Below are 144,179 nucleotides of genomic sequence, written 5' to 3' on the forward strand. Positions count from 1 at the left end.
CCGGTCATCATTTCTTTCTCAAAGCATGGCTGGTGTACTTGACCATTTACTGTGTAGTTGACCATTTACTGTCAAAATTGGGAAAGGCAGCACCAAGAAATACCCCACAGACTTCTGTTTTTAATCAAGCATTTTCCAATTAAAAAAAGTTTTTTCCCACAGACATTTTTATCACCCCAAAAGGAAACTCTGTAGCCATTAAGAAGATACTACTTCGCTCTCTATACCAGGCCCTGCAGACCACCAATCTGCTTTCTTTCTCTATGGATTTACTTATTCTGGATATTTCAGATAAATGGAATCATAAAACGTATGACCTTTGTGTCTCGCATCTATCACTTAGCATGATGTTTCTGAGAGTCATCCACACTGTAATATGTATTAGTATTTCATTCCTTAAAAAAATGTTTTTGGTCATGTAATTATTTGAAATTTAATTGCTCCATTCTTTTTTATGACTGAATTACTATTGCACTGGAGGTATATACTACAATTTGTTTATTCATTCATCCATTGATGGACATTTGGGTTATTTCCATGATTTTTCTATTGTGAATAGTGCTGCTATAAACATGTGTGTATGCAGATTAGAGTGTTTGTTTTTAATGATTTAGGAGTGGAATTGCTGAGTCATACAGTAATTCTATGTTTATCCCAAAAATACACACCCCAAGAAACTTCCTCAAATTCTCTCCTTGTCTCAGAATCAGCTTTTCAGGAAACATGACGTACAACAGTATGAACAGTGTCCCATGAGAGCTTATTTGTGATGCCTGGGGGTCTGGAGTTGGAAAGGGCTTCCCTTAGGAAGTGGCAGCTAAACTGAGGGCAAATTCAATGGTTTTTCCTTCCTTCCTTCCTTCCTTCCTTCCTTCCCTCCTTCCTTCCTTCCTTTCTTCCCTCCTTCTTTCTTTCAGAGGGATGACATAGATGTTTCACACAGTATATCCTTTTAAAACTTTTGCATGTGAACCCTGAACTTATTCATAAGACAAATAAATGATTATTTTAAGCAGGGTATTAGGGCTCAAATTATTAATATCATGGAACCATTATAGTGACAACTTGGATTGGAAACAATTTCTTAGGAAAACATATGGAAGCTTTTTTTAAAACATTTTTGATAAATATAAAACTTGAGAAATCAAGAGTGTATAGAGAGAATATTGGTTATTTGGGAAACTGTATCATAAAATGGATGGGCTGCACAAATTCTTCCATTTACCTGGAGAAAAGAGGGCTAAGTCAGTTTGGGCTGTTGTCACAAAGTTCCATAAATGGGACAGGGTAGGGGCTTGTAAACAACAAAAATGTATTTCTCAGTCCTGGAGGCTGGAAGTCTGAGATCTAGGTACTGGAATCATCGCCTTCTGGTGAAGACTCTCATCCAGGTTGCAGACTGTCCACTTCTCATCGTGTCCTCACAGGGCACATATCAGAGATAAAACACCAGCTCTCTCATGAGTCTCACAAGGGTAAGAATCTGAACATGAGGCTCCATCCCGATGACCTCATCAAATCCTAATCACCTCCCCAAAGACCCACCTTCTAATACCTTCACATTGGAGGTAGGGTGTCAACATGTGAATGCTGGGGGACCCAAATATTCAGCCTATAACAAGTACTAACGGGGAAATCAGAACTTCTCTTGAGGATGCTAAGGGCTGCAACAAAGATCAACGGTACATGTGTTTCCAGAGAGAACTACAATATAGAATAAGGCGTTCACAGAATAGATTCATCTTTCTTCCCCAAAACAGTCCTTGGTATCCAGGGACCCATACCTGGAACTTCACTCTTGCTCAAGGAAATCCATCCTCTCATTAAAAAAAAATCTTACGAACCTACATGAATGACACAAAGGACTTTTCCCAGCTCTAAGATTCTGTGTGTAAAACCTGTTAGTCTAAATTTATTTCCAAAAGATAGACCCTCCACGGGATCTGCTCCTGCGGGGAAGATGGGACCCCCGCTTGTGCCCCAGCCCCCAGGTGTGGCTGCCTCAAGTTTGGGATGAAGCCTCCAGCCCCCTTGGGCTCTGTAGCGCTGCGGTGGGCTCGGGGGAAGGCACACCATCTCTGGGGTTTCTCAGCAGGAGATGCCAGGGCTGCCACACAGGAGCCCAGCGCCCCGGGTGAGGTGCAGACTCGCCAGGCCCTGGTGTCCCTGCTGCACACGGCTGCTGAGAACAGGGTCCGCAATGAAGCTCTGCCTTGCAAACGGGTACTGTTGGCAGCTCCATCCTCCCCTTCTGTCGGCACAGCCCCATGGCAGCTCTCCCTTCCAATAGGCAAATCCTGTGACCTGTGGTCAGACGGCTCCACACCCTCACGCCCTGGTGTTCGCCCCATGCAGGGAACAGTCACAACCCCTGGGCCGGCCTCTCCAGAAGGCTCGAGCAGGATGGCTTCTTCGGCGTGCCCGTCACACACCCCCTCACCCCGAGCCCAGGGGCCAGCAGGGAGGTCTGAGGGCCCCTCGGGCCCGGGCGGTGCGGAGGCACGGGCTTCGTGGCTGGGCTGGCCCTCCTCGCCACCTCCTACCTCTGTGCCCCGGGCCCGGGGTGGGCTTCCTGTGGCCCCGTCTCGTTCCCACCCCTGTCGTGCCTCTTTCCCCCTTGGCCATGGGGTCCACACGGAGCAGCACAGCGTCTTGTAAGGGTGTGGGATGGCTCCTCCCTTGGGGCTTCCCCAACACCTACCAGCTGTTCTGGCTGTTCTGGCCACATCCGGGACAGGCACAGGCAGGTCAGTGGAGCATAGTCGGCCAGGATCTCCTCCCCCCTGAGGAGGGGCCAACCGGCACCACGCACAAAGCAGCCCTGGTGGGAGGGAGACCAGGGGGTTGGGGGTCGGTGGGGAGCTTGATTCGCAGTCACTTCCGAGGGGACCCTGAGCACCCAGAGCTGTGGGCTGACTGACCTCAGCACTCCAACGAGGGGGTGGTCAGGAAGGAGGGACCCTGTCCCTGGGGCCCAGGGCATTCCCGGGTCAGGCGGAGTCGCCAAGTGTGTCAGGTGCTGTGGACAGCTGAGGCACGTTTCGCCCAAAGGAAAGTTCCAGCGCATTGCAGAGAGCAGACAAAATACTCAGTGGTGAAAACTCACTGTTGCTAAGGGTTGAAAGGAACCAATAATTCCTCCTGTTTCTCAGGGTGTTCCGTTTGGCTGTTAATGAAGTATATTTCCAAGGAATGCAGGCATGTGGCTGAAAAGGCCAGCAGTGCCTGGGGGTCACAGCGAGACCCTCCCATCTTGCCCCGCTGGGCCATCCTGTGTTCTGGGAGCAGAGCTATCAGCTACAAGTGAAACATAGTAGCTTCCATATCCGGATACTAAGATTTTCTAAAGACCTTTAAAGGCCCCCTTCTCTGAGTGGTGCCTGACCTGCTGGTGTTTGGGGCAGGAGGATGGGATGGGTGGAGGGTCTGAGTGCCATCCTGAGGGAAGAGCTTTAGGCCTGTGTGAGCCTGAGACGGGGGACCCAGTGCCCGTGTCCGAGGAGAGGCCAGAGCTGACTCCATCCGTGCCGAACCAGACGTTGCCCTCCTTCTCGACAACCCAGCAAAACCTGTTGCTCAAATTCCTGGCTGTGCTGCTTACACTTGTCCTCTGGGAAGGCCAGCCTGGCAGAGCTCTGTTCCTGCCCTTTGGGCTGCTGCTAACTGAGTACCTAGCCCAGGTGCTGGAGGGGAGGATCCATAGATGGTGGAGGCCCAGTGCCTGCCCCGGGTGCTGCCCTTCTGCTGAGCTGAAACTTCTAATCAACATCTTAATAAAACCAAAAGGGACTTGATATTGTTCTACCACCTGTGCCCGACCAATGTCAGCCCTTTGTCATATGGGGCAGTGCTGTTTAATGGTATCCAGTATTCCAGTATCAGATCCCCAATCCCTTCTCCTACCCCCTCCCATGGGGGTTCAGGGGGTACATCTGTATTTCATAGAACCTGAAACTCTGATTTTACAAAGGAGCTGGAGGTCTGGAGAAAGAACTGGTCTGATCTCAGTTAAGAATGCAACTTTATACCTGGACGATACTAGAGCACTTTACTTTGAAAAATGAGACCTGCACAAAGACCTCATGGGCAGGAGACGCAGGCAGGAGAGGGGGCAGACTGAAGTTCCGTGACTGACTGATCAAGTAGCAGAGGTCCAGCTGACTTCCAGGCCTACCGCTGATTTGCTATCACCAGAGCCACGTAACACACCTTCCACGTAGAGAACCAGCAGAAAAATGAGTTTGAAGAGCATTTTAGCTAAATCCAAGGTCATTTTGCTCATTAGTGAAAGTCATTCTGTTCGTACACGCTCCCCACACCTTGACCCCCCTTCCTAAAACCAAATGAGTGCTGAGATTAACGTGGAAGTGACACACCTGGAGGTGACCAGGCTTTACTTTATCATCTCTTTCTTCTTTTTCCATGTGTGTTCCTGGTCTTACTCTTCCCAGTTCTTCTGCAGGGAGCAGTCCAGCAACTCTGTCAAGCAAAATCACACACCCTAAGGATGACTTTCACAGAGTCCTCCCCTAGAGGCAGTTTTCAAAAGGTCTTCCTTCCTACCCACCCCCCGACAAAAAAATCAATCTTCATCTCACGAGCCCTGAAAGGCATATATTACCTCAACATTTAATATTTAATACAACCTTTAGATCTAGTTCTGATAACTGCCATTTGCCCCAATTCACTCTTTGTAAGACAATTCTACCTGAATCACAAGGTTCATAACCTGACTGCAAACCCAGCATTCTTAAGCTATCTATGGTCACTCTGGCAACTCACTATAAAGTTCTTCTTTTTAAAAGATTTCAGAAAAGTAATTTCAGTCATCAAGATTACATATTGCACAGAACAAAAAGGTTTATTATTCTTACTGTTCTCTGGATGTAACTCTACGTCTCTTTTCCTCCTATGTAGAGAGAAGGGAAAAAGAGAAAAACAACCTTTCAAAAGAAGATCAAAACAAAAAGTATGAGTCAAAGCATTAAATAAATACATTTGATGTGGTTAAAAAAGGGGTTGGGGGTAATCTGGGTTTGGGGGAGATCTGGGCAACCTTCAGTCTGGCGTTCATGTCCCACCACTCTCAAAACAAAGAGAGCCCCAGGAGCTGGCCTGGCAACTGTCTGCACACTAGAGGTCATCTATTGATGCTATGTAAGTCAAAGATCCACCTCATGTCAGGAATTTGTTCATACTAGAAAAAAACCAAAGGAGTAATTTGGGATTCACATCAGGAAGTGATGATGACAACCTAAACTGGACACCAGCTCTTCTCTGATGAATACCTTAGTCCACTACTTCCCTAAGTTCACAACACTTGCCATCTCCAGGATATCTGTATTTATGTATTTAAGAGGGATAAAAATATTCTGGTGATGAAACCGATCTATTTCTTGTTTGAGGTGGAGGCTACAAGAATGCATGCGTGCATACACGTGACCATACATGCACAGTGAATAAAGTCTTAGATTATGCCGATGTCCATTTTCTGGTTTTGCTATTACAGTTATGTAGACGTCACCATTGAAGAAAGTTAGGTAAATTACACAGAACCCCTCTGTACTATATTATACGGAATTAATCTGTATGTGCATATATAAAATTCTGCCTCCAGACTGCCTTTAGACTTGATCTACAACAGCAACTCTTCCCTGGGTCTGTCTCTCTTGGCCTGTCCTGCATATTTCAGACTCGGCAGCCTGAAGTCACGTGACTCAGCTGCTTAAATTAATCTCATATACATAGTCATCACTGGGTCTGTTTCTCTGGAGAACCCTAAGATAGATTTTATACTAATACACTACAGTAATGTATACATACATATAATCTGAAACAATACAGAAGAAACTGATGAATGCTTGCCTCTCGAAGGAAGGACGGGACGGAGAGGGGGGAGCACCACCCCTATGTGCCAAACAGCCTTTTGTGCTGCTGCCAGCCCGGCCGCCCCAGGTTCAAGCAGATATAATGGCATGTGGCCCAGGCAGTGGCTACACAGCTAAGGATTTTAAGGCACAATGCAGCGAGATGCCAGGGCCACGGTCACACACGTGCAACATTCTAAAGCCAAGAGCAGTCACAGGATTCCACGCATGGGCCCCCGAGGGCACTGTGGAGGCCGTCGCAGACCCTCAGGTCCCACGTGAGGAGACAGCCCACTAGAAACACAGCAGGCGGCCCTCCTCCCAGATCTCACCCGGGTCAGCCTCCCAGGCACCCGGCCTCATCTGCACAGCACAGGGCAGGCTCACAGAGGGAACAGGGGCCCAAATCCAAAGGTCACACCAAACCCCACGGGAGAAGATCAAAGCAAGGTGATGAGGGGAGAGGGGAGGGGTCACCCGGGATTTCCAGCCTCTTCCACAGGAAGCCAGCACACGAAGCACCAAGACCCGTCCTGGGCCACAGTCAGAGGACTTGACCCCCTGACCCCACAGCCCCGCTTCCCAAGCCTCCTGGATGCTGACGATGCTGACGAGGATCAGCACAGAGGAATGGGGGAGCGCACGGCTGGGGGGCTGCTGGGAACTCAGGACTGGCCCACCCCGAGGCCCCGCCCCAGCAGGCACCACACTCAGCAGATGGTCTCGATGATTTCGTGAGCAGCATCATGGGGTTTGTCCTGAAAGACAACGGGACAGGGTTCAGAGCCCTCCCTCCCCACTCCGGTGATGCAGGCGACTAGAGAAGGCAGGTGCTGCAGCTCCCGGGACTCCCCGCCTCATTTCCCCACCCGTGGGTCCTACCAGAGAGCTCCACCCACAGCGCTGGGATCATGTCCTACCATGTGGGACATGCTGGCTCCGGGAGCGCCTGTTCCTGCAGCGACCTGCCGCCCAGCGGGCTGCAGGGAAGGGACCAGGACGGGCTTGATGCCCCTCACCCTCCCTCTCCAGGACTTCCCCTGGGCGCTCCTGCAGCCTGGAAACCACAGGTCTGCCTCTGAGTCCCTGAACGGCCGAAGGCCTCGGTCCCCATCTGTAAAATGGGGAAACACCACTCATGCAACTGGGAAAGGGAGAGCAGCAGTCCTCCCTCCCGGCCACAGAGGCACTCTCCTGGCCTCACTGCGCCCGGCGGGCTGGCCTCGATGCTTTCCCCAAGGAGCACATCGGGAGTCACTGTGGCCTTTCACTGGGGTCTTGGCGGCCAGCTAACCCTAGACCCCGCAGAAACCAAGTGAGGATGATGCATTATGTGGATGGTCTGTAACTCTAGACCGCACCTCCAGCCCGCTGGTGAAGGTTCCTATCACAGTTAGGAGGGGCCTCGAAGAGGATGCACAGTGAGAAGAGGGGCCATGAAGAGCACGGGCTGAAGCCAGGGTGCGATGGTCAGGCCCAGAGCTGCCAGCCCTGCCCCGGGACAGCGACTTCCCCTCTCAGCCCAGGCCACCATTTCCACGCTTCACAGTGGAGGACGGCAACGCGGGCAGAGCCCCTACGGGCCAGGGCACAGATGCCCAGAAAGTCCCAGGACAGGGCCCCCCATGGCACAGCAGTCCTAACAGGTCATACAACTCCGGAAACACCCTTTATGTCCTAAGCCTCATCTTTGCAACAGCAGCCCTACTGAGCTATAAATCACACAGAATTTGCCCCCACTTCAAGTATACAGTTCAGTGGGTTTTAATGCATTCAGAGCCGGGCAACCATCACCTCTATCTAGTTCCAGAACATCCCATCACCCCATTAGCAGACACACCCCAATCCCCTCCCCAGCCCCTGACAACACTAATCCACTCTCTGTTTCTGTGGATTTGCCCATTCTGGACGTTTGTAAATAGAATTACGATATGTGACCTTTTGCCCATAATCTTATTTTTTAAGGCAAAGGAAAAAAACAATCTTCTATCGTTCTTAATAATATCCTCCAACTTACCAAGGACGGAGCAGTAAATATCCATTGAACTCATATTACTTAGACAAGGCCGGGGGCAGGAGATGGAGCACATGCGGTCCAGCACAGGACAGCCCTGCAGATCAGTGGTTCCCGACACGGGGGAACCGACCCACAGCATCAGCACCACTGCTGACCCAGAAACCCTGGGGAAGAACCACTGATGGTAACAATCGGTCCAAAGGCCTTCTGGCAAATGGAAGAAAACAGTGAGGACAGCTGGGTTTGGAAAACAGTCTGGCAGCTCCTCATAGGTTAAACAGTTAGCAAATGACTGAGCAATTCCTCTCCTGGGTGTCTGCCCAAGGGAAATGAGAATATTCGTCCACACAAAACCCTGAACGCTGGGCTTCCCTAGTGGTGCAGTGGTTAAGAATCCACCTGCCAATGCAGGGGACACGGATTCGAGCCCTGGTCCAGGAAGGTCCCACATGCTGTGGCGCAACGAAGCCCGTGCACCACAACTACAGAGCCCGCATGCTGCAACTACTGAAGCCCACATGCCTAGAGCCTGTGCTCCGCAACAAGAGAAGCCACCGCAATAAGAAGCCCACGCACTGCAACAAAGCCTAGACGCCGCTCACCACAACTAGAGAAAGCCCACACATAGCAATGAAGAGCCTATGCATCCAAAAAAAAACCACACAAAAGACCCAAACGTTAATGTTCACAGAGGTGTGATTCACAACCGTGAAAAGGTGGAAACCACCCAAATGTCCATCAACAGATGAACGAATGAGCAAATGTGTCCCTCCACACACTGAAATATTATCCATCCATGAAAAAGAGTGAAGCACTGACACTCGCTAAAACGTGGACAGATCCTGAGAACACGATGCTCAGTGAGAGAAGCCAGACGGAGAAGGACACACAGGGTGTGATTCCATTGATGGGAAACGTCCAGAACAAGCAAGTGCACAGAGACAGAGAGTAGGTTCCTGGTTGTCAGGGGCTGGGGAGGGGGATGGGAGGGATGCTAATGGGGTGGGGTTTCCTTTCGGGATGATGGAATGTTGTAAAATAGGTAGTAGTGACGACTGCACTCAATGAATACAAAGCAGGGAACGGCACGCTTTAGGTGGATGAGGTGAAGAGTGTGGGAATTACACCTCAAAACAGCTATCAACAACAACAACAAGAAGACCAAAAGGGGCCTCCCTGGCAGCCCAGTGGTCAGGACTCTGTGCTTTCACTGCCGAGGGCCCAGGTTCAATCCCTGGTTGGGGAACTAAGATCCCACGAGCTGCACAGTGCAGTAAAAACAAACAAAAAAACACAACAAAATCTATAGGAGGAAATGCAAGGTATTGTTAAAAGCACGTCCACCTCAGTAGGAAAATACTGAGCATCTAAGACACTCACGTGGCCAACGGACTCTGTTGCTGGTCCACAACATTCCGTGAGTCCAGACACACAGTCATGGCAGCCCTGAATTCCCTGGGCTCCTGTACCCACTGAAAGCAGAGAAGACGCCACGCTGTCCCACAGGGTCTGCTCAGAGAAAAACGCACACAGCACAGTGTACAGGGTGCTGAGGTAGTCACAGGATGAGGAGGAGGGTCTAGATCTTTCCACCAATGCTCTCCCACATCACACTCCTCCTGAGGGGAGCTGGCCCCCGTGCACTGAGGAGCCTCAGCAGCCCTGTGGGGCCCACGTGCAGGGGAGCCACAGGAGGGGCCTCCTGGAAGCCAGGCATCCCGCCCGGTCCAGGCTTCAGATGGAGCAGCCCTGGCTGAAGCCCCTACTGAAGCCTCCTGAGAGACCCTAGGCCAGAATCCTCTGGCCCACCTGCTCTGAATACCTGCCCTCAGAAACCATAGGAAGTCATCAGTGTGCGTCTTCTCAAGCTGCTCAATTCATGTCTGCATTTAGGCCAATACACTACTCTGTGAGCGCGGCCCATAAGAACAAGCATTAGAGCCATGGGAGGACGTGACAGTACCCAGGAGAGTCTCATTCTGGTCAGCACTATGGAGTTACAAAACAGCGTGGGCACTCTAAAAGGACCCCGTGAGCACAGGCGTGTGACAGCGTGCGCCGCATGGCAGCCTCGTGCCAGATCGGACTGCGCTCCCACCCTCGCCCCCCCCCCCAGGAGGCTGGATGCGCCCCAGAGACGCTCCTCTTGCAGGGGCAGTAGGGGCCCTCACGGCATGTGGGCCGCAGCCCTGGCTGAGCCACCACGACTCAGGCCGAATCACACAGACATGGGAAGCCAGGGGCCTGGAATGTGGTCTCATCTGTGATGAGATGAACTCAAGCTTTCCCAAGTTTTAAAACCAGAATGAAAGGAAGGAAGCAGTTTACTACATGCCTCCTATGATCTCAGGATGCTGCTTTAGGGACTGGCCAGCTTCCAGTGACCGTCCTGAGTCGTATGATTTAAGATGCCCTGATAACCATCGATGATTCAGAAGCTCTCACAGCTTCTCGGCTGTGGCCTCTTGTTTTGCTTCACAGGCCTTCAGAACAGAGCGATGCCAGAAGCCAACCCAGAAAGGTCCGACTGAGAACAGCCCTGAGTAAGCCCACGCTTAGGAGCACCCACACCTCCTCCCCTTGGGTAACCCTGGAACTCCGGGGTTTGAGGCCAGCCCTGGTCTCACTGCATGGGATGCCCAGGCTCCCCGTCCCAGCTACAGCCCCGGCCCGCAGCTGGCTGCTTGCTGAGTCAGTGACTAACCCTGGCTCTTCTCACTGATGGTGTCAGGGCCTCCACAGGAAGCCGCGCAGAGGCTTAGCGGAATGCTGCTCACCACAGAGCCGGCAGCCCCATTCCAGGGTTCTGGGAAAACAGCCGCAATAAGCACAACCGTTCCCACCTGAAAAAGCACCCTGTGTGGAAGCCGGAGGCTGTCATCAGGCCTGAGCCGCCACCAAGCCCGTCCCGTCCACTCCCCTCCCATGCCCAGCTCAGGTGAGGGCAGGGGCCGCCCACGGGGCTTGGGAGTCTGGCTGTCCCACTCGGCAGGCCCCTGTCTCCTCCTTGACCATGAGGACAGGTGTGGGAACAGGAACTCCACCAGGACGCCCGCAGGTCTGGCTCTGCCCCCGCTCGTCCCCGCAGGCCCTGCGCCTGGCATGAAGAGCCTGGACAGGAGGCCTCCTGGGTGCTCGCTGCCAGGGCACAGCCCACCCCTGAGCATGCAGGCTGGTTCACGGTGACAGGGGCACGACATCTGGAGACATCGTCCCTGGAGGACCCAGCGAGAGGCAGGGGGCAAAGACTACGGAGGAGCCAAGACGTGGACTCCATCCTCCTCCTCCCACTTGCAGCAGGAAGACGACAGGACCCCGGGGGCCTCTGAGGCAGGTGCATCACACCAAGACAAGGATCAGAATCCCTGGTCAGAGTGGAGTTCTGGGGCCCACCTGCAATGTTTCACAGTCAGCAGGTCTGGACCCCAGGAACTCTCATTCCTTACCAGTTCCAGCTGGTGGGGAAGCTGCTGGCAAAAGGGTCCTGCTCAGAGAACCACCAGCTTGAAGCAAGCAGGGACTCTTGCTCTATCACCATCTGCTGAGGGCACGAGTGCCCAGGAGGTGCCAAGGGGGAGTACTCTGGGACTCTGCCCACGGTTCCCACTCCCCAGCAGGCTGCAGGGGGCACTGCCTGCAGGCTGGGGGTTGCTGCCTTTTTCCCCGAGGCTCTGCACACCTCCAGAGCCCTGGGGTGGGGGCCAAGGCAAGTGGGACAGAGCGGCCAGGGTGGGATGCACGCACTGCTTCCCAAAGTGGAGAAGCACAGTGGGAAGAGTCAAAGGCAGGGGAGATGGAACACGGCGGGAGGTCTGCTGGCTGTCTCTCTGCCTCTCCCAGTGGCAGGGCTTTGAGAGCAGAAATCTGGCTGGAGGAGTGGAAAATCCACAGAAGGCTCTCCGTCTGGGAGGAAAGCCAGGCGGGTGAGCAGAGGGCCCTGAGGCCCAGCGAAGGCACTCAGTCTCACCTCTCAGCCTGCGGCCCTGCTGGGGAGCACCCACTCTCCAGGGAGAGGGAGCAGGGGTGAAGGGGGAGGGGAAGGGCCAGCGCCTGCGGTGGTCCTGAGTATTCAAGAAGCGAACAGGTTTTCACTTGAAAATGAGTGCATTTCACATAGGGGAGGGGCTGGCAGAGAGACTGGCTGTGGAGAATCACACACGGGTCTCATCCACTGTCAGCCCTGGACATCCGCAGGCCCCCAGCAAGGGGGGGCTGCCTGGCCACAGGACTGTACCTGAGGACGAGCCAGGCCGAGGACGGGAACTGCCTGGTAAAGTGATGCAAAGAAGAGAGTCAGGAAGGAGGCTCTCCTCCCACCGCCAACCCGGCCCTCTCCCCCCAGGACCAGGTTGGTCTCAGGACTGAGCCACGTTGTAAATCCCTGCCCGCGAGACCGACACTGCAAGGAGAGTCAACATGAGAAAACAGGAAGGGGCTGCCGGGACCCCAAGAGACCAAAGTCCAGCAGGAGGAGGAAGAGAGAAGAGGGAGCGGGCCCGTGGCTCCTGGGCCACGGACACGCCACAGAGCACAGTGAGCCCATGGCCCTGACCCAGGCGGGTGGAACCTGGGTGCACACAGGGGCCCCGATGACAAGGGTCCAAGGAAGGAGCCGCCATGAGGGAGAGGGGTCTAGAGCCTCACTGGGCCCACAGCGGCCCCTGGCCACTTGGATGAGGGGCAGTGGTGCACGCTGGCCCACTCCGCTGGCGTGTGCTGTGAGCACAAGATGCACGTGGATTTCTAAGACAGAGCGTGCGCGCACACACACAAAGTAAAAATGCCCTTCAGTAATTCTTTAAATGGTATGTTGAAAACGTCGTGTCTGGGCTATACTCGGTTACGTACAATGCTATGAAAACGTAACTCACCTCCTCCTTCTGACTCGTCACGTGGCTCCCAGGAGGGCACGCGTGTGGCTCGTGTGCCCCCTCACCTACCGCCGCACCAGCGGGTGCATTTCCAGACCTGAACCTGAGCCTGAGCTCCACGCCTGGGTCTGCAGCTCATGGAAGCCAGTCTGCACAAAGCCAGGACCAGCGGCGACATCCTGCTGCCCGGGCAGCCGTCCTTCTGCAGGACGGGCATGGGTATGTCCACAGGAGGACAGGGCGCCACAGGGGCTCCAAGGGTGACAAGACCATTTCAGTTGCTTCAATCCAAACTAGCCCACCTGTAAGAGCCCAGGCCGCCCAGCCACCCAAGGAGCCACTGCAAGTGATGAGCACCTGACACCGGGGGTTTGTGTGGAGGGGCCATCGTGGAGTGACCCCGGTGGGACAGGGGAATGCGACGACCAAAAGTTCACCACCAGAACTCTTCTCGCCCTCACCAAAGAAAATGCTTTACTGCCACAGGAGCAGTGTGGCCTGAGGCCGAGGCCATGACGGGAAGGGAGGGAAAGCCCAGGGATGGAGGAGGCCCTTCCGAGGGGGCACAGCTGGAGAAGGACTCTCCCGCGCTCCCCGAGCGACAAGCGGCAGCACGGCCTCCACCCCGCAGACTCAAAGACCAAGGCGAGCCTCGCCCCCAGCCTTCCAGCTATCTCCCACTCCAGCAAGGGGTCCTGTTAGCACCGTATCAGTGCAACTGGCGTCGCATCACCCCACCCCAGGACCAAGCCAAACGAACGCCTCTCCATGGGCCTCGAGACCCCACGACCTGAGACACACACACGGGAGCATCACTCAGCCATGCAAAGGGGTGAAGCCCTGACGCTCACAACAACGTGGACGGACCCCGAGAACACGATGCTCAGTGAGAGAAGCCAGACACAGAAGGACACACAGCGTGTGATTCCACTGATTGGAAATGTCCAGAACAGGCAGATCCACAGACACAGACAGTGGGTTCCTAGTGTCAGGAACTGGGGCAGGGGACTGCGGGCCCTTTGTCCTGATGGAATGTTCTGGAATTAGACAGAGGTGATGGCTGCACAGCTCTGTGAATATAGTAAAAGCCATTCAATGGTACACATCATATTAGTGAGTTCTGTGGCGTGTGAATGTGATCTCGACAAAGCTGTTATTTAAAAAGACACAAAACCCATAAGACCCGGTGCAGCTCCTCCTTCCCCTGCCCGCCCCTTCACCTGGTGTCTGTCCCAGACCAGGTGTGGGCCCAGCGTGTCCTGCGGCCCCTGAACCTGCTCCCCGGTGGGAGCCTCACTCAGCCCACAGGGTGAGCACAGAGCAGACGACAGGGAGCCACCGGCACACCAGGGGAAACGTGAGCCACCAGAACCACCACGGGACGTGCAAATCCTTCCCGACAGCTCCCCGCCCCGAGCCCCACGACTCCCGCCGTCCCCGTGGGCACCACCTTGTGGCAGTCCCCTGCCCCCCAGCACACAGCCTGCAAAAACCCCTTCCCCACCCAGGAAAAGACGCGTCAGGTTTTTAAAGGACCAGCGTCCTCAGATGTAACCTCTCTCACACACCGGCTGCCCACACACCTGGTGTGTCTGACGTGCTTTCCGGACATCAGCCATGCACCCCATGACTAACTGAGGGGATTCAAACGGAAGCCCCTCAGAGATGAGGAGGCATCGTCAGTGAAGCACACAGCCTCTGACCTCCCAACTCAGCTCATGGGAACCTGTGACTCGGCAGCCCTGCCAGGCACCCTGGACAGGAAGAGGGCCCAGTCCGACACAGGGGCGCCGAGGAACAGAGCCCCGGGGTAGGCACTGTGACAGCAGCTGTGGGTGGGGAGAGAGAGTCTGGGCAGGAACGAGAAAGGTGGGCGGTGAGGGAGGCACTGCAGAGCCACACGTGAGCTGCAGAGAACCACGGACAGAGACCCGGCACGTCCTCTGTGAGCACCCTTGGGACCACGCAATGCCATGGGCATGGCAGGAGACCCGGCTGGTGGGAATGGCAGGGACAGCTTGAAGGGACAGAGAAGATGTCAAAGAGGCCTCCAGGCAGCACCCTGAGTGGGAGGAAGGAAACAGGACTGTCATCCCACAGCCAGGGAGAGATGACGCACACACTGGGGAAGAGGGCCAGGACCATGAGAGGAGGACACGGTAGAAAGAAAGAGGGAGGAGAGGGGTTTCCTGGGAGACATGCGCTGGGCCCAGGACCCAGGGATGCTCAGACACAGCCAGTCTCACCCTACAGGTCCCCGAATCCAAAAGGGACACCAAACATTCTGTATCTTGATTGTACGGATGCCAATGAAATCATTACATCGGTGCGTAGCTTTTTAAGATGCCACCACCGGGAGAAAGTGAGTAAAGAGAACGTGGGACGTGTCCAACTTATTTCTGATGGCTGTGCAAAAATCTACGATAATCTCAAAATAAAAAGTTTAATTTAATTAAGGAAAAAAGAACGCAGCTCCTACAGGTAGACTGGGGGCGGGTCCACTGCAGCTCCCAGCCGCCTCCTGCCTAGTGAATATCCAAAGAGCTGGCTGCCTCTGGCTCCTCCCACCAAGAGCAAAGTATACAGGCGGCATGTGGATGTTAGGGACCAAAGTACGAAAGCTAAGAGCCACGTGCTACGGAATACCAGGCTTCTCCCGGTGATCCTTTCCTCTTTAATGAGGCTACTTCACCCACGGAAAGTCATCAAAGGGTTAACCTGCCTTCCACCTGAGTTCAGATTAGGCAGGACTCACACCAGCAGAGGTCAGGTCAGAAAATATTCTCTGAGTCATGGGGAGGGATGGCTCACTCGGCAGCCCACTTCAGCTACTACTCACTGTGGAGTGAAGGGCGTGACTGCTCAGTGGGCATTCATCAGAGCCTCGTGGGCTCTCAGGAGGAAGCCAGAAGCAGGCGGGGACAGTTGCGCTGGGGCCACTCCATGCCCACAGCCTCAGTCAGTCACGGAGGGGAAGGACCACTGCACGCCCTCGCTGGCTCCTGCCCTGCCATCAGGCTGACGAAGATATCACCTGCTTCCTCCTGAGCTGAGACCCGGTTTTCCCACCAAAAGAAGGGCCATCCTGCTTTAGAAATGCCACCATGAGCTATAAGTGGATATCTGGGAACTCTCAGTCACAGAAGGAACAAAACTCGCTCTGCACCCCACCTTCCTATTTGTCAATTGTGCAAAAGCCCATCTAGGAGGCAGGACATTTCCACGTACAGGCGGTTGTGGCTGTTTGCACTTCCTCCTGCAGGTGTCCCCTCCTCAGAGAAGCCACCCACAACTCCCCCAGGGCAAATATGGCAGCCCCACCCTCTGGGACCTCAGCTGATCCCATATACGGGGCACTACACCTCAGCTGAACTTCTGTGTTTACAGATCACCTACCGTCCTTAGTTCATAAGATTTGAGAATAAGAATACTGTCACCCTCAGAATGGGAGAAAACATTTGCAAACGAATCAATGGACAAAGGATTAATCTCCAAAATATATAAACAGCTCATGCAGCTCAATATTGAAGAAACAAACAGCCCAATCCAAAAATGGACAGAAGACCAAATACACGTTTCTCTAAAGAAGACATACAGATGGCCAAGAAGCATGTGAAAATCTGCTCAACATCACTAATTATTACAGAACTGCAAATCAAAACTACAATGAGGTATCACCACACACCAGTTAGAATGGGCATCATCAGAAAATCTACAAACAACAAATGCTGGAGAGGGTGTGGAGAAAAGGGAACCCTCTTGCACTATTGGAGGGAATGTAAATTGATACAGCCACTATGGAGAACAGTACAGAGGTTCCTTAAAAAACTAAACATAGAATTACCATATGATCCAGCAATCCCACTACTGGGCATATACCCAGAGAAAACCATAATTCAAAAAGACACACGCACCCCAGTGTTCACTGCAGCATTATTTACAATAGCCAGGTCATGGAAGCAACCTAAATGCCCATCGGCAGACGAATAGATAAAGAAGTTGTGGTACATATATACAATGGAATATTACTCAGCCATAAAAAGGAACAAAACAGAGTCATTTGTTGAGACGTGGATGGACCTAGAGACTGTCATACAGAGTGAAGTAAGTCGGAAAGAGAAAAACAAATATCGTATATTAACACATGTATATGGAACTTAGAAAAATGGTACAGATGAACCTGTTTGCAGGGCAGAAGTTGAGACACAGATGTAGAGAACAAACATATGGACACCAAGGGAGGAAAGCCGCGGTGGGGTGGGGATGGTGGTGTGCTGAACTGGGCGAGTCGGATTGACATGTATACACTGATGTGTATAAAATTGATGACTAATAAGAACGTGCTGTGTAAAAAAATAAATAAAATAAAATTCAAAAATTAAAAAAAAGAAAAGACTACTGTCTACTGTCCTCCACGCCCCCTGGAACACGCACTGTAAATATCCAGGAGGTGCTTGCAGAATGAATGAATCAATGAACAAACAAGCTCACTCATTTCAAACGTGTGGTCACGTGCATAATCTGACCTTCTAAGAAGTTAAGCTTCTGGAAGGAGCCCATTTTCTTAATATATTCAGCATCGAGTCATCACAGAATATGAACTCTTATAAAGTACTGCCCCCTCACTTCCCATCAGAGAGCAAAATTCCTCAGCAGGGAAATGGGAGGGTAGCAGACATTACCCGCAAACTTTAGGAAGGCTGTGGCTCGCTAAGCACTTCACTAGGGCCCCTGACCTCCTGCCTGGTAGTAGGACAGACACACCAGGAACGGCTGCTGACCGGCAGAAAGAGCGGCCAGGCAGGCAACACACTCAGCACCCTGCCAATTGAGGTCCAGCCAGCAAGGGAAAGACGCTCTCCACTTCAGAACTGCCCACCACTAGAAAGCCAGGTCCTGCCAGGGCCTGGACACACGAGGCCTTCCTCACAAGGGTTACAAATCTGTGGCCTTGCTCTGCCTCGAATAAAAGACAGTGACGAGGACAACGCGACCATCTCCAGATGAACTTCCAACTTCGTTTCAAGTGCCTGGGTGCTGGGTCACAGTGGATTTCTAAACTCTTCCAATATTCAAAAATACCAATTTCTAAGATGCAGAAGGGTTGTTAAACATACACGTAGCACAGACCCCAGTCCCAGGCCTGAGTATTTTCTCAAGTGAGGCAAAAACCCAAGTTCACATGGAAACCTGCCCTGGGATGTTTACAGCAGCTTTATTCCTGATCCCCTCAAAAGTGGAAACATCCCACAAATCCTGCCACCCGCAGGCGAATGGACAAACGGAAAATGGAATACAACACAGCCAGAAAAAGGAGTGGCTTCTCATACCCACAACAACAGGGATGATGGACTTCCCTGGTGTCCCAGTGGCTAAGACTCCGTGCTCCCAATGCAAGGGGCCTGGGGTCCATCCCTGCTCAGGGAACTAGATCCCCTACGCCACAACCAAAACATACTGCACGTGGCGATGAAGATCCCATTTGCTGCAACTAAGACCCGGCACAGCCAATTAAATAACTAACTAAATAAATATTTAAGACAACAACAACAACAAAAAACAAACCCGGGAGGAATCTCGCATAGGTTTTGCTGAGCCAAAGCAGCCAGAATCAAAAAACTACATGCTGTTGTTCCGTTTATCTGACTTTCTGGCAAAGCCAAAACCTTAGGGACAGAGAGATTAGTGGCCAAGAGGCTAGAGGCACGCTGGCGCCAAAGGGCAGCAAATGGGATGACAGGATTGTTCTGCCACCTGACAGTGATCAAAATTCCTACAACTGTGCACTACATGTGAACTATGCTTCACGGCTACTAAGGATACACAAATTATTACATTTTGAAAAATGTGCCTGCCAGCCATCCCGTGCATGACAAGTGCAGTAAGAGGGGCGGGGAGGCGAGGCAAGTGGATCAGCTGGAGTTCTGAAGGTTCTCCCCACTTTCAGTTTCCCTCCCCTGGCATGTCTCCCCGCCCGGCCCACTGCTGCTCAGGCCGCCCACCCGGGACACCCGGAGTTACCCAACCGGAAAAGCCAGAGACCAGGCTCAGCCGCGCCTCCAAGCACAGGAAGGGCAAAAATAGAAAGCGCCAGTGCTCAGTGGCTGGCTGGAAACCCTCGGACCTCAGATAACTGCGGAGAACCGGGGCTCAGAGTCGACATCGGCTCCCAGGCGGTCCCAGCGTCCCAACCCCGACCCCGGCCGCGACACAGTTTCCACAAAACTGACACACACGGAGCCCGCGCGAGGGGCGGGTCACGCGGGCTTCCCTGCCGGGTCGCCTGTAGACCAGTCCCCCGCAATCTGAGCGCAGGAAACGGTGCCCCAAAGGCGCCGGCCCAAGGAGCCCGCTGCGCCTTCCCTCCGGAAGGTGGGCTGCGGTGCCCAAGGGTAAACCCTGAGATAAGGTAGATGCGCACCACGCCGCCAAGGGGGACGAGAGGCCGGGCGCCCACCTGGCCGGACACCCTGCATTTCTGGAATCACCGGACGCCTTTTTAAATTTCTGTCTGGCGTGCCATTTTCCAAAGGCCACTCAAGATCAGGGGACAGAACGCCTCCTCCCCAAGTGTCCTGACAGCCCATCCACTCAAGATTAGAGGGACAAAATGCCTAACTAAAACAAAACAAAACAGAAACACAAAAAACTGGAGAGAGGGAGGAACGGGTGCCCTCAAAAATAAAAAAAAAACTAAGCACGTTGACAGCGCTAAGAATAAACTACCAGGAAAAAGAAACCCTACATGTCAGATCCTAAGGTACAGAAGGGCAGGCCCGCCAGCAATCCATGCCCGGGGGGACCGGGGTCTCCAGCCCTGAAGAGCCAACCACACACCGGCTCGGGCCCCCCTCGGAAGTGCGGGGTTCCCACGGCCGAGTCTGCGCCCCTGGCCCGTCGCTGGCTCCCTGCCCACCTTGTGCGCGGGGGCTGGAAACGGCCGTGGAGAACCACGGCGGGGCGGGAAGGGGGCTTCAAAGAAGGTCTGGCAACTCGAGTCGCTCCGTTTCTCGGTGGGCTCAGCGCCCGCCTTGGGGAAAGAGGGGCGGCGGTCCAGGAGGAGGGGACGGGTGGCACTTACTTTGACCGGCAGCGGCCACAGGTAGACGGTGGGCTCGGCTCCCATGAGCGACTCCAGCCTCAGCGCCAGCTTCTCCCCTGTGTCTTTGCGCGTGGCCCCCGCACCGTGCTAGTCTGGCGCTTGGGGGAGGTGAGCGGCACCGCCGGCGGGGGCGGTGCAGGCGGGCAGGTGGGCGGCTGAGGGGAGGGTGCCTGGCCTGGGCCTCAGCCGCCACCGCCGCGCTCCCATCCGGCCCCCAGCTCCCTCTTTGTGGTCACAGGCCCGGAGCCTCCAGCGCTGCTGCGAACTCGGGCCGGCGTGAGGCGAGCACGGTGAGCGGGGGGCCCAGCTGAACCACTCCTGGCGCGCGCGGCCCACCCCATGGACTCGCCCGCTCTCACGCACGGATGCAGGCACGCACGCACGTCTTCGGCTGCCCCCGGCCACCCCCACCGTCCCAAAGTGGGGACCCTGGGAGACACCTCGGGGCCTGGGCTGGCGGGTTCGACTCCCGCCCTTGATGTACCGTGACACACCCCCTCTCCCCCAATAAGAAGACTATAATTCCTCATTAAATATGACAGCCGGAATCCCGGCTTCTGTTCACAAAAATGCCGTGTATTTAGCCTATGCTAGGCACCAGACCGCGGACGCTCAGTACTGGCAAAAAAGGAAATACCCCGTCCTCATGGCACTGCCATTTTAATTGGAATAGTAGTGACAATGGCCAAGGGAGAAAATAAAGTGTCATCATCGCCACGGGGATGGTTAATCTCATGTGAACACTGCGTGCGGCCCTGGCAACCACAAACATTATTCCAGACGTGGCCAGGAAGGTATTTTTCAGAAGAGATTAACACTGAAATTGGTCCACTTTGTGTAAAGGAGATTGTCAATGCCATGGCGTGGGTGGGTCTCGTTCATCAGTTGAAGGACTGGAGAGAAAAATGAGGTTCCCTAGAAAGAGGGAACTGTTCCTCCAATGGCCTTGGGACATCAGCTCTGCCCTGTGTCTACAGCCCAGAGTCCTGCCCTGACTTGCCTTCCTCACGGTCACATGAGTCAACTCCTTAAAACAAAACTATATATGTAAAAATACTGAATATATACAAGCCTATTAATTTGTATATGTGTGTATAAATATTATATATATGTATACACATGTTTATATGTGTGTGCGTTTGTAGTATATGTGTAAGTACTATATACAGTATACATACAAGCCTATATATTTGGGTGTATATATTGTATACATGTATGTATGTGTATATATATAGTATACATGTTATAAATGTGAACATGCTGTATATATACACACACTCATATATTGATATATGGGTGTGTGTATATATACAGTATATGTGCACTGTATGTATGTATGTATACAGTGTATATTTATATATAGGTGTGTATATATGTTGAATACCTGTATATGTGTATATGTACATACTATATATAGACACACTTGCGTATGTATTTATATGTGTATGTACATGCACATATTTACATATAAGTGTGTGTGTGTATACATTGTGTATATGTATGTGTATATATCTTATATATATGATATATGTATGTATATATATGATGAATTTATATAAACAGTACATATATATTTTATGCTACATGCTTTTATATGTAGGTGTATATGTGTGTCTATATGTATGTACGTGTATGTAGTGCATAGATTATATATGTATGTATACTGTATATATACACACCTAAATATCTTTGTATGTGTGTATATATGTATGACATATATGTACCTAGGTGTGTCTATTGCATATGTTATAAGCATGTGTACATACTGTATATATGCAAACTATGCATTTTATATGTGTGTATGTATAGTGTACATGTATGTGTGTATTGTATATGTGTATGTGTGTATACATACTGTATATATACAAACTATGCATTTTATATATGTGTGTATATATGTATGTGTGTATTGTACATACTATATGCGTATATGTCTGTATGCGTACTGCATATATACAGAGCTGTATATTTTTGTATGCATGTACATATGTATGTGTGTGTGTGTATATACATACACACACCCTATGGATTCTGTTTGTCTGGAGAGCCCTCACTGATACGGACACTTATGACAATTGAGCACCTGCCCTTTGCGAGCCAGGGAGCCAAACGCTTGCTTTTTTGGTGTCTCCCTTAAGTGTCACAAGTCCCGGGAGGGGAGGTGATGCCACTCCTAACAGTTGAGGTGCCTCAGGGTCAGAGAGGTGCACAGGGCTGGGGGCTGGAGCCTGGTGGAGCCCAGGTGGAGTTCTAGCAGCAGTAGAGCCTAGCAGTCCCACTTCCCCGGGTGCTTCTCACAAAGACGCCAAGGGAGAGACTGGGTTTGAAAGAGGGGATGAGGAAGCTTCCGTGGGTCTGCAAGCCCAGACCAAGGCTGACTCGTCAAGGGTGTTAGAGGTCAGGACTGTGGTTACCCTGGGGGTGGGGTTACACAGAGCCATTCCCATTCTGAAAAAGTATCCATTCTGCTCTTGTTTGTATGTTTACCCCCTTCCCCCAAATCTTTTAAAAACAGATTCTCATGGCTGCTGGGAGCATACATGGGGAAGTTGTGTGTGAGGGGGTGTGATCCAGGGGACAGGGAGGATAAGCCCACCACTCGTAGGGCCAGGAGTGGCTCAGCTTTGTGAGCTAAGTATGGCCTGCGAGGTCCCAGAGAGAAGAGCCACTGCTCCGTCCCTGCTCCGTGCACCCCATTCCCAGCCTGAGAACCCCAGAGCCACCCCCACACACACACACACACACCAGGGAGGAGAGCCAGTCACCCTGGCTCCCAGGCTCTGGCTCCAAGGCTCCGGGCACTAGGAGCTATTTTCAGCTTTCATGCCCTAGGACACGGCTGGAGCTATTGTCTACGGAAACTCTCTGTCGGTCTCTCGCCCGCCCTCCCTCCCTCCCTCCCCCGCCTCTTCCCCTACCGCTCCAGTTGTCCTGCCCTCCACCCTGCATTTCTACACAGGATGGCTCACAGACAGCTGCTCCCTGTGTCCACCCACCACCATTCGATGGATGTCAAAGCAAGCCCTGGGGACTTCCCTGGAGGTCCAGCGATTAAGACTCTGAGCTTCCACTGCAGGGGGCACGGGTTCGATCCCTGGTCAGGGAAATAAGATCCCACATGCCACATGGCACCGCCAAAAAAATAAATGAATAAAAAATAAAGTTAGAGTGATGAAACAACCCTAGTGGTGCAAGGATGGGACGTATAGCTCTATGGTATAGAATAAAGGTCTAGAAAGAGATATATGAGAACTTGATATGATAGAAAGTTGGGAAATTTAGGAGTTTTCAATAAATGGCATTAGGACAATTGCATATCCATGTGGGAAAAAGTAAACTAGAAAAAAAAAAGCAAGCCCTGGTCAGGTGTGACCTTGGGCCCAGGGCCATTGGCACACTTTGTCATGTGGGATGTTCTTCCTTAGACTCCTCCCTCCCTCCTGTGTCACTTTCCCCACCAGGTAAAGAACTGTGCCTGGTCAATAAGACCCTAGAGGTCCTTGGTCATTGCTATTGCAGGAATTGGAATTGTTACTGTGTTTACATAGGGTGACCAACACCCGCCCCCAGTTTGCCCAGGACCACTCAGGTTTGAGCACTGGAACTGTGGGGAAACCCTCATTCCCAGTGAACCCCAGAAGGCTGGTCAGCCTATTTAGGACGATCTCTCACTTGATCTCCCAACCCCCGAGAGCCAGAAAGGAAATCTCCCCCCTCCTTCCATTGTAACCTTCATTCATTCATCCACCCATCCCTTTATTCAACTCCTTTATTCAGCAAGTATTTATGAAGCATCTACTACACATCAGACACTCTTCTAGGTGCTGGGGACAGTAAACTGAGAAGGTGTGATTTATTACATAGGGATGATGTCTTGGAGACCACTGTAGGGCAGGGGAGCTGGGAAAGGGAAGGGGCAGTTCTAAATGCAGGCTCTGACGGATTTGGGCAGACCTTGCCCTGGGACAGGCTGGTTGCTTCAACACAGCTGTCCTCACCCAGGGCCATCCTGCCCCCGACTGCCTCACCCAGTTCTTCGGTGATGTCTGGGGAAAATCTGTGGTTGTCACAACTGGGGGGAGGGGCCCCTGAAATCAAATGTGTGGGGCCAGGGATGCTGCTGAACCCCACACAGTGCCCAGGAGGGGCCCACAGCAGAGGATGACTCGCCCCAAATAACCCTAGTCCCGTTGGGGAGACCCTGCACTAATATTATTCAGACCCACTGGTGCCCCTAGATTCATGCACAGGCAGGGACTCTAACCGGGTCATCTCTGTATCACGAGGTGACCTAGAGTGGGGCAGCCAGGAGGGCTGAGTATCGGGGGTGAAATGACAAATCTCTGTGCCCACTCTCCCCACCGCACTCCAGGGTCAATGGCCTCTATCTCATCCCTGTGCAGGTAGCTTTTCCCTGAGCCATTTCTTCTTGTCAAGGTCCGTGTCGCAGGTTGGGTTCCCCGAAGATGACGTTGAGAGCAAGGATTGGAATGCAGGTGGTTAATGTGAGATGTGCAGAGAACAGATACAGCTGCCATAGGTTCCCGCAATTCCATTCCTGGGCATAGATCTGGAGAAAACTCTAATTCAAAAATATACATACACCCCTGGGATTTCCCTGGTGGTCCAGTGGTTAAGACTCCGTGCTTCCAGTGCAGGGAACATGGGTTCCATCTCTGGACAGGGAACTTAGATCCCACATGCTGTGTGACAAAAAGAAAAAGAAAGAAATAGAGAAAGAAAGAAAGAAAAAGAAATAGAGAAAGAAAGAAAGAAAGAAAGAATGAATGAAAGAAAAAAAGAAAAGATACATGCACCCCAATGTTCATTGCAGCACTATTTACAATAACCAAGATGTGGAACCTACCAAAATGTCCACTGATGGATGAATGGATAAAGAACATGTGGTACATGTATACAATGGAATATTATTCAGCCATAAAAAGAGTGAAATAATGTTATTTGCAGCAATGTCGTGGATGGATCTAGAGATTTCCATAACTAAGTGAAGTAAGTCAGAAGAGAAAGACAAACATATGATCTCACTTATATGTGAAATCTAAAATGCGACACAAATGAACTTGTCTATGAAACAAAAACAGACTCACAGACATAGAGAACAGACTGACACGAGTTTGGGTCTCTCAGGGCCTTGGCTGTTTTATCAGTTTATCAAGCCTCTCATGAACCATGCTTTTAAAGAGTCTGAAGAGTTACTACGATACAATTTGATTTTACAGCACTATCCCCAAAATTTAAAAACGATCTCAAAAGCAAGCCAATCCCCCACTCCTAGAAGAGTGAAACAAGGCACATTTTTGTTCCCAGAATCCAGTACAGAATTGGACCAAAGAACATAGCAGACACTCAGTGGTATTTGAGAGAAAGAGAAAGTCTCTTTGGTTTTCGCCTCACTAGGATGTCCATTAGTCTATGCCATTTATGTGGAATTTCTGACCTGCGAACTTTGAACCAGGAGGAATCTTTTAGCCTGATGTTGACTTGTCACTATGATTTGCCATGTACAGTGCACAGCCCTGAGCATCTATCACACGTGGACTCTAGAGTTATCCTTCCTCTTTGATGACCTTGTGCTCCACGCTGCAGTACCAAACATTATGGGTTGTGTCTAGTGACAATATACCTCCAGTTCTGATGCATAGATTTGACAGTCCTATGCCGCCATGGCCATTTTCACTGCCTCCTGCTATGGAACTGCCTAGACCAAAGGCAGCTGCCTTTAAGAGAACATTTTTTTCTCCAACATAATTGACAAATCCAGTGTCAGCTTGGGTCCACATGTAAGGGAGTCACTTGAGCCTACAGTAGACCATATGTGTCAATGCCGACAAGTTCTATAAAACATGTTTTCCTTACAATTGAGTCTTTGTCTCAGTCAAGCCTGCTTGGGAAAAACTGTACCTGAAGGGTAAGGCAAGGTGGACAGCTGTCTGAGACTTTTCTACCCTGTAAACTCCTGCACACTCTCAAATCAAGTGCCAGGTAAAGGTCTCTGTATACTAAAGACCCTCCAGGTGCCTTATTCATTCCACTCCAGGTATTGCTCAGTCACCTGCAACTCCCTAACAACCCTTTTCTTTAGGTCAGACCTTTATTTAAGTGGCTCTAAAGAAGCAGCCACTTTCCCACACCATAAGCTGCAGCCATCAGCCAAAATCAAAGTATCTTACGGCTGGTATAGTGGGTTGGATGGTGGCCACCAAAAGGATATATCCATGCCCTCATCCTTGACGGTTACCTCATTTGGAAAAAAAAAAAGGTTTTTGCAAATGTCATTAAGGATCTTGAGATGGGATTTCCATCCTATATTATCTGGATGGGTCCTAAATACAATGACAATTGTCCTTATTATTCAAGAAGGGCAGAGGGACATTTGAGGCAGACAAAAGAGAATATACAGACACAGAAAGGGTGTGATGTGAAGACAAAGACAAAAACTGAGTGATGTGGCCTCAAGTCAAGGAAGCTGGCAACCACCATAAGCTGAAAGACGCAAGGGATAGAATCTCCCCTAAAGCATCTGTAGGGAGAGCAGCCTTGCTGACACCTTGATATCACACTTCTGGCCTCTACAACTGTGAGATTGTAAATTTCTATTGTGTTAAGTCTCCAAGTTTGTGGTAGTCTGTGACAACAAGCACGGGAGAATAATACAGCATGTCTTTCTTAAACCTTTTCTAGGCTTCAGCAGTTTACTGCACAAACTTAAGTATTTTCAAACAGTCAAATGTCCCAACATTCCACCATACATTAAAGACCAAGGCACTGGATTACCTTCCTTGGCAGTACCAAAATATTTTCCACATGAACATTTTCCTCTCCAAAATGTCTGCTCCTTTCTTTTTATTTCTCAGTATTCCCAGGTAATGCACCAAATGTTAGGGTCTTGTAATTACCTTTCAGCAACTACAATGCCTTAATTCCATTTGGTTTGGCATAAATTAGGAACTAAGAGAAAAGATGGAGGGCTGAATATTCCTGTTACAGTTGATAACCCTGGCTTGAGAATCCAGTTTGAATGAAATGATCACATAACTGAACCCCAGAAATGGGCAGATTTACTAACTAGTAATACACAGAATGAGAGAAACAGAAGACACCCACTCACACTCTCAAGGGAGAGAACAGAATTAGTCAAGGCAAGCATGCTCACTTAATTCTTTTCAAGCTTTCTACATACGTCACTTGATCACCCTGGGGCAGAGTCAGTAAAGAAGCAGCTTTGAAATGACCCGAAGAGCTCTCTTGACAGGACTGAAACATCAGGAGCAGGAAAGGAGCATTCCCTCACTCCCCACCACCACCACCCCCAGCAGTAAAAAATGATCATCCACATTGACAATGTAAAAGAAATCAGAAACTACGCTAACTCTGATTTACTATTAGCATACCAACAGCTAATCAGGAGCCTTCTGCAAAAGCATCTTGATTGGGCTTCCCTGGTGGCCCAGTGGTTGAGAGTCCGCATGCCGATGCAGGGGACACGGGTTCGCGCCCTAGTCCAGGAAGATCTCACATGCCGTGGAGCGGCTAGGACCGTGAGCCATGGCTGCTGACCCTGCACGTCCGGAGCCTGTGCTCCACAATGGGAGAGGCCACAACAGTGAGAGGCCCGCGTACTGCAAAAAAAAAAAAAAAAAAAAGCATCTTGATTAGTTGCTAATAAAAGTCTTTAGAAGCAGAACCCTCCACATGCCTCAAAGGGAAGATGCAGACCTGTATGCTTCATGATTTTCTCACCAAAACCCCACAGAGTTTCTTTACTATTCTAGACAAGTATGGCCTAGCCCTACCTTCATCCCTGTTTTTCTTGATGTAGTAATAAAGAAACATAGATGGAAGTAAAGAAGAGATATCAGGTAGAAAGATATAAAATAGTGGGGAAAATAATATAAGTCAAGTCAAGTACCACCATCATTTACTAGAAGTGAACTTTCAGCACCAACATTAATAGTTTTTCCTGTTATATCTGTAAATGATAATAACTAATATGTACATAACAATTTTCAATTTAATCGTCTCATTTTTATAACTGACTACTTCACAACAAGTAACATGCTAAGGCAACATCAATAGATGAAAAAAGGTAGTCCCTGGCCCCAGGGAATGTTGCCCAGGAGAAGACAGAGATATGTCAAAAATACAATTACAATACAGTGTAGGGAGTGCAGCAATCAGGCATGCATAAGTGAAAGGGTAGCAAAAAAGAGCGTGTGATCACAACACTACAAAGAAGACTGCACAAAAGACATAATATGTAAATTGAGGTTTGAAAAATGAAGTGGGGTTCCCCGGTGCCCCTTAGTGAGAAAGGAATACGTGGAGGAGGGAAAAGCATACAAGAAGGCAGTGAATTTTTCATATAATCCAGAAGTGAAGTAGGCAATGGCAGGAGAAATGATTGGACACAGGCGTCATGAATACTTGCGTGTCTGCATTTTAGCAAGTCCATTCTAAAGGAAACTTTGAGGATCAACTCGGGGGTGGGGGGCCGCGGCGGGGACAGAACTAGTCATTCCTGCCAGAAACACTGGAACCAGTTTCTACCAACCCACCAAAATAACGACGTCAAAGGCAACATGGTATCACAGAAAGGGCTTGTTTCTTTGTTTGTTTTTAGTTCATTAGGTCTCACTTAAAATTCTGATTCCACAATGCACTTGCTTTGGGATCTTGAACAACACTCATAACCTCTGCAAGTTTCAGTACAGTAAGTTTATGTGATTCCCTTGATCTGTAATATCCCTGTGTTGCAATCTTAATGGAAACTCAAGTCAGGTCAAAGACAAGTTTCTCTGTGACTTCTCCTCTGAATTGATTCAAAAGCCGTCTCTCCTGTCCTCATTTGGCTTCTCTTATGGAATCTCATAAGAACTTCTATGACCTCTTTGGGGTTTTGTTGTTCTTGTTGTCTGTTTGTTTGTTTGTTTTTTAATGGAAGTATAGTTGATTTACAATGTTGTGTTACTTTCAGGTGTACAGCACAGTGATTCCTTTTTCACATTCTTTTCCCTTATAAGTTATTACAAAACAGTGAGTAGAGTTCCCTGTGCCATAGAGGAGATCCTTGTTGTGTCTATTCTATTCCTTCTTTGAATGACCGTAGCACTTGTTGTCTGTATCATTTTTATGTCTGTGGTTGCTTTGTGACTGAAAATGAAAATTTTCTATTTGTTCATGTCCTGGCCCTTCCTTAAAACTGTGTTCCTTTATCTATTTCATATTTATTGACTACATCTTAGACACCGTGTTAACTGCTGGTTCTACATGTTAGAAAAATATAGACCTTCCTGCTCAAAAGGTCACAGTATTTGTGGGAAAACAAAAAAAATGAATAACCTATGTCTGAAAAAACTTTGTACTTCCCAAAGAGAACACACCTAGTAGGTACAATAAATACATGTATCATACGTAATTGTATAAATAGTTAATGGGATTAAAAACTAGACATAACTGCTTTTCGATTCTGAGGAATTAATGATTATATTTCACCAGGAGCTCAATACCACTCTGAGATTGAAGGCTTGACCCCCGACATGACTCACTGCATCGCTTTCCTATATAAAAATACACAAGTCTGTACATACGCTCTAGAAAAAGGCTTATCTGGCATGGATTTCAGGTAGCAAGAAGAAAACTTCAAGAGGTTCAGAGAAGCATCAAGAAGCTCACATGATTATCTGGCACTAATACAACTTTCCTGACAGGAAAATACAGCTGTAAATCTCACAAAATTAGATGATCTTTGAAGAATTTCAAAATCTCTTGCTATTAATTGGAAATCCTAGAAGAATAGCTTCTTTGAAAATGGACTGATAAGATGCTTTACAGCTTAATATTCAGCAGCCTAGGTTTTGGCTAAGTGAGCTTCAGGAAAGAAGGAAACTTGTGGTTTAGCTCCATTTACTTTGGAACCTCTGGTTCCAAACATCTACTTCTGTGCTCAGTCATCTTATCATCTGTAAAATGGAGGCAACTCAAAGAAAACATAGTTACAGAGATGTTGCACAGTTTCATGTGTCATTGTCTTCATTTGTTTCAGAATACCAATAACATCTAAGCTACTACTGAAAGAGTGCAATGTTACTTGGGGTCATCTAGTGCAGCTCTGTCAAAGTAAAGAAAAGGAAAGGGGCCTAGAGTAACTATAATTTTCCCAAGAGGACACAATTATTTTATGGTAAATCTGGAACAAGAACCCTGATCTCTTTGATCCCATTCCACTGTTCTTTCCTTGGGTTCTGAACAACCCAGAGAAATAAAGAGAAATACAACACCACTGTGTTATGCCACTGGTCCAGGACATGGCAAGGTTAGAACTGGAGCACTACATATTAAGAGATAACTGGGAAATTCTTCAAACTAATTGAGATATACACCAGGTACACAGAAAATAGTATGTTTTCTGAAGATGATTCTGTGGCATGAACAGAACTGGTAACTGAAGGTGTGTGTGTGCTGCAGTTCCAAAGAGGATGGGTGAATTCTTGTTGTCTGGCACCTTCAAGACTCCACCCCAATATACACATTAAAATAAAATTAACATTTGAACTGTGTCATATTTAATTTCAGCAAAATATTCATTTAAGTTGTCACTTACTTTTTAACTTGATTTTTAATTTCTAAAAGTCTTTCTAAACACAATACAGAGGTTGCGAAATGGTATATGGGAAGCTGCAGAGATGAAATAAGCATATTTCATTCAGCAGAAAGATGAATATCCAAACAAGTTCTTCATAGCTGAAAGTGTCCAAATCCACTGTCTTCATTTTGTAGTCAAGGCTTCCGGAAAAATATACTAACGGATTCCTAATTACCCAAATGCCCCATATCTGTTTCAGTAAGTATCATTATATATTATGGAAATTTTTCTCAGTGACAGAGAAAGACATCCTAGCTGAATATCCCTCTGCCCGTGACACAGAGATGATGGTCTCCAGCTACCTTGAAGGTGCTGAAGCCCACTTTATCCATTACTAATATTAATGGAGGACAAAACTTCATATTCCATTTGCTCTGTATTTGTTAAATCACTTCTTCCATTCATTAAAATGGATGGCCCATAATTCAGTCTGTAGTGTGTGTATCATTGGAAATTGAACAAATTTTTGTTGGTTTTATTAATGTCATAGGTTTCTAGGGAGGGTCTACTCAATAACTAAGTCTAGTTTCTCAGTTACAAATAAATTATGATGTAACTTTGCATAAATTAAGTTCATCATAAAGGAAGGATACTGAGAGTTGCTACTACCCCTTCACTGAGGGGTTCTTGTAAAGCACTAAATTAAGTAACAGAGGTGTATATGCGTGCATATATTTTCAATGATATTTGTACACACGTAAAAAGAACTCTACAGAATGCATTATAAAACTCTTGATGCTGTGTGTCCCTAGTTCCCAGCTCTCTCATTCAAACTACTTAAATGGGGCTTCCCTGTTGGCGTAGTGGTTGGGAGTCCGCCTGCCGATGCAGGGGATACGGGTTCGCGCCCCGGTCCGGGAAGATCCCACATGCCTCGGAGCGGCTGGGCCCGTGAACCATGGCCTCTTAGCCTGTGCATCTGGAGCCTGTGCTCTACATTGGGAGGGGCCACAGCATTGAGAGACCCGCGTACAGCAAAAAAAAACAAACAAAAAAACTACTTAAATGAACAAAATCGTATCTATTACGATAGTTATCAGAGTCAACCAAATACTACTTCTTGCAGTACCCTGGCCCAACACTTTGCCTTCCTCTTCCCATTACTCATCAATTCAGAACACCCGGAGATTTGTTCATTCATTTATCAACATATTTCTTCATTCAGCCAAGAAAATTGATTGATCCTTTACCAAATTTCAGGCACCATTCTTCAGTATGTTCAGGAAACATAGCAGTGATTAACACACATGAATATATCCTCTCTCGAGCTGAGGCGGGAGACAAAAGTAATGAAGCAAATATAAAATCATAAGTATAAATATGTACATAGAAATGAAATAAATGGATAGAATATCTAGTATATCAGGTAAGTGCTGGAGAAAACCAGCAAGCAGGGAAGGGAGATGGAGAATGTTAGCTGCTAGGAGGAGGCTGTGAGCTGAAACTAAGTGATCCCTGAGGGCTTTCTGGGGAAGATAAAATTTAAGAGGGAGCAAAGAGCATATCTGGGAAGTGAATAGTACAAGTAGAGGGAACAGTCACATGGAAAGCCAATGAGGCAAGAGTGGGTTTGGAGTATCCAAGGAGCAGAAAGGATGTCAGTGTGTGGAAAACAGAGCGAGCAAAGTGGAGAGGAGATGGAAACAGTCAGACACAAAACAGAGGCCAACATTTCTAGGGCTGTGGAGACATTTTGAGGACTTTGCTTTTTCTGTGAAGAAGCCATTGAAGAGATTTGAGTGACATGATTTGACTTATGTTTTAACAGGGTCTCTCTGGATGCCATGTTGATTAGAGAGTGTAGGAGAGTAAGGACAAGCCCCAGAAGACCAAGAGTTGATTCAAAGAACTGATTACTCAAACATGGTCCCCCTCCTCAGTGAGGACACAGAGCAGGAATCGGCAAATAAAGGCCACAAATCAAATCAGGCTCTCAGCCTGGATCTGTGAGACTGTCAGCTAATAATAGTTCTCACGTTTAGAAAGCTTGTTGAAGAAGAAAGAGGAGAAGCTACAGAAGCTGTATATGGCCCACAAAGCCTAAGATATTTAAAATCCAGAAAATGCTTTCCAACACCTGATGTAAAGCATGTGGCTCGTAGGAGGTGCTCAACAAAATTTGGAAGAGGAATACATGTGTCAATTAGTTCCTGAAAACACTGTAAAGTGATAGGTGTCAAGAAACATTTATCCCTTCACCCTTAACCTACACAAATGATGCCATTTCCATTGAGCTATTGAAAAATATATTCTGACTCTCAAAACAATAAACCAGAGGGCATTTTCTCACATAAGCAAGGTCATAACCAACTGTCGAGTAAAGTTGAAATAGCAACAAATCAAATAATAACAAAAAACATTTTTATAGATTTTTAAGCCTTACAAAGCATTTTCATGTTCATTCTCTAATTTAATCCTCAAATCTACTCCATGAGATAGTTATTATTTTCCCTTTAGAAATGACCACATATTAAATCCTCAGTGATTGCTCAAGAAAAGCTGAAATCTTGAGTGTCACATCTATTAATGCCAAGGTTGGGTTTTTTTCCCATGGGAACATTGGATTCTAAAATCCACAGGGATTTTCAGCTCAAGATGGCAGACAAGGAAACATATTCACTTTCTGTTCCTCCTGAAACCATATTTAAACAATACTGTAGAAATACCAAAATTAATCAACCAATCAAAGCCAAGACACTTTGGAAGTCATCCACCACAGAAAGATTTCAACACATTTCGAAAAGGCAAACAATGAAATGGAGGAGCCATGAATAAAATAATGAAGAAAAGACTAACCCTAAGTAAGGTCTGTACAAAGCCAGTCAGCTTTTGCTGAGCTCTGGTTATAGTAAAGAGCAGAGGAAAGAAGAGGGGCTGAAAACAAGGAGACAAAAATCAGTTTAGGAAAAAAAAGGTCATTTCATGAGCTCCAGGGAACACTCAGCCTGCTGTCATACTAACTCATGAATTACAATGGATTGTTGGTAAGCAAGATGAGAAAACAGGGAAGAAACCAAACAAACAAAAATCAAGACATTGTTTCTTACTGAACTCTTCTCAAATGAGATCGAGGAATTAGGGTTCAATGCCACAGATGTAAATCATTTCTGCTCTTGGAGAGGTTAGAAAGGGCTTATAATATTTACCCTTCTTTTTCAGACATAATTTAGGTGTGAGCAAAAGTTGTTTGTGTCCTCCAACCCCAAAGTTTATTTTGAATGGAAGTCCAAATTTGCTGTGACATACCATAAAAAGAATCTCATGAGCAGAGGGTCCAACTAATTTTGGAATATATGAATTATGCCCAGTGTTATTTTCAATAGATTTTGAACAAAAATATATAAATACATTTTGACTGATCTCTAGGATTCTGGGTTCTGAAACTTCTACACATCACCTGTGTGATACATAACACACAATGTCAGCCCCAGGAGAGAGAAAACACTCCAATGAAGCAAGCCAAAGACACAAGTTTTAAACAAGGTCAAGTGATGTGTAGACCAGGATTGTTCAATTCTTTCCTGTCATGTTGAATCTTCCAGCTCCTGAATAACAACACATGTTTCCCTTGTCCTGGACACCCAAGAGTACGTCTCCTCTCTTGGGCATAAGAATCTCTCGAGTTACATATGTGTAATAAACTGTGGACCCAGCTGGCATAATTACAATGACCAAATTGTGTTGATGGTACTTTAAAGCAATACATCGCTCCATGCTGAAGTTGCAATAAAGGATATATTTGCTTTCTAGACATGAATGAGACGCCTTGCTGGATATACTCCAGGAAAGCCAGAGAAACTGGCTTCTAATCCATACGGAACAATTCACTGGTGAATTTCTTTCAGGATAGCCCATGATTTATCTAGACTACAATCTTTACATATCTGGATCCTTCAAACTAGACAAAGGGAAAATCCGGCCTTCAAGCCTCAGTTAGAAATGTGGAATGGCAGCACCAATGGTAGCACCAGCTGACAACTGGTGGTCTTTGACCTGTATCTTCTGAGATTAGAACACAGTGTGGTGGATGACCAATTCACGTGTTGAACGAAAGAAGACCTCCTACAGGGCAGTGCAGCTGTTCGTTACAGGTATGGCACTTAGGGCTAAGTACCATAAGGACTACAAGAAAAAATGAAAAACAAGTAACACATGAAGCATATATGATAAGGAGGCACCACAGTCCAGAGCATGAGCTCTGGAAACACACAGGCTTGCTTCGAATCCCGGCTAAGCCACTACCATATCTATACAACCTAAAGAACAGTCCAAGGTTTAAATGTTGTTTGACCAAATTTCAAAAAAGTGAAGAAAGGACCTACCTGCCAGAGGGACATCGTGGGGTGCAGCATCCAGTCGGATCAGGGCTCTGCATCTCCTTCTCATAAACCTTCGCCACCTGGCTCACGGTGATGCTGGCAGCTGAGCAGCCCTGGAGAAGGTGATCCTGTCTCCAGGCCTTGCAGAGAAGCTGGGGAGGTCCCTGGAGGAGGTGGCCCAAACCCTAGCAAGCTCTGGGTGCCTCCTGCCCTCAGCTCTGAGCAGGCTCTGGTCTCTGGGCCACGTGGTGGTGAAGGGCTGGCCGATACATATGCATGGCTGAGGGGCCTGCAGAGCCAGTGCCCAGGCAGAGTGAGCTCTGGAGGAGAAGGCTTCCACAGTCCCCAACAGTCTCTGCATGGTGGCCCGTCCCGTGCCAAACACCTGCCACCCAGAGCAAGAAGACCCAGCCACTAGAATGTCCAGAAGGATCCCAAAGAAGCCTTTGGGCTGGGGTTTCTCCACCAGCTGGGCTCGCATGTGCCCCCTGCCTCACCCTCTGCCCCACCCACCCTTTCTCTGTGACACATACAATGGACATGTCACAGAGGCAGGCGGAGCCGTCAGATATAAAAGGAGTGAGAAGCTCTCCACTGTCAATCTCTGCTCTCAGATCAGGCACGCAGCAGCTCTGATATGGCAGCCATGGACACCACATTTCCTTCCCACGCCGCCATCTTCCATTCTGCTGCTGCTTTCTCCAGCACACGTTCACGGCTTTGACGGTCATGACGTTGGTGGGCATCGGGGCTTCGGCAGGCAGCACGTCTGACACCAAAGCTACGGACACCTCACCTCCTTTCCACGCTGGCAAGACCCAACAGATAGACCAAAACTTCAATGGTATGACAGAAATTTGAGTAAGGTATACGTTTGGAATTTCATTTATTATTATTAAGAAGCATAACTGTAGTGCTTAGACTATCACAAGTACTATTCTAAGTTCTTACCAAATATTAACTCACATATTCCACATAATGGCAACCCTATAGGCAGGTAATATTTTTTTTTTTTTTTTTTTTTTTTTTTTTTTTTTTTTTTTTTGCTGTACGCAGGTCTCTCACTATTGTGGCCTCTCCCTTTGCGGAGCACAGGCTCCAGACCGACAGGCTGAGTGGCCATGGCTGATGGGCCCAGCCGCTCCACGGCATGTGGGATCCTCCTGGACCGGGGCACAAACCCGTGCCCCCTGCATCAGCAGGCGGACTCCCAACCACTGCACCACTATGGAAGCCCGGCCGGTAATATTCATAATATTCACTTTTTGGGGGGAAACTGAGGCCCAGCGACATTGAATAGCTCGCCTAATGCCACACAGTAAGTAGGTGGCAAAAACCCAGGAGTAAAACCAGACCTTCTTGACTTTCATCACTTTGCTGTGTCACCTTATTATAAGTTGTGGTTAGGGAAGGGACTAAATTGGCAAGACTCTGAACTCAAAGGAGAAGGCAGAAATGAGAAAATGAGTGATCCTAGAAACTAGAGAAGATTTAGGCTCAGAAATTTCTGGTGATGAGACCCTGAAGATCAAGAACTTGTTTGGAATAGTAACTTGGGGTAGTATCTGAATCCATTGAGAAATGGTTTTGTTTTGTGTAAAATTTAGAAAGGCCAGTTGGATGAAGATTAATGAAGAAAAAAGAAGGAAGGAAAAGGAAAAGGTGCCTTAAGTGAGACATAACCACTTCACTCTAAGTACTAGGGGTGTGGTCCTGTGGGAAAGGATGGAGCTCTCTCTACCAGGTTTGTCACCAGGATGAACAAGGAGAAACATGGCAAGCATTGTACTGGTTTTGATGATCCCTCAAAACCACGGCTTCAGTTTCCAAGAATGACCTACGGTAGCATAACTACTGTGTATCAGACATGCCACTAAGTGTGTTTCCAGTCACACCTTTTAATTGGAGAATAGGATCAATAGTCTATCTACCTAAGATCACACAGAGGGTGGGGGAGCCCGTTTTTAAACCATCTGCCTCCAATTCCAGGTGCCAGGAGCCAGACTCAGCCTACAGGTCTCTTCTGCTCACCTGGAAGTGAAACCATGTGTCATGATTAGTGAAATCCTGTCTTCACTCATCAAGGTACCTTGAACACTTGCACGTCCTCCAAGTAGCATGTAGCATGAGCAAAAATATGTTTGCCCCGATATTGTCCAGGAACTTGGAATCAGCTGTGCCTAGTTAGGCGGAGCTGGTTTAGAGTGGAGAGGACCACTGACCTTCCACCTGGGCAAGTGCCTTTTGACCTTCTGCCATCAGAGGGCCAGAAACTCCAGCCTGAGAATGTGCTGAGCCCTGTAGCCTATTACACCAGCTCAGACCAATGAGGAGCACATCTTTTTCCAATCACCTTGCCTCAAGCTCCCCATGACCCATACTGCCCTGCTTCTTTATTATTATTCCACAGATACCCCAAGCCCTTTGCCTTTGGGAAGGAGGATTTGAGACCTATTCTCACCTCACTTCCTCACATGGCTGCCCTGTGAATAAACCTCCTCTTTGCTGCAAACCTCAGCATCTCAGTGTTTTGGCTTGCTGCGCCTCAGACACAATGGTTGGGAGCAGTGGTAAAGGTCCCTTGCCTGTAAAGGGAGCTGGTGCCTAGTAGTCACTTTGTGGATGTTTTCTCCTCTCGGGGCCAGACGTCCTGCTCTTCCAGAAAGGGAGAAACGCAGGAGCTGGACCCTTGCCCTTAGCATCACCATCACCTAGGAGCTTCTTAGAAGGACAGAATCCAGACCCCACCCAGAACTACTGAATACCAGCCGGCATTTAACAAGATCCACAAGAGAGGCATACCCATATTAAAGTTGGAGAGGCACCAAGCTGTCATCCTCTTCTCCGCAGCTAATGGAAACCAAGCAAAGATTCATCCCAAGCCTACTCTGCCTCAGTCACTTGGATATCACATGAGCTCATTTAATCCTCCCCAGAACCTGCAAATGAGACTGAGGGTCAGAGTGGTCAAGCACCGAAGGTTCCATAAAAGAGCATGACCAAGGCTCACTGGAGTTGAGGCCTCCAAAGAAGAAGGCCCCTGAGCACAGCATGGCACCACAGTAGCCCAAACCGTGGGCCTGGAGGGTAGGCCAGGGTCCCCACGCATAGTTCATACCATTCAACAGATGCCCACAGCAGACCACAAGGCAATATGAGAAGTAAGTTCTGATTGTAGAATCTCTCAAGTTTGAGATTTAAGGAAAGAAATGTGTTTTGGAGGGCTGGTTAAAACAGTTCTACCAAGGAGTAGAGAGACGGCATCTCAAGGCCCCTTCTGGACTTCGAATTTAATGCCTATTTATTGAGAACCTCTCCATGCATTTGCTCGATCCTACGTCAAGATGAAGTTCTCTGTGCCTTAGAAGCTTAGGTTCTACAAAGGCCACAGAAATGGGTGAGACCTAAAAAATGCCAGAACAATGCAACAGCCTTAATCAGACTGTCTTTGCTTTGCCTATAAGTCACTGACTTTAAACTGAATATGGTGCCATGTCTTTATTTTTTTGAAGCTTTTTTTTTAAAGATCATATAAAGATTTTCTTCCATGGTAAGACTTTTATATTGTATTTTTATTAAAATGGAGTGTGGTACATTTACCCTCCATCAGATGATTGCTTATAACTCACCTTGCTTTATTAAGAATACCGCTGGAGGGCTTCCCTGGTGGCGCAGTGGTTGAGAGTCTGCCTGCCGATGCAGGGGACACGGGTTCGTGCCCCAGTCCGGGAAGATCCCACATGCCGCGGAGAGGCTAGTCCCGTGAGCCATGGCAACTGAGCCTGCACATCTGGAGCCTGTGCTCTGCAACGGGAGAGGCCACAACAGTGAGAGGCCCGCATACCGCAAACAAAAAAATAAAAAACTAATAAAAAAAAAGAATACCGCTGGAGGCTTCTATGCCCCCACTATTTTCAGGCCCATTCAAACCAATGAAAATCAAAGTTTTCAGAGCACAATGTAATGAAAATTCTCTCGATTGGCGTCTTTCCCTACTTTTAATGTGTTAACAGATCCTAAGTGTCTCAGATGAAAGGTACTGTAGCAGGAATTGCCGTCGTTAACAGCATTCCATACAGGTAACTCTTGATTGTTCCAATTTCTCAAAAATTTGGACACATTTATTGCCTCTATAACATCTCTAGTGTCTGTGAAAGAAAAAAAATAGGCCTGTACAATGTATTTCTCAAAATATACACAGAAATATTTTGCACATACAAACAGGGAAACCTTATAAATAATGTATGGGGAGCAATGTAATGTCGGTAACGGAACTACTCATTTCGAAAGACAACACTGTCACCAATTGTCCCCTCACCAAAACTGACTGGGAATTTTTAGGGACCGCCAAACCAGAGGTGGAGATTTATAGGAACCTGGGATGTTTGAAAAGTGGTTTTGGACGACCTCCTTGAGGAAGGCACCAAGCACCATCCCAAATTGCAAAAATGCCTCCAGGTTGACTCCTTGTGTCCTCATTCTTTGCAGTGTGACATTCCAAGTTCTCCCATCAAGAGACAGAGTTGATTTGAATTTAGGTGACTTGCCATGGCAAATAGAAGGCAGCAGAAATGATGGTGTGCCAGCTCTGAGCTAGGTCCCATGATGCTTCTACTCTGCCTCTCGGAGCCCTGCTACCACTATGAGCACAAGCCCCAGTTACAAGCTGGGGCATAAGAGGCATGTGGCCCAGACAGGCCCCCAGCCCAGCTACAGCCAGCCCCCAGCTGACCCCACAGGTGTAGCAGCAATTCCAGCCATGATACGCAGGGTTGTGAGGAAGAATTAAGAGCAGAAGCGTATGCTATAATTTATAAACCACTCTGTCAACCTACAACATTATTTTTCAAAAGCATTTTTGTTATTTTGAATCCCTGCATGGACATATTGAAAACAGCACTCCAATGATTGTTGGAGAGCAAAGGATGCAACCTGAAATTGAGAGTAAAATATATTAGTTTATCCAGATTCACATATTTGTATCAATTACTAGAAAATCATCTGAAGAAAAACAGACACGAATGAAAAAAACAGTCCAAAGAACACGGGTGAAGAAACATGGCACAGAGGTCTAATGAACAGGGCTAAAACAAGGGGTTCTGCGTGGCTGAATAACCACCCCATGCCACTCCTTCCCAGGGAAGATAAACTCACTAGCAAGAAATGAAAAAGGAAGACACTGTTGTCTTTCCATTGTACTGTGTAGAACGCTAATTAAGGCATTTACTTACCCTAACATGGTTCCCTCTGGAAAACACTTCCTTAATGAATCCTTACTGATGTCAGAACAATTTTGACTAAATGTGTTTATCCATAAATGTTCCCTGGATTCTGAATGTGGCATCTAAACATCCAGTCTCTGTGGTATCTCACTCGAAAAAATAGAGTCCCACAGTCAAAGCAATTAAAAATGATTCCAATCTTTATTAAGTTATCCCTAAGAATATTAAAAGAGGTCTCATTTGTAACCCCCAAGATCACTCTTTAAATCCTTTCTACAGTCTTCTAGTGTTTCATGTCTTTTATACCCTATAGTTCCCAGAGTACTCATTTTCTCACTCAGCACCCCCTAAACTTACCCACCAGGGCACTCGTACTTGGTCAGCACTTTCCGTCCATCCACCACCATTGTTAATTTCTCTCCAATAAGTATTGGCCCTACCTTTTCCTCCGCCTCCCCCCAACAGATTATTCCAAAGCATATAATATGGGGAGCAGTTGGATAATGTTGAATTGTCAACCAGAACTTTCTTATCCTGCCAGGGGAAGAATGAGGGTTAAAAAAAAAAGAAAGAAACATGGCAATTTAACACCAACTAGTACATCAACGATGTAATGGAAAGTGTATGTTTGGTTCTCTGTATAATGCTGTATAATTTTCATCACAAAAGCATTATTTGATTTGTACATACTTGGAAGAAAACAAAGCATTAAGATTATCTGCTGGTGTGCAAACTGGCCCCTATACACAGAGGGCAACGAGAGACTGAAGAAAGAGGCAGCCCCCTCCAGACTAGTCAGTGGCAGTTTTAACAAGCAAGGGAACCTGCTTACAAGGCTTGTCTCAGTCAGCTGAAAGACGAATAGACCTCAGCACCCACCCGCCAGGATCTTGAGTTTACACAGAGACCTTAACAGGGTTCAGTCATGTATACTGTCCACATGGTCACAGGAACACATCACTCTCTCAAGGCTGAGTTCTTGAAAATGGTTCCCACTGTGGGAATGGTGGGCAAAATGTATATTCCAAGGTCAGGGGAGGGGGTGAGGAGTCTCTGATTGCCCGGGTCCAGCTCTCGGGTCAACTGGCCATTATGCCCTCTCAATGGCCTCCTCTGACATTTCAGCAAGGAAGGATGCCAGAAAAGAGAGCCTAGGGCAGAAACCACTCAACTTGTTATTGCAAATGCCAGGGCAACCCAAGCAAGTGGATATACAAGCCTACGTAGTGCCTGGAAGTAGGAAGCATTTGGGGACTACACCTGGGCTGGTACTGACCCCCCTCCCCAAAGGGACAAGGAGAGCAGAAACCTGGATGGAGTCAAGAGAGAGAACAAAGAAAGGCAAGGCTGGATACGGAGCAACACATGGATCCAGGAGCATGTGTCTCAGAACTGCCGGGGCTCTGCAGACCAGCTGCATCCTCATTCTCCTTGACCCTCATTGGTATAATTAACTCAGGGTGGGCGCATTCCGGCTGCCAAGTCATTTCCACCTGTCCATGGAGTTGACAGTTACTTGCTCACAGTGAACCAACCTCTCTGGACCTAACAGCTACTGCAGGAGGCGATAGTGGAAAACAAGGTGATGACGACGACCAGATGCGAAGGAGGAAGAGACACTCAGTGGGCCGACTGGTTGCACTGATTGTGGGGTTAGTCTGCAGAGCTAAGGTGTCCAGATGTAGAAAAGGGAAGGGGAATCATGAGGATATAGCCAAGCGCCATCGTGTGGATAGTTCATCCATATGTTGTATACAAATTCCATTAAATTTTCTCTGAATGAAAAAGAGAGAACAAAATTATCCTTTCAACCATGTCAGTGACTTTATTTACCATCTCATTTGATGAGCTTATAGCACAGGGTCAGAGGGAAATGGGAGCTGTGAGTTTGCCATCTCTCAGGAAGTCTCAGGCCTCAGAGGCCCCTCATAACCAAACTACCTCAGCTTTTGCACTTTTCAAGCAACGTTATTCCTAAGTGTGAGTCACCCTCTTCATCGGGTTCTCCAAGAAACAGTAATCTCTCCCAATGAGAGAGGAAAAATGGGCTACTTTGGCTTTTTGAGGAACAATATGTAGTTCTCCAAAACAGTACCTGCCTGGGGTATTTTTCAAGAAAATTAACCCATCAGTAGTGATTTGTTTGTCTTCACATAATATATGAACAAGTTGTGCTGAGAAATAAGAAAAGGACGAACGAATCAAGGGCAGCTGATCCAAGGAGGCAAGGGGCAACTTCCACAGCCTACGTGGAAAGCTAGAGGAAGGGAACATCCAGCTGGTTGGAGCTGAAGACAGGGGCCAGTCCTCCTTGGGCTCGGGATGCCACCCTCTCTTCCTACATCTTCATGCTCTCCTTCTCTGTTGGCCCCTCCCAGCCAGGTTAAAGAGCCACAAGGAAATGCCCTCCTCCATTCTATTCTCCTGTCCTTCTATCCACCCCTCCCTTCTTTCCATTTGCCATCAATTTCTTGACTTGCCCCCAATTGCTTTCCTCCCATCTACACTGCGATCTGCCTTCTGCCCCACTACTCTCATGAAACTGATCTCCTTGAAGCCCCCAATGATTTCTCCGTTGACAGGGGACTACTTCTCAATCCTTAGCTATGGGACCACCAAGCCGAGTTAGATATTAAACAACGTCTCTGTCTTGAACATCTCTTCCCTTGGCTTCTGTGCCACCTTTCCTTTTCTTTTCATGAGACTGATCACAACCAGCACTGTAGAGTCCATCGAATTAAGGAATGCTGTTGCCTACATGTGTGAATGGGCTGTGAGTAAAGTACTGAAGTAGAGGACACCTGAAGTGAAACGTCTTCATGAATGTCCATGTGGCTGAGCAGGAAGTTAACCTTTCATAGATGTGCTAAAGAAGAAGAGTTGGCTTTTATTTTATTTATTTTTCCCTGGACTGTGTTGAATGACTGTCATCTACAAGTTCAGGCTACTTTTTGCTGAGGATTAATGCACTGGGAGAGCTGAGAGAAAACTGAACAGTAGAGCTGTCTTTTGCTTGACCAGTTCACCTTAGTTTCCCAAACTCTAAGTCTTTCCCTAATTCTTTCTCCTTCTTATTGTAGTAAAATGAACAGAACACAAAATTCACCATTTTGATCATTTGACAATTCACTCTACCATTCAGTGGAATTTACCACTGTCACAATGTTGTGCAACTATCACCACTGCCTAGCTGCAAAACATTTTCATCACCCCAAGAGGAAACCTACACCCATTTTAAGGAGTCATTCCCTATTTCTCTCTCTTCCAAACCCCTGGCAACCACTAATGTATAATATTTGCCGTGTGTATGGATTTGCCACTGATGGACATTTCATATAAATGGAACCATACAATATGTAGCCTTTCGTGCCTGACTTCTTTCCCTTAGTTGCATCCATGATGTAGCATGTATCAGTAATCCATTCACTTTTATGGCTGAATTCCCTGATCCTGTTCTCTTGATACTGTTTGAATACAAAATTAAAAATATGTGGAAAGTGAAGCTCTGTTTTAATGGCACATCTATTACACCAATTCATTTAAAGAAGGTGAAATGATCATCATTGAGAAGCCTCAGCCAATTTGATAATGAAAAGTTTGGGAAATGTTGCAAAAAATTATCTGCTTTATATTAAAAGCCTTTGAAACAAGGATTCAGGAGATTGTCTTTTTCTTGCAGGTAACTTAAATGAGGCAGAAAGAAATAATTGCCCTTTAAAACAGACTTTGAAAGGATTCTATTTATTCTTAATAGACGAATGGGAGGACAGGAAGTTCACATCCAATATGGACTCCCTGTCCAAACACTGTTTATCTTTCTTGCCACCACTATCGAAATGTATTTCTTGAGAGTAAGGCAGCTCAATTCCTGCATATTACTTTTTAAAATTCATCTATCAAATCCATTACTAAAGTATAAATAAGAGATGTTCATTTTTAAGTGCAGTTCAAATATCAGGTATAAAGAACCCTCAGTAAGAAAAAGAATCCTATATCTCTTGCCAGAATGTGGTCAGCTCTGGGGTGCTTTGCTAGCTGAAAGACACATTCATTATTAAGAGGATAGAGGCTGTTTAAGAGGGATGAGAGCCAAAAAATTTTAAGTACATGTATGTGTTATGAACAGTGCTAGGTTATCTCATATTCTATATCAGTCAAGGCTCACCATTTTACATAAGAGAAAAGCGAAGTTAAAAATGTATTAGTAGGGCTTCCCTGGTGGCACAGTGTTTAAGGATCCACCTGACAGTGTAGGGGCCATGGGCTTGAGCCCTGGTCCGGCAAGATCCCACATGCCACGGAGCAACTAATACCGTGTGCCACAACTACTGAGCCTGCACTCTAGAGCCCGTGAACCACAACTACTGAAGCCCACGCACCTAGACTCCGTGCTCAGCAACAATGGGAAGCCACCACAATGAGAAGCCCGTGCACTGCAACAAAGAGTAGCCCCCGCTCACTGCAACTAGAGAAAGCCCGCGCACAGCAATGAAGACCCTATGCAGCCAAAAATAAATAAATAACTTTATTTTTTAAAAAGTGTTTTAGTAACTTACTAAAAGGCACGCAATCAGTACATTTGAGCAACAATTCAATCACAAATCTGTCACACTGAAGTTTAAGCTAATACTTGAGATTAATAAAAACAGCACTAAATTAAAAGTTCAGAGATATTTTTTATTTCATACTCTTTCACTAACACTCTTTGGAGATAAATCATTTCATTTATATGGGCCTTAGTTTTCACAACTATAATAGTTGGAAGCTTGACTAGATGATCTGTATGTAGTTTTCCAATTCTAAAATGTTCCACTAATTTGGATTCCTACAATAATTGCCCTTGCAATACATGCATGCTGCCCCCAAGTAGCAGTAGAGACTACTAGTTCCTTTTTTATCCCTAGTGGGGAGTGCATTTTGACATCAGACTTATCCGTCAATAGTACAACCTGTTAGTATAACTATAAAATAACAAAATAATCTGGTATTCTCTCCTGTAAAGCAGAAGCTTTACATTGTGTCTGTGAATTGTATCAGAATCACCTGTAGGTTTTGAAACATAGAGGAAATCCAGAACCCATTGAATGAGAATCTTCAGAGACAGGACTTGGGCATCTGGATTTTTGGGCTCCCGTCATTTGTATATTTTATTTCATTTTATTTTTTCCTTATGTACAATATTTGTCACATCCTTTTGAATCTTTAAAAGTTTCTTTTTGTTTTAAATTTTAGAATATTCCATAATCTTCACCTACTTTTCATAAGGTGTTATCTGTTATGTTTATTCGATCTTGTGCTTCTCCTGGTTAAGACGTCGTTTTTTTCTTACTTTTTTCTTTTTTCGGGGCCCTGCCTCATGTCTTGGAGGATCTTAGTTCCCTGACCTGGAATTGGACCCCAGAGCCCCAGCAGTGAAAGCACCAAGTTCTAACCACTGGAAAACCAGGGAATTCCCAAGGCTTCTGTTTTAAATGACTTTTTTTCCCACTCTAATTCATTCCTGGGATCAGTTTCATGTTTGAACATTAAAACAACCTTTCATTACCAGAATAAAGCTACTTTGATTCTGATATATGATTGGTTTACATACCAATGATACAGTTTGTGCTTCTGTTTACACATTTTGCATGCATGTTCAAAAGAGAAACTGACCTGTGATTCTATTCTTGTAATATTCTTTATAGATTTTTTTTATATATGTAAGAGATATAGGTAAGCATATAATCAGAGTACTATTTGTAACTGAAAAACTGGACATACCTTTTATACAAGATTGGATAAGCTATGTGTACTGTGGCATATTCATATAATGGAAGACTGAAGTGTCCAAAAAATGATGCAGTAAGGCTTTCCTGGTGTCGCAGTGGTTGAGAGTCCACCTGCTGATGCAGGGGACCTGGGTTTGTGCCCCAGTCCAGGAAGATCCCACGTGACGTGGAGTGGCTGGGCCCGTGAGCCATGGCCACTGAGCCTGCACATCCGAAGCCTGTGCTCCGCAATGGGAGAGGCCACAACAGTGAGACACCCGCGTACCGCAAAAAAAAAGAAAAAAAAAAAGATGCAGTAGATGCAAATTTACTGACTTGCTAAGATGGTCATACTGAATTAACTGAAAAAAGTTATAAAATTTGGAGTAATCCCACTTGCATAAAAAAGGGAGAGATACTCATTTTTGTAGTCTTACAGTTTTTTTTTAAAAGTGCTACCAGCCAGTGTTTGTGAGAGGCAGGCTTCACATCCACTCTTGGGGTGGACTACAAATTGGCATAGACTTTCTGGGTGGTAATTTAGCAATGTGTATCAAAAGTCTTAAATATATGTCACACTTAGTCATTCCACTTGTAGTACCTTCTTCTACAGAAGTAATCCCGATGGACACAGAGATGTATATACAACATATTCACATTGTTTGTGACAGGGAAAAGCAAACTGTCTAAATCTAATTGCAAAGAATTGATTAAACTATATGACATCAATAGGATGGAATACTACATGATACCTCATTAAGTGAAAAAAGCAGGAATATGAAATAGCAAGTATACTACAATTCTATTTTTGTAATCCCTAAGTGTACAAATATATTTATAGAAAACAATAAAAAGACTGAGAATATATACACCAAAGTGAACAGTGATTATGTCTGGGTATTAAATGTATAGGGACTTTTTCTCTTGTTTCTCTGTATTTTCTGTAAAGTATATATGTAACTCTTAGAGAAAGTTTAAAAGCAACATAAAAGCTATCAGAAAAATGAGGCCTTAAAAAAATCCTATCACAACAGTATCATGCCAAAAGCTAAGCATATATTATATGAAAAATTCAATATTTTCCATTTTAGAATTTACCTCCAAGCCATAAATCCTCACTAAGAGATTCTGCAAAAGCACGAGCACCCAGGTCACCAATGAGCTTGTTGCAGTTCAGAGTGATGCACCTCAAACCAGCCATACAGCCAAGATCAGGTCTCCTGGAATGAAGACTCTCAGCCCAGGTTGCTTCATGCCTTCTGATAGTCTCATACTTCAATGATTTAATGGGATGAAGTTAAGATATTTCAATAAGGAAACAGGGTGTGCCTACTGAGTATGGCTTATTATGTCAGAGATTTACACACACACATATCAAGCATATATGCAAGGAGAGCCAAGCTGAGAAATTAAACAGTCAGTTCTGCTTTACAAGTCCAGTGACCCACATTCTAGTCAGTCAGTGATTAGATTCCAGCCACTGGATGACCTGTTTTTGAACAGTTATGTCTAAGAATTATTTTCCTTATCTTCTAAGTCAGGGAATTTGTTCTAAATTCTATCATTGCTGAGGCTCTAAGTTTCATCATTCTGTCCTCCAATGGTCTCCAAAAACCTGACTGGGCAACTGCTAAGAAAACTTTTTAATATGCATCTTATTTTTTAACAAATTATCTACACAAAGTTCTATACATATAATTTATGTACATTATAAACTACACAGATATTTTTAAATGATACAAAGCTAAATAGGTTCTAATATTTTCTTTTCCTAACTCCTAAGGCATTATTTTATTTTATTTATTTTTAAAAAATATTTATATATTTATTTGTTTGTTTGGCTGTGCCGGGTCTTTAGTTGTGGCCTGCCGGATCTTCTAGTTATTGCATGTGGGATCTAGTTCCTTGAGCAGGGATCGAACCCAGGCCCCCTGCATTGGGAGCGCAGAGTGTTAACTGCTGGACTGCCAGGGAAGTCCCAGGCATTATTTTTAAAACTATATTTACAGAATGGATCTCACATGCTACGTTGGGTATGTTCACCTGTGGTCTGTGACCAGTGTAGTGTATGCAGCTCCATGGACCATTTCCTTTCCCATTGTTGAGCAATAACATGATCTGAGGAGGATCTGTTGTTTTTCTTGCAGAATTAAAAAAAATATTTCATAAAAAGTATTTGGCTTTACAAAAAGTGAAAAGTATTGCTTCCTCTATATCGTGACTTGCTTTAGAATTGAGGAATAAGAATGTTTGCCGTATGAGAAGCTGACATCTGAAAACAGCCTCCCCACTTCCACACCCCTCCCCAAATCTACCAGCTTCTGGCCAGTCCAGAATTCTACTGGCACTCTCATACAGGCCCTTTTTCATTACCAAATCCCAGACACCCGTTCAATTATTAAAGAACGGCCTGTTATATTTAGTACAGAGGTGGCTGATATTGCTGCCAGTTGTCAAATTTTGGTTTCCTGTGGTTGATTTTCATGCATGAGGAAGACACGGCTGCTGGGCGGGTGCCAGGGCTCCATCAATCTCCCCAGGCTGCCTCGACCTCAGGATATGTAAGAGTAGCAGATACACTGGAAGACCAATGACTTGTCCCTCCTGCCTCACAAGCTGCTATTAAGAAATTAATATGAGGATCAATATAAATAAAACATAAAAGATGACATGGCTTACCATGTAAAATATTAAGGCTGGACACAATGTGCCAGAGGAATCTAAACCAAAAGCGAAGTAAATTAGCTCAGTAAGGGCCTTCCACCACCTTGCTGGAAATCCAGTCTGAGAAAGAGAGATGGTGCTGGAATGTGGCAAGGATCTCTTACTAGAGAAAGACTTAACAAAATAGTTTTCCTTCTCTTTTCTGTGGCAGAGAGTCTTAGGGCTAGAAGAGATGGCAGAAATTATTCATCCCTAGACACCTTATTTTACATGAGGAAACTGAGGACCAGAGAGTTAAGTGGTTTGCTCAAATATTTGAAGCTAGCCAGTGTCGGAGCTGCTAATGGATCTGAGTTCCAATGCTCAATCCTTTTTATCAAGCTATCTCCTATCACAAAGTCTCTTCATAAAACTATCATTTTTGTGCTCTCTAGGCCTTCCCTTAGAAGAGCACTAATTTGTAATCATGCCAGAAGCAGTAAAAGATGAGGGTATTTTTTTAATATGCACTCAAGACCAAAGATCTACATGCAGCGTGATAATAACTTTAGACAGATATTGCAGAGCACCTTTGATTCTGAAGCATAACAGAGGACATTACCCACGTTTCTCCTGGGGAAGAGGAAACGGAACAGATGATCAGACTCAAAAAGATATGTGGAGCCCAAGAAGGACTTTGGGAAAGAAAAGAAAAATGCCGCTTGTATTAGGAGAACACTGGTTGTGGAGAAAATAAGGCCTTAAGGGGAGCAACTTGACCTCGAAATGGGAGCTGAAGTTGAAAAGTCATGGGTTAATTTCGTTTGAATCTAAAAGCCTAAATTCAGCTGCTGGCTCTGGTGCACGATGGGTGTGCATTAACCTGCATGGCTCAACCCCTAAGTGACTGAGTCCTGGGATGTCCAGCTGTAAATTGGACTCCACCCCTACTGACAGCATGAGACAGGGGACACAGGGCTGCTGTGGTGGCCGCACAGCTGAGTTCTCTCTCCACCTTGACTTGAGGTTCCTTCTGGCTGCTTCTCAGGACAACCTGGTGGGATTTAGAGTCCTTAAAATGCAATTACGCATCTATTGGCCTTGACTCTAGGTTCTACCCATGAACTCATTTGTCGTTGGAAAAGAGCATTTAATTTCTCATCTCCTACGTCCTTTAAGCCTCTCTTTAGATCTGTCCTCACTCTCACCTGTTAATAATCAGAAGTCAGCTACATGAAACATTCAAGTCAGGCTCCATCTCTTGAAGACAAATGCACTTAAAAAAATAGTGGGACGCAGATTTTATTTAAAGCCAAGTCACCTACTGGGGGACAAAGGCTGATTTTCTTTTCAGGAGGTTAAAAAAAATCAGCAATCTCAAACTCTTGCTTTTCCTCAAAAAAAAAACAAAACAAAACAAAAAAAAAACTTCTATCAGAGCTATTTCTTAAGACCCAAAAAGTGTACGTTACAAAGAGAGAGAAAAAAAAGGTTAGAGATCAATGCAAGCTCACCCTGAAATGCTTGCCTCAGTTGAGAAATGAATATGAAGATCTCTATAAATAAAAGATGCTATGCCTTTTGGAGTAAAATATGAGGGCAGTCACAATGTGATGGATCAAATTTAACCCAATTAACCCCCTGGGATAAACAGGGGTTTGGAGTTTGCTGCATTTGAAAACTGAACTGATATTACAAAAACAAGCTTCTATATGAAAAGAGTCATCCAGAGGCTCAAACAGGAGCATTCAGTTTCTTTCCTTTTAAGTAGTCTCTCTCTGACACCTGCACAAGATTTAGAGCCTGTTTTCCCCTGGACAACAGAAAGAAGCATGATCATTCAGCATTCTGTGAAGGTGCACCAACTTATCTTATTGGTTGATGCGATAGCTGGAAGCTCTGTTTAGGGGATGGATTCTTTTTGGCCATTTCAGTCCACAAGCTTTGCTCAGAAAATATGCTTTGCATTAGGATGTACACAAATCACTTTTGTAACCTACCATTCATTAGATTAATGTTAGTATTAGCACTTTGTAGAGTACATATGTGTCATGGGCATCTTTCCAGAAATGCATTATATAACACATGGATTTCCAGTTCATAATTGCAAAGGTTTCAAAACCTGAGCTTCAGAGGAGACTTTAGAAACAGGCTAGCTGTGATGAATTGTTCACTCCCTTTCCTAACTAGTCTTCCCAAATTGTGTGCCTTTTCCAGGAAATGAGATCAAAACAAAAATGAAATCTTGGTACAGTCGAAGTGATTATTTTAATCTGTTGAGAGTTTTTCGGAGTTTTTCTCTATGTCTGTTGCATGTAGACTCCTTTTTCTGCATGTTTTGACCTTCTCTCTAACCCTTAAAGAATATAGATGGGTTGGGTGACTAACAGTCACTTCTGGAGTAGTGAGCTGAATTATTTAGCATGGGCAATGGGGGAAAGTGGAGGAGTAAGAAGGGAGAAATCTTTAGCTGGAGGAAAATTGGCCTACCCACACAAGAGTAAATATGGCACATGCCATGATTCAAATACTCAAAGATGTCTGTTTTAACAATAAACACCAGATATGGACACAGTCCCTGGCAGAGACAAACATAACACCTGCACGTTCACTTATCAAAGAATCACAGAAGTGTGTTGACATACTGTTGGAAGTGTGTTCAGTGAGAGACATACAACTCCAGATGAACGGACAGGAACTCAAGTCTTTAAATGCTGGACTGCTGGCAAAGCCATCAGCAGGGTGAGCTCCAGCTACTTTTCAATTGTGAGACATGAGGTGCATGGTGCAGACATGCTAGGATGTTTGTCCTCCCTGCACAATATTTTAGAGAGGATATTAAACACCCCTGTTAAATGCCTGCAAGTGATGGCCAGAGTGAAGCTGTGGAGAATGATGCTTGTGACCTTTAAGATGGTGGTGCCTTTGTCAAGGGTCTCACTCAGAATTTCAAGGGTAATTTTCGAGTGAACTTTTTTTTTGTTTTTTGGATGATATATACATCTAACTCAGCTCAAGAATATATCCACGTAGTCTTGAAGTTAGGGACCAGCTGGTGTAAATTTGTGTGGTTATCTCCTGATCTAACCTTTTAGCTTCTTTTTGTTCCTTGATTGGAGTTAAGCTTCATCTTGCCTCAGGGCCTTTGTATTTGCTGTTCCCAAGTTTTGGAAATATTATTACCAGAAAAATTTTCCGTAAATGATTCCTTTCTATTCTTTGGCACTCATCTCTTAAAGATATTTTTTCCATGATTGTCCTACTACCCTAACTTAGTCCCAATTTATCAGATTACCTTACTTCTGTCACAGAGTAATAATAAAAACAAATATTGCTCTCTCCACCATGTGAGGACTAAGCAAGGAGGTGGTTGTCGGAAGATGGCGGAAGAGTAAGAAACGGAGATCACCTTCCTCCCCACAGATACACCAGAAATACAGCTACACGTGGAACAACTCCTACAGAACACCTACTGAACGCTGGCAAAAGACCTCAGACCTCCCAAAAGGCAAGAAACTCCCCACATACCTGGGTAGGGCAAAGCGGAGAGATTCCCGCACAGAGGATCGGTGCCGACCAGCACTCACCAGCACGAGAGGTTTGTCTGCACGCCCGCTGGGGCGGGCAGTGCTGGAAGCTGAGGCTCAGTCTTCAGTCAGAGCGCAGGGAGAGGACTGGGGCTGGCAGCAAGAACTCAGTCTGAAGGGGACTAATGAGCCAGAGCTAGCCGGGAGGGAGTCCAGGAAAACTCTGGAGCTGCCGAAGAGGCAAGAGACTTTTTCTTCCCTCTTGGTTTCCTGGTGCGCGAGGAGAGGGGATTAAGAGCGCTGCTTAAAGGAGCCCCACAGATGGGCATGAGCCGTGGCTGAAAGCACGGAGCCCAGAGACGGGAGTGGGACGCTGGGGATGCTGCTGCTGCCGCCAAGAGGCCTGTGTGCGAGCGCAGGTCACTGTCCATGCCACCCTTCCGAGAGCACGTGCAGCCCATCACTGCCGGGGTCCTGGGATCCAGGGACGGCCTCCCTGGGAGAACGCACGGTGCGCCTCGGGTTGGTGCAACGTCACGCCGGCCTCTGCCGCTGCAGGCTCACCATGCACTCTGTGCCCCTCCCTCCCCCCCGGCCTGAGTGAGCCAGAGTCCCCAAAGTGGCTGCTCCTTTAACCCTGTCCTGTCTGAGTGAATAACAGACGCCCTCTGGCGACCTACACACAGAGGTGCGTCCAAATCCAAATCTGAGACCCGGGAGCTGTGAGAACAAAGAAGAGAAAAGGAAATCTCTCCCAGCAGCCTCAGAAGCAGTGGATTAAAGCTCCACAATCAACTTGAGGTACCCTGCATCTGTGGAATACATGAATAGACAACAAATCATCCCAAATTGAGGAGCCAGGAGTCAGTGCTGTGCCTCTGAGGTGGGAGAGCCAACTTCAGGACACTGGTCCACAAGAGACCTCCCAGCTCCACATAATATCAAACGGCGAAAATCTTCCAGAGATCTCCATCTCAACACCAGCACCCAGCTTCACTCAACGACCAGCAAGCTACAGTGCTGGACACCCTATGCCAAACAACTAGCAAGACAGGAACACAATGCCACCCATTAGCAGAGAGGCTGCCTAAAATCATAAAAACTCCACAGACACCGCAAAACACACAACCAGACGTGGACCTGGCCACCAGAAAGACAAGATCCAGCCTCATCCACCAGAACACAGGCACTAGTCCCCTCCACCAGGAAGCTTACACAAGCCACTAAACAAACCTTAGCCACTGGGGACAGACACCAAAAACAACGGGAACTACGAACCTGCAGCCTGAAAAAAGGAGACGCCAAACACAGTAACATAAGCAAAATGAGAAGACAGAAAAACACACAGCAGGAGAAGGAGCAAGATAAAAACCCACCAGACCTACCAAATGAAGAGGTAATAGGCAGTCTACCTGAAAAAGAATGCAGAATAATGATAGTAAAGATGATCCAAGATCCAAAATCTTGGAAATAGAATAGACAAAATGCAAGAAACAGTTAACAAGGACCTAGAAGAACTAAAGATGAATCAAGCATCAATTAAAAACACAATAAATGAAATGAAAAATTCTCTAGATGGGATCAATAGCAGAATAACTGAGGCAGAAGAACGGATAAGTCAGGTGGAAGATAAAATAGTGGAAATAACTGATGCAGAGAAAAATAAAGGAAAAATAATGAAAAAAATAGAGGACAGTCTCAGAGACCTCTGGGACAACATTAAACGCACCAACATTCGAATTATAGGGTTTCCAGAAGAAGAAGAGAAAAAGAAAGGGACTGAGAAAATATTTGAAGAGATTATAGTTGAAAACTTCCCTAATATGGGAAAGGAAATAGTTAATCAAGTCCAGGGGCACAGAGAGTCCCATACAAAATAAATCCAAGGAGAAATACGACAAGACACATATTAATCAAACTGTCAAAAATTAAACACAAAGAAATCATATGAAAAGCATCAAGGGAAAAACAACAAATAACACACAAGGGAATCCCTATCAGGATAACAGCTGATCTCTCAGCAGAAACTCTACAAGCCAGAAGGGAGTGGCAGGACATAATTAAAGTGATGAAGGAGAAAATCCTGCAACCAAGATTACTCTACTCAGCAAGGATCTCATTCAGATTTGATGGAGAAATTAAAAGCTTTACAGACAAGCAAAAGCTGAGAGAGTTCAGCACCACCAAACCAGCTTTACAAAAAATGCTAAAGGAACTTCTCTAGGTAAGAAACACAACAGAAGGAAAATACTTACAATAACGAACCCAAAACAATTAAGAAATTGGGAATAGGAACATACATATTGATAATTACTTAAAAGGTAAATGGACTAAATGCTCCCACCAAAAGACACAGATTGGCTAAATGGATACAAAAACAAGACCCATATATATGCTGTCTGCAAGAGACCCACTTCAGACCTAGAGACACATACAGATTGAAAGTAAGGGGATGGAAAAAGATATTCCATGCAAATGGAAATCAAAAGAAAGCTGGAGTAGCAATTCTCATATCAGACAAAATAGACTTTAAAATAGACTACTAGAAGAGACAAAGAAGGACACTGCATAATGATCAAGGGATTGATCCAAGAAGAAGATATAACAGTTGTAAATATTTATGCACCCAACATAGGAGCACCTCAATACATAAGGCAAATACTAACAGCCATAAAAGGAGAAATCGACAGTAACACAATCATAGTAGGAGACTTTAAAACCCCACTTTCACCAATGGACAGATCATCCAAAATGAAAATAAATAAGGAAACACAAGCTTTAAATGATACATTAAACAAGATGGACTTAATTGATATTTATAGGACATTCCACCCAAAAACAACAGAATACACATTTTTCTCAAGTGCTCATGGAACATTCTCCAGGATAGATCGTATCTTGGGTCACAAATCAAGCCTTGGTAAATTTAAGAAAATTGAAATTGTATCAAGTATCTTTTCTGACCACAATGCTATGAGACTAGATATCAATTACAGGAAGAGAGCTGTAAAAAATACAAACACATGGAGGCTAAACAATACACTACTTAATAACGAAGTGATCACTGAAGAAATCAAAAAGGAAATTTAAAAATACCTAGAAACAAATGACAATGGAGACATGACAACCCAAAGTCTATGGGATGCAGCAAAAGCAGTTCTAAGAGGGAAGTTTATAGCAATACAATCCCACCTTAAGAAACAGGAAACATCTCGAATAAACAACCTAACCTTGTACGTAAAGCAATTAGAGAAACAAGAACAAAAACATCCCAAAGTTAGCATAAGGAAAGAAATCATAAAAATCATATCAGAAATAAATGAAAAAGAAATGAAGGAAATGATAGCAAAGATCAATAAAACTAAAAGCTGGTTCTTTGGGAAGATAAACAAAATTGATAAACCATTAGCCAGGCTCATCAAGAAAAAAAGGGAGAAGACTCAAATCAATAGAATTAGAAATGAAAAAGGAGAAGTAACAACTGACACTGCAGAAATACAAAAGATCATGAGAGATTACTACAAGCAACTCTATGCCAATAAAATGGACAACCTGGAAGAAATGGACAAATTCTTAGAAATGCACAACCTGCCAAGACTGAATCAGGAAGAAATAGAAAATATGAACAGACCAATCACAAGCACTGAAATTGAAACTGTGATTAAAAATCTTCCAACAAACAAAAGCCCAGGACCAGATGGCTTCACAGGCGAATTCTATCAAGCATTTAGAGAAGAGCTAACACCTATCCTTCTCAAACTCTTCCAAAATATAGCAGAGGGAGGAACACTCCCAAACTCATTCTACGAGGCCACCATCACCTTGATACCAAAACCAGACAAGGATGTCACAAAGAAAGAAAACTACAGGCCAATATCACTGATGAACATAGATGAATCCTCAACAAAATACTAGCAAGCAGAATCCAACAGCAAATTAAGAGGATCATACACCATGATCACGTGGGGTTTATTCCAGGAATGCAAGGATTCTTCAATACACACAAATCAATCAATGTTATTCACCATATTAACAAACTGAAGGAGAAAAACCATATGATAATCTCAATAGATGCAGAGAAAGCTTTCGACAAAATTCAACACCCATTTATGATAAAAACCCTGCAGAAAGTAGGCATACAGGGAACTTTCCTCAACATAATAAAGGCCATATATGACAAACCCACAGCCAGCATCATCCTCAATGGTGAAAAATTGAAACCATTTCCACTAAGATCAGGGACAAGACAACGTTGTCCACTCTCACCACTCTTATTCAACATAGTTTTAGAAGTTTTAGCCACAGCAATCAGAGAAGAAAAGGAAATAAAAGGAATCCAAATCGGAAAAGAAGAAGTAAAGCTGTCACTCTTTGCAGATGACATGATACTATATGTAAAGAATCATAAAGATGCTACCAGAAAACTACTAGAGCTAATCAATGAATTTGGTAAAGTAGCAGGATACAAAATTAATGCACAGAAATCTCTGGCATTCTTATATACTAATGATGAAAAATCTGAAAATGAAATCAAGGAAACACTCCCATTTACCATTGCAACAATAAAATAAAATATCTAGGAATAAACCTACCTAAGGAGACAAAAGACTTGTATGCAGAAAATTATAAGACACTGATGAAAGAAATTAAAGATGATACAAATAGATGGAGAGATGTACCATGTTCTTGGATTGGAAGAATCAACATTGTGAAAATGACTCTACTACCCAAAGCAATCTACAGATTCAATGCAATCCCTATCAAACTACCACTGGCATTTTTCACAGAACTAGAACAAAAAATTTCAAAATTTGTTTGGAATCACAAAAGACCCCGAATACACAAAGCAATCTTGAGAACGAAAAATGGAGCTGGAGGAATCAGGCTCCCTGAATTCAGACTATACTACAAAGCTACAGTAAGCAAGACAGTATGGTACTGGCACAAAAACAGAAAGATAGATCAATGGAACAGGATAGAAAGCCCAGAGATAAACCCACGCACATATGGTCACCTTATCTTTGACAAAGGAGGCAGGAATGTACAGTGGAGAAAGGACAGTCTCTTCAATAAGTGGTGCTGGGAAAACTGGACAGGGACATGTAAAAGTATGACATTAGATCACTCCCTAACACCATACACAAAAATAAGCTCAAAATGGATTAAAGACCTAAATGTAAGGCCAGAAACTATCAAACTCTTAGAGGAAAACATAGGCAGAACACTCTATGACATAAATCACAGCAAGATGCTTTTGGACCCACCTCCTAGAGAAATGGAAATAAAGACAAAAATAAACACATGGGACCTAATGAAACTTAAAAGCTTTTGCACAGCAAAGGAAACCATAAACAAGACCAAAAGACAACCTTCAGAATGGGAGAAAATATTTGCAAATGAAGCAACTGACAAAGGATTCATCTCCAAAATTTATAAGCAGCTCATGCAGCTCAATAACAAAAAAACAAACAACCCAATCCAAAAATGGACAGAAGACCTAAATAGACATTTCTCCACAGAAGATACACAGACTGCCAACAAACACATGAAAGGATGCTCAACATATTTACTCATTAGAGAAATGCAAGTCAAAACTACAATGAGATACCATCTCCCACCAGTAGGAATGGCCATCATCAAAAAATCTAGAAACAGTAAATGCTGGAGAGGGTGTGGAAAAAAGGGCACACTCTTGCACTCCTGGTGGGAATGTGAATTGGTACAGCCACTATGGAGAATGGTATGGAGGTTCCTTAAAAAACTACAAATAGAACTACCATATGACCCAGCAATCCCACTACTGGGCATATACTCTGAGAAAACCATAATTCAAAAAGAGTCATGTACCAAAATGTTCATAGCAGCCCTATTTACAATACCCCGGAGATGGAAACAACCTAAGTGTCCATCATCGGATGAATGGATAAAGAAGATGTGGCACATATATACAATGGAATATTACTCAGCCATAAAAAGAAACGAAATTGAGCTATTTGTAATGAGGTGGATGGACCTAGAGTCTGTCATAGAGAGTGAAGGAAGTCAGAAAGAGAAAGACAAATACTGTATGCTGACACATATACATGGAATTTAAGGAAAAAAATGTCATGAAGAACATAGGGGTAAGACAGGAATAAAGACACAGACCTACTAGAGAATGGACTTGAGGATGTGGGGAGGGGGAAGGGTAAACTGTGACAAAGCGAAAGAGCGGCATGGACATATATACACTACCAAATGTAAGGTAGATAGCTAGTGGGATACAGCCGCATAGCACAGGGAGATCAGCTCGGTGGTTTGTGACCGCCTGGAGGGGTGGGATAGGGAGGGTGGGAGGGAGACGCAAAAGGGAGGGGATATGGGAACATATGGGTATGTATAACTGATTAAATTTGTTATCAAGCAGAAAAAAATAACCTATGATAAAGCATAATGGAAAAGAAAAATTTTTTAAAAAGAGTATATATATATATATATATATATATATATATATATATATATGTTTGTATAACTGAATCACTTTGCTGTACATCAGAAATTAACACAATGGTGTAAATCAACTATACTTCTATTTAAGTATATAAATAAATAAAAACATTAAAAAAACACAAATATTATCTTTGGTGTCTCTTTGTATTTAGATGAACTTCTTCCCAAAGAACTCAAGCCCCACAGTGACAGAGGTTGTTACTTTTCTTATCCGTTATTCTGTGTCTTAGAACTGTGTCTGGCATGTAGTAATCACTCGAGGTCTGTTGACCGTGTAAAGAAGATGTGAGTAGATGAACAGATTTGGAGTTATTTGAGGGTGTGCTTAATGACGGCTGGTGTTGGTGATTCAAATTGTAGGTTTTAGAGTTGGATGTTATCTTGCTGAGTCTCACAGCTACAGCAAAACTCTCCCTACTGTAACATCCCTGACAGATGATCAAGTCTGAGCTTGAATAACTGTATATGGAAGACCCTAACCAGGGCACCCTCCTAGTTCTCTTCAAGCAGATCACAACCTTCCATGGGAGTTTGCTCCCAGTTATTCAGCTGTAATTAGGAGAAAACGGTTTGACTTACCCACAATCATCTTCTCATTCTCCCTGTTCTATTTCCTAGAGAATAGACAGGACAGAGTTTCCTCTAAATTACATCCTTTGGATTTGCATTCCTGCTTGTACCAAAATAAACACCGTGCTATGGCAAAATTCCCCTTGATTGTCTGCCACTTATTGCTACATTGCTTGTTAGTGTTTAGAAATAATTTGTCTTAATGTTCCACATTATAACTGATGGAGTACCTAAATAAAAGAGATCTCAGGGTTATGTCAGAAGCAATCATACAGATATTTTAACTTACCCTTTTCTTGTATTTAATGCTGATGCTGTGTGGAATTGAGGAATATAGTCACCGCATTATTGCCATTGATGAAAAAACATATTTATGGTGAAATTTTTGGTAACTTTGAAAGCTTTACCTGATGCAGAAATTGTCAGCTACATCTTAGAGCTCTGAGCATTTCTCAAAAAGCTGTGATACGAAACATCTCTGCCTTTTCTTGTATTTCTGTTATGTTCAACTACTTCACAAAAAGCATTCTTCATATTCCTGAAATAATGATGGGCTTAGCTGAGATTCTTTTGGGACCTAAGGGACCAACATGTGTTCATAATAGTGTCGAGTTACACAGAGCCTGGATGTTTGGCTCCAGACTGAAAGCCCCATGGAGTCGCTTTTTCACATCTGTTTACCAGTGTGTATGAATGGGAGAAAACCAAAGTTCTGGTTCATTTGATCAACGTTAGCCAAACTCCTTTTACTTTTGTGGTGACAAACAGGTAAAGAGGTGCAAAATATCTGAAACCAGCCACTTAGGGTTTGGTAGAATGCTTAGAGAATATACAACAAAAAGAAAAACAAGTGAGTACTGCTGGCAAACTGTTTCAAGGACAGCTAACGAAATAATAATAATAGTAACAACAATAGTAAGGTTGATTTTAAAAGACTTAAGAGTGGCATAGATTCCTAACCACTCTACATGTATTAACTCCATGCCACAGCTTTGTAAAATGGGTGAGGTTATTAACCCCTTGTTTTTTAAAAAGGAAGTGAAACAAAGAAGAAACACTCCTGAAGTCCCACCACTAATAAGTGGTAAAACTGGGGAAAAAAGATCCAGGCAAATTAATTTCAGAGTTAGTGGTCTTAACCAGTAGGTTATGTCCCACAGGTATTATTTGCACGTTTTGAAATCACTTTTCAAATACTATTTCTACCCCTAAAGTACACAGGGAATACCCAGAGAAATTGGCATTATAATTATTGTTATTTCTTTGCCAATAATCTGTTAACTTTTGGCAGTTCAGTATCCTTCCCCAACTTCTTAAAAATTCAGCCAACAATCCAAAAAAATAAGGGCTAGTGAAAATAAATGTCTTCTAAATCCAGTTCAAGAGAGCAACTAAAACCTAAGGCCCCCAAGGATGTAAAAGAGAAAGCAAAAGAAAAGAAGAGACAAGAAGCCCAAACCCAATGATTAAGCTCCACGTTGTTAGGTAAAGGGGCACTTAACTAATGCTTCTTTAATACCTTGTGCACAGAGACATGGCTCTACAGAAGCCAAGGAGTCTCCCTTTCATCACTGATTCATGGTATGCTTCTGGCAGGGTCACTTCCTTCTTTGAGCCTCAAAGCTTTTCATGAATATAATGAGGGAATTAGAACAAAGTGAGCTCTCACAAGCCAGCTCTCATGTTCTCTCGTGATACCTGTGAGTCTAGGTAAGTGCTGAATGTCGTTAACATGACAGGTTATATTTTTCTTAACCATTTCTCTTCTCCTGATTTTTATGTAATTTCTAATACATAGTAGAATACTAGAAAAGAAAAAATACCAAACTGAAAAGTAACTGATACACTAACTTTCCATTCTCATTTCACTGCCAATTCAGCCAAAAGCCTTCTGTAGAATTCTGATGCAGACCATGAAAACACACTCTAATTGTTCCAAAGTCTTTGCCGTACTTGGTAGTCCTGTGATTTCCATTGGCAGAACTATCTTGGACTGTCATCTGCAAAGCTATGAAAAAGAAATTAAGTAATAGGAATTCATATCAATGGTATTGGAGAAAGAAATCCTTGAACTTATCTTATTGTGTGAAACTTCATCCATGTACAAAATCGACAAGAAAAGTTAAGCTTTAAAGGCCACATATTCCCATGAATAGAAGGGAGAACATAACACAAACAATATACAATGCTGAAATTATGTACATGCACATATATACAAGTGGTCTTGAAATATATTCCAGGATATTAATTGGATTAAATTTGGGGGCACTAAAGCATTTTTTCTCATAGAGAACATTATTCTTTAAGACACATACAGACACACATATCTGGCCTGCTGGCCTCTCATAGTTTCAGTTGATTCCAATCATTTCCCCATATATTTATTCTCAGATTAATGATTTTTGAACAGGTGTTCATCTCTTTAGAAATACCTGTGCCATGACCGCAGAGTGCTCAGATTTTTTTTGGCATTTGGTGGCATATGATGGGGAAAATGATGAGTTGTGTGACAGGAGAGGTACAAGGTGAACCTTAGAGTAAATAAGACTTTGTGCATAGTTCTTAATCCCAAAAGGAAAAGAGAAGGATAGCAGCAGCAGTCATTGGAATAAAGGACCTCTCAGATGAATCAGCATTAGGATAATTCATTGGTTACTGACTGTCCAATCATTTTACGTTATAAAGTATTCCTGAGTGACTGCATCATTTTATGAAAGGATCTACCTAACTATAGCTATGTCTTGCTGGAATTAGTTTAGATGGCAATAATGTGCATAGAGAATTGCAATTCTGAATTCATGTCTTCCCAAAATTGAAGACACTCATTAAGGTACAAGTTTACCCAACACCGAAAATGATTTATCCATACTATACTAACTGAGACTGTGTCTTACCATTCTTGCTTGTTAAAGGAGATAACAAGGCTAACTTTTAGTAGAGTAGTAGCAGGATACTTAGAAAATGCTTTCAGGTTAAGTTTTGTAAACAAAGTTCAGTGTTCACCCACCAAAAGCAAATCAGCTCATTTAGTATTGCAGGAAATGCCTTCATACTTTTTCATTGCCACTAAAGGAATTGAAAACACCTGTTGGATATATTCCCTCCTAGAATGTCTTTTGTACACTTATTCCTAATAGGACCTGTTATTTTAAAAGCAAACTCCTATTATACGGCACAGAATAGATACTCAGTATTTTTAGTGATCACATGGTTTTGGGTTCTAAGATTTGGGCTCAGACTTGCATTTCAAGCATTGCAATCTGTGCTTGTTAAATGATTTCCTTGCAACCAGGAAAAGTTGTTTATCTGAATCTAGAGCCCAATTAAGTAAATGTGATAGTGGTGATAGTGGTTGATGAAGCAGACTAGCATAGCAGCTAGGGCAATTATGGGCAAGTTCCTTTCAACCTCTCTGTGCCTCAGTGTCTTCCTCTGAAGCTGAGTTTCTTCATCAATGGTGATAAATATTGGTACCAATCTGACACACTTATTGGAAGAAATGAAGGAGTTCACAAATTTCCTAAAGGCTTAATGTTTAGCTTGTCGTTACTAAATGCTGGTAATTAGTAGTAAAACAATATCTCTCTATTATTTATTATATCAAAATAATAATGATAAGGGCCTGTAATTTTATTTATTTATTCTTTATTTATTTATTTTGTTTTGTTTTTTGCGGTACACGGGCCTCTAGCTGTTGTGGCCTCTCCCATTGCAGAGCAAAGGCTCCGGACGGCAGGGGCAGTGGCCATGGCTCACGGGCCCAGCTGCTCCGTGGCATGTGGAATCTTCCCGGACCAGAACACGAACCCGTGTCCCCTGCATCGGCAGGCGGACTCTCAACCACTGAGCCACCAGGGAAGCCCAGGGCCTGTTATTTTAGTAGTTCTATTTTTTGGTCATATAGTTTAGACTAACACATATTGTTTAAATGTGAAACCAAGAAGAAAAACAGTTTTGTTTTTTTAACCTGGTCAAGGAACCCAAATCACCTAATTCAGAAATGTTTCTAACTTGGCATCTGCTTTGAATCTGTCACAACCAGAGAAAGTTTATTGTCTCAGAAAGTGACAGCCTTGCATTTGTGTAGCATAGAAAAGAAGATACAAGCTAGATAAGATACATATACCCCTTATCCTAGTCATGCCACATAGAGTGCAAAACTATTCCTGCTGGGTTCAAACATTGTGATCCAGAGCCTGCCATTGCCTATTATCAGGAGCAGCAAAGGGTAAGAACCGTATGTGTTTTCCCTTAAGTTGGTCTACCACACAGATACTGTCAATCAGCGTCTGATAGTACCCTCCCCATGGACAAACTTCTGTGCTCTTTTGAGCATGCTCAGATGGAGTCTACCATCAGTGTGGTGGGAGTTCACTTCGCTTCAAGTGTGTCCACGTTGAAGGGTGAAATTAACACATACTAACGAAATTGTGGCTGTCCAAATTAGGAAAATAGTTAAAGAATCAGGACAGGAAGAATCAGGCAAATACTCATTTGGCATCAACCCAATAAAAAAGCTTCTTGGTGAGAAAATAGTTGCCAAAGATGAAAACCCAGAATAGTGCTACTTTAGCCTAACCGCAGTATCAAAGCAAATAACACACATACACAAAATGCAAAAGGAAGCCCTCTTCACACTAATGCCCCAAAGTCCTTTATGGGTCTTCAAATTGAGCAGGTATGTTGGTTGATTACTTGGGTAATTTCTCTGAAAATATTGTCAATCATAACACTTATGTCTATGTGTATGTATTACTCCTTGGTATACGTGTATATAATTTATATATGTATGTATCATATATATCCTCACATTTGAGTATAGATAATAGTTTAAGCCCATAGGCGATAATAAAAATGGTTTAACAAAGATGATGTATTACTTATAACTAGTGTATCTGGTAAAAATCTCTGTTTGAAGTCCTTCAAAAGACCAATGATTATTAAAAATAAGAGATTAAAACTGACTCTAAAAGCCTCAATTTTAGACAGTGAGTTTAGGTTCCCTAATACTTGGATTTACATCCAGAGCTGGGATCTTGACACCCACATCTAACTTATTTGCAGATCAGAAATCTGGCCTGGCTATATTACTTCCATTCTTCCATATGAAACTGGTCTTACCCTCTGTGCTGATGTGAGCCATAAACTGCTCCGAATGGAAACTGCTTATGATTTAATATCACACACTCATGAAAAAGCCAGAGGAGAAGATGCAAAAGAGAAATTCTTAAAAAATTAGTTGGGTCATCTGTTCTTACAAAGTAAGTCTGCTTTTTGGAAATCTATCCAATCACTTTGACTGTTTTTCATTAGAGATGTTCCTAGGGTTTTTGAATGATTAAATGTAGACATTCAGAAGTAGAAATAGCATGAAAATGGCAAGAATCACTGGATAATTTTTCTCATCTGGTTGTACAGCATGGGAGAGGAACATGTGTCAGTTGTAAACTCTGAGGCTCTTGTGAGGCCTACTGTTAACTCAGTTGTTGGCTCTGAATGCTCACTTGCAATCAAGAGAGTACGTATCTTCCAAATTTCTCTTTTCCTTTCTCTGTCTAGCTATTTTTAAAAATTGGTGTTTAATTACAATCTACTAGAAAATTTCCATTCGAAGGAAGCTTTTATTTTTAATCTCCCTCTACACCAGAAATCTTAAATTGATAAGAGGATGTTTTGGCTAAGTAACCTTAAATCCAATCTTTAAGAAGAGCAAAGTTGGAAGACTCACACTTCCTAATTTCAAACCTTATTATGAAGCTACAGTAACCGAGACAGTGTGACGCTGGTATAAGTATAGACCTAAAAGTCAGTGAAACAGAATAGGGAATCCATGAATGAACCCTCACTTTTATAGTCAGTTGACTTGAACAAGTGTATGGAGATAATTCAATCAGGGAAAGAACAGTCTTTACAACAAGTATTGCTGGGATAGCTGGATATTCACCTGCCCCTTCATCACAGGATACACAAAATTAACTCAAATTCACTAAAAAATTAACTCAAAATAGACCTAACTAAAAGAGGTAAAAATATAAAATTCTTAGAAGAAAACATAAGAGTAAATTTTGACTTTGAGTTAGGCAAAAACCTTATTAGATAAGACACCAAAAGCACAAGTAATGCCCAAAGAAACAAGTAAATTGGACTTAACCAAATAAAATGTTTGTTCTTTAAGGTATACTGTCAAGAAAGTGAAAAGACAACTGGCAGAACAGGGGGAAATACTTGCAAATCACATGTAGTAAATAATTTGTATCTACATACATAAGGAATATTTACAACTCAATAAAAGAAACTCAACTTTAAAAAATGGGCAAAGGATCTGAATAGACATTTCTCCAAATAAAATATACAAATGGCCAATAATCACATGAGAAGATGCTCAACATCATTAGCCATGAGGGAAATGCAAATTAAAGCCACAATGAAATGCCACTTCCTATCTACTAGGATTGTTAAAATTTAAAAAGGAAGATGTTAACAACTGTTGGCAAGGATGTGAAAAATTGGAACCAACCATTATACACTGCTGGTATATGTATGGCCTCTTTGGGAAACAGTCTGGCATTTCCTCAATGTGCTAAATATAGGATTACCATACGACCCAGCAATTCCACTCCAGGTTATATACCCAAGAGAAATAAAAACATATCCACCACAATTGGTATATGAATGTCCACAACATCACTATTCATAATAGCTTGAGCATAAACAACCCAAATGTTCATTAACTGGTAAACGGATAAACACAAATGTGGTATATCTATACAATGATATATTATTTGTCAATAAACCGGAATGAAGTAGCAATACATGCTACAGCATGAATGAACCCTGAAAATATTATGCTAAGTGAAAGAAGCCAGTCAGGGAAGATCACATATTATTTGACTCAATTTATATGAAATGTGATGAGTAGGCAAATGCATAGGGGCAGTAAGTAAACCAGTGGTGGTTTAAGGACTGGGGGAATTGGGTGGAAACAAGGAGTGACTGCTCATGGTTCAGGTGTTTCTTCTTTGGGTGATGAAAATATTCTAAAATCGCGTTATGATTGCATTACTCGGTAAGTATACTAAAAACCATTGGACTGCACACTTAAATGGGTGAATTGCATGTTATGTGAATTAATCTCAACAAAGCTATATATCCTGCAATTACCTGTAGGATTTTAAACCACTTCTTTCTTACATGGTTTCATGCAATAACGTCAGGAATAATACCACATATTACATTTATTCCACAGGTATGACAACAGAACCTATAGGGTGGATGGTATTACTTGGGAGAAGTCTCCCAGCTCTCCATTTACAAGATCGGATGGCAGTGAAACCTCCTTTGTAGACTATTACAGGGAGTTATGAAATTTTATTTCTTCAAACATATTTGTCTTAAAACTTTTCATTTTATACAATTAAGTATATTTCTCAAGTCTTAGTTAGACACATATATATGTATTTGTATATATTCTCCTTTTGGGGTATTACAGCGTGGCTTATATCTGTTATCCATGTATTCAGTGTTTTGTGTATAGAGTAATGTCACATAATTAGAATGGCTCCAAGATGGCCCTCCCTGTCAGGCTTAGAAGTGGCTATAGATGTTTTGAACATGTAGATGGATTGTTAGGTAGAAATAAAATATGGTAAGACTTCAGAAATGAGAACTTTATGTAGGAGTTTCAGCCCTACAGAACTTGGTTCAAAAAGAAGAAAAAATGACCTGTTACAATCTGAGTTGATGTCTGTTATGTGCTAAATCTCATAATTCATGGATTCCTCTATTTATTTATTGATTTTTGCCTGTGTTGGGTCTCCGTTGCTGTGTGCGGGCTTTCTCTAGTTTCGGCGAGTAGGGACTACTCTTCATTGCGGTGCGTGGGCTTCTCATTATGGTGGCTTAGTTGCTCTGCGACATGTGGGATCTTCCCGGACCACTGAACGAACCCGTGTCCCCTGCATTGGCAGGCGGATTGTTAACCACTGTGCCACCAGGGAAGTCCCTCCTCTATTTTTTTTATTTTTAATTTTTTAATTTTTTTTTTTTTTTTGTGGTACGTGGGCCTCTCACTGTTGTGGCCTCTCCCATTGCAGAGCACAGGCTCTGGACACGCAGGCTCAGCAGCCATGGCTCATGGGCCTAGCCGCTCCGCAGCATGTGGGATCTTCCCACACCAGGTCATGAACCCATGTCCCCTGCATCGGCAGGCGGGCTCTCAACCACTGCGCCACCAGGGAAGCCCTCCCTCCTCTATTTTTAATTTGAGTGCTCACAAATAAACTCAGGCCAGTTGGTGAGGTTGGTTTTCTAGCTTTAGCAGATGAGAGAAAGGTAATTGAAGGAATGGCAGATATTTATGGCAAATGGAAAGAACTTATAGATGGATTTTTTTTTTAAGAAAGCTTGTATTATATTGGGAGTCAAAACATAGCTACTTGGAACAATTGCAGGTACATAACCCTCTGACATCCCTTCAAGGGAGGGTTATTATGACATTATCCTTATTTGTGTTCCACACTTATTACTTGTTCATTCAATCCCAGAAGCATTTAGTGAGTTCCTATTGTATATCTTGGGTACACATTAGTAAGACAATTTAGTTCTCAGCTATTAAGGCACTTGCATTCTCATGGCAGACAGAGAGATGACAAACAAGAAGAAAACTATTCTAATAGTTATAAGGGATATGGAGATAATTAAAATTGGGTGGTACTATGGAGAACATCTGGTGGCTATTAGTCTGCAAGGTCATGGATATCTTCTCTGCGAAGCTGATATGTAAATGGCAGCAAGGAGCAAGCTAGGTGCGGATGAGGGAGAAGAGGTATAACAAAGGCACTATTTTTGGGGTGGGCATGGTGTACCCAGAGCCCAAACTAGGCTGGAGTGCTCTCTAGAGAAGTAAATTGGATTTTATTGTCAAATTATATTATGTAGGGCTTCCCTGGTGGTGCAATGGTTGAGAGTCTGCCTGCCGATACAGAGGACACGGGTTTGTGCCCCGGTCCGGGGAAGATCCCACATGCCGCGGAGTGGCTGGGCCCGTGAGCCATGGACACTGAGCCTGTGCATCCGGAGCCTGTGCTCCGCAATGGGAGAAGCCACAACAGTGAGAGGCCCGTGTACAGAAAAAAAAAATCATATTATGTAGATATTTGTAAGATTTCTGTCTAATATACAGAGACTGGGCTGTATGGGGGTAAAAATGGAGGCAGGAAAACCAGTGAGGAGGTTATTAAATCAGTTGACTTAAGTGATGATGGTGGCCTGGAGCAGGATGGGAGAAGTGGGTGAAAATGGAGAGGACATAGTGAAGGCTTGGTTGTAATAAGTGTAATAAGATTGTTCTGGGATGAGATAGGCACAGATGGAATTGCAAACTGAAATATCAGTAAGTTAATTTTGAAAGGTTTATTTCTGGCTTGAATAAAGTCTAATGAGCATCAGGGAGACTCAGTGATCTCATCTGTTACCATTTTGTGGCTCTACCATCTCAACAAGAGGACTCCAAGGTTGTCATGTTAGAAGAAAAGAGGTAGAAGCAGCATACTGGCTCTTAGGTCCCTTAGACTGAAAGTGATAGGCTGATGCACTACTTTCACTCATATTTCTTTGTTAAAATTCAGTCCTATAGCCTGAACCTACCTAAGTGGGCACTCTTTTCTTTCGTGTACAGATGTGGTGAGTTCAGTATCATCTCTCTGACAAAGGGGGTAAATAAAGTATGCTCTTTGGGCATGCTGATGAGTCTGGAGTCCCACGGTGTAAAGCCTGGAGTTTTCATTTTGGGAATTATTAGCTCTTACCTAGTCTTGGATTTTGATATGCAGTCACCTAGGCAGAATATATAGATGACCAAGAGAATGTAATATTTCAGGAAAGAAGGATATGCGTCTCTGTAGGATGTTAAGATGAGGTTAAATGAGAGTGTATACATATGCCCCAATTCACCAAACTGTACACATTATGGGCAGATTTTTGTATACCAATTGTAACTCAATAGAGCTGGGGGAAAAATACACAGTGAAGAGTATATTGAGTTTCATAGCATGGAGTTCACTGCCAAGAGCAAATTGTGTAATGGTGGGCATTGAAGTCCAGGTGGAGGGTACTGAAGGAAAAATTTAGCAATGTTTGCATAGAAGGGAAGAGAAATGCTATGTAGATGAAGGATTTTTTTAAGTCAGAGTATACTACAGTATGTGTTTATCCTGGTATAACTAGAGAAGGAGAAATTGTTAATACAGAAGGCAAGATAAATGAGGGGTAATGATAGGAACAAAATCCCTGAAGGAAAGAAGAGGTTAGAATCCATAGCTGTAGTAGAGATTACAGACCCTTTTCTGGAGCAGGACACATCCTCCATAGTAATCAGAGGGCAAGAAGAACATACATATGTGTAGAGAGAAGGCAAACACTGGGCAGAATATAAGTGTATTCCTGTCTGAATCCTCAGACATTCACTTCTCAGTGAGTATGAAGCAAGATCATTGGCTGAGTTCGTTGATGGGCAGCGATGAGGGAGATGTATAGCAGATTTGAGAAGAGATGAGAAAGTGTGAAATGTTGGTTTTTTGAATGGGTAGGAAGCATAACTAGGGAATCTGAACAGAACACCCCTTTTAGATTGTGGCAGACTAACTCTAGAACCAGTCAGCAGGGTTTGGTTGTTGGTTGCATGGGCAGAACAGACAGCTGGGTTTTACCAGGGTTTGAGACTTGCTAACGTAGCATGATCAAGGCATAGTGAAGGAATGAATGGCATTTGTGAGGACGTGATTGTGACAGGCTATGGAATGCAAGCTGGGGAAGTAAGGGAGGTGAGGCTGTGAGAGACTTAAGGACCTCTCTCCTTCTCAGTTTATGTGTGCTGATTCCTCCACCTAGGCTGTTGTTTGCTTGTTCATCCTACAAATTTTATCTCAAAGATCTTTGACTAAGAAGAGCCGTTCTGGGTCTATCCATGTTGCTGCTAATGGCATTATTTCATTCTTTTTTATGGCTGAGTAATATTCAATTGTGTGAGTGTGTGTTTATACACCACAACTTCTTTATCCATTCATCTGTCGATGGACATATGATATTACTTATATGTGCAATCTAAAATATGACACAACTGAACATATCTATGAAACAAACAGACTCACAGGTACAGAGAATAGACTTGTGGTTTCCAAGTGGGAGGGAGTCAGGGAGGGAAAGATTAGGAGTTTAGGATTAGCAGATGCAAACTATTATATATAGGATGGAACAACAACAAAGTCCTACTGCATAACACAGGGAACTATATTCAATATCCTGTGATAAACCATAATGGAAAAGAATACGAAAAAGAATATACATATGTATAACTGAGTCACTTTGCTATATAGCACAAATTAACACAGTATTGTAAATCAACAATACTTCATACATTTTTTTTTAAAAGGGCCATTCTGGATATCCCAACAGTACCCCTCCCTCCCATGCATACACTGACTTGCAACATCAGGCCTCTGTGAGGTCACCCTGTTCTGTTATGTACTTGTATTTCATAACACTTATCCCAATTTGTAACTATATATTTGGGTGATTTTTATAAATCTCTCCCCTCCCCAATAGACTATGAGTTTCATAGGACTAGGAGAGCTATGATTCTGCTCTTTGCAATACATATATCTTATACCTTACACCATGACTGACACATAGTAGTTCATACACATAGGTTGCAATAGATAATTCATGCATGTTAGCATCAGAGAGTAGTGGGATTAGTAATAATTTGAGAGAGTGTGTCACATTAAGGCAAACTACCTTCTCGGCATGTGTTGATATATAGAGTCTTACATGTAAACATAAGAAAATGGTTCCAGCAGATTTACTTGAGTGAAATGGATGTGCTGAAATATTTGAATGACTAGGGTAGTCTCAGGATGCCCTGGTAGGAACTGAGTCTCATAAGAGTCTCATAATGAGATCTGGTAAAAACTGCTGAATTCATAGATGAGGCATTAGAAAGTAAGCACAATCCTACCTTTCAAATAATGGAAATAGGGACAACAGGACTGATTTGTTTTTTGGACCTAAAACAATAGACTGCAGGTTTCTTCTTCAGCAAAGATGGGTTGATTTGGGATAAGTGGAGAATTGCAATTTGGGGTCTGCAACCCTGGTGAGCCATGTGCAAATCCCACTTGAGGAGGACAGGAGAACCCTTTCATAGAAGAGAAAAGGAAGTTGGAAGGGCTTTAGTAAACAAAGAGACCATGGCTTTTCATTGGCCAAGGTCTTGCCTGGGAAGAAGAGAAGTCTTTCTGTTGGGCTCTGCTATCACTGCAGGGTATGAGAGCTCCCTCCTGACTCTATTTAATTGAGGTTTGTTTATTTTTTACAAAAGCTATAAGAAATGGGAAGTGTGATTTCCAAAGTTCTCTATAGGAGGAAGAGCATGTCCAAAGGCTTTGATAAACTGGGTGATAGGAGTTGTGGATGAAGCTTAAAATGATGCCATGATTCTACATGCATGTATATACCTGCACAAGTGCCCTCCTTAAAGAAGGGTATAGGACAAGGAAATAGGAGGTGAATCTTAGCTGCCTTCAAATAACTACAGTGCTTGAAGGAAAAAAATATATAATCTGCAACAGTAGCATGAGAATTAATAGTAGCCGCTCAGCTTGAAAAGAAAAGAGCCATGAAACCTCGATTTGAAGTCTTCTTGCCCAAAGTTGGAACTCCTTTTGAAGCTCTCAGATGCTTAAATGACAGATGATACCAGAATTCATGTGGTTAACTTATTGATGAGGACCTTGCTAATAAGCAGCTTAGGAAGATCTACAAAGAATCTCCACTTTGTGTTGGGGAGTAAAGTCACTCTGTTGTACAAGAATTTGCTGCCTTAGGGATAGGAACTTCTGTATGTGATGTCTTAGAAGATGCCTTTCCCTACTGGAAGCAGAGACTAGGGTTTAGGGGAAATAAAGTAAGAGGAACCGAGGGACTATATAAATAAGTACTAGGCATCAAAACGTGGGTGACACAGCAAACTAGAAATGAGACCAACAGCCCCTGATGAATACACTGGGAATGAAGTCTGGATTTTAATGCACCAAGAACCAAGTCAACCAAAGTAAAATAGAATGAAATCAACAGTAAAAAGAGAAACTAAATAGAAAACAATTTGCAAATAAATCTAAAGCTTTGGAAAAGTTAAAATTAGATACTGTCAAGAATAAAGAAAAAGAGTAAGTCTCAACAACACTAGGAATAAATAGAATTCATTATTAGAGATTTGCTGGTGGTTAAGGAAATATTAGGAGAACACCATGGGCTAGAGTGGGTCACTAAGTTCGAAATAGGTTGTTTATATTTTTCAAAAAACTGGTTAGTGTGGTGAATTATAGTGTGGTGAATATTTCTTAGTCCATGCAGGTAATGCATTTAATAAAATCTCATACTTCTTCATGTGAAAAGAAAAACTCACTTAATCTACAATGAGAAAAGAATTATCCTAATCTGATAAAGAACGTCTGCCAAAAACTTCTATAAGCATCATTATGTTAAAAAGAATATACTGATGATTTTTCCCATTAGTCAGAAACAAGCCAAGCAGTAGCCTCTCTTCCTAACTGCTCAGTGTCCTACTGAAGGTACTGGCGAGGGTTTCGAAACTTGCTCTGCTGCTTGTAAATCAGGCAGTTTCCATAACAGCCCCCAAGCTTGTTTGCTGGTGGGGGCAGATAATAGTATTTATCTCAGTCGACTGGTGAGAGAATTAACTGAATCAAGTAGAATGCTTGGGAAGTGCCCCACACAGAGCGATCATCCCATCGATGGTGACTGTCCTGAGGACGGTATAGATCAGTCTATGTTTTTAACCCACCCATATTGACTTCATGATAAACTTCTGGAAATGGAATGACTCCTGGGAATGGAATGACTAGGATGAAAGGGTTTTGCAAGTTTAAAGGATTGATGCATATTTCCAAATGCCTGTCTCACAGCCTGTCTCTTCCATACACTCACACTTACACTTGTTGAATGCAGTGTGATTCTAGACCCTTCACCCTCATGGATTCAGATATCTATTTAATAAATAGTCTCTACTTTGTCAGTTCTCCACCTATATAGCTTCCTCGACACGCATCCATTTCTCACATCACTGTGTTCTTGCATTTTGGGGAATGTCATGTTTGCTTTCTTTCAAGGTCCTTTTCTTGCTGCCCACTGAAAATAAAGAAATTTATGAAGGCATAAAAAGACATCTGTGTGTCAGTTACCCTATTCCAAGCCAGTGTGTGTTGAAACGGACCTTAGAGAGACCATCGCTACAAAGATTGCCCTGCAGATGAACTGCAAGCTAGGAGGTGCCCTCTGGAAGGTGGATATAGAAGTACGTGGGGATTTTGTTGCCTTCTCTTGCTTTCATTTGTCTTTGGTAGAATTTGTTAAGGTCCTATTTAATTGGAAATTTGCTTTGTGTAATAACTCAAGCTGCTACCTGGTTTAAAATTTAAGTTGCAGAATGCAATGTTCATCGTTATCGATTGTTTCCACGGTATTGTACATCGACGGAAGTCAGTCACAGGATTTGTGGCAAGCATCGATCCAGACTTGATGCGGTGGGTAAGCTTTGGCAGACAGTGTTTAGTGAGGAGCTATCTGGAGGCCAGATAGGAGAGGCGGACCTAACACACGTTGTTGGCAAGCTCCATGGGCAAGTTGTTCTTAGAGATGTGCTCTCCTGATCTTCTGGCAAAGTCAGGCTCCCAGAACATTCTGTATGGAAGCCTCTGATCATTCTCTATTGCTGCCTAACAACTATGACAAAATATGGCAGCTTAAGACGACACTCACATGACCATGGACAGTCCTGTGGGTCAGATGTTGGGCACTGCGTGTCTCTCAGGGCCTTACAAGGCCAAGATTTTGTTTTTTGGCTGCACTGCACAGCATGTGGGATCTTAGTTCCCCGACCAGGGATCGAACCCATGCCCCCTGAGGAGGAAGTGCAGATTCTTAAACACTGGACCACCAGGGAAGCCCCAAGGCTAAGTTAAAAGTGTCACAGAAGCCACATTCTCACCTGGAGGCTTGGGATCCTCTTCCCAGCATACTTCGATGTGGCAGAGCCAATTTTCTTGTGATTGTGGGACAGAGGATCCCACTTCCTTGCTGGCTGTCACCTACAGCTAGTCTCAGCTTCTAGAGTTTCATCCACATTCCTTCTGATGTGCTCCTTGCCTCCCCTCCAACTTCCAACCCGCCAATTCACACTGTGCTCTTGTTCTCTTTTGAATCTCTCCATCTTCCTCTTCTGTCATCAGCCAAAGAAAACTTGCTGATTTTAAAGGAGCTCATGAGGTCGGATATCATCCATCTGGAGACTCTCCTTATCCTAAAGTCAACTGTGCCATATAACATCATCACAGGGGCTAGATCTCAGTATGTTCACAAGTTCCAAGGATGAGGACAGGTAGAATTCTGCCAACCGCAGGATTTGATCAGTGAGCCTCTGCATAGGGACACATGAGGAAGCACTTAGGATATACGTGGGTGAAGACACATATGGGAACATACCCAGTGGCCTGTAGGTATCATAAGATCTTGTCTTCATACATTTGTATATAATGTACCTGAATAAGGAGATGTGCTTCTATAGCCTATGATTCTCCTTTTCTCCAGGGACCTTTTATTTTCTGTGCTTAGAGTAGAAAATAAAACCCATAGTGCAGATGGGTTTGCATATTCTTCTCTTGTGCATTATGGTATGTGGGACAGTCACAAACCACCACTATGTTCAGTGTTGTTTGTGGCCCACCAAGTATAATCCCACAGTATCCTTTAAGGATCTTTTTTTTTCCAGTCATACTCTAAATACAGTAACATGGATTTACTCTGCTTTTTTTTAGTAGAAAATGTTGTGATAATAGGTAAAAAGTTAAGCTTGCATTCATGCAATAGGTATTTTTGAGCACTTGCTATGTGTAAATACTGAGAATGCAGCAGTGAAAATGTAAAGCCAAAATACCTGATCCCATCCATTGGAGCCATCGGAGTACAGATTCAGATGAAGAGGCAAACATACATCATACCCTATCAGGTCATCCTAATACTCTGAAGTAAACAAAAATGCAATAAGGGGATAGAAACTCTAGACAAACAGGTGATTTTACTTGATACGTTGAGCAGTGGTCACAATAGCTATTACTGTTTTGAAGCAAACTGCTCCCTCCAAAGCAGATTCATATGGATGAACCATTGTTTAAGACATTGAACTAGAAGTAGGAGTCTCCAGAAAAACACTGGGTTTGCACTTTGTGGAATTCCCCAGGAGCTGAAACAATATGAGTCATATGTATTCAAAGCATGTATAATTTGTAGTTAATGTTAACAAATGTTTCCATTCTTACTCTTTGCGTGCATTCAAAATTTTACAAAATGCCTAAGATATGTGAAGAGACCAATACTTGGATCTCTACAGCAGGATGAAGAATGGATCTTTAATTGGGTCCTCAACTACTGATAGTGAATTTTTTTTGGTCATGGATTAATTTCATCATTTTGATTCTGAATTAATCTTGTTTTCCAAACTAATGGCTTATTTTTCTCCATACAGGTGGTTCTCTCAATGCATCATCCAGCAATCGGGGCAGGAGCTTGTCAATGGGCTGACGACCTGTTTGCATAGTCAGTGCCTGGTGGAAGCTGGAGGGCTTGAGTCTATACTGGTGGAGATACTGCCCCCCCTAACTGGGACATCTGGCAATGAGTGAAAACACTTTTCGTTGTCACAATGGGGATAGAGTGCTAGGGATGCTGTTAAATGTCTTACGATGCATGGGACAGCAACACTCCCTGTCCCTGACCACCACAAAGAATTATCTGGCTCAAAATTTTCATACTGTTGTTAAGTATGGGCTAGACTGAAGATTTAAGCAGTGTCCTGAAAGCTACCATGTTGACAAATGAACATAGAAGTTGTCAAAAACAGTGGCCACTTTGTTCCAAGTTATGGTTTATTTATTTGTGTTTCTGACTTCCTTTCAGCTGCCTTGAAACTCTGGTATGAACAAAATTCATCTCTGCCACATTCTACCATTGTGCATCGAGATGGAGTGGGAGATGGACAGCTTCAAGCACTGATTGACCAAGAACTAAAACAGATGGAGTCCTACTTAGAAAATCCTTACAGAGGACAAAAGTGGGTATATTACTCATTAAGTGCAGATTTTGTAAGCTTTACATTTTAGTTTCCGGGGGCAGGGGGAAATATCTACAACAATTGTGATGTGTGAATTGGAAAGCTGGATACAGAGGGCTTCAGTGGATGGGTGGGGAGAAAAAAACAGACCCTTCCCACTTTGTGTTCCATGCCCATGTCAGAGGAGAAAGCAGAACTGAAGCCTTGCAGTAGCAGGTTGTTTCCCCATATGGAACCACATGATTCTTCTCTTTTTCTAATCTCCTTCCAAACCTTGATGGAGGAGGGCTTGCTAACCTCAGATATTCCTAAAAATCCATGAACATAGCCTGTCAATGGTTTGTACTATCCAGCTCCTTTATCCTGGAGTTCTGTACGTCCCAGGACTGGGGATTCCTCTCAGTTCCCTTCTCTGGCTTCACCTGTTTGTCAGTGAAGCCTGGTGCCCAGCACAGACAGTACTAGTAATCCTGACTTTGGGAGGAAGGGACCCTTCCCCTAGGATCTGAATGGCTATGAATAGAAACCTCCTCCTTTACTTCCTGAATCAGGCTCTTGGAGCTAAGACAATAAAATTGGGGTGTGTGGAGAGATACCATCTGCAGACTCCTTTTAATGGCTCCTATGTGCGGGCTGTTTTCGGCACTCTGAATGCTTCTGAGATAATGCAGAGCAAACAGAGCGACATTGATCTTAATCTTTTAAGTGTCAGACTAACTTTCATCGTGGTGAAGAAACAAACATCAGATTTTTTATTGAAAAGGATGAAGACTTGACAATCCATCTCCAGGAATGGTTATTGATTTAGAGGTGACTAGGATGGAATGGTAAGCCATCTTTCTTTATTTTAAAGATTCATTTTTATTTAAATAGTAACAGAGTTTTTTAAGGTTTGCATGATTTGGACGAGAAAGGAAGAATTGACCTAAAGAAGGTTAAAAATGATAGGTATATTAGATGATATTTTTTTCTGTCTTCAATCATTTTGTTTCTCAGAGAATTTTAAAAACAGACAAATATTTATTGATTGTTCTACGATGATTCAGTTGTTAGGAAGAAGGCTAGAACTTCTGGTTAACTTTAGACTTCTAAGTGAATTATGCAAATAAGAAAGTTATGCAAAACCACAGCAAGAAATAAAACAGGGCATTCATACCAACAGATAGGGAGAAATGAACTAAATTTGAAGAAAGGCAGAAACATTGATTTTTCTAGTAGAAGCCATGAAAGGATTGAAGAAAACAAAGCAAATGAAAAGTACAATTAACATAAAGTATAACATAAAATGACATAAACATTCAATATTTACAATAAATTGGTTAACCTTACCACTTATATAATTTAGGGAGTTTGAATATATTCTGGTGATTTGCAGGGATGGATATTCCGATCTTTCCCTGAATCTCTGGATCACATTACCTATGACCATGTCTAACATGATAATTTGATGTTTGCTGCCTCTAGGCATCAGTGTATATGCTTGTGAGTTTAAATCCCATGAGCGTTATTAATTGTCAATGATTTCACTGTCCTTTGTGGATTTGCTTTAGCAAATCATTGCTCAAAATTTAGCCAGGCTTCTAAATATAAAGGAAACTCTGTATCATAGATTTCTGTAAATTGTTACTTCAAAGACTAGGTTTGCTACATTGTTTTTCTTCTAAAATAAGCTTGATACCAATTATGTTCTATAATTCTAGGTATGACTTTTTTATTGTGAGTCAGTCTGTGAAAAAAGGCACTGGCACTGTCACTCCCACTCTTTATAATGTCATCCATGACATGCTTTACTTGAGCCCAGATGCAGTACAGAGTCTAACTTACATACTATGCCACATGTATTACACTTTTTTAGTAAGTATTCTTTTTCTTTAATTTGGTAATGTGCATCTGTTAATCCTATACTCCTAATTTATCGCTCTCCCCTGCACTTTCTTCTTTGGTAACCATAGGTTTGTTTTCTGTCTCTGTGAGTCTGTTTCTGCTTTGTAAATAAAAATAAGTTCATTTGTATGCTATTTTTTGGGTTCTACATGTAAGTGATATCAAATAATATTTGTCTCTGATTTACTTCACTTAGTACGATAATATCTAGGTCCATCCATGTTACTGCAAATGGCATTATTTCATTCTTTATGAATGAGTACTATTCTATTGTATACACCTACCATATCTTTGTCCATTCATCTGCTGATGGACATTTAGGTTGCTTTTGTGTCTTGGCTATTGTAAATAGTGCTGCTACGAACATTGGGGTACATGCATATTTTTCAATTAGACCTTTCATCTTTTCTGGATGTACGCCCAGGAGTGGGTTTGCTGGGTCATATGGTATCTCTGTTTTTAGTTTTAAGGAGGCTCCGTACTGTTCTCCATAGTGGCTATGGTATTTTTTGATACTGATTTTCCTTCAGATCTGTGAAACTGTTCAAAATTGAATCTACTTTTTGAACCTTGGTTATCCATAAAAATTTAAACTTAGGGAAAGTAGACATAAAGGTAAAAAAAAATTTTTAGTTGATCTTTCTTCTAAAGGGTATCATCCGAGTTCCTGCTCCTTGCCATTATGCCCATAAGCTGGCTTACCTGGTGGGCCAGAGTCTTCACCAAGAACCACATGGATCTCTGTCAAAAGTCTCTTTTACCTTTAACATAGAGAAGAAAGCATGATGGGATGTTGAAAACCACAATTTGTAAATTTATTTTCTCATTCTGCATCTGTACATCTGAAATTTTTTTCCTAGATGCACGATCAGAGTTTAAAACCATTCTTGACTGGACATGGATGAGACTCCAAGTGTGTTATGCTATTTTCAATACTACCACTCACTTAACATGAGGCTTCTCTTCTCCAGGCGGGAGAACTGACAGTGAGAGTTTTGTTTTACAATTTACCTCTCAAATGTGTTACAAGGACTTTATGATTAAACATGCCTGAGTATTCTGTACTCCAAGCAATGCTGCTCTAATTGTAAAGGTTGGGGGACTTCCCTGGTGGTGCAGTGGTTAAGAATCTGCCTGCCAATGCGGGGGACTCGGGTTCGAGCCCTGGTCCAGGAAGATCCCACGTGCCATGGCACAACTAAGCCCATGCACCACAACTACTGAGCCTGTGCTCTAGAGCCCACGAGCCACAACTACTGAGCCCACATGCCACAACTACTGAAGCCCACGTACTCTAGGGCCCATGCCCTGCAACAAGGGAAGCCAGCGCAATGAGAAGCCTGTGCACCACAATGAAGAGTAGACCCCGCTCACCACAACTAGAGAAAAGCCTGCACACACCAATGAAGACCAAACGCAGCCAAAAATAAATAAATCAATTTTTAAAAAAAGGTTGGTCATTAGTCACATGGAGAATATATATATCTATGAACAAGTAAATTCTACTTGGAAAATCATACCTACTTTATTTTTGTAACATCCTTTTTCTCAAGGACAGCGAAGACATAAAAGTGGCAAAATTAAATGGGAATTTATTTGTGTATAATATTTTGTATGAAAGAAACAACCTATGTATGAAATAGTTTGTTCTTTGTACCTGCATGGGAATCTGAATTTTTTCTGGTGGAGCTGCAGTAAGGAGAGCTTTGCGATTTAGAAGTTGGTGGCTCAGGAATGTAATATTTTGTCACTTTTCCACAAAGAAGGTAAATTAAGGGCTTTGTTAGCATTTCTGTTTAATTCATTCTCTTGTGCATGTCTAAGTGTGACATTATTGTGTTAGCTGTATCATCATCAGAAGAAAGTCTTGAATAAGTTGTTTAAATGAAGCTATCATGTTTTTCCTGAAAGCAGACACATTTTTTTTCTCTCTCCACTTAAAACTATCTTTAAATAGACTTAAGAAACAATATGAGGGACTTCCCGGTGTCTCAGTGGTTAAGAATCCACCTGCCAATGCAGGGGAGACGGGTTCAAGCCGTGGTCTGGGAAGACCCCACATGCTGCGGAGCAGCTAAGCCTGGGCATGACAACTACTGAGTCTGCACTCTGGAGCCCGCGAGCCACAGCTACTAAGCCCACACACCGCAACTACTGAAGCCCACATGCCTAGAGCCCATGCTCCACAGCGAGAAGCCACCACAATGAGAAGCCCGTGCACCACAATGAGGAGTAATCCCCGCTCACCACAACTAGAGAAAGCCCGCATACAGCAACAAAGACCCAACAGAGCCAAAAATAAATAAATAAATAAATAAATAAATAAATAAATACATAAATAAACAATGTGTGAAACTTTTGTTCTCTTATACTCCTAGAGTGTTTTTTTTTTTTGAGGTGGGGTAGTTAGGGGGCTTCAAATACATCAGAAAGGATATGTTTAAAAACAATATAATTGCTTTGATTATAGGTTAATCAATTTAGGTTTGCAATTTGAACCCATCTTATAAGAAATAAAATTAAAACAAGTCTTTTAAATATGCTGTAATCCAGGTAACGTCCTACCTAGCTGTATTGCTAATAATGATAAATATAATATAGGATATGGTCTCCATGATTAAAGATAACACATTCTTTTCTAAAGCTAGAATTTGATTTATGATAGTACATTTATGGTAGTACATTTTTAGAGAGCTACAAAAATCACTTGGAACAAATTCAAAGTAATGAGGACTTTCTGAACATTTCTTATAAATGCAATACAAATATTATTTATTCACAAAACTATAATGGCTAGAATTATAAATTTAAAATGTGATTCAATAAAGGTATTCATGTTAAAATCACTGAATTCAGTCTTGTTATTAAAAATATGGTCAGGCTTCTTAATCTACTGATTAGAACAAATTGTTGCTTTTGTAAGATGAATAGAAATATTGTGACCAGGACACCATCTGACATTATTAGTCTACTAGTCCTTTATAAATTAGATGAAGGAAACTGGGTATCAAATATTTCTAGGAGAAAGTGGGCTTCCCTGGTGGCGCAGTGGTTGAGAGTCCGCCTGCCGATACAGGGGACATGGGTTCGTGCCCCGGTCCGGGAAGATCCCATATGCCATGGAGCGGCTGGGCCCATGAGCCATGGCCACGAGCCTGTGCGTCCGGAGCCTGTGTTCCACATCGGGAGAGGCCACAGCAGTGAGAGGCCCGCATACCACAAAAAAAACAAACAAACAAACAAACAAAAAATATTCCTAGGAGAAAGCTTTATTGTTCCAAAGGCTTATAGATAAACTTTCTCCAGTGTATCATAGTACCTAAGTTTCACATTACTGAGTAGGTTAGGAATGAATTTGGCCTAAGCAGCAATATAATATATAATCTAAGAATAATGAATTTCCTGACTCTGAGTTAGAGGTCTGATGTGGGCATTACCGGGCTAAAATAAATGTCAGCAGGGCTGCATTCCTTTCTGGAGGCTGTAGGAGTCTGTTTCCTTCATTCTAGCTTCCAGAAGTTGTCTGCATTCCTTGCCTCCTGGCCACCCTTCCATCTTCAAAGCCTGCAATGGCCAACGGAGTCATTCTCATATCCCACTGACACTGACTCTTCTGCCTCCCACTTCCACTTTTAATGGCCCTTGTGATGATGTTGGGACCGCTTGGATAATCCAGGATATTCTCCCTATTTTAATGTTAGCTGATAGGCAGCCTAGCTCCATCTGCAACCTTAATTCCCTTTCCCCATATAAGGCAACATTTGGGTAGAATCCAAGGATTAGAACATAGACATCTTTGGAGGGGCCATTAACCTGCCACAGAGACATTGTCCAGGGCTGACCGTGTCGGGGAACAGGGACACATGTGAATGTAGGAACTCCTTCCTCCAATGGGTGCCTCAGAATAAGAGAGACTTAGGGGAGCACCCACTGGAGTCTTAGGCAGCACAGATCTTGAGCACCTGCCCCATGACCTGCACCCCTCTCCTCATCATTCTCCTCCCTCTCTGCATAGGTGAGGGCTGACCTGTTCTGGGTGGAATATTTGTGGGGGACCCCTCAGTTCTGCACTGTACCCTCATTCACTTGGCTCACTCTTCCCTCTCTCCCTCTAGGGTCTTTGGCCCAGGCAGGGCTGACTTAGCCACCCTCAGCATCCAAGGGCCCAGGACAGATGGCCACCATCACCTGTACTGGAAATAGCAACAATGTGGGCAACCAGGGAGCATCTTGGCTGCAGCAACTCTCAGGCTGTGTCCTCACACTCCTGACCCACAAGTATGTTAACCGACTCTCAGGAATCACAGAGAGATTCGTGGGCTCTGGGTCAAGGCAGACTGGCTTCTCTCTCTCTGGTCTCCAGCCTGGAGATGAGGCTAATTATTAGTGCTCAGCATGGGACAGCAGTTTGGTGCTTGCATTGTGCTCAAGGTCCACAGGGAAGTGAGAGAAAGACCTTTGGGCTTCAGGCTACCTACTCGCTGCCCAGAGCATCGGGGAGCAATGGATCCCTGAGGAGATATGGAGTAGACAATATTGGGTACTTGAAGGGGCTTTTTAAAGTTGGGACTGCCAACAAAACTCAATAAATCCAGTTAAGGATGTTTAGAATTACTCATTCAAAAATATTTATATGCAGCACAGTTCTAAACCTACTGGGATCTACTTGATGATGTGTATTACATGTATTTATTAATGAAGAGGAGCTAGGTTAAATGTTTATTTAACCTCCGATTTTTTCCATAAAGGAACTGTAAACAATTAATGCCAAGAACAGCTAAAGGGACATTTACTTACCCAACTTCTTCCTAACAATCTTTCAATTCCATGCAATGATCTAATTTTTCAGTCCTGTGGATTATCCACCATTACAGCATATATTGGCCACTTCCTGGGGTCCCTAACGCTAGAACAGTAATGCTCTCACACAGCTTATGTTTTTGGATGTCAGTCTCTTCAATTGTGCCTCCAAAGCCCCACATTCACCTTTTTCTACCAGTCCCTGAACACAACGGTGTGAGAATTAGAAGGGTGCCTTGGGAGCACAAATTGAGTTAAATCCCCAGTGAGGGTTTGGGCTTGGGGGAAGCATTAAGGACACAGAAACCTGACCCCAGAGGGTGATATCTTTAGGATTTATGGAAATGAGCTAGAAGGAGAAATGACGGGGGAAATGCCCTAGGTGTTGGTAACAGCATATGTCAACAACAGAAAAAAATTTTTTGGTTGTTCATCCAAGTAAATAATAGAATTTGCACTGGGCCTAAGTGTGGCAGATGGCGGTGGGGACAGGGTCAGGAGAAGTGATTCTAGATGTGTCTGGATGAGATGAAGGAAGGGTGCAGCCATGTTGTAAAGTTGACACATCCTAAGAAGTATGCATTTGGCTGTAGAGGTCATGTGGAGCCTGAGCTAGTCAGAGTTCTCTAGAGAAACAAAAAGAGATAGGAGATTTATTATGAGGAATTGGCTCACATACTCAGGGCTGTGCACATGCTCAGGAAAGACCTGGGAAGGTTCTAAGCTCTCACCTCTGGCTGACCTTGACGTTCTGCACAAGCAGGAAGTGAAGGCTTAGGTGGGGATTTCCACTGCCTGGCTGAGTGTTAAGACAAAAATCCCCATGCTCACAGAGCCCCTCAGTAAAGATTGGGTGACTTCTTGGTTCCAGGCTGTTAATGAAATCTCTATCCAGTCAACAAATGACCACCAAGTAACCAAACAGGGACGACAGTGGTCACACACGACACAGAATACACTTTAGTGAATTCCCCCAGAAAAGTCAATAGCAAAAAAACAACAAAAGAAAAAAAAAAACCCAAAACAAAAAACAAACCAAGGGCTTCCCTGGTGGCGCAGTGCTTGAGAGTCCGCCTGCCGATGCAGGGGACACGGGTTTGTGCCCCGGTCTAGGAAGATCCCACATGCCGTGGAGTGGCTGAGCCCTTGATCCATGGCTGCTGAGCCTGCGCGTCCAGAGCCTGTGCTCCACAACGGGAGAGGCCACAACAATGAGAGGCCCACGTACTGCAAAAAAAAAAAAAAAACAAAAACACAACAAGTACAAAAAAACAGCATAACAACAAATCCTGGGGAAGGGTGAGAATCTGATTCTCAGAGTTTCCATGTGATATTAATTTAAATGTCCAGTTTATGCCCCCCCACCAAAAAAAAAGAAGAAAGTAAAAAAAAAGTGTCCTATGTGGTCCAGAAAAGAGTTGACATAGTAGGGCTGAGACTGCTTTCCTTAGAAAGGCCTGCTTGCTAGATTGGCCCTTGGCTCGAGACTGGGAACTTGGAATCAAGACAGTCCCCACCATTCTCCAGTCAAAGTGGCTCACTGTGCCCAAGCTGTTGTTGCAAACACTGTGCTTTATGTTGAACATCTCTTTCCTGCTGAAATTCTTGAGTTTAGGTATGTGCTAGGCAGAGGATGACTAAATGACCAGCCCCCAGTAACAACCTCTGGGCACACAGTCTCTAATGAGGTTCCCTGGAAGACAACGTTTCACATGTGTTGTCACAAGTTTTGCTGGAGGAGTTCAGTGTACCTGTGTGACTCCACTGGAGCAGGATTCCTAAAAGCCTGTGCCTGGTTTCCTCTGGACCTCCTTCATGTACTTTTCCCCTTAGCTTATTTTGCTTCGTGTGCTGTCATGGTAATAAATCATAGCAGCTAGTATGATAATATACTGAGTGCGGTGAGAGAATCACATAGCCTGGGGGTGTTCTCGCCCCCCCCAAAACAGGCTGACACATAGGGGGAAAAAACCCTAGTAGACAGTATCTTCATGAAACTCCTGACAATTGACAAATACTTTATATCAGCTATTTTTTTAAACCATTTTTTAAAACTGAAGTCTAGTTAATTTACAATGTTGTGTTAGTTTCAGGTATACAGCAACAAGATTCGGTTTATATATATATATATATATATATATATATATATATATATATATATATATATATATATATATATATGTGTGTGTGTGTGTGTGTGTTCTTTTTCAGAATCTTTTCCATTATAGGTTATTATAAGATATTGAATATAATTCCCTGTGCTATACAGTAGGTCCTTCCTATTTATCTGCTTTATACATAGTAGTGTGTATATGCTAATCCCAAACTCCTAATTTATCTCTACTCCCTCCCCCTGCTATCCCCTTTGGTAACCATAAGTTTGTTTTCTATGTCTGTGAGTCTATTTTTGCAAATAAGTTAACTTCTATCATTTTTTTAGATTCCACATATAAGTGATATCATATGATATTTGTCTTTCTCTGTCTGACTTCACTTAATATGATAATCTCTAGGTCCATCCATGTTGCTGCAAATGGCATTATTTCATTCTTTTATATGGCTGAGTATTATTCCATTATATATATATATATATATATATATATATATATATATATATATATATATACACCACATCTTCTTTATCCAGTCATCTGTTGATGAAGATATAGGTTGCTTCCATGTCTTGGCTATTGTAAATAGTGCTGCTATGAACCCTGGAACATTTTTTGAGTATGTTTAAAGAATTAAAAGAAATCATATTTTAAAAACTAAACAATAGTATGAAAATTATATTCCTCGAAGTAGAGAATGGCAATAAAGAAGATAAAATTATAAAAGAGAACCAAATGGAATATCTGTAGTTGAAAAGGACAGTAATAACTAAAAATTTCACTGGAGGGGCTTAGATTAGTTTCCCAGGGCTACTGTACAAATGACTACAAACCGCATGTCTTAAAACAACAGAAATTTACTGTTTCACACTTCTGGAGGGTGGAAGTCTGGAGTCAAGCTGTAGGCCCGGCTATGCTCCCTATGAAAGATCTAGAAAATTATTCTTCCTTGCTTCTTTCTAGCTTTTGGTATTTTCTGGAACTCATTGGTTTTCCTTGTCTTGCAGCTGTATCACTCCAATCTCTGCTTTCATTATCACGGGGCCTTCTTTCCTCTGTGTCTGTGTATCCAAACTTCCCTGCTGTTATAAAGACAACAGCCATTGGGTTAGGTCCCACAGTAATCCCATATAACCATATCTTAACTTGAGACCCTATTTCCAAATAAGGACACTGTCACAGGTACTGGGTATTAGAGATTTAATATAATCTCACTGGGGGGACACAAACCCACAATAGGGCTGAACAGATGTGAGCAGGAGGAAGACAGAATCAGTGAATTTGGAGACAGGTTAACTGAGTTCCAGTCTGATGAACAGTAAGTTAAAAAAAGGGGGGGATAGGGAAGAAAAATGAACAGAGCCTAATGAGACCTGGGTAATACTATCAAGCATACCAACACATGCATAAAGAAGAGTCCCAAAAAGACATGAGAGAGAGAGAAAGGGAGGCCATGTGAAGTATTAGCCAAAATCTCACCAAATTTGATGGAAAACACAATCAATATTCAAGAAGTTCGATGAACATCAAGTTGAATAAGCCCACATCACAATAAAATGGTTCAAGGTCAAAGACAAAGAAAGAATCATGAAAGCAACAAGAAAGAAGTGACTAATCACGGGCAAAGGCTCCCCACTAAGTTTAAGGGCCGACTTTCATTAAAAATCATGGAGAACAGAAGGCAGTGGGATGACGTAGTAAAAGTACTAAAACAGGGAATTTCCTGGCAGTCCAGTGGTTAGGACTCCACGCTTTCACTGCAGAGGGGCCGGGTTCAATCCCTGGTTGGGGAACTAAGATCCCACAAGCTGTCTGCAGCATGGCCAAAAAAAAAAAAAAAAAATGAAGTGCTGAAAGACATTGACTGTCAACCAAGAATTCTCTAGTAGAGATGCCCTTTAGTAATGAAGAAGACATTAAGACATTCCCAGATAAATAAAACCTGAGAGAATCCATTGCTATCATCAGGCCTATAAGGAATATGGAGTCCTTTAGGCTGAAATGAAAAGACAATAGAGTAATACAAATCTACATGAAGAAATTGTTACATATGTAAATACAAAAGAAAGTGTAAATATAAGTACATAAGATGTATATAGTATAAACATATAAACAATGTACTATTTTCTTCTATCTGCTTAAAAAGGACACTACAAGAATATAATAATCTACACTGCTGAACACACAATGTATAAAATATGTAATTTATATGACAATAACAGTATACAGAAGGGTACATGGAACAGATGAGTAAAGTCTCTGTAAGTCACTGAAATTAATTTGGTATTAATCCACATTAGAATGCTATAAATTAAGATGTTAATTGTCCCCAGGGAAATCACTAAGACTATAACCCAGAATCTATAGTAAAAGAAACAACATGGGAATTAAATTGGTACACTAGAAAATAACCAGCACAAAAGAAAGCAGCAATGGAGGAATATTAGAACAAAAAGATATAACTCATACAGAAAACAGATGGCAAAATGACAGATTTCAATGCTACCTGTTTAGTGATTAAATTAAATGTATTCATACATAGTTTACAGACTCCAATAGGCAGACATTGGCAGAATGGATAAAAAGCTATGATCTAGCTATATGCCATCTACAGAGTTGCACTTTAAATTCAAGATACAAAGAGATCTAAAGAAAAAAGATGGGAAAACTTATACCAAGCAAATATTAACCAAAGGAGAATTAGACTGGCTTTATTATATAAGACAAAAAAACATTATGGCAATTTTTTTCTAGAGACAAGTAAGGACATTTTAGAGTGACAAAATGGTCCATTTCTCAAGGAGGAAACATTATAAACATTTTGTACTTAACAAGATAGTTCCAATATACGTAAAGCAAACTGACAGAATTGAAAAGAGAAACAGACTCCTCAACAATAATAGTGAGAAACGTCAATACTCAACTTTCAATAGTGGAGAGAATCTGTTATTTCTTGGGATTCTCACATCAGCACAGTGGGGTGGACAGAGTAGGGGCTGTGGCCCATATTTTACGGTTCAGGGCACTGAAATTTAGAGAGATTGAGTAACTTGCCCAGAGTCACAACACTGAGGAGTGATGGGTCTGAGGCAGGGGAGGGAGTTGATTCCCTGGGGACAGAGATTCCTGAACACGTGGACATGAGATCATGCCCTGGATACACAAACCAAGAGCTCTCCTCACTCCCTTTCCCACATCCTCCTGCCCCAAGGATGCTGCAGGGAGACAGCTGGTACTCGGAGGAGGTACCTGGCCCAAGAGAATGGCTCAAATCGGGACCCACCTCCTGGCTCTACGTTTCAATCCCTGACCCCAAATACAATGCCTTTCCCCCAAATGAAGACACCCTGATGGACCGGGATATCCAAATATGTGTGCATCTCCCCTCGCTTCCCCCTCAGCACTTGATTCTAGCAGTTGATTTGCAGTGAGACTTCCTGGTGGTCAGGTGACCACCCTGAATGACCAGTAGTCTACTTGACTCCCTAACGACTCAGAACCCAGGACATTCCAAACCAACTGCCCACATGACAGTTGCACAGAGAATTAGCATCATCTTCAACTGACCAAACCTGGATGATGAGCAGTTAATATTCATTAGCTGGGAACAGGGTCTACTGGGCTGGTGTTTTGGTGGCTTAACAGATGAAGTTTACAGCCCCCCAGGGTCTCACTGACTAGAAACTGACCAATCATCTGAGCAGCTTGGACTAAGGCCTGGCTAAGAGTGGGCAGTGGCTGCATGGGCTCTGAGTGGGCACCTTCCCTGCCCAATCCTCCCTCAGCCAGATCCAGACTCTGCTGTACAAACTACAGCCATTACTCCTGAATCTACTTACTGGTATTATTTCCACAGTACCTTCAATGGAGTGGTTAGTGGGGGTGCTATTTGTGTCCGTACCCTGTTGTTTGGCCAGATGCTGATTCTGATGTGTCTGAACCATCGCTGCAGATGGCCAGCAGATTATCTTGACTGCAGAAGATATTCTTGTGCATCCTGTGTTTGATTCCTTTATAATCTTCCTTTTCTTCTTGGTACCCAAGTCATGATCCTGGAAAACACAAGAAAAATTGAGAGAACTATTGATATGTTGCTGGGAGAAGACCATGCAGAGGTGTCAATTCATTCCCAGGTCACACGTCTGTTCTCTTTGTTCACCAGCCTCCTAGGGGAGCCAAGTGAATCAAAGCTGGGCTTGAGAAGAGGGTGTTGCAATGTGGTGTGCACTTAAATTATCCAGCAGGCTGACTGCATGGGGACATGACTTTATTTAGTGAGATAATATAGAAAGGGAGCACAGCACAGTGACCAACAGAGTGGGGGCTGGTGCCTGATGGTCTGGATTCAAATCATACCAGAAGCCACGTGAACCTGGGAAAGTTATGCAGACCCTCTGTGCTCAGTTCCTTGTTCTGTGATAATGGAAATGTTAATAGGGCCCACTTACTAGTATTACATAATGAAGCTTAATACAACAAATCAGGTACACCCTGACGAAAAATGATGGGTACTTCATAAGTGCTATCTAAGTGTTCAAATAGTAAATGCCTGGAAGAATAAGCAAGAAATGTGGTAGTGTTGCCTCCAGAGAGGGGACCTGAATGCCACAGGGCAGGGGAGCAGGGAAGGTTATGGGTGTGGTGCTTTAGAGCTTGTGAAGAATATCTGTTATCATCTCCTGTGATCCCCACATCAGCCCCGTGGGGAACTCACGGCAGGTGCTGTGATCCATATTTTATGGTACATGGCACTAAAATGTTGAGATTTTAAGTGACTTTCCCAGAGTCACAAAGCTGATGACAGATGGATGTGGGACAGGAATGTAGTTGGTTCCCTGGGACAGAAATCCCTGAACCCCTGAATCCTCTAGATGGTGCCCTGGACTCCTGAGTCCAGGGCTCCCCTCACTCCATCCCCCCAATCCTCCTGCCTGCCCCATGGTTGCTCCAAGGACAGGAGGGGTCTGAGCCAACAGGAGGGTCCATGCCTGATCCAGCTGCCTCCCTTACATGTTGATCCCTGACTCCACAGCTGTTAAATATCCCTGAAAGAAGGTCCCTTGAAGGATCAGCGAGTCCCATCTAGGACCCTCCTCCCTCAGCATCTTCACACACCGGGTGAGCCGCCTGGTGGTCTGACCAGTGGTCGGCTTGTCTCCACGTGGCCCAGAGGCCTGGTCTCTCCAAGCCAGCTGCCCACATGGCACATCTCTAACAAATTAGCTTGGTCTTCAACAACCAGCCCTGGATGCACAGTTAGTGCTGATTAATGAGGACAGTGGCCTGCTGGGCTGTGCTTGGTGGTTTAGTGGGTGAAGCTGGCGTGCCCCACTGTCACCTGACTATTGATGTGAGCAACTGTCTGAGTAGCCTGGGCTACAGCCCGGCTGGGGAGGGGCCGTGGCTGCACCAGTTCTGAGGGTGCACCTTCCCTGCTCATCCTTCCTCATCAAAATCCAGCCCCTACAAACTCCTCATCCATCCCTAGACCCTGCAGTGACACAGGAGAGAGGCCCATGTCCTCTTAGAGGGACCCCTCCATAGCCATAGCCTAGAGATCCCATCCCAGGACTGTCGCTGAGGATGACCCAGGCCTTCCCAATCTCTGTCACCAAATGTTCATTCCACTAACCCAATGGCACTGTCCCTTCTCTCCACGTTCCCAGGCAGCACGCAAACACCCAGTGATCCTGTCCACATCAACCCCTGGAAATACTGCCATGAAATCCCAGTTTCCTTCCTTTCTGAAAACCTCTAGATTTAGACTGCTAATATTTGCTTTTGGATTTTGACATCGACATTCAGAAGTGTTTAGCCTGTAATTTCTCCTGTCCTGTAATATCTGCTGCTGGTATGACATCAGTATTCTCCTGGTCCGATGAAAGCAGTGTGGGTGTGTTCCCTCTGTATCTGTTCTCAGGAAGAGTGTGTAGGAGACGGGCATCATTTCTGTCTTAAATGTTTGGTAGAAATCAGAGGAAGCCACCTGGGCCTGAAGTTTGTTTTGTGGGGAATTTTTTTTGCATCTCTTTCTAATTGAAGTTTACTTGGTGTATTGTACAGGGCACAGATCTTAAGCATAGAGCTTTATGGTGTCTTGTAAATATAAACACATCTATTACCAACACCCAGTTCAATACACAGGACATCCCCAGCACCCTCGCAGCCCCCTGTAGAAGGGGAGAAGAATAAGTGCTAACTTATTCGGTTATAAGAATGAAATCAGTTACTCCGTGTATATTCCAAGTACAGTGATTTACACACAAATAACTCAAAATTAGTGTGGCAGCACAATCAGAAAGTAGTGGAGGGCGCTGGAGGGCTGGGAGAATCCAGTCCCTTTGGGATTTCCGCTGTGGAGGTCTGGGGCCAGAGTAAGGAAGCTGAGAGGAGCTTCTCAGAAGCATCTGGGCTTTTACAGAGGGAAAAACTACTGCTCCCCAGAGTGGAGTGCCCATTGTAATTCACTGAGCCCTCCCTTTGCGGAGAGTGATTTTCTATACTTGTGTGTTATTTTACATAGAAATGTTTAAAAAATAAACCAAGGAGGAGATCAATTTTGCTTGATGTAAGAGCCTCCAGTGTTAAAAATAAAACATATATCTAAAATTAATGCTAAATCTGTACAGCTCCGACAGGAAGTAACCGGCACTCACTAGCTGACTCAGGAGCGGAGGGGGAGCAGAGAGGCGGCCCTCCTTCCTAGGCCTTGTGTCTCATTTAAGCTGCCAGACGCTGCACAAGCTCCATCCCCTCTGAGTCTCAGGCTGAGGCCTCCAGGTCACTGTCTTCACAGGTGTCAGACCAGAACCTGCCACGCAAAGGCAGGGACTGTAATCAGTGGGGAGGTGGGCTCCCTGGGGTCGGTGTGTGGGACCCAGGGGGCTACTCAGACCCTGGAAGTGACTTTGGGCCCTGACATCCACAGGGCTCACATCCTCAGGGCACTGGGGCCTGTTTGCTGCTCTTTGCCAAGTGTGTTCTGGTATAAGAGAGAGATGTCCTTCAGGGGCGATTTAACCTGGGCATTTGGCTGGGAGGCGTTCAAGTGACTCGTCCCCTGAACAGTGAAAGTGATGCAGAGGAAAGGGGAGGCTCTGGGGCTCCAGGGTGAAAAGTGTGGGTCCCTCTCACCTGGGCTCTGTGAGGAGTGGGATGTCTGATGACACAGGTGGGAGTAGTGACCCTGTCCCTCCAGCCCACACACAACATGGCCCATCATGAGACCAGCACAGTGGAAGTGAGCAGAGAACCACAATGTTCCCGTTTCCCCTAATACTCATTTTTCTTTCTTTAACACCCCAGCCAAACTTGCCTGTGCTTTTTAATTAAAAAATATCCTGATGATCACTGCTTTGTGACCACCTGGAGGGGTGGGATAGGGAGGGTGGGAGGGAGGGAGATGCAAGAGGGAAGGAAAAAAATAAAATAAAAATAAAAATATCCTGATGCTGTAGTAATAGAATCATAAATTTTATAGCTTTGCTATATCCCAACATGAAAAGTTTACAGAAGACACTGCTTTTCCGAGTGTAATAAAACCAGATGTATTTGTTATTTAATTTTAAGGTCATAATTAATTTGGAATCCTGGTCCTTCAACTCATCCTAAATTAGCATTGCCTTGAATTGCCTTCATTTTGTGTGTGTGTTGTATTCAATTTTTACACATCTATTAAAAATCTATAGAACCTCAGGTTGAGAAATGGTGCCATGAGGTGACCCAGGCCCTTCAGTTGGGCTCCACAGAGGCTGAGGGGTCCCCAGGGGTTGGGAAAATCCCAGCCAGGTGTGGATCCTGCAGTGTCCCCTACCGGATACCAGAGCTACCGCGTGCCCACAGGGACGCAGCAGCACTGGGCCAGGTGAGCTGTCTGCTTGCATGAGAAGAAGCCCCGGTGCCTCTGTCCTCCTCACCCTTTCCCCAGGAGGCCTGAACTGGGGGGTACCAGGGCCACTCCAGATATCTCACCACACCTGGTGATTAACTGGGGATGTTGCCTGCTGACCTTGGCGGGTTGGGAGGGCAAGGCTGGGTCATGCAGAGGGAGATGTTGAACCTCACCAGGGACACTCTTTACAAAGAACACAATGTGAACACCACCACCAGGAGTGATGTATGTGGTGACCCCACAGATGCCTCCGGCCCCCCCTCTAAACATAAGAGCCTGGCATCTTCAGGGGTTCTATGGAATGGGGACCATTCCCTGGCGAGATGCACTCAGGTCATCCTCCAGTTGCCTGCGCAGATTACCACCATTCTCTTGTCTCCACCTTTTTGTTCACACGCAGTGGTGACCACCTCCGTGCTCTTTTCTGGCTTTTGGGTTTTCCTGAAGCGCCAAAAAAAAAAAAAAAAGTCAGGGATGGCAAGGGAAGCACATACACTTATTTGCCTTCTGCTCTTCCTCCTACGCTCTCCACGCTCACATTTCCTCTTCTTGTTCATCCTCACCCTTTTACTTCATCCCTTCTCTTGAATCCAGGATGAGAGAATTTCTTTTTTTTTAATTGGATGAGTCAGTCTTCTTTTATTTATTTATTTATTTTTAACATCTTTATTGGAGTATAATTGCTTTACAATGGTGTGTTAGTTTCTGCTTTATAACAAAGTGAATCAGCTATACATATACATACATCCCCATAACCCCTCCCTCTTTTATCTCCCTCCCACCCTCCCTATCCTACTCATCCAGGTGGTCACAAAGCACCGAGCTGATCTCCCTGTGCTATGCATGCAGCTGCTTCCCACTAGCTATCTATTTTACGTTTGGTAGTGTATATATGTCCATGCCACTCTCTCACTTTGTCACAGCTTACCCTTCCCCCGCCCCATATCCTCAAACCCATACCGTTTTTATGTGAAGTTATATTCTACATGTAGCTGGAAAAATGTTAAAATATTTTTAAAGAACTGCACATCTATTTTTGAAGCTGATTTGTCTGTTCAAGGCTTGCTAGCACTTTATCCATCTCAGTACTACTTCACTTAGTAAACAAACACAGTTTCCATAATTGCTGCATATGTGTCTGTTTTCCCTTCTAGGTTATATGTTTTTGAAGTTAGAAACTATATTTATATCACAGCCCCTATGTATAGCACAATATCCATTGCTAATTCAGATTGTGTTTTAAGATATGAGACAAAATTTAAGACTTTTATTATAGTCATAAACATCTAGCAAACCAACCAGAAAATAAAAGCTAATTTTCAATTGGTTGGCCAAGAACAAAACAGAGAGGAATACCTAGTGCAAAACCATATCTCTAATAACTACTGTTGGATTTAGAGCACACACATGCTAAACTTATTTTAAAATATCTTCTTATCAAAGATTTGAGGTTGAACCTGAAAAAATTATATCAGAGGTGAAAATAATTATGTGGTCTGACCAGCCTGGATCACACAAAGTAAGTGTACACTATATATAAAGTAGATAAACTACGAGGTCCTACTCTATAGCACAGGCAACTATATTCAATACCTTGTAATAAGCTATAGTGGAAAAGGATCTGAAAAAGAAATATATATATATATATATATATATATATATATATATATATATATATATATATATATATATATCTGAATCACTTGGCTGTACACCTGAAACACAACACTGTCAATCAACTATACTTCAAGTAAAAAACAAAACAAAACAAAACAAAGTAAGTGTAAAGGGAAGTATAGTTTTATAAATTCACCTCTGATATCCAATGGACCAACTGAAAGACAACAGAAACTACAACTTTCTAGGAGACAGGACATGGCTAGCAAACCAGGCCGTTACCCTCGGTAATGGTCATACCTGCCAAAAAATATACAGACTAGCCTGCATTCATGAATACATAGGTATTCTTCACTTATCTGGCATTATTAGGCAATGAGGTATTGTATGTTAGGAGAAGTTTTTTTTTTTTAATGACAAATTTAAGAAGAGTTATTTTAACCTTCACTCGGTAATTTTTTTCTAAAATTAAGAAATGTATCCACTGGTGTATCTAATGTTTCTGTGATAATGCGGGGTCATCAGTTCAATCAACGTTTGCATGAATAATGCAAATGGAGACAAGACAGGCATGCTTAATGAAACTGAAAATGACATAGCACTGGCTGGAATAACTGATGAGAGAGCAAGAAAAAAACAAAGAATGAAAACAAACCGTGATCAAGAAACAATCAGTCAAGTTCTGACTTTCTGTACTTAGTTTCAAAAAGAGACACCACAAATCCCAGCGAGAGACTCCAGCAGCATTAGCTGTCTTTCTCCTTTGTTTCCACCTTCCTTTCCTTTTCCTTCTACCCTAGATTGTTCCAGGAAATGTTTATAGCTGCTTCCAAGACAATTTCTAATACTTACTTTCGCTCACACAAAATTCAAAATATGTCACGTGATAAATAGTGTGGAGGTAAAAGACAATTCATCACAGGGACATCTCCTATGAAAATAAAATTAGAAACTAGCTTCTAAACATGCAGAGAGAAGGGCGTGGTGTCAGGCACTAATTTCCTTGCAAATTCCTCTCCATTTCTAATAGACGTTCTTATTTACCAAGATCCCTTTTTATTGGTGTCCTATTCCAGACTGCTCCACTCCGCCCATCCTCATCCTGTAAAATACATTCACACTCTTTTGTGACCCTACTTATTTGCCCATTAAATAATCAATCATAGAACTGTCGGAATTAAATATAGCGTGAAATTAAAATACTGGAGTAACCTGGAGGGTTTAAGCAGCTCCACCAGAAAATACTGGGCATGGATTTAAAGAGGCTGTGCGGGACTTGCTCTTGTCCAAGTTCTTTCTCAAGAACTATCTGAAATAAGCCTAAATTCAGAGTTAATCAGATTGGCCTGCTTTCTCAGGTGGACTGGAATTCACTGCTCTTTCCCCTCAACTCCCTGATGTCAGTGGCACTTTCCAGAGATGAGTTGGACTTCTCTGCCTCCTGAAGAAGCTCAGTTCCCCCCGGGCCCACTCCCTGTCTGAATCCCACACTTGAGTCTAGATGCCAGCCTTCCCAGAACATTCGTGGCCTCATTTCAGTTTTTGACCTGCTCAGATTGAGTCCCTGTAGACTCTTTCTCAGCTTGAAACCTGATCTTCAACCCCTTTCCCTGACCTCGATGGTTACCTTCCTACCTTAGGTCTCAGGTGCTTTAGCTATAAAATGATATAGTTGCCCTTAATTCTAAAGTCTTCTTTCTAAAGCTCTACAATGTGGTGGATCCTTGAAAATGTTTCTCTTTGCTGGTTTTAATTTTGTAGAGAATTAAAACCACAGCTACTCTAAAAGACAGTAAGTTACATTGGATAAGGAAAGTGTGCTTTTGTAGTTAGATTAACAGGGATAGAAGATGACTTAGTATGTTTTCAGATACTCATAATCCATTCCCGGGAGAGTCAGGGGAAGAAGGGGAAGGGAGTTAATAAAATACCAAACGATTGTGACAAATTAAGTTAACCAAGATGTAGCTGATTAGTTACTACTCGAATAAGCCACACATATCCAATTCAAGTTTTCCTTTATTTTTCTAAGAAGGGATCCCAGTGAACTGAGTCCCATGTTCAGTAACTCCACATTCAATGGCTTAGTCTTTAAAAACTGTTATGTTGCTGGAAGAAGAAATGTTTCCCATCAGTCCTAATTGAGGTTCAGCTATCATGAACATTTGAAATAAATTTATTACTTTTCCTGATCTCAGTGTAATACATTCCAAAGGGGGCAAAGAGCACACGAAAATTTATGAAGTCTCTATCTTCTACACTAAAGTGTGTAATGAATTACATACTATTTGGCCGTGAAATTCACAAGCCATAGAAATCACACCATTAGCAATGTATACAGTGGTAAACAGGTAATGATAATGATATAAAACAAAATAGACTGTGTATGTTGGCACTGCTGCCAATAAAGTAATCATTAAATGCATTCATATGCATCTATGCTAGTTAAGCTCTTTGAGGGCAATTGCTATGAATTCTACATACCTGTCAAGATATTATATAGAGCCCAGTTTCTATGGCCTTTATTCAAAGATGCTGAGAAAGGGTTACTGTGGGTAAATTCAGACCTTTTCTCAATATAGAATTTGGTCAACATGCATTCTGAACAACAAAATTCCACACTGCTTTCAATTTTCCTACACTAATTGCCACCTCAACAAATGCAGGATTAAGTATAATGGATTATAAGAAGTTAGAAAGGAAAGATGGAAGAAAAGAAGGAAGGTAGAAAAAAGGTGGGTATGGAGTACTTCAACATTTATGTAAAGAGTAGACCTAAAACTAACCTGAGGTTACCCTAAACTATTAGCATATGCTATAGAAACTTAAATGAAAAAATAAAAAACCCAGCAAGGGAAACTCAAAGATTCTTTGTTTTTTCACTTTACTGTATATACACGTCCATCTTAAACAATCTATATGCTTATATCCAATAAGAGAGCATTGTTTTGCAAGGCTATTTGGGTTCTATCAGCATATAAAGGTTGGACAACTCAACTTTAGCAGAGTTAGCCTTCAGGTGAATAATTGCTTCTTTCAGGTTGTGAGCATTTCAATTTTCCAGAAATGTTTCCCAAAAAATGAAAACTAAAAGAGTCCTAGGACAGCATCCTTTAGAAGTTTTATAGTATCAAGGTTTTTGGAGGAAGAGTATCCTTGTCGGTTATCAACACAATGATTGCAAGCAGGTCAATTTATGCTGAGAATATTATATAACAGACCCCACTTCACCTCCATTATACTGACAATGATCTTCCTTACTTCAACCTTGTGCTTCTTAGTAAAGTTGAAAATACTGAGCCAAGAACAGACAGTGACAATGCCAGAGACTCAGATGTACCTATAGGTGCCTTCAGACAACATCAGCCACCCAGGCTAAAGTCCTGGTTTAAAACATCCCAACATGAATGAATCTCAAAAACCATATGCTGAGCAAGTGAAGCCAGATCAAAAGGGCACCTACCGTATTATTCAACTTACATTAAATTCTAAACTGGGCAAAATTCATCTCTAAAGATAAAAACCAGATCCATGGTTGCCTTGGGGCGGGAGATGGGGATACTTTTGCAAAAGCCTAGGAGGAAACTTTCTAGGGTTTTAGAATTGTTATCGATCTTTATGGGGGTGGTAGTTATACAAATGTATACATTAATTAAAAGTCACTGAACCGTTGACTAAAAATGTCTGCATTTTATTGTGTGTAAATGATACCTTAATAAGGTTGATTGCAAAATGATCCAAAAACAAAACAAAGCAGAATAAGTACCTCTCAAGACCTCAAAGGAAATACACTGTTTTCTTCCAGGGTACCAGATTGGAAATGAGGCACTGGTCTGTTCTACCCTCAGATTATCCCTAGGATTATCTAGTCTATTTTAAAGCACTAGAGTCTCCTATCAGAAAAACTCACCCCATGTTAAATTACTTTTATTTCTTCTCTGCCTCTTCTCCCAACACAGTGAAGTCATTTACGGAAGAAAAACCAGCTTTTTCCAACTTTGCATCATCACATATTCTTTCCAAATCTATTATTTATGGAATAAAATTTAGCTAAACTTTGTAAAAATCTAGCTTTTTGAGCCTTACAAATCTTAACAGTTAACCTATTGCCTCCATTGGAATTTTGAAAAAAAATTATTTTGAAAATGAATAGCTGAGATTTGACATTTTTGTTTTTTGTGATTTTCTCTTCCCCTAAGAGAGAAGTGAGTAGGAATGAGAAACACATACATAAAGAAAAAGCAAATTATCTTACTGCCTTTGCATGGTTATAATTTATAGGAGGCCCTTTTTAACAATAATCTATTATCAGAGTCAATAAAATATAATCTCCATGAAGGCCAGGCCAGGATATTTGTCTCTTTTTCAGAAGATTGCAATACAAACCACATTCATGGATATGCTTCTTCATGATCTTTGTAATACTGTAACAGTTGACCATTTCCTCATGCCTCTTCACCTTAACTTAAACCTGGTTTTTCACTAATGACCTCACATTTCCTTCTCTATCACTTGGTTGTCAGCCTCTTTTCCAACTCCAACTCCAACTTGCATTTCACTCTGCAACCAAAGGAAGACTCACACCTTTCTGCTTTTTAGTGATACCTCAAGGTCATTACCATATTGTGATCACCCTGAAGAATAGCCAGACATTTGTTATTTCAGAGCCATCTGACAGTTTGTAGCTCTAAAAATTAACTAAGGACCGCATTTTTCAAAAAATATCCTAGTTTAAGATTTTGGTAATACAGCAACAGTAATTCCGAAGTCATTTATGACAATCAGTGTGAGAAGCACCCTCCTTCGGGAAGATCCTTTGTCATACAATACTCTTTCCCTGTCAGGTCATAAGGAAGCACGGCCGTGGAAAGTAACCTTTTGTGGAAAGAAATACTTGGCTTCGAGAAGGCTTGAAGTTCATACATTTTTCTTGAATTAGATACCCCATTAATTACTTTATCCACAAAGAGGTAATTATCAGAATTATGTAAGCGATTAAGGAGATGCTACTCCACATTCTTTCAGCTTGTTGACCTTTCTCACTTTATTTCATGTGGCTGTCTGAAACATCAGTGATTTACATGTCTTTCTTTTTTTTAACAGATTTCTGTGCGTGTGTGTCCCCATGATGAAAACATCATTAAAATAAAATATCATGAATAGACTCTTAAGAAGCAGAGTCTATGTAAAGTCCTGGAAAATGTGAAAGCACTAATATTCATGGACAACTCTACACTCTGAAAGTTACTCCAAATTTTGTTGATCTCTATTTTGTCTAGGAGTTTTTCAAATTTCCTACCATGATCATTTGTTAGTTTTATAATTACATAATAAAGGCATTACCTCATACAATCTTTTGTTATCCATTGCAGTTTTAAAACTATTCCTTTCCTTGTCCTCAGCAGATATGTCATAGATTATTAGTACACAAGCAAAGACTTTCAACTTAACAGTACTTTATAGTGAGAAAAACTATACTGAGCTATCTCTATCCTAAGAAAAGGCACTAGAAAAGCACTAGGAATTCTTAAGCAGTAGGAATACAGAGACGATCAAGGTGCAAGTTCCTTGCCTTCGAGTATACATAATCATTATAGCAAATGCTTAAATAGCACTTAGTATATAACTCACCACAGCGGTCTTATTATACTCCTTTATAATAGGTGAGCAGAGGAAGCCCCAGGGAAGTCATAGGGTAAAGCCAGAATTTGAACCTAGGTAGACTAGTACACTCTCCACGGCTTTAACTAATATGTATATATATATGTTATATATATATAACTCCAAGTATTCCAAAGTTACAAAACACTTATCTACCAAATTTCAAAAAGGAGCACACAAACTTGAATAGAAAATAAACATGTAAAAGGTCATAAATAAACCACAATATAACCTGCTCCACATAATATACTGACTGCAGTGTCCTGGGCCTCTCCCATCCTTAGGTAGCCGGAAATTACAACAAAATAATACTTTTCACTTTTGGAAGGCACACTATCTCTCATACCAACCAACCAATTACTTCCTTACAGAGAATAGGAAATTAACCTGAATATCATAAAATATATCTATCTATCTATATATATATATAATTACTGATGTAGAATCATTGTTTAAAGACAATAACTTCGACAGCAGAGGGAACTTTACCATTGCAGGCTTTAGATAAACTCTATATTTCTCAGATTTCATGCTAAATCATAAAATGCCATATTGTGTCTGCAGCTATTTTATCCATAGTCCATTTTCTTAAATGGACTAGCAAAGCAGTAAATACTGAGGCACATTTTGGCTCTGAAATACTAAAGCCATTCTGATTATGCCTGGGTCATCAGGGGGACATTATTGGAACCACCAGAGGACTGGCAGAAATACCAGTGTTCTGGCCAGCTTATAAATTAGAAATTATACAGAATCCAATTTTATTTTTTTTGTTAAGTAATTCCTATGAGGCTTTTGGGATGTCAATGTAAAGTCCTTTTATGTGTAATCTTTATCCATAAAATAGGGAACAATGCCAACCCCCGTCATAAATACTTTCACAATCTGACACAGAAAATCCACTGTAGGGCATAGGACCTGCAAATAGGATATGAATCACACACATCCACTCATTCAGACAATCCACAAATATTCATTTTTAAGTCTACTATATGCCAATAATGTACTGGGCTCTAAGATGCTAAACCATGCTAAATGCTGAAACAGACATACTCAGTTCTGGCCCTCCTGGAACTTATGACCTACAGAAGTGCCTTCATTGTAAATGGTCAGGACTCAGCCAATGCTATTATCATCAGCAGGTGGCCAAATGATAGAGCTTGCTTTCTAAACAAGCTCCACACTCTTTGCTTTCAACATTTTTGCTTTCCTTCAAGCCACATAATCCAGTGGTCAGTTTCTCCCAGTTAGTGAGGTTTGGGGAAAATGTACCTAGTGAACAATTCCTTGTGGCCTCACTCTTTCCTCACACTCTCCTCTGTGCTCTTGAGCTAAAGAGACCTGGATTCAAGTCACTTGCTCTAACCTTATTATTTTAAAATAGGGCTGCTCCTGCTTTGAGGATTTCCATGGGATCAACACAGTAGCAAAGCAGCACTGAATCAGAAGCAGGTAAATTTCAAAATGACAGCTCTAAAAATATCCACTCTCCTTTTGTTCTCCTCCTATCCCTTTGCTCTGAACACCTCTGCCCTGAGGCTTTGCCTTTACCCTTCTCTGATTACTGCTCCAAAAGGGTTTCCAAGAACCAGGAGTATTTATGGTTTCACTTGCTCCCAAGTCCTTGGTGGAAAAGGATGCTTGCTTCCTGATTCTTACTAATTGCACACTCACATCGTTAACACAAAAATCATTATTTAAAAAAATTTCCTCAGCTTCATATATCTTCTGGGCCAACACTGAATGAATATTTTCAAAGAAACAATATCCTCTCTCTTTTGCTTTTCTGAGTTTCATGTTCTTACCTCCAGTCTCATTTTCAACCCTTATTACGGGATGCATCACAAAAATAGAAGAAAGTTCTTTCTGCTTTCCCTGTACCAGCCAATTATTCTAATTTGTTCTCTGTCTAACGAAGAGAATGCAAAATCAACACAAAGCCTGATTATGTGACCTCTTCCAAGGGAAAGGTCTGAGAGTTGTCTATTTACTAATGAAGCTCAGTGTGTATTAAGGGTTGACTGAAGCAATCATCAGAAATTTTCATCCCTTAAATTAGCGTTTTCCACCAGATGCACATCGTTCATTTCAGATAATACAACTTTTAAGTTCAGGATACAACTGGACAAAAGAAAAGAAAAAAAAGTAACCAACACAACAGTTGCAGTAATAACACAGTAACAGCTATCATCCTTCCCTGAGGAATTCAGCCTACTTTATGGACACAATTTAGTACAAACTCACAAGAAATCTAACAAAGCCAAAAACCACTTCACAATAGCATAGAGAGGTAAAGGTCAAAAGTTACTACTGCCAGGCCCAGCAGACAATGGCACCTACTGGAAAGAGCACAGGACAGGAAAACCTGGAAACCTGTGTTCCAGTTTCGGTTATTCCTGTAAGCATTAGTAGGATCTGAGTGAACTCAGCCTGCCCTGCCTTTTCCCTTTATAAAAGCCTACATCATCCTCTCAGTAGAGTGAGATGCCACATCTGAAAAGTTGCAGATCTCTTTAGGAAAGAAACAAAACTCATGCTTTCCAACCAAAATGGAGTAATTCAGTCAATGGAGACTTAATAAAAATCTGCCATAAAGCAGCTGTTTACTTGAAATCTATCTTTTACGGTATATTTATTGGGATAAGGAGTGTAAGGAAATCATAATTAGAGTTACCAATTATTCCAGAAATCAAGGTCATTAAGTTCAGATTCCAACTTTGACCTTGACCCAGGCTTACAGAGATGTAACATGTCCCAATACCTCATATCCACCATACATGGGAGAAACAAGGTATTCAGACAGATCCTCTTATGTAGTGGTTTTAATACAGGTTCTCAGATTCGTTGCCATTCTTCGCATCCACATGTGAGTATTTTCCCTTGAATTTGGGCAGGCTTTCCATGGCTTCAAACAATAGGGCAGGGGTCAGTAAATTATGGCTGGTGGGTCAAATCTAGGCCTCTACCAGCTTTTATAAATGAAACTTTATTCAACACAGCCATGTTCCTTAGTATATGTATTGTTTGTGTCTGTTTTCACATCACAGCAGCAGAGCTAAGTAGTTGCAAAAGAGACTGTATGGCTTGTAAAGCCTAAAATATTGAGTGTCTGACACTTAATGGAAAAAGGTCTCCAATGCCTGCAATAGTATATAATGAAAGTGATGCTATGTAACATCTAAGACTAGGTCATAAAAGGTCATGCAGGTTTTGCATGATTCTCATGGAATGCTTGAACTCTGGACACTCATTCTTGGGATAATCTATCTTGAATCCTAACTACCACGTTATGAGAAGTCCAAGCCACATGGGCAGCCATCTATAGGCACTCCAGGCAACAGTCCTTGTTGGGCGCAGTGTTCAAGTCCTCCCATCTCAAGGGCCAGACATGTGAATTAAAATTATCTAGATGATTGCAGCCCCAGCCATTTGAATCCTCATGAGCCGAGGTTTCAGACATCAGTCATGGAGTAGAGACAAGCCATCTCCTCTGTGTACTGTTTGAATTGCTGACCCACAGAATCTGGGCACATATTAAAATTTTTGTTTGTTTCACCACTAAGTTTGGACTTCTTTATTATGTAGCAGTAGATAACTATAGCACGGTGTTTATACACAGGAGATCTACATTTCACAGAGCACATACTTCTAGATGTGAATGTTGACTGCTCAATTTCTAAGAGGAACGTATACACACATATAAGTACAAAATGTTTATGTATATGTAAATATTAGACCTATATAAACTAATCTATATTATCCATAAAATGAGGGGCCCTTGATAATGGCTAACATTTCTTTTCGGTATTTATTGTGTTCCAGAACTGATAAATTCTTGCATTGTATGAATTTTCTCTTTTAACCTTCATAGCAACTCGCTGAGAGAAGTAATGTTATCTCTATTTTATAGATGAGAAAACTGAGGCAGAAACAGATAACATGCTCAAGAGTACTCAACAAGTAAATTTTAGAGTCAAGATTTGAACCCAAGGTCTCAAGGTTTAGAACCCTTACTCATAGTCACCAAGCTATATACTGAGAAAGGGGATGAAAGCTGAAGCCATTACCTCATGCTCAAGAAGTTAGACAGAAACTTAGCAGGTATGGTTGAAAGAAGACAGGACTTGGAGTCGTAAGTCCAGAACCTGAGTGATGAAATGACTTCTCCTCTCCTCTAGATATAGGTTTGTTTTTAGAAAATGAAGAAGAGCACTGCACATTTTGATGGTTAATTTCTGTACTTAATGATACCAAAGAATGGAATTTTACCCGGGAGCTATTTTGCAATGACATAAATTATTGATTCAAAATCAAACTTTTATTATAAATTACTCATTCAAAATCAAATCTTTGTTATGTCTCCCTTGCATCAGAAATCTTTCCCACTCTTCATTTGTTTTTAAACCCTTTCCTGTCTACTCTTGGCCAAAGCTTGAAGCCTGATTTAACATTTGGAAATGAAATAATGAAATAGTCATAACACAGCAATTCCAATGCCTACTGAAACAGAAGCTCTAAATAATTTTTCGGATAATTTAGGAAATTAAAAATATTTATATCATAGATGAAAAGACAGAAGTTACTTGTGTAATAAAATAAATGGTGAGACAAAAGGTTTCTGGTCAAGTAGATTTGTTTAAATATGAACACTAATCTGAGTTCTACCCCTGTGCTAAAACCCAGTGACAGGTTGCATACAGCTTCTAAAGGGATAGTTCAGTGCATTGGGTCAAATTCATGCCCTAAAATGTGGTATTAGTGGTAGTACTAGAAGACAGAGTGTGATTGTCTTCTTTGGGACATAGATGAAGACCCCAAGATAGACAATATCAAGGACAAGTTATGTAGAATAAGATATTATCTCAGTCCTTGGGAAATGTCATCCAGGATAGAACAAGAAGTAGATTTATTATCAAGTACATGAAGCCAGAGACAGTAAGCAATGAGTGGTAGTTGGTTAAAATAGACAGGTTTTAGAAGTAGAGGCACGGATGTAGAAAACAAACAGGGTTACCAAGGGATTGTGGAGGGGAGGTTAAAATGGGAGATTGGGACTGAAATATACACACTACTCTACCTAAAATAGGTAACTAATAAGAACCTGCTCTTCTTATTAGCACAGGGAACTCCACTCAATACTCTGTAATGGGCTATTTGGAAACGACTCTAAAACAAAATACAAGTGGGGCTTCCCTGGTGGCGCAGTGGTTGAGAGTCCGCCTGCCAATGCATGGGACACGGGTTTGTGCCCCAGTGCGGGAAGAGCTCACATGCCGCGGAGCGGCTGGGCCCGTGAGCCATGGCCACTGAGCCTGCACGTCCGGAGCCTGTGCTCCACAACAGGAGAGGCCACAACAGTGAGAGGCCCGCGGGCCGCAAAAGAAACCCAAAAACAAAAACAAAACAAAAAAAAAGTGTGTATATGTATATGTATAACTGTTTCACTTTTCTGTACACCTGAAGCTAACACAACACTGTAAATCAACTATATTCCAATAAATTTTTTTTCAAAAATAGGTTTTAAGAACCATAGTCAGGGAGCAGTGTGGATTGGAAAGACCTGACAAAAAATATTTCTGCATCCTCAGACAATGCTCCCCAAGCTGGCTATTGCAAGGGTGAGCATTTAAGAGATCTTTGACCTACGGAGGACATGAGATTAACAATCTATCCCAATGTGCATGAATTATTCTCCTCGGGGCTATCAGAAATCAGATGGCATCCTAGAGCAAGGGTCAGCAGATCTTTTCTGTAAAGGGTCAGATAGTAAATATTTTGGATTTTGTGTACCATACGTCTCTGTTGCAATTGCCTATCTGCTGCTGTAGCACAGAAACAGCCATGCACAATACCTTAATGAATGGGTGTGGCTGTGTTCAAGCAAAATGTTATGTACAAAACCAGGAGTCAAGCGAGATCTGATCAGTGGGCCAGAGTTTGTGGACTCCAGTTGTGGGTCAGTGTTCACAGCTGAATGAGTCATGAGGCCTTAAGTTCCAGTTCTCATTGTACTACTCTCTACCTGGGTAAACTTGGGTTCATCCTTTTATTTATATGGACCACTATGTTAGTCAAGTTTCTCCAGAAAAACAGAACCAACAGCAGGTGTATACAATGTGCCCATATATATTGATAGATATAGATCTAGATATCAATACTGATACCTAGATCTATATCCATATCTATATAAAGATAGAGAAAGAGAGAGAGAGATTTTAAACAATTGGTTCACACAATAATAGAGGCTTGGTAAATCCATAATCTGCAGGTTAGGCTGTCTAGAGACTCTAGGAAGAGTTGCAGTTCAATTTCTGTAAGTCTTCTGGCAGAATTCCTTTTTGCCACAGGGAAGTCAGTCTTTGCTTTATTAGAACTTTAACTGATTGGATGAGACCCACCCATAGTATGGAGGATAATCTGCTTTACTCAAAATCCACCACCAATTTAAATATGAATTTCATCCAAAAACACCATCACAGGGACTACCCTGGTGGCACAGTGGTTAAGGATCTGTCTGAAAATGCAGGGGACATGGGTTTGAGCCCTGGTCTGGGAAGGTCCCACATGTCGTGGACCAACTAAGCCCATGCACCGCAGCTACAGAGCCCGTGCACCTAGAGCCCATGCTCTGCAACAAGAGAAGGCACCGCAATGAGAAGACCGTGCACCACAAAGAAGAGTAGCCCTCGTTTGGTGCAAATAGAGAAAGCCCACGGGCAGCAATGAAGACCCAACGCAACCAAAAATATAAATAAATAAATAAATAAAAAACCACAAAAACGCCATCACAGAAATATCCAGAATAATATTTGACCAAATAACTGGGCATGGTGACCCAGACAAATTGACATGGAAAATTTACCACCTAAGCCATAGTTTTGTCATCTTTTACTGAGAAATTTGACTTATCTGAACTATTTTCATACCTAGAAGATACCTTCTACAGGTAACATGATTTGGCGCCAAAAGCCATAAGCTAGAGCATTTCATTCCAAGTCCCTTCTCAAATATCCATGATAGGTAGAAATTTGACATCAGTAGTTCTTGAAATCTCCCCAGTGAATATAATATGCAACCAGGGCTGAGAATCTGGAGATGTAGAGAGAAGTTAAATTGAACTTTAGTTAAACAGTAAAACAAGCTCTGACACTACTGGCTGGAGCTAGACAAGGGATATGCATTTTGTGGGATGAGAAGATAAAGAACACTAAGGAGTAAATAAAATGCTTTACACCTGTGCTTAGCTAATTGTTACTCAGATAATTCAGACAATCTTACAGCATCTGAACCCTGCATTCCTTAGTTCTGTTTTTAAAAAAGTAACTCTTCAAGTAACTGAGCTCTGAGAATCATGTAAATCATAAAGAAAAACAAGAAATCTTATTTTCTGAATTAGTTGATTTCATATATACTGTTTCACTTCCATGACATTAACTAGTTATCTTTCTTTCCATTTTATGTTTGAGGAAAGTAAGGCTTTAAAAATCTCAGTAATTTCCTCAAGGTCACTTGTTAAGGGTGTGGTAGGCAGCATAATGGCTCCTAAAAATGGCCTCACCCTAATCCCTGGAACCTATTAATATGTTATATTACATGGTGAAGAGGACTTTGCAGATATGACTGAAGTTATAGACCTTGAGATAGAAAGATTATCCTGGATTACCTCATGGAACAAATCTAATTGCATGAGTCCTTAAAAGTAGAAAACCATTCCCAACTGTAGAAAGAGAAAGATAGAGATGTCTTAATAGAAGCAGAATAACAGCGATGCAGCATTTTGGGTTTTGTAGGTGGAGAAAGGGGACTCTGAGTCAAAGACTACAAGTGACCGCTGGCAGCAGATAAAGTCCAGGGAACAGAAACACCCCTAAGAGCCTCCAGAAAAGAACGTAGCTCTGCCAACACTTTTTTTTTCTTTTTTAACCATCTATATTGGAGTATAATTGCTTTACAATGGTGTGTTAGTTTCTGCTTCATAACAAAGTCAATCAGCTATACATACACATATATCCCCACATGCTCTCCCTCTTGCGTCTCCCTACCACCCTCCCTTCCCTATCCCACCCCTCTAGGTGGACACAAAGCACAGAGCTGATCTCCCTGTGCTTTGTGGCTGCTTCCCACTAGCTATCTATTTTACATTTGGTAGTGTATATATGTCCATGCCACTCTCTCACTTCATCCCAGATTACCCTTCCCCTTCCCTGTGCCCTCAAGTCCACTCTCTATGGCTGCATCTTTATTCCTGCCCTGCCCCTAGGTTCTTCATAACCATTTTTTTCTTTTTTTATATATTCCATATATATGTGTTAGCATATGGTATTTGTTTTTCCCTTTCTGACTTACTTCACTCTGTATGACAGTCTCTAGGTCAATCCACCTCACTACAAAAAACTCAATTTCATTTCTTTTTATTGCTGAGTAATATTCCATTGTATATATGGGCCACATTTTTTTTTTGTGGTAAGTGGGCTTCTCACTGTTGCGGACTCTCCTGTTGCGGAGCACAGGCTCCGGACGCGCCGGCTCAGCAGCCGTGGATTATGGGCTCAGCCACTCCGCAGCATGTGGTATCTTCCTGGAGCAGGGCATGACCTGTGTCCCCTGCATCAGCAGGTGGACTCCCAACCACTGCACCACCAGGGAATCCCTGTGCCACATCTTTATCCATTCGTCTGTTGATCCTGCCAACACTTTTACTTTACTCAATTGAGACGAATGTCAGACTTGTAAGGTAATAAATTTACCTTGTTTTGAGTCACTAAGTTTTTGGTAATTTGTATGAAAGCAATAAAAAACAAATACAGATATTCTACAAGAGCCAGGCTATATATTAATACTTAAGTATTTCTGAAATGAATTTAACATTGTGATTGACAGCAACAGCAGCAGCTTCCATGGGATCCCATCACACACCTGAGGAAAAGCAGCCTAATACAAAGCAGTGACAGCAGCAGGTCACTGCCCCACACTTGGAGTAGAGGGGGACTTGTTCTACTGTAGCAGAAACATAGCCTGAATGGGAAACCATCCTCCTGTGGCACTAGTCCCATCAACATTAGTGTAATCTGCTAACATCTGCTGAGCCAACAGGCCCCGCATATACAAACCATCCAACTCAGCAGCATTAAGTGAGCCAGGATCAGGGTTCCCTGAAACTCATATCCAATGGCACTGGAAAGACCAGATATCACCTACAGTTATGAAAACATAAAAAAAACAAAAACAGAACACTGGGAACTTCAGAAAGAAAAGGGGAACAATGGAATGGGTGAAAACAAATGGGGTAAATATAAGAGACTATCATTAGTCTCATGAGTTTCTTAAATACTATATGATGGTCAAAGCAAAAATTATGACACCATCTGATGTGGTTCTCAATGTAGAGAAAGGAAATACTACAGAAAATCATACTTTAAAACTGGGGAATATTAAGAGACCTAAATGGAAGTAAAATTTTGAAACTTCACTTGAAGTAATAAAACACTGATTCCAGTAGACATTACATATGTACATATGTATACTGTAATGCCAAAAGCAAACACTAAGGAAACTATACAAACAGTATACACAAATGATTATAAATAAATAAATTAAAATGGGCTTATTAAAAAATGTTTAAGTAACCCACAAGAAGGCAAAATAAGAGAAACACAAGACTGAGAAACTAAGGTAAAAGACAAAACAAAAAATAAAATGGTAGACCTAATCTTTAACATAGCGATAATTACATTAACTGTAAATGATCTAAGTAACCAAGTCAAAGACAGAGATTGGAAGAGTAGATTAAAAAATCACAAGCATGATCCAAGTATATACTGTCTATAAGAAGCTTACTTTAAACATCATGATATAGGTAGTTCAGAGTAAAAGGATGAAAATGATATATCATGTGAACATTAATCAGAAAAAGCAGGAATGGATAAATTAATATCAGATAAAGTAGATTTCAGAGCAAAGGAAATTATTAGGGGCAAACAGGGTCATTACATAAAGATAACAGGAATAATCCACCTAGATGACCTAGTGATACTAAATGTGTGTGCACCAAACAACACAACTTCAAAATACATGAAGCAAACACTGAAAAAGGTAGTAAAAGGAGAAAATTTTAAATCCACAATTATTATTTGAGACTTCAACACAGCAATTTATAGAACTACCAGAGAGAAAAATCAGCAAGGATATGGTAGAACTGAAAACATCATTAAGCAACAGGACATAACTGACATTTAAAGAACACACTCAGTAAGAGCAGAATACATATTCAAGTGTCCGTGGAACATTCACTCATATACCATATACTGGGTGATAAAAAAACATTAGCAGATTTAAAAGAATTAAAATCATAGAGAGTATGTTCTCTAGCCATAATGGAATCAGAATAGAAATCAAAAACAGAAAGACAACAGGAGAATCTTCAATCACATGAAAACTAAACATCACAATTCCAAATAACTCATGGGTAAAAAAGACAGCGTCAAGGAAAAAAATTTTAATGCATAGAATAAAAGAAAATGGAGATATAACAGATCAAAGTTTGTGGAATGAAGTGAAAGTAATGCTAAAAGGGAAGTTTATAGAACTAAATTGGGAAATAAAATATTTCAAAGCAATAATCTCATTTTCTATATTACAATAGTAAAAAAGGAAGAGGAAAAAACACTAAACAAGCAGAAAGAAGGAAATAATAAAGATGAAACAGAAATCCATGAACCTGAAAACAGGATAATGGGGGGGGGAAATCAATGAAACAAAAGGCTAGTTCTTGGAAATAAACAATTTAATCAATAAAGATCTAGCAAGACTGATAAAGGTAAAAAAAGAGATGGCACAAATCACAGATATCAGAAATGCAACCAGGGATACCATGACATATCCTGCAGGTTAATAAGGGACAAGTTATTATGAACAAGTCTACACTATAAATTCAAAAATGTAGATGAAATGGGCCAATGCTTCTACACCCAAAACTACCAAAACTCAGCCAAGATGAAATAAATAATCTCAATTTTCCTGTAACCATTAGAAACACTGATTTTTTAATATAAAAACTCCCAAAAGAAATATTCAGGCTTAGATGTTTCACTTTTACCCAAGACTTAAAGAATTAAAACCAATTTTACATGATTTGATAAGAAATAGAAGTAGAGGGAACAGTTCCTAATTAATTTTATTAAGCCAGTATTACCTTGATACCAAAACCAGACAGGAATAGTATAAAAAGAAGAAGACTATAGACCAATATGTTTTATGAAATTGCCTGTAAAAATCTTCAGCCAGATATTAGCAAATTAAATCCAGAAATATATAAAAATAATAATATACCATGACCAAGTGGTATTTATTCCAGTTATGCAAAGTTGGTTAAATATTTGAAAATCAAACAATGTAATCCACGATATCCAATAGATTAAGGGGGAAAAGTCATGTGATCCTATCCATTAATGCAGAGAAAGCATTTGACAAAATCCAATCCCATTCATGATTTGGCACATATATACAATGAAATATTACTAAGCCATAAAAAGAAACAAAATTGAGCTATTTGTAATGAGGTGGATAGACCTAGAGTCTGTCGTACAGAGTGAAGTAAGTCAGAAAGAGAAAGGCAAATACCGTATGCTAACACATATATATGGAGTCTAAGAAAAAATATGTCATGAAGAACCTAGGGGTAAAACAGGAATAAAGACACAGACCTACTTGAGAATGGACTTGAGAATATGAGGAGGGGAAAGGGTAAGCTGTGACAAAGCGAGAGAGAGGCATGGACATATATACACTACCAAACGTAAGGTAGATAGCTAGTGGGAAGCAGCCTCATAGCACAGGGAGATCAGATCGGTGCTTTGTGACCGCCTGGAGGGGTGGGATAGGGAGGGTGGGAGGGAGGGAGATGCAAGAGGGAAGAGATATGGGAACATATGTATATGTATAACTGATTCACTTTGTTATAAAACAGAAACTAACACACCATTGTGAAGCAATTATACTCCAATAAAGTTGTAAAAAAATAATAATAAAATAAAAAAATTTAAAAAAAGAAGAAGAAAACCCCAAGCAAACTAGGAATAGAAAAGGAACATACTGAAACTCATAAAGAGGATCTACAAACAACCTATACCCACATTATATTTAACTGTGAAAGACTGAATGCTTTCTCTGTAAGATCAGAAACAAGGCACCGATATCTGCCCTCACCACTTTTATTAAATATATTAATGGAGGTTCTAGTAAGAAAATAAAGCAAAAATAAATAAATACATAAATTTAAAAGTTAAATTTTTAAAACATTTATTTAAAAGATAAAAGGACTATTCCTACTATGTTGAATAGGAAGGAATATATCTTACTGAATGTTGAATAGTAATATATACTATTATATTAAATAAGGAAAAGTAAAACGGTATCTGAAGAGGAGATGATAATCTAAATGGAGAAAATACCAAGGAATCCACAAAAAGCTTGAGAAATTATATTAGTTTGTAAATGTTTTAGAGTACAAATCAACACAGTTTTATCAAATTATATATTAATAACAAATGTGTAGAAGCTTAAATAAAAATATGTGATGCCATTTACAACTGACCTAAATAAATACTTATATATAAGCCCAATAAGACACTTATAGGTCCTCTATACTGAAAATTACAAAATGCTGATGAAGAAAAATTTAAAAGTCCCAAACAAATAGTGAGTCATACCTTGTTCATGGATTAGAAAACACAACATAATAAAGATGTCAATTCTCCCCAGGTTAAGAGGCTTAACAGAGTTACTCTTAAAATGCCCTCAAGGTTTTTGTGGATATAGACAAGCATATTCTAAGATTTATATGGTAAGAAGAGGCTGAAGAATAGCTAAAATAATTTGTAAAGGAAGATTAAAATGGGAGGAATTAATCTACCCAATTTCAAGATTTTGCAGTAATGATGGAGGTTAGATACACAGATCAATGGAATGGAATAGAGAACCCAGAAATAGACTGAAATAAATACATTTAACTTGTTTTTGACAGCAGTGTGAAAGCTATCAAGGAAGAACAGACTTTTCAAAAAATTGTACTGAAAGAGTTGGACATCCCTCGACAAAAACAAACAAACAAAAAATGAACCTTAACCTAAACCTCCACACCTTACACAAAAATTAAATCAAAGTGGATCATAATCTTAAATGTAAAAGCAGGACATTTTTAGAAAAAGAAATAGGAGAAAATCTTTGGCATCTAGAACTAGGTGAATAATTCTTAGACTTGACACCGAAAGTATGATCAATAAAAGCAAAAACTGATAAATTGGATCTCATCAAAATGAGTTAAAAATGCTTCATAGAGGATCCTTTTAAGTGGATGAAAACTCAAATTACACAGTGGGAAAACATATTTGAAAATCCCACATGAGACAAATGACTTGTATCTATAATATACAAAGAACTCTCCAAACAACTTTAAAAAATCCAACTAGAAAATAGGCAGAAGACAGGAACAGACATTTCATGGAAGAAAATATACACATGGCAAAGAAGCACATGAAAGATGCTCAACATCATTAGCCATTAGGGAAATGCAAATTAAGACCATAATGAGATATCAGAGAATAACTAAAATTAAAGTATAGTGACAACATCAAATGCTGGTGAGTACATAGAAAAAATATATCACATCACTGGTGGGAAAATAAAATGGTTTAGCCACTCTGATAAACAGCTTGACAGTCTCTTTTAATCCTAAAAGTAGATTCACCCTACAACACAGTAATTGTACTCTTGAGCATTTATCCAAAAGAAACAAAAACTTAATCAAGTTCCCACAGAAACTTACACATAAATGTTCATAGCAGTTTTATTTATAAAAGCCAAAAACTGGCCACTACCCAAATGTCTTTCAATGGATGAATGTTGAAACAAATTGTGATAAAATCTTATGATAGAATACTACCGAGCAACAAAAAGGAACAAATTATTAACATATGCAAAAATTGAAATGAACTTCAAGGGAATGATGCCAAGGGAAAAATTTTAAAAAGCCTATCTCCGAAGATTAAGTAATTCATGATGATATTTACATATTATTCTTAAAATAACAAAACTGTGGAGATGGCGAACAGATTAGAAGTTGCCAAGGGTTAGAGATGGGGGTAGAAAGTACAGCGGGGGAATTTTGTGAGGTTTTTGTGGTCCCAGTACAAATAATACAGCAATCTTGGTTTTAACCCCTAAAGATGTTTAAAAGCAATTCCTAATAAGAGGTGTCCAGATATTTAGCAATGGCAGCAGATTAGAGGTATAGCTACCCAACATGACAACTTCAAAACAGATGGTACTAATTCAATGCATATGTTAATTTTAAAAAGGCCAGTCACAATACTTAAATGATATATATCTTAACGATATTATTCTAAGGATCCAGCTATACCAGATGGACTAGCAGGATTTTCTGTACATTCAATCTTATTTAAGACAGTAAATCTTATAAGACAGTTAAAAAAGAAAAAAAACAACTACAGTTGGATATTCTCATAGGAAGATGAGGTGAAAATATGTAGCAGTGGTTCAAAAGCTTAAGCAGTGGCACCTAAATTTGGCTGCGCATTAGAATCATCTGAAGCACTTTTTAAAAACCCCCACACCAACAGTTGGTCATCCTAAACCAATAAAATCATTTTAACTCTCCTCAGATGATGCCACTGGCTAGCCAGAACTGAGAACCAGCGGACTAAGCAGAAGGGGATGTTTCTACAAAGATTTAACAATAAGTTCTTTCACCCAATCAGATTTACCTTCCCACAAAGGGGTAAAGAAGGCTAGATGTTGTCCATACTTGCTTAGCTTTAATTAGCACTTGTGACTTGCCCAAAACCTAGATCGTGTTTCCCCTAAATTTCATGTTATTCCCTAAGTTTTTCAAATCCAGGGCTAAGGGGTTTGCCAGGATGAGATTTTAAGTGCTCACACAGGGGAAGTCCCTGGCAAACCAGGACAGAGGTCACTCTACACTGAAATGAAAAGCATCCTAAATAACCCTGCCACTGCTCCCAGATACTAGTCTGTGCCAACCAGTGGAGAAAAGCATTCTCCATTACTACCACGGCAAATGCTGCTGTACTTGCCTTGGCTACTCCCTATCTTTTCCAGGCGCCACTCCCCTTCACCTGCTGGTGGACGCTTTGGCAGCTGACAATGCAGATATTTTCAAACTTTAAGGTGAATAAAAATCATATGGAGGGCCAGTTATAACAGAGATCACTGAGCCCCACTAGAGTTGCTGATTCCATAGGGCTGGGACAGGGCCCTAAAACTTGAATATCTGACACATTATCAGGGGACCCTGGTAAAGCTGGTCAGGTTGTTACCAAATGCACGTTAATGTGTCTGAAGCACAGTGAGGCCAAACAAACCGAAAGGTTGGAGTCTGGAGCAGAGAAAGGTTTATTGCAGGATCGAGCAAGGACAGGGGTGGCCCGTTTTCCAAAAACCCTGAAATCTCCAAAGGATTTCAGCAAAGCATTTTTAAAGGCCAGGTGAGGGAGGGACGTCCCAGGGAATGTGATCAGCTCATGCACAATCATCTGACTGGCTGATGTTGAGGCCACAGGGCAGGTAACATTATCCATCCTTAGGTGCCAGAAGGTCTGGGGGCTACATGCTCATGATCATCAAGGAGTTCATTTCTTCCATTGGGTGGTGGTTTTTAGCATCTGAAAACTCAAGAAATATGCCTGAGATACTATTATCTGAGTACTTCAGAGAGGAACTACAGCAGAGGCTAACTCCAAAAGGTAGAAACTGACGTTTGAGTTCAAGGGAAGAAAATATTTTTTTCCAGAATCTTTCCAACAGACTACTAAGCGTCATCAGAATGTTTTTACTTATATCAACATAATTGCTTGGTGCTGCCATGGAAGTCATTTTCTTCTGGTTCTTTCCTCCAGGTAACTAGAGTACAGATGCTTCTGGTTTTTAAGGTAATACTCCAGCAAACCCTTAACACATGTCATGAAAAGACCTTAAGACAATCTCCCCCAGGATTCAGGGACTGCCTCACTGCTTCGCTGAAAGGAGATGATCCAAGCTGAACTCTCCACTCCAGGAGACAGGAGCTGTGTTCTCATCTGTGTTCCCCTAACTTGGTAGAAAGTTTGTTGAAGGCCAAAACTTTCAACTAGTCAGTATTTGGGGCTACTCAGAGGAAAGAAAACATGCTCTTCCATATATTTAAAAGGGAAGGGCACACTGTGTATCAAGCATGTTATATATATTATATCTTTAAGTCTTACAACTATCCCAATAGATGTGTATCATTCCCATTGTACAGATGAAGAAACTAAGGCTAAGAGTTAAAGGCATTTGCCCAAGGTCACAGAGCTGATGAATGGGTCTGGCAGAACCTTCTACTGCTCATTAGTATCCATTTTCTCCTTTTCGTTCTAGGCACGGCTTAAAGTATATTTCCTGGTCCTCTTGCTATTAGGCTGACCGCATTACTGAATTCTGCCCGTGAAATAGGGACAGAAGTGATTTTGCCACTTCTGGTCCTAGTGCGTAAAAACCTTGGTCCATCGTGCCCTTTCCCATCACTATCTGGATGACCCCGGGCACCGGGAAGCCATAAAGATGGGAGGAGCTTGCTCCCTCAGTGACTACATGGGACAGAGCACCCTTCACCTTGTCCTCTGCTACCTGCACTGGACTGTGACTTGGATGACGTAAACCTTCACCGTGTTAATCCACTAAGAGTTTAGTTTGTCCTGACAGCATGGTGAAGGCAAGATCTAAAACCAAATCCATCAGACTCTAAAGACCATCCTCTCTCATTAAGACATATTGCCACAAATACGGCAGAAATATAAAAGCCCGTCTATAAAATATTGTCTAATCTCACAGTTCACCTCTCTCCCACCACGCCTCTCCCACAAACAAGAATTAGATTCCTAAAGAGTTTAGAGGAAATCGGGTAAACAAAAACATAAAATCAAGCAAGCAATCGACAAATATTTGTTGACTGCACACTACCTGCCAAGCATAGACAAATCTGCTTTTGTTGTCACCTTGAGGTCATGAACTCTGCCCTTTGCTCTCCCGGATGGGAGGGGAGCAGAGGACAAGGTGGGAGGCAAGCCTATGCCTGTTCTTTTCAGCAATGAGATTCTCCTTGGTTCTCCCAGTGTGTTAATGAGCTACCTGGGGAGTGTCTGATTTTATGTTTAAGAAGAATAGACTTTCGACCTGAAAAACATTTTTTAAATTTAACATACATTGGGACTTCCCTGACGGTCCAGTGGTTAAGACTCCGCACTTCCACTGCAGGGGGCGCAGGTTTGATCCCTGGTCAGGGAACTAAGATCCCACATGCGTGAACACAATAAAAACACTGAGCATTACAAAAAGGAATGTAACTATATATTCAAAGGAGATTTTTTAATTCTTTTAAAAATAAAATAAAATACATTATTTTCCTGAAGTTTCACATTTTACAGATGGGCAGATTGAGACTCAGAGAAGCTTAGAAACAGCCCCAGGCCACAGTGACAGAAGTTAAATTTGAACTCAGCTTTGTGTGATTCCAAGTCCTTGCTCATTGTTTCTTTTTTTTTTTTTTTTTTTTTTTTTTTTTTGCGGTACGCGGGCCTCTCACTGCTGTGGCCTCTCCCGTTGCGGAGCGCAGGCTCTGGACGCGCAGGCTCAGCGGCCATGGCTCACGGGCCCAGCCGCTCCGCAGCATGCGGGATCCTCCCGAACCGGGGCACGAACCCATGCCCCCTGCATCGGCAGGCGGACTCTCAACCACTGCGCCACCAGGGAAGCCCGCTCATTGCTTCTTAAACTGGGCTGCTCTTCAGAATCAACAGGGGAATAGTTAAAACACAGATTCCTGGGCTTGGCACCAGACTCCAAAATCACTGACCTGGGGCAAGCCTCGGCAATCTCTCTTCGCACACACCCCAGGCCTGAGTGAAGACCAGCCAAGTTTGGGATCCACTTCTCTGCACCTCGCAGTGGGAAAGCTAAAAGGGTACATGGATGCCAAGGGAGCAGAGGGGAAGAGAACAGAAGGGGGCCTTCTATGGCCTTGTCCAGGACTGGCCCTGCTCACAGTTGAGATCCTGGCCATGAGACCCAGAGGACAATTAACGAAAGCAAGAAAAGGCCTTCTGACTCAGCTGTTTTCCTTATGTCTCTGCTGGGCGAAGAGGGTATCATGCCTGTGGAATTCTGCTGCATCCACAGGCATCTCCAGACCTATTTTTTAAATTCGCCAGGAATGAAGAAAGAAAAGTCTGCCAAGGTTCAGAATATGCTAGTCATTTTCCTGATTCAGTAAAACTGCCTTGATTTAGTGTTCATTGCTTCCAAGCCTGTGCTCTCTGAGAGGTGGCTGGGATGAAACTGACTGCCACACTATCTTGGAAGCCAATTCATGAAGAATGGAGACAAAACCAGCAGGAGGGTACTGTTTAGCCGTGAGGAACTGAATGGTTACCTGAAGAAACATTTTAGCATATCTGTAGATATCAATAGGCACTACAGGAGCTCTGCTGGGGAACAGTAATTACTGCTGCCATTAACTGAGAGCTTAGTTTGTACATAGGCTGACCCTATAATTTATCATCCAAACTGAGCAACTGTGAAAGTGAAAGTTGGGAGAGCTATTAATAATTTCACCAGGACAAGGGTAAACCAGAATACCCCAAGCAAACTGGGATGAGTGATCACTCTATCCAAAACCCTGAGCCAAATGGGTTTCAAATTCAGACTTTTAAAAGATTTGATAGGTAATACTGTACTTGCGTGTGTATCACACGCACATACAAATACCCTAGAGGAATCCAGGGCAGCAACTTATGATCAAACATTATATTTCTGCAGCAAATATATGAATATTCACAAGAGGGATAAACAGACACTTCAGGTCAAATTTTGCCAGCCAATGATTTCTGAAAAATACTTGTTTTCAGGAAAATTGTTTCTCAAATTGTGGCAAGGGCTTGTGGACCTGTACCAAGAGCTTTAAGTACTTTCCATAGTATGGCAGAGATGCTAGCTGTCCCACTGTAAAGGTCCTCCCCTTCTCTGATAGTAGGTAAGTGCGCCCATGGTCATCTGGAATAAAGACTACTTCCCAGTGTTCAAAGAACACTTCCCAGTGTTCCTTGAAGCTAGGTGTGGTCATGTGACTGAGCTGTGGCCAATGAGATTTGCAAGTGGAAAGGTGATCAGGACAACCCACAAGTACAGGTACAGATGTACCTGTTGTTGACAGAGGGCATCCATTCTGATTAATTGAAATCCATGTTGTAAATACTTTGAAATTTTCTTCTGGTGTGCAAAAACTTCTAGGAAGTCTCTTTAGAGAGACGGGTACGCCCTTCTCCCCCCTCCCTCCTCCTTCCCCCTGGCTGGAGTGTGGACATGATGGTTGGACCTTGAGCATCCACATGACTTTTGACCACGAAGCTGAGGGCCACAGCTTCTGATGAACCAGAAAGCTGGTAGGATCTTGGGTCTGGATAACTCCCTGGATGGCCTACCTCTGGACTGTTTATGTGAGAAAATAAAACCTTTTTGATTTATGGCACAATTCATTTGTACTTTCGGTTACTCACAAAGGAACCTGTATTCTAGGATTTGCTCTTGGCCATGCCTCAAACTCTCAGATGGTGATCATGTTTATTTCTCATTCAAAGGCCTGCAAGTGGGCTGCGGTGGCTCTGCTTCAGACTGCGGGTCGTGTTCACATCTGCTCCATGCGTCCCTGAATTCTGGGACTAGTGGATGCTCAGGACGTGCTCTGTGTGTCAGGGTGAAGCTCAACCACACGAGCACATTTACAGCTTCTGCTAATGTTATGCTCCATTCCTTTGGCCAAAACAAGTCACAGGGCAACCCAACATCAAGGGGAGGGGACGAGGATAAAGTGAACACCTGCAGGTGATCATCTACAGAACTGATACACGTGTGACCTAGTCCTACTGCCGCACATGCACCACGGGCTTCCAGGCATCACCCCTAGCATCGTGGCGAGCCAGCCACTTCTCCTGATCACTTCCCATAGTTCCTGGTATGCTGCCCTCCCCACCCCTAACCCCCAGAGGGCACTACCAAGGGGAGGGCCACAGGACAAGATGTCCTCCTGTTTGGTGTCCCGTCTCTGTGCTCTCCTCAAGACCACACACCAGGCTATGCCAGCGCACCTGAGGGAGAGGTTACGCGGGGGACCCTCCTACCTCACATCTGTGTCTGTCTCCCAGGATCCTCCTTCTTCCGAACCTCCTCCGATAGTTTCCACGCTGTGCTGTGTGCAGCCCCTGCCCCACAACCAGGGAGAGCCAGGGGACTTCTGGAAACGTCCTCAGAAGAGTAAGGAAGTGCATTTCCCACAAACCTCTCCTCGGGCCTTACTGTGCAACCCCAGGTCCCACCCCCGCCAAACAGTAGCTGTTTGAGGAGAGGTTTAAGTAAATTAGCCTCAGGCACACCCGAAAGCCTGAAAGAAAATACCCAGAGAAGCTGGGAGGAGGGGTGGATGCTGGTTGTGTTGCCCACTCAGCCAGTAGGGAGCTGGGTTTGAGGGAAGAACAGATGGGCAGATTTTGCCACTAACTGGCGGTGTGACCGCCGGCACCCCCTTTTCCAGGCCTCCATGACTTTTTTTGTTAAAAGAGGGGGTTATTCTTGATGGCATTTAAGGTGTCTTCCAGTTCTGACAGGTTGTGACTTAAGGTGGATGGAATGGGAAGGAAAAGCCAGAGGGAGCGAGTCTGGAAGGACACACATGGTGAGGCCCAGGGAGCTGGGCTAGCATGAGGCTGAAGTTCATGTCCTTTGGCCCTTTTCAAATTGTAACACCCACCAAGCTCAGCCCTTACCTGCCTCTGGGACCCATTCAGGGCCATGGTCTAAGGTCACAAAAACTGTCCCCAGCAGGGGGATCCATCAGCGCTGACTACAGTAAGATGACACCCCTGGGTGTTGTAGCAGCTCTGGCCTCAGTGCTCACCACTCCCTGCCTTAAGGTCCAGCAACTCTAAACTACCTTTAGTTCCCAGCACACACCTGGTGACTTTTGGCCTCCAGGCTCTTACTTGCACAGTCCCCTCTCCCTGGGTTACCATTGTCTCTTGATCTCCTGTCCCCCACCCCACCTTGCCCGGCCAATGCCTCCTCATCCTTTGCAATTCAGCTTCATCCCCACCCAGGTTCAGGGCTCCTCCACATTGCTCCTGTCTGTAATCCTTCATCATTACACTCACTCCTATCTGCTTGTGGAACTGTCCTGCCCTACTAGACTCTGAGCTTCTTGACGGCAGAGACCATGTCTTATACGTTTTCTTTCACACTCTTTATCTTTCATAGCACCTGACACATGACAAATGAGCAATCCATGATTGATGAACGAATAAACGAATGAACAAACGAACTGGGAAAGAAAAAAGCTGGAAGGAATGTCATACACGGATGGTAAAGACTACCTTTAGCTTCCCACCCCTTCTATCTGCTACACACATCATATCTGTAGTCCAGGGAAATCACTCTGAATAAACACCAGAAGTGGCCTTCAAGCCAGGAAAAAGAGATCGCCAAGGGAAGAAGCAATGTGTCTGACTGGAGGGAAATAAATGCCTTGCCTTAATGATGGTGGGGGAGAGAGTGAGTTTGGTGTGTGAGGTCTAGGAGGGGCAGGACAGTCAGGAAAGGAGTCTTTGAAGAAAGCAGGCCTTCACGGGGTCATTGAGAAGGTTGGGTTTGGTGGGCAGATGGAAACTGAGCTCTCACACATCCACGGCTCCACCTGGGCAAGGAAGAGGCTCTGAGGAGGAAATCTGAGTGTGTGAGGGGTGTGTGAGGGCGGAGTGAGAACTTCAGCTGGCTTCCTGAGTCACAGAGGAATCCAGGTGGCAGAAGGAGAGTGGGCTCCCCTTCTCCACTCTCTCACTCCTCTTTGGGTGTGCAGGGTTGCCTCAGGCCTGGTGATGTGAGTACGGGGGTCAATCACTCCCGTGGAGCTCCTGGTAACAGATTTTGTGATGGTCCCTCCGGAGGCTACTTAATGGGCCTGATAACTGGCGGGGTGGGGGGCGGGGTTTAAAGAAGATGATTAATTAGATATGAATATTCTAGTCAGGAGTTTTATTGATAAGAGAATGTTTTTTTTTAGATGATGTGACAACCACCATTGTTGAGTTTCTCCACCAAGGTTGAGTGTGCACCGGGAGGAAAGATATTAAATATCTGAAGCGCCTAAACTGTAGTGGATGTAGGAAAGGACATTTGACGTGCCCGAAGCTGACGACCCCCACCCCCATGGGCCCCCAAGAAGAGGGGACCTCGTCTGTCCCTAAGTGTAAGCACAAATCCAACCCTGAAGCCTCCCGCAAAGAGGTCACTTAGCACCAATTAAAATCCAGGCCATTACTTCAGCAGACTCCGTGGCTTCGTCCTCTCCAGAAGCTGGAACAGACGGCACAGGATTCTCAAGGCTGACTGGGCTGGCACCAGGACCCAATTTCACTTCCACGCACATCGCACGAGTTCGGCGCCGACTGGGGGTACTGCCCATGCACACGGTTTGTGCTGTGTGCGCAGGTGCGAGTATGCGCATGCGCAGGCGCGAGAGTGCACAAGCGCAGCTGCGAGCGTGTGTGTGTGCGTGCGTGTGCGTGTGTGTGCAGGTGCGAAAGTGTGCATGCGCGGGTGCAACTGTGCACATGTGCAGGTGCGAGTGTGCCCATACTCTGGTGGGAGTGTGCGCATGAGCATCACTAGCTGTTCACACTCTTGCCCCATCCTTTCCACCATCCCAGACCCGGATCTCCGCATTCAGGGCTGATGAAACAGGGCTGTGTAAACTTGTATTCAACACATTTTAATTGAAGGTCTTGCGGATGACCAGAAATTTTGCCTCAATTCAATAGAATTTGTAAAATGCAAGAACACTTGCTTCTTTCCGCCTAACCAACCCAACCCATCGCCAAGTCACTGGAGATGTAACCTGGGCCCCTCAGGAGCCTCTGCTCCTATCAGTGCTTTACCTGGGCTGGGGGGGGGGGGGCGGTGGCGGGGGGTGGGGGATGGGGCTGCAGTAAAGACCCAAGGTAGAAGCAGCTGCAGTTACGGCCCTGAGATCAAACTCCTCCCCAGTCCAGCTTCCTCAGAGATGATGTTCCTTCTAATGTTTGTTGTTTGTTTTAACCATATGCTTCTAATTCCTTGAAGTTGAGAACAGCTAACCACACTGCCAGCTGGGCTGACATAAACAGATATTAGTGTTGTAAATAAATTGAACTTACCCAACAGTTTTTAAGACTTGCAAAATGATATGGAGCATATAGTCATTACTTTGTTTCCTGGTAATTAATCATGGTGGAAATAAATAAGCCCAACCACTGCTTCCCAAGGACTGCATCTCCCAAGCCACAGGCTTCACAGAGGCTTTTCTGATTCCTGGATATTAGCTGTGCTGTCTGGCTTTGTGTTGCCTGTGCAGCCTCCAACTCCTCTTTCCTATTGGATGAGAATCTCCCATTGGATAAGGTCTTGGTAAGTGGCTACTTTGGAGACTAAACAGGCCAGGTGCTCCTCTCTGCACCCAGGTGTCCAGGTCATAGGCCTGGACCCCAGCCTGATTCAATACGAGACTTCTGTCAAGACTTGTCTTGAACAAGTGATGCAAAGCACAGAGGCACTAGAATTCTCTCCCAGTGATGAGGGGTCTGTACCAGGCCATTCTGGCTGAAAAGCATTTATTTCAAAAGCTCCTGCTATTTTCTGCCTATTTCCTCCAGGCCCCACCCTATATTTTCCTCCCAATAAATTCCCTTTTTGGTTACAACCACCAGACACTGTTTCTTTCTCCTGAAAGCATTACCCCTGTAACCCACCAAACAGCTCCTCCAAACCTTTCTTGCTAACAGAATCCCAAGTTTTCAATTGTTCATACAACCTTCAGGACCAAGTAGATGTATCATGATTGGTCCATCCCATCCCTTTGTCCAGTGATTGGTTTAAAATTAGACCTGTGACCCAGTTCTGACCAGAGACCCAAAATGAAGCTACTAGAGCTCTGAGAAAGATTTTCCTCACTGATTTCACTCTTACTGCTTTTCTTCCTACTTGAGAAGCTGCTACATGAGAATGGAAGCTTGGAGCCACTGCAGCCATCTTGCCACCATGAGGGAAGACAACGGCAGCCATGAAGAAGACAGAGACAGAAGGTGGAAGAGCCTGAGTCCTCGATGATCTCTCAGAGATTCCACACCAATCCTGGGATCACCTCCCTCTGATCTGCAGGTTTGCTGTGATGAATCAGCCCGATCATTTAGTTCTTTATTCCAAGTGTTTTGTTATTTGCAGCTGAAACATCCTGAAATACTCATTCATTAAATTTCACTGTTTTCCAAAATAATTACTCACACATTGTTGGAGCTAGAAGAGAAGCTGACAGATCAACTAGCTTTGAGTCACTTTGTGATAGAAGAACCTGAGGCAGATGTAGACAGAACCAAAAGGAGAAGCTTGGCCTCCTGGGTCTTGCCCCATAGCAGATTCCCCAACACCCTGAGGAGACTGAGCATCCTGGGAAGGGCAATGGTGAGGAACCAGGGGTCAGAGCCTGGATCCTGGCATCTGAGAGTCATGGGAAAAGGGGCAAAAAAGAAGGGCAGAGTGGACTAAGCTTGAGCAGGGCTGTGGCCAGAGACACCTGAAACACCAGAGCCTGAGGAAGGGCAAGATGTGTGTCCAGCTCTTTCTGTCAGGGTTCATACACACACACACACATACACTCAGACACACATACACTCACAGGCACCCAAGCACACACACACAGGCACCCATGCATACACACACACACAGACATTCACAGGCACCCATACACACACACACAGGCACCCATGCATACACACACACACACACACACACACACACACACACACACACACCCCTTCACCCTGGGCTCCACTTCCCAGCTCCTGGAGCCCAGGGATCTCTTGTTTCCCCACTGGCCTGGCAATGAGGTCCTCTTCCTCTCACGGATGAGTACTCTTTGTGGTTTCTGGTTGGTTTCATGCCCTGTATTTTGCTCTACTTCACAATTTTTCTTACAGCTGTGCTTGGCCCAAAGAGAGCTTGAGGAGAGGCTAGAAATTAACTTTTGTACATACTATCTGCAAAGCTGCAAAAGAGTGAACCAAGCCTAGCAGGAATGTCAGCCATGGACAGCAGCCAGCTGGCTGAAATGCCAGTGTGCTGTGATTTCTTCACAGGCTTCAGAAAGACCCCTACACCCCACTCAAAATCATACTTCCTTTGCGTGGGAAATCAGTGCTGAAATTCCACAATTAGAGAAACAGTGTAAATATTTCTGGGACGCAAAATGCCCCATAGAACTCTTCAAGGTGGATGACTTTTTTATGATCCTTTCAAGAGGGCAGACATTGAGAGGAGTATGAGTGGGGTGATGGTTAATTTTATGAGTCAACTTGGCTCAGCCACAGGATGCCCAGATATCTGATCACACACTATTCTGGGTGTTTCTGTGAGGGTGTTTTTGAATGAGTTTGACATTTTAATTGGTAGACTTTGAGCAAAGCAGATTGCCCTTCATAATGTGGGTGGGCCTCATCCAGTCAGCTGAAGGCCTGAATAGAGCAAAAGACCAGCCTCTCTCAAGTAAGAGAGAATTCTCCAACTGACTGCCTTTGGAATTCATCTGCAACATTGGCTTATCCTGATTCTACAGCAGATGGCCTTCAGACTGGATCTAGCATTGGTGCTCCTGGGTCTTCAGCCTGCCAGCTCAACAGATTTCTGAGTTGCCAGCTTCCATAATTGCATGAGCCAATTCATGTATATATACATACATTCTATATATAAATCTGTTCCTCTGGAGAACCTTGACTGTGTAGACCAGTGTATTGGTGGGTTGAGGGTAGCATCAAAAGATTCTTTTTTTTTTTTACCTAGGATAGTCTCTACAATCTGTCTGTTGACAGAGCATACCCTGGGGACCAAGAGGGTGGTGGGGACAGTGATGTCCCATCCAAGGGGAAGAGTTGGGAGAGGGAAAGGGCAGGGAGGAGGGTGGTGGGGTGCGTCAGGCCATAGTGTGGAGGACCTGAACCGTCAGGGTGAGGAGTGTGTAGTTACATTAGTAGTGGCCACTGGGGAGTCAGTGGAGGTTCCTGAGGAAGAGAGTGACATAATCTAAAAGCTAAATCTGGTGGCTCTGTGGAGAGGGATTGAACAGGAGCGCTGATGTCAGGGAGCCCAGGGAAAACATAACGAAAGGCTGAACTTGGGCATGAGGAGATGGTAGAAAGTTCACGCGAGGAAGGAACAGAATAGAATCCAGGTGACCAGACCACCAAGGACATGTAGGAGGAATGCTAACTCCAGTAAGGGAACTGGAAAGTGAGGCCAGGGAGCTGGTTTGTGGGGAAGAAATACTGAGTGTAAGGTACCTGTAGGTCATCCAAGTAGAGATATTATTGGAATTATTATTGACTGACACATATTGAGAACATACTCTCTTCTGGGTACCATGTTAAGCCCTTCACACTCATTATCTCATTTAATCCTCATAGCATCCCATTGGGTAGATATTATTATCTCCCTTTTACAGATGAGGAAACTGAGACTCTGAGAAATTACATACTTCCCAAGTTCCCACAGCTAGTAAGAGCCCAGGCTCATTACTCCAAAGCTCCCAACCACCTCTATGTGCTGGCAATTGGACAAGAGGTTAAAAGCTAGTGCACGGCCACAGAGATGATGGTGGGGAGCGTCTTAGGAATGTCCTGGGACCTCCAGGAAATTTGGAGGAGGAAAGGGAGAGAAGAACTAGTCTTTATCGAATACCCTTAGACAAGTCACTTCACTGTCACCATCCATCAGTTAGCCTTTAATCAGACCTCAGTTCAGCAGGATTTGAGTGAGGTTTGGAGTTGCTATTCATGTCCCACTACAGCTCACTAGCCACAGTGCCGTTACCTGAATGTGAAAGAGATCCCTTGCTCCTTCCACTTTCCAACTCAGATTCCCAACTTCTTTTTCTTTTCTAATCAATACTTCTTTTCTGGTTGTGAGTGACGCACAGAACTTTAAAGCAAAATCTGGACAGCAGATGCAGAGGTGGAGCCAGGGTCTGGGGAGCAATTTTGGCGGTCACTGTACTTTTTGATTATTCCTCGGGAGCTTCAGAGGTAGTCTGGGATGGAGAGGCATTGAAGAGACAAGAGGGTAGACAGGATGGCCAGAGGAAGAGGGGAGATGCTGGAGACAGAGAAACAGGGAAGGAAGGCTCAGGGGAGCTGAGGCCAAGGAAGCATTATACGCTTTCCCGTCCTCACTTTTATCCCCCAGTATCCCCACACTGGGCTTCTTGACTCCGTTTTCATCTTCTAAAAGAAAAAAAAAATGCATGCAGTGTTTTGTCTGTATTTCTAGGTCCCGAAGCCCAGCCGTAGACTCACAGTAGATTCTGTGATGTCAGCTGTGCCACAGTCTGAGACACAGTGTCCAGGCAAGGGCATTCCCACCTCACACACATGCTCAGCACCAACAGCAGTGCTCCATCTGGCTTCCACTCCTTTCTGGCTTTGCCCCTCAGGGCCATGGCTCAAAGTCAGACTATAGTCTGGGAAGCTCTCCTTCAATATCCCCCTATTCTTTTTATAAACGCTTATTCCCCATGAAGGTCTGTAAACAGAGCCAGAACAGGACTCATATCCCCTCGGGCTATTCAGTGGACAGAAATAAGGGCGGCAGTATGAGCTAGCAATCAGAACAGCAAGCACTCTCATCTAGATTTAGCCATTCCCTGCCCAGGTATATACCCTGGAGAAACACACATGTTCTAAGAAACAACTCTGAGAATGCTTATAGCAAAAATAACATCAAAACACAGGAAACAGCCCAAATTTCCATCAGCAGAATTAGTACAGTAGGATATGAAGAAACTGGAATATTCAATAGTGAAAAATAAATGAGCTACACACATTAGCATAGATAACTTCTCATGATTTTTAAAAACATCAAAAGAATGGGATACAGGGCTTTGCTGGTGGCGCAGTGGTTGAGAGTCCGCCTGCCGATGCAGGGGACATGGGTTCGTGCCCCGGTCTGGGAAGATCCCACATGCCACGGAGTGGCTGGGCCCGTGAGCCTTGGCTGCTGAGCCTGCGCGTCCGGAGCCTGTGCTCCGCAACAGGAGAGGCCACAACAGTGAGAGGCCTGTGTACCGCAAAAAAAAAAAAAAAAAAAAATCAAGTAATCAGCTCAATGGATGCAGAAAACACATTTGAAAAAACATCAATCATCTTTCACGATAAAAATGCCCAGAAAACTGAGAAAAGAAGTGAACTTCTTAAACTTGACAAAGGGCAATTCTGAAATAAAACTACAGCTAACAACCTACTTAATTGTGAAAGATTGAATTATTTCCCCTGAGAGAGGGAACAATGAAAAGATAACTACTCTTAACCCATCTGTTAAATGAGGAGGAGTGTGTGTGTGTGTGTGTGTGTGTGTGTATGCTTGTGATAAAATTCACCACTGTAATTTTACAGTGTTCAATTCAGTGGCATTCAGTACATTCACAATATTGTGTAAGCATCACCACTATCTAGTTCCAGAATTTTTCATCACCACAAAAGGAAATCCTGTACTCCCCATTCTCTGCTCCCTCCAGCCCTAGGCAACCACTAATCTGATATTTGTCTCTATGGATTTGCCTCTTCTGGGTATTTCCTATAAATAGAATCATACAATATGTGGCTTCTTTCACTGAGTATAATGTTTTCAAAGTTCATCCACGTTGTAACATATATCAGTACTTCATTCCTTTTTATGGCTGAATAATATTCCACTGTATGGAGAGACCACATTTTGCTTATCCAGTCATCTGTTGAGGGACAGTTGTGTGTATTTTAACAGAAAGATAGCCTTTACCCTCAAGGAATGAATCTCTATGGTGGGATTTCAAGCATAACATCAAACTGGAGAAAAGAGAGTTGGGAGCAAGGGCCTTTCTCAGAACTTTCAAGTCACAATTTAGAGATCACATATTCTGTGACTAGCTCTTTGAGAGTGACAATGAGGCAGGATGTCTAATGGTGTCAAGGCTTCCAAACCACTTCTGCCTGGTAGGGAGGTTACTACAGGACAGCATCTGGCAGGCTCTTGGAATCAAAGCTCACATCAAAGGCTACTCACACCCCATTTCACTGGGGGAGGACATTTCATAAGAATAACTAGGTTTCCACACACAGGCTCTTTGCACAAGCATAAACGAAGGGAGGATCTGAGTTATCCCCTGGATAATTTAATCCCCACATCAGCCCAACTGCTGTTTAGGGTCCTCTCCATAACATATATACACACATTAAAATTACTTATGCAACTTCTCATAATGCACCAAATAGGTCTTCTTAAACGTAGTTAAAACAGTCCAGTTTGAAAACATTTGGCTGGGCTAAGCTTTCTTTGTGAAGCTAAGTACTGTAGTGGTTCAGAACAAAGGCTTTAGAATCAGGTAGACCTACATTCAAATAGTGTCTCCGCTACCATTAGATCTGGGAATTTAAACAGGAGATAGAACCTCAATTTCTTCACCTATAAGCAGGGAACAGTAGTTAACAGTACCAAACTCAGTGGATTCTTACCACCATATGTGAAGAATGCAGCATGGTGCCTAGGAGAAGCAAATTTTAATGTTTTTATTAAAAATCACCATCGTCCACGTTTATTGAGATTTTATGAAAAGACAGACTAAGGACCGCCACTGCCAACTCTGCCTTAATCGATACAATTAAACCATGAGCTTAAATGGTTCAAATTGATCCCATCATCTTACATTCCTATAGATTTCATCCAGTAGCTGAATTTGGGGGAGGAAAAGAAAAAGGACCCACACAAAACTTTCCCACTTGAAGACATTTTTATTTTGGTAATGCAAATGAGTCCCTGGCAGGATGGGCCTGTCCTCCACGGGGGCAATGGGGTGTTTGGTAGAGGATGGGGGCCCTGCCCTGAGGGGGCAGCTGGGGGATGAGGCAAAGGGCTTTGTGACAGTGATAGGTCACAAAGGGCTTTGAGACACTGATAGGTCACAAAGGCCATCAGAGGATAAATAGGCTGTGCCAGGGGGTTAGGCTGAAAAAGCGGTTACTTCTCTCACTAGGACGCAAGTTCACCACAGCTTCTTGGGGAGATAAAAACCCAGAAGCAGAAGTGAGGTGAGGCGGAGGGGGAGCCTACCGTACCACTCGACACACTTGAAGAGATTCAGCCTGGGCTCCAGGCGCCCTACAGCGTCCCCACTGTGATCATCTGTACCCCTACCCACACCCCTGCCTCTGGGAGACCCTGAGGCAAACGTGGGGGCCTGTGGGGCGGGCTTGGAAGACCTGCCACAGGGCCGCCCGTATGACGCAGGAGCATCGCAGCTCACTCTTCTGCCAGTGAGGCCGAGGGAGGGAAGAGCCAGGGAGCCGCCTTAACCGCGCTGCCTGTCATGATCAAAGACAGCCATGAGTGGGGACTCTCTGCTCCCGTATCACACGGCCTGGAGCAGCACCCGGGTGGACCTGTTCAACACCACCACGGGGAAGCTGCAGCACCAACTGCACAAGGGCGAATACGACCATTTCAAGTACGCGCCGATATTCGAGAGCAACTTCATCCAGGTCATGAAGAGGGGAGAAGCGATTGACGTGCACAACTGGGGCGGCATGGTGACCATGGGCATCACATCCACCAGCCCCGTCCTCCCACTCCCAGACATCATGCTGCTGGCCCGACGGGACACCGGCTGTGAAAGGCAGGCCGAGCGCGGCCAGGCCAAGGGCAAGAGCCACAAGGCTGCAAAGACCTTAGAGCTCACCAGGCTCCTTCCCTTGGAGTTCGTGAGGATCTCCACTCACAATCGTGAGAAACAACAGCTGCGCGTGAAGCTTGCCACTGGCCGCTGCTTCTACCTGCAGATGTGTCCCCCTCTGGACGTGTGGGAAGACCTCTTTGTCGAGTGGGAACAGCTGATTTACCTCCTGTGACCACCAGTGGACAGTGAAAGCAACACCTATGCCCTTCCCGTCTGGGACATGACCTGCATGCCTGTGTTCGAGGAGGAGCAGGACAGGAGGAGCCCGGCCGTGGAGGACTTCCAAGGAAAGGGGCATCAGTACCAGGTGAACGTCAGCAGCCTCCACCCGTGCCCTGAGGTGGCCGGGGCCACGCCTGCAGTTTTTGCTGTGGGGCACGGAATCCAACTGGACTCCCACAAGCCCGATACCATACCCGATGTGGCCACTGCGAAAGCAAAACATACTACAGGGCTTGACAAAGCCTCAGCATCGCAGTCAACCACAAAGGTGGAGACGGCAGGGGTGGCAGGAGGCACCGCAGTGGGTGCTTTGAGCATGGCAGTGATCAAGTCTCCTGCCGCTGAAGACCAGAGCACGGCCATAGCACACACAGCAAGGGACGGGCCCGGAGGAAGCAAAACCAACATAGAGTACATTGCCAGAACATCCCTGAGGAGCGGGAAAACGGCCTTGGCAGGTGCTGAGAACAGTTCAGAGTATGCTTCCAGCACGTCCACCAGCCTCTCCCAAGAGGCTGGCATGACTGTGGTTGGAGCAGAACCTACCAGCAAGACTGTCAAAGGAAGAGCCGACAAGGACGATGAGGGGACCCTCGTCTCAAGCTTGCCACAGGAAGGCAAAGTGAGCGAACTTGATGGCAGCTCACAGAGAGTGTCCCACACCCACAAGGGAAGAAGGGAGAGGAGGGAGCACTGGGGAGAGGACAGAGCTCTTACGAGCCCCTCACTCTGCAGTTCCGTGGAAAGCCACCACAAGGCAGCGGGGAGCAAGACAATCCCCAAAGCAGCTGGCCTGAGCTCAGGCGGCCGCAGAGCCACTAGAGATGACCAAAAGGCCAAAGGCCACGGCAGCCCGGGGGGCAGCGAGCAGGGCACTGCTCCCAAAGGCATCAGCCGTGCTCCCATCACCAGTGAGTCCCAAACCTTGCACAAATCGGGCAGGACCTTATCTCCAGTGCGTTCAGGTCCCACCGCAAACATACTCAGCAGTATCAGCTCTTTCTTCTGGAATGTGAGAGCCAGACTTACAAAAAAGACAGTGGCCTCATCACGAAATAAACATGGGAGCATCCTGGCGGAGCCAGTGAAAGGGACCCGAATGGAGGCCATCACAGAGACAGCAGAGAGTGGCCAGGGCCTGGAAATCACCGGTGTGACACCTGAGACCATGGAGCCAGTGACCGTTGAAGCCCATCAATAGGACCTAGAGCTGGGAGCTGAAAAGGGGACCAGGGCTCTGCGAAATACCCCTGGAGAACCCATTTCAGCTTCCTTACTGCAATTTAAATAAAAAAATACATACAGTCTTAGAATGCATGCAGAGTTTTGTCTGAATTTCTAGGTCCCGAAGTCCAGCCGTAGTCTCACAGTGGATTCTGTGATGTCAGCTGTGCCACAGTCTGAGACCCAGTGTCCAGGCAAGGGCAGCCCCACCTCACACGCATGCTCAGCGCCAACAGCACTTATCCATCTGGCTTCCACTCCATTCTGGCTTTGCCCCTCAGGGCCATGACTCAAAGTCAGACTATGGTCTGGGAAGCTCTTCTTCACTATCCTCCTATTCTTTTTTTTTTTTTTTTCTTTTGTGGTACGTGGGCCACTCACTGTTTTAGCCTCTCCCGTGACAGAGCACAGGCTCCGGACGTGCAGGCCCAGGGGCCATGGCTCACGGGCCCAGCCGCTCCGCGGCATGTGGGATCTTGCAGGACTGGGGCACGAACTCATGTTCCCTGCATCCTCAGGTGGACTCTCAACCACTGCGACACCAGGGAATCCCCTCCTATTCTTTTTATAAATGCTTATTCACCCTGAAGGTCTGTAAACAGAGCCAGAACAGGACTCATGTCCCCTCGGGCTATTCAGTGGACAGAAATAAGGGCGGCAGTATTATCTAGCAATCAGAACAGCAAGCACTCTCATCTAGACTTAGCCTTTCCCTGCCCAGGAATATATCCTGGAGAAATACACATGTTCTAAGAAACAGCTCTGAGAATGTTTAGAGCAAAAATAACTTAACAGCAAAACATGGGCAACAGCCCAAATTTCCATCAGCAGAATTCATACAGCAGGATAGGATGAGATTGGAATATTCAATAGTGAAAAATAAATGAGCTACACACATTAGCATAGATCAACTTCTCATGATTTTTAAAAACATCAAAAGAATGGGATACAGTTCCACTCATGGAACCATTCTGAAACAAGCTCAAACAACGGATTGCATAGGGTACATGTTTAAAAAAACGGTAGCTAAAACTGAGGGAAGAGTAAACACAAAATTGAGGACAGTTTTCTCTAGGGTGGAAATGCTAGGTCAAGGAGGTTGACACAAGGCTGTTAGTGCTGCTGGGAATTGTTCTGTCTCTTAATCAAGATGGTAGGTACACAGGTGTTGTAGTTTTCACATTTTACTAACTCTGAAATCAGGATGGTCCTACAATCACCGTGGCAGTTGTCATGAAGTTATTGGCCAATGCCTTTCTCTTATAATCACTTGTATTTATGCACAAAAATGATGTCAGAAAGGCTTGGCATCTTTAAAGTACATTTATTTAAGGTAAAGTACAAGAACACTTGTTTGGTATTAGGAAAAGAAGGAATGATATGCCTATTTTACAGATGAGAACACTGAGGCTCAGAGAAGGTAACCTGCTCCAGTCGCACAATGGGATCTTTGCAGAACAGTGATCCACCAGCCCACTTCTTTATGCAAAGCCCTGTCTGTAGTATGCGAAGGAAGCAAGCAAACAAGCCTGAGATAAGACCAGCACAAGAACCCGAGGCACCACCATTCTTACCATCATGTTCCAAAACTACAGAGATGAGCATCAATTTTACTAGATTGAGGGGAGGGAGGGGTGGGGGCTGTGAGCCGGTTTTCAAACTTCAGTGAGCTCACAGCTCTTAGCTGGCCTTATCTCGAGAGCATTCAGCCCACCCTTGAGCTGTGTCTGGCTCCCAGGCTTCTACCTCTAGCCTCTGGCATGAGCCGGGATGCAGCTAGAAACTGGCACCCAACTGGAATTCCAGCGTTCACTCCTGGAACGTCCAGCATCCAGTCCTCCTCCAGCCACTAACTCAACTTTTGAATGCCCTGCTCACAAGGGTTTCTCCACACCAAATCTGCAGGAAATTTTTTGCTTCTGGGGCTCCAAAACCAAATCCTTAAACCTCACATGAGGGAGAGTATTTGTTAGGTCAGAGCATCCTTGTTGATTGGACCTCCAGTTTGTGACTTCCACAGACGTCATCACGGAAGGGTGGGGAGAGGTCTCTTCTGGTGGTGGACGGAATGGTGGGCACTTGGTGGGGAGCACTGATGAGAAAGGGAGCCAGCCCAAGACCTACACATATGCACTGTTTCCCCTGCCAAACAAGGTTCCTGACCCCAGAATTAACCCAGAGTTTCCCAGAAGACTAGGAGCTGCAGGGAGCCGCAATTAATGCTTTACTCTCCACCAGCTTTTCCTTGGACCCAAGGAGCAGAAATTACAAAAAGATCACATCACACTCCTTTGATCTTATGATTTCCACACAGGCAAGTGCAGGGAAACACTAGTCTGAAGGAAGAAAATGCATTAAAAACACGTGCACAGGGACTTCCCTGGTGGCGCAGTGGTTAAGAATCCGGCTGCCGATGCAGGGGACCCGGGTTCGAGCCCTGGTCCAGGAAGATCCCACATGCCACGGAGCAACTATTCCCGTGCGCAACAACTACTGAGCCTGTGCTCTAGAGCCCGCGAGCCACAACTACCGAAGCCCGCACACCTAGAACCCGTGATCCCCAACAAGAGAAGCCAAAAATAAATAATTAAATAAATTTACAAGGAAAAAAAAACACGTGCATAGCCCTTCGCTGTTTATAAAGTTCTTGAATGTGTGTGCCCCGTTCCCATTCTCACGTCTTTCCATTTTGCGGAGAAGCAAACGGAAATTCAGAGCATTTAAAGGACTTGCTCAAGGTGGCAGGTGATGGTGCAGAGAGGGAGCTACCTCGGAGCAACAACTTTCAGACAGTGTGCCACCCCGGTTCCGCACAGAGGTACACAGATGGTGGAGGAGACAGGACAGCACGAGTAACGATCAAAACTCTGAGTGACAAATACAATGAGAGACGTGTGTTTGGGGACTGGATCTATTCAGAGGAGTGGGTCTGGGGCATGGGAAGGAGTTGTGGGTTAGGGAAGGCTACACAGGGGAATTGGCACTCACCATCGTCCACGTTTACTGAGATATTATGAAATGACAGACTAAGGACCGCGACTCCCAACTCTCTCTTATTCGATTCAATTAAACCATGAGCTTAAATGGTTCAAATTGATCCCATCATCTTACATTCCTATAGATTTCATCCAGTAGCTGAATTTGGGGGAGGAAAAGAAAAAGGACCCACACAAAACTTTCCCACATGAAGACATTTTTATTTTGGTAACGCACCTGAGTCCCTGGAAGGATGGACCTGTCCTCCGTGAGGGCAATGGGGTGTTTGGGAGAGGATGGGGCCCCTGACCTGAGGGGGCAGCTGGGGGATGATGCAAAGGGCTTTGTGACAGTGATAGGTCACAAAGGGCTTTGTGACACTGATAGGTCACAAAGGGTACCAGAGGATAAATAGGCTGTGCCAGGGGGTTAGGCTGACAAAGTGGTTACTTCTCTCACTAGGACGGAAGTGCACCACAGCCTCTTGGGGAGATAAAAACCCAGAAGCAGAAGTGAGGTGAGGCGGAGGGGGAGCCTACCGTACCTCTCGACACACTTGAAGACATTCAGCCTAGGCTCCAGGCACCCTACAGCGTCCCCACTGTGATCATCTGTGCCCCTACCCACACACCTGCCTCTGGGAGACCCTGAGGCAAACGTGGGGGCCTGTGGGGCGGGCTTGGAAGACCTGCCACAGGGCCGCCTGTGTGACGCAGGAGCATCACAGTGCACTCCTCTGCCAGTGAGGCCGAGGGAGGGAAGAGCCAGGGAGCCGCCTTAACCGCGCTGCCTCTCGTGATCAAAGACAGCCATGAGTGGGGACTCTCTGCTCCCGTATCACACGGCCCGGAGCAACACCTGGGAGGACCTGTTCAACACCACCACGGGGAAGCTGCAGCACCAACTGCACAAGGGCCAATACGACCATTTCAAGTACACGCCGATATTCGAGAGCGACTTCATCCAGGTCACGAAGAGGGGAGAAGCGATTGATGTGCCCAACTGGGGCGGCATGGTTACCATGGTCATCACATCCACCAACCCCGTCCTCCTGCTCCAAGATATCATGCGGCTGGCCCGATGGTCCACCGGCTGTGAAAATCACGCTGAGCGCAGCCAGGCCTCAAAGGGCAAGAGCCACAAGGCTGCAAAGACCTTAGAGCTCACCAGGCTCCTTCCCTTGGAGTTCGTGAGGATCTCCACTCACAATCGTGAGAAACAACAGCTGCACGTGAAGCTTGCCTCTGGCTGCTGCTTCTACCTGAAGCTGTGTCCCCCTCTGGACGCGCGGGAAGACCTCTTCGCCGAGTGGGAACAGCTGATTTAACTCCTGCGACCACCAGTGGACAGTCATGTCTGGGACATGACCTGCATGCCTGTGTTCGAGGAGAGGCAGGACGGGAGGAGCCCGGCCGTGGAGGATTTCCAAGAAAAGGGGCATCAGGACCAGCTGAGCGTCAGCAGCCTCCACACGTGCCCTGAGGTGGCCGGGGCCATGCCTGCAGCTTTTGCTGGGGGGGCACGGAATCCAACTGGACTCCGACAAGCCCGATACCATGCCCGATGTGGCCACTGCGAAAGCAAACCCTACTACAGCGCTTGACAAAGCGTCAGCATCGTGGTCAACGACAAAGGTGCAGACGGCAGGGGTGGCAGGAGGCACCGCAGCGGGTTCTTTGAGCACGGCAGTGATCAAGTCTCCTGCCGCTGAAGAGCAGAGCACGGCCATAGCACCCACAGCCAGCAACTGGCCTGGAGGAAGCAAAGCCAACATAGCCACTGGGGACACTGCCAGAACATCCCTGAGGAGCGGGAAAACGGCCTTGGCAGGTGCTGAGAACAGTTCAGAGTATGCTTCCAGCACATCCACCAGCCTCTCCAAAGAGGCCGGCATGACTGTGGTCGGAGCAGAACGTACCAGCAAGACTGTCAAAGGAAGAGCCGACAAGGACGATGAGCGGACCCTCGTCTCAAGCTTGCCACAGGAAGGCAAAGTGAGCAAACAGGATGGAAGCTCACAGAGAGTGTCCCAGGCCCACAAGGGAAGAAGGGAGAGGAGGGAGCACTGGGGAGAGGACAGAGCTCTTACGAGACCCTTGGTCTGCAGTTCGGTGGAAAGCCATCACAAGGCAGCGGGGAGCAAGACAATCCCCAAAGCAGCTGGCGCGGGATCATGCGGCCGCAGAGCCACTAGAGATGAACAAAAGGCCAAAGGCCACGGCAGCCCAGGGGGCATCGAACAGGGCACTGCTCACAAAGGCATCAGCCGTGCTCCCATCACCAGTGAGTCCAAGACCTCGCACAAATCGGGCAGGAGCTTATCTCCAGCGCGTTCAGGTCCCACCACCAACATACTCAGCAGGATCAGCTCTTTCTTCAGGAATGTGAGAGCCAGACTTACACAAAAGACAGTTGCCTTATCACGAAATAAACATGGGAGCATCCTGGCGGAGCCAGTGCAAGGGACCCGAATGTAGGCCATCACAGAGACAGCAGAGAGTGGCCAGGGGCTGGAAATCGCCGGTGTGACATCTGAGACCATGGAGCCAGTGACCGTTGAAGCCCATCAATAGGACCTAGAGCTGGGAGCTGCAAAGGGGACCAGGGCTCTGGGAAATACCCCTGGAGAGCCCATTTCATCCCCCTTACTGCAATTTAAATGGAAAAACATACAGTCTGAGAACGCATGCAGTGTTTTGTCTGAATTTCTAGGTCCCGAAATCCAGCCATAGCCTCACAGTGGATTCTCTGATGTCAGTTGTGCCACAGTCTGAGACCCAGTGTCCAGGCAAGGGCAGCCCCACCTCACACGCATGCTCAGTGCCAACAGCACTGCTCCATCTGGCTTCCACTCCTTTCTGGCTTTGCCCCTCAGGGCCATGGCTCAAAGTCAGACTATGGTCTGGGAAGCTCTCCTTCACTATCCCCCTATGCTTTTTTTTTTTTTTTTTTTTTCGGTACTCGGACCACTCACTCTTGTGGCCTCTCTCGTCATGGAGCACAGGTTCCAGACGTGCAATCTCAGGGACCATGGGTCACGGGCCTAGATGCTCCGCGACCTGTGGGATCTTTCAGGACTGGGGCACGAACTCCTGTTCCCTGCATTCTCAGGTGGACTCTCAACCACTGCGCCACCAGGGAATCCACGCCTATTCATTTTATAAACGCTTATTCCCCCTGAAGGTCTGTAAACAGAGCCAGAACAGGACTCATGTCCCCTCGGGCTATTCAGTGTACAGAAATAAGTGCAGCAGTATTAGCTAGCAATCAGAACAGCAAGCACTCTCATCTAGACTTAGCCGTTCCCTTCCCAGTTATATACCCTGGAGAAACACACATGTTCTAAGAAACAACTCTGAGAATGTTTAGAGCAAAAATAACTTAACAGCAAAACACGGGCAACAGCCCAAATTTCCATCAGCAGAATTCATACAGCAGGGTAGGATGAGATTGGAATATTCAATAGTGAAAAATAAATGAGCTACACACATTAGCATAGATCAACTTCTCATAATTTTTAAAAACATCAAAAGAATGTGGTACAGTTCCACTCATGGAAACATTCTGAAACAAGCTCAAACAACGGATTGCATAGGGTACATGTTTAAAAAAATTGTAGCGAAAACTGAGGGTAGAGTAAACACAAAATTGAGAACAGTTTTCTCTAGGTTGGAAAGGCTAGGTCAAGGAGGTTGACACAAGGCTGTTAGTGCTTCTGGGAATTGTTCTGTCTCTTAAGCAAGATGGTAGGTACACAGGTGTTGTAGTTTTCACATTTTACTAACTCTGAAATCAGGATGGTCCTACAATCACCGTGGCAGTTGTCATGAAGTTATTGGCCAATGCCTTTCTCTTTTAATCACTTGTATTTATGCACAAAAATGATGACAGAAAGGCTTGGCATCTTTAAAGTACATTTATTTAAGGTAAAGTACAAGAACACTTGTTTGGTATTAGGAAAAGAAGGAACGATATGCCTATTTTACAGATGAGAACACTGAGGCTCAGAGAAGGTAACCTGCTCCAGTCGCACAATGGGATCTTTGCAGAACAGTGATCCACCAGCCCACTTCTTTATGCAAAGCCCTGTCTGTAGTATGCGAAGGAAGCAAGCAAACAAGCCTGAGATAGGACCAGCACAAGAACCCGAGGCACCACCATTCTTACCATCATGTTCCAAAACTACAGAGATGAGCATCAATTTTACTAGATTGAGGGGAGGGAGGGGTGGGGGCTGGGAGCCGGTTTTCGAACTTCAGTGAGCTCACAGCTCTTAGCTGGCCTTATCTCGAGAGCATCCAGTCCACCCTTGAGCTGTGTCTGGCTCCCAGGCTTCTACCTCTAGCCTCTGGCATGACCCAGGCTGCAGCCAGAAACAGGCTCCCACCTGGAATTCCAGTGTTCACTCCTGGAACGTCCAGCATCCAGTCCTCCTCCAGCCACTAACTCAACTTTTGAATGCCCTGCTCACAAGGGTTTCCCCACACCAAATCTGCAGGAACTTTTTTCTTCTGGGGCTCCAAAACCAAATCCTTAAACCTCACATGAGGGAGAGTATTTGTTAGGTCAGAGCATCCTTGTTGATTGGACCTCCAGTTTGTGACTTCCACAGACCTCATCACGGGAGGGTGGGGAGAGGTCTCTTCTGTTGGTGGACGGAATGGTGGGCACTTGGTGGGGAGCACTGATGAGAAAGGGAGCCAGCCCAAGACCTACACGTATGCACTGTTTCCCCTGGCCAAACAAGGTTCCTGACCCCAGAATTAACCCTGAGTTTCCCAGAAGACTAGGAGCCGCAGGGAGCCGCAATGAATGCTTTACTCTCCACCAGCTTTTCCTTGGACCCAAGGAGCAGAAATTACAAAAAGTTCACATCACACTCCTTTGATCTTATGATTTCCACACAGGCAAGTGCAGGGAAACACTAGTCTGAAGGAAGAAAATGCATTAAAAACACGTGCACAGGGACTTCCCTGGTGGCGCAGTGGTTAAGAATCCGCCTGCCGACGCAGGGGACCCGGGTTCGAGCCCTGGTCCAGGAAGATCCCACATGCTACGGAGCAACTAATCCCGTGTGCCGCAACAACTGAGCCTGTGCTCTAGAGCCCGCGAGCCAAAACTACTGAAGCCTGCACGCCTAGAACCCGTGCGCCCCGACAAGAGAAGCCAAAAATAAATAATAAAATAAATTTACAGAAAAAAATAAACGTGCATAGCCCTTCGCTGTTTATAAAGTTCTTGAATGTGTGTGCCCCCTTCCCATTCTCACGTCTTTCCATTTTGCGGAGAAGCAAACGGCAGTTCAGAGCATTTAAAGGACTTGCTCAAGGTGGCAGGTGATGGTGCAGAGAGGGAGCTACCTCAGTGCAACAACGTTCAGACAGTGTGCCACCTCGGTCCCGCACCGAGGTACACAGATGGTGGAGGAGACAGGAGAGCACAAGTAATGATCACAACTCTGAGTGACAAATACAATGAGAGACGTGTGTTTGGGGACTGGATCTATTCAGAGGAGGGGGTCTGTGGCATGGTAAGGAGTCGTGCGTTAGGGAAGGCTTCACAAGGGAACTGGCACTCACCATCGTCTACGTTTACTGAAATTTTATGAAAGGACAGACTAAGGACCGCCACTGCCAACTCTGCCTTATTCGATACAAATAAACCATGAGCTAAAATGGTTCAGATTATCCCATCATCTTACATTCCTATAGATTTCATCCAGTAGCTGAATTTGGGGGAGGAAAAGAAAAAGGACCCACACAAAACTTTCCCACTGGAAGACATTTTTATTTTGGTAACTCACCTGAGTCCCTGGCAGGATGGGCCTGTCCTCCGTGAGGGCAATGGGGTGTTTGGGAGAGGATGGGGGCCCTGCCCTGAGGGGGCAGCTGGGGGAGGAGGCAACGGGCTTTGTGACAGTGATAGGTCACAAAGGGCTTTGTGACACTGATTGGTCACAAAGGGCATCAGAGGATAAATAGGCTGTGCCAGGGGGTTAGGTTGACAAAGTGGTTACTTCTCTCACTAGGACGGAAGTGCACCACAGCCTCTTGGGGAGATAAAAACCCAGAAGCAGAAGTGAGGTGAGGCGGAGGGGGAGCCTACCGTACCTCTCGACACACTTGAAGACATTCAGCCTGTGCTCCAGGCGCCCTACAGCCTCCCCACTCTGATCATCTGTGACCCTACCCACACCCCTGCCTCTGCGAGACCCTGAGGCAAACGTGGTGGCCTGTGGGGCGGGCTTGGAAGACCTGCCACAGGGCCGCCCGTATGACGCAGGAGCATCGCAGCTCACTCTTCTGCCAGTGAGGCCGAGGGAGGGAAGAGCCTGGGAGCCGCCTTAACTGCGCTGCCTGTCGTGATCAAATACAGCCATGAGTGGGGACTCTCTGCTCCCGTATCACACGGCCCAGAGCAGCACCTGGATGGTCCTTTTCAACACCACCACGGGGAAGCTGCAGCACCAACTGCACAAGGGCCAATACGACCATTTCAAGTACACGCCGATATTCGAGAGCGACTTCATCCAGGTCACGAAGAGGGGAGAAGCAATTGACGTGCACAACTGTGGCAGCATAGTGACCATGGGCATCACATCCACCAGCCCCGTCCTACCGCTCCCAGACATCATGCGGCTGGCCCTACGGGCCACTGGCTGTGAAAAGCACGCCAAGCACAGCCAGGCCACCAAGGGCAAGAGCCACAAGGCTGCAAAGACCTTAGAGCTCACCAGGCTCCTTCCCTTGGAGTTCGTGAGGATCTCCACTCACAATCGTGAGAAACAACACCTGCGCGTGAAGCTTGCCACTGGCCGCTGCTTCTACCTGCAGCTCTGCCCCACTCTGGCCGCGCGGGAAAACCTCTTCGCCGAGTGGGAACAGCTGATTTACCTCCTGCGACCACCAGTGGACAGTGAAAGCAACACCTATGCCGTTCCCGTCTGGGACATGACCTGCATGCCTGTGTTCGAGGAGAGGCAGGACGGGAGGAGCCCGGCCATGGAGGATTTCCAAGGAAAGGGGGATCAGGACCAGGTGAGCGTCAGCAGCCTCCACACGTGCCCTGAGGTGGCCGGGGCCACGCCTGCAGCTTTTGCTGGGGGGCACGGAATACAACTGGACTCCCACAAGCCCGATACCATGCCCGATGTGGCCACTGCAAAAGCAAACCCTACTACAGGGCTTGACAAATCGTCAGCATCGTGGTCAACGACAAAGGTGCAGACGGCAGGGGTGGCAGGAGGCACCGCAGTGGGTGCTTTGAGCACGGCAGTGATCAAGTCTCCTGCCGCTGAAGAGCAGAGCACAGCCATAGCAGCCACAGCCAGCGACGGGCCTGGAGGAACAAAACCAACATAGGGGACACTGCCAGAACATCCCTGAGGAGCGGAAAAACGGCCTTGGCAAGTGCTGAGAACAGTTCAGAGTATGCTTCCAGCACGTCGACCAGCCTCTCCCCAGAGGCCGGCATGACTGTGTTCGGAGCAGAACCTACCAGCAAGACTGTCAAAGGAAGAGCCGACAAGGACGATGAGGAGACCCTCGTCTCAAGCTTGCCACAGGAAGGCAAAGTGAGCGAACAGGATGGAAGCTCACAGAGAGTGTCCCAGGCATACAAGGGAAGAAGGAAAAGGAGGGAGCACTGGGGAGAGGACAGAGCTCTTACGAGCCCCTCACTCTGCAGTTCCGTGGAAAGCCACCACAAGGCAGTGGGGAGCAAGACAATCCCCAAAGCAGCTGGCCCGTGCTCAGGCGGCCACAGAGCCACTAGAGATGACCAAAAGGCCAAAGGCCACGGCAGCCCGGGGAGCAGCGAGCAGGGCACTGCTCCCAAAGGCATCAGCCCTGCTCCCATCACCAGTGAGTCCAAGACCTCGCACAGATCGGGCAGGAGCTTATCTCCAGCGCGTTCAGGTCCCACCACCAACATACTCAGCAGGATCAGCTCTTTCTTCAGGAATGTGAGAGCCAGACTTACAAAAAAGACAGTGGCCTCACCACGAAATTAACATGGGAGCATCCTGGCGAAGCCAGTGGAAGGGACCCGAATGGAGGCCAACACACAGACAGCAGAGAGTGGCCAGGGGCTGGAAATCACTGGTGTGACATCTGATACCATGGAGCCAGTGACCGTTGAAGCCCATCAATAAGACCTAGAGGTGGGAGCTGCAAAGGGGACCAGGGCTCTGGGAAATACCCCTGGAGAGCCCATTTCAGCTTCCTTACTGCAATTTAAATAAAAAACATACAGTTTGAGAACGCATGCAGTGTTTTGTCTGAATTTCTAGGTCCCGAAGTCCAGCCGTAGCCTCACAGTGGATTCTGTGATGTCAGCTGTGCCACAGTGTGAGACCCAGTGTAGAGGCAAGGGCAGCCCCATCTCACACGCATGCTCAGCGCCAACAGCACTGCTCCATCTGGCTTCCACTCCTTTCTGGCTTTGCCCCTCAGGGCCATGGCTCAAAGTCAGACTATGGTCTGGGAAGCTCTCCGTCAGTATCCCCCTATTCTTTTTTTTTTTTGTTTTTTTGGGACGTGGGCCACTCAAAGTTTTGGCCTCTCCCATCACGGAACACAGGCTCCAGACGTGCAGGCCCAGCGGCCATGGCTCACGGAGCCAGCCGCTCCGCGGCATGTGGGATCTTCCAGGACTGGGCCACGAACTCATGTTCCCTGCATTCTCAGGTGGACTCTC

General features: G+C 44.1%; 2 protein-coding genes across 2 annotated transcripts in view; both read left to right on the forward strand.

Annotated features, from left to right (window-relative positions):
• Positions 1 to 19,879: 19,879 nt before the first annotated feature.
• LOC307065731 (piwi-like protein 3) lies at positions 19,880 to 78,889 on the forward strand (the record flags this gene model as incomplete). The annotated part of the gene is given in 12 exon segments (XM_079722647.1): positions 19,880 to 19,941; positions 20,096 to 20,147; positions 73,224 to 73,338; positions 73,341 to 73,408; positions 73,534 to 73,637; positions 75,635 to 75,705; positions 76,066 to 76,219; positions 76,926 to 76,954; positions 76,957 to 76,983; positions 76,986 to 77,046; positions 77,920 to 78,073; positions 78,755 to 78,889. Coding segments are annotated over 12 exon segments (1,032 nt in total).
• Positions 78,890 to 141,859: 62,970 nt separating this feature from the next.
• Positions 141,860 to 144,179, forward strand: part of LOC307065740 (Golgi-associated RAB2 interactor protein 4-like) — a gene marked incomplete at both ends in the record, with an annotated part of 3,556 nt that continues 1,236 nt past the window's right edge. Inside the window, one exon of the mRNA XM_079722659.1 lies at positions 141,860 to 142,702. Within this exon, the coding sequence (XP_079578785.1) occupies positions 141,860 to 142,702 (843 nt within the window). The remainder of the gene's footprint in view (positions 142,703 to 144,179) is intronic.

Source organism: Hyperoodon ampullatus (assembly GCF_949752795.1).
Source record: "Hyperoodon ampullatus genome assembly, chromosome: 2".
Classification (NCBI taxonomy): Eukaryota; Metazoa; Chordata; class Mammalia; order Artiodactyla; family Ziphiidae; genus Hyperoodon; species Hyperoodon ampullatus.